The 121,113-nt window shown below is 35.2% G+C and overlaps 1 protein-coding gene across 7 annotated transcripts; it reads left to right on the forward strand.

The window, feature by feature from the left end:
• The first annotated feature begins 11,211 nt into the window (after window positions 1–11,211).
• On the forward strand, window positions 11,212–117,108 carry LOC123554056 (mitogen-activated protein kinase kinase kinase kinase 4-like). 7 transcript variants are annotated; one of them, XM_045343928.2, is made up of 34 exons: window positions 11,212–11,511; window positions 14,051–14,116; window positions 28,509–28,610; window positions 30,295–30,375; window positions 30,980–31,028; window positions 31,822–31,883; window positions 35,360–35,450; window positions 39,346–39,418; window positions 41,398–41,455; window positions 42,564–42,618; window positions 43,464–43,542; window positions 43,897–44,066; window positions 45,044–45,125; window positions 45,503–45,755; window positions 46,459–46,522; window positions 47,855–47,914; window positions 50,688–50,770; window positions 51,091–51,260; window positions 51,925–51,986; window positions 52,830–52,954; window positions 91,067–91,211; window positions 93,039–93,169; window positions 94,657–94,686; window positions 100,336–100,362; window positions 103,147–103,384; window positions 106,126–106,191; window positions 107,537–107,682; window positions 108,891–108,954; window positions 109,376–109,476; window positions 110,085–110,234; window positions 111,268–111,346; window positions 111,693–111,773; window positions 112,374–112,513; window positions 113,358–117,108. In XM_045343928.2, exons 1-34 carry the CDS (start codon window positions 11,455–11,457, stop codon window positions 113,439–113,441), a joined length of 3,324 nt encoding a protein of 1,107 aa, XP_045199863.2. In that variant the 5' UTR covers window positions 11,212–11,454; the 3' UTR covers window positions 113,442–117,108. The 7 variants fall into 7 exon arrangements, with proteins under 7 accessions (XP_045199863.2, XP_053404499.1, XP_053404501.1 ...); XM_053548524.1 differs by having other exon boundaries at window positions 50,697–50,770; XM_053548526.1 differs by lacking the exon at window positions 100,336–100,362.
• The last annotated feature ends 4,005 nt before the right edge of the window (window positions 117,109–121,113 follow it).

Here is a 121,113-nt window from a genome sequence, read left to right on the forward strand (position 1 = left end):
ACCTTAAAACTAGTTTAGATATCTACGGTTGAAAGTAAATACTTCAAGATTTTCTCACGAGAAAATTTGAAACTGAAAGAATTATGTTTTTGTTATATATAAATAACTTATTTTTCATTAAAAGCAGGTTTTCTCAGAATTTAGTTGATGTAAATTTTCTGAGTAAACAGTGATTGCTCACTTGCTGAAGAAAAAAAATATTGGGGTACAGAGTTTCAGTAAAAACGTATAAATTCTATCACGTTTAAAATATTGTGGAATAATTTATTTTTCTAGCGAAATAATTTCAATTCTATTAATTATATTGTCATTTGTAAATTGCTTTAAGCATGCCAAGATAGTTGAAAATACATACATAAAGAAAAACTTCTGGTGGATACATTTGAATCATACACATTGAGAACAAATATAATTTTAGTAACTGTGACCTTGATCTTGACCCAATGGCTTTAAAGTGACCGTTTAATCACAAAAAAAAATGAAAAAAATATTTTGGATCTCAGTAAGATTTGAACCGACACCTTTCCGTTCCACAGAGCAAAAAGTAGCTTTTGGACCACTGCGCCACCGTAGAATTTTCTAAGTCTGAAGATTTATCAAGTTATGTTGACCTTGAACTTGATCCAAATGATCCCATGTACAATTCAAACCTTGTCTTGTTTTATAAGCTACCTATATGCCAAGTTTAATTTCAACAAAACAATGCAAACTGAAGTTATTGAGCTGACACCGTTTTACTATTTTTAGCAAAAGTGACATTGAACTTGAACCTAGTGACCTTATATGCAATTCCAAACTCCGTTCTTATGAAAGCTACCTATTTACCAAGTTTCATTTGAATTGGTCACTCCTAACTCAAGTTACTGAGCGGAAAGCAAAAGTTGACACCGCCTGCCCGCCCAGGCAACGACATTTGGCAATCTAATAACCAGTTGTTTGTCAACCTTGTTAAAAAGGGACATAATTTTGTAAACTTGCAAAACAGGGTTATGAAACCTGTACCATGCATATCAGCTCATGACAATGGACACGAGTGTGAAGTTTCAATCTTTTCCCCTCAGTAGGTACTAAGATATCAGCTTACATACAAACTGCTGCAAATGTAAGTCAAAAAAGGGGAATAATTTTGTACAAAAGCAAAGTAGAGTTATGAAACCTGTGCACTGCATGTCAGATCACGACAGTGAACAAGCGTGTGAAGTTTCAATTCATTCCCATTAGTAAATACTGAGCTAAAGCCTTAACCAAAACTTTCTAAGTCGAAAAGGGGGGGGGGGGGGGAATTTTGTAAAATGGCAAAAAAATAGAGTTATTGAACCTATGCAATGTAAGTCAGTTTATCACAGTGAATAAGTGTGTGAAGTTTCAATCTATTCCCAGAAGTGGTTACTGAGATACCAGCTTAGATACAAAAACTTGACCAAACGGGACGCCGACACCGACACCGACGCAGAGGCGGACGCATGGATCAGTCCAATAGCTCTACCTATTCTTTGAATAGTCGAGCTAATAATGTATAGATAAAACAACTCAAATTTTCAAAAATTCTCAAGCAAAGAATAGTGTATAAAATGCAGTAAAATCGTTGGATACAGTGAGTTACAAAGGTTGTTTGTAAAACACTAAAGCCCCCTGTTATGGCCTGCCAGAGATATTTTAGAATATTGTAACCTTTATAAAAGAAGGCGTTAAATTTCACAGTTGAATCCTTTGTTAATTTTAGAGGACAAGCATGCCCTTGATAACTACCTCTTACAAATTAGGAAGCATATTTTGGTTTGACTATGAATTTGTAAATGTAAAGAACAATATAAGCAACCTACTTCTGAAATTATTTTACAGTAAGTTTATTTTCAAAGAGCATTTTAAATCGCATTTCAGACAGGCATCCAGATTCATTATGGAAGATGTTTTCGGGCTCGTACATTAATATAACAAACCCGGGGATGAAATCGCTTTAAATACATCAACAATGAAAATATCATTCAGTGTATGATTGATTCACTACTGAGGATTTTAATTAATGTGAAGCAGTGTTCCAGTAAATGTGTTCCATCTGTAACTAGTGTGCCGATCAATAACACTTGATTCGGTAGATAACGCTCGGACCCCGACCCTCTGGCCAACAGTTAGCATTTCCACAGTAACGGCTGAGTGACAACCGTTGTTAGATACACCACGAAACACTATAGGTGATGTCTTCGCGTCGTCGACCATGATATCAATATACACGATTTTGCCATTGGACACACAAAAGATAACATTAAACATATATAAGTTCCTTTAACAGGTACAACGAAAATGCCACTGTCAGTGTCATATGCGTCTCCCAAGTTTAATATCGCTGTAGGGAAAATAATGTATGCTCCGTTGGTAACACTGATATCAGAATTAATACGTGCCTTAAAGGCAACCGTCGGTATTGTTGATGATTTTGAATAAAAAGAATACTCAGGTTAAAACTCAAACTGCAGTGAAATCTATATTTGACAACTTTATATAAAATGGTCAAATATTAAAGATACTTGCTTGGATGAACATTTCAATGTTTAATTTTCTGCTAGGTTGTTGAAATGTAGGGCTGACAATGAGATTTTACGAAAGAAAAACATTTCACAGCAGCATCAATATCTAATAAAAACATAAGCAATAAAAATGATAGTAAGGATAATAAGTTTAGTTATACTTTAGTAGAAAGACCTTTCACGTTTTTTCATCTTTTTATTCAAACGGTTACTTTACTACATTTCATATATCAGTTAGTTTATACTGAAGGCAAAATTTAAAGCATATCTCGAATCTGCCAAAGATGTCACTTATGTATCAATGTAGTTAAACTTATTTAATATACTTTTTGGATTCACTATAAGTTACCATCATTCTTATGATATTACATTATTTAGCAATGCTTTGATATGTATCATACAAAGCAGTATGTTACTTACAAACTTTCATTTAAAAAAAACAAATGTTTACACTGATATTTGTGTAAACTCGAGTGAGTCTGAGAGTGGTATTTTGATTATTTGCACATGTTCATGGAATTAAACTTGTGAAAATTAAAAGTAAGTAGGCAATTATTTGAGCACCTCTAAAATTGGTCATGATTTCATGATTATAACATCTTATATGAAAATCAGTATCAAAATATTTTTCTGCCCTACAAAATTACATGAATTTAATAAACAATAAAGAAAGGAAACATTTCACACTTGGAACTAAACAGTTCTTGGGACCTTCGTAAGGAATTTCTAAGCACAACATACGAATGTTATTTGCATAACTGTAATATTTTTATTTTATATGCTTTCAATATGATACCATTCTGCTGAATTTCTCCTGGTTGTTACAAAACGTTAGAATATTTTGTGCATGTCATCAAGAAGAGGTATTCAAATTCTACATTTAGTTTGTAAGATGAATAGCTGTTTACAAATCAGCTGTCATGATCTGACATGACTTTTGACCTCCAACTGTAACCTTGACCTTTGGGATAGCAACCTGGGGTTTGCAGATGACACCCCGTCTCGCTGACGTTAAAAATCATGCCAAATATAATCAAGATTCCTCCATGCATGTCAAAGGTATGGTCCAGACAAATAAATTCGGACGGTCGCACGTCCGCACGCACATACATCGAACAGCCATTTTGGACGACTATGGCTTCGCTTCCGCAAGTGGGCTCAACAAAAATCAGTTAAGTATAAAATATGAACTCATCATAATGATATGTTAGACCGAAAATGTCAGTCAGTCATTATTTAGTTTATGTACTCTAGTTCTGGCAGACTGTTGCATTTGTAAATATACCTTCGATGCTTTAAGATGTCATATAATAATACTTGTTAGCCAGTTATCATACAAGCATTAATCAAGTCATTAAATTTAAGGTGATACTGGCCATAGACACCTATAAGAAACACAGTGCTAGTAGATGCCTCCAGCTAAACACGTGAAAAAGATAATGGTATGCACCGGTCATTTTTGTAACTACTTGAAGATGTCTAAACGTTATGGTTATCGAAAGGGCATCATTATTTTAATTTTCCAGCATTTTGAATGCATCTCTATGTTGTGATGTTTGCCGTTCTAGTGAAAAATTAAATGATATTACCCTGGAAATATTTTATGACCGTTTGTAACACTTTAAATAATACCTGCAATATTTTCTACTCTTTTCAGCATTTTTCCAACAGTGTATGTCATTTTCTGCTGAAACGCGGTGGTCTTTTCTTCAATTTTGCTTTTAATCTCAGCCACACTTTGGTCCAGGTTGTCTAGAGCAGTGGCCACCTTAATTTTAGTTTTTGCCATGCTTTGAGCTCTTTCTAGACCTTCAATTTTCATTTTTTCCATCTGATATTCCATTCGAACTAATTTCTCTAAGATCTTTTCTTCAAAATTATATTTTAAGCAGTGCGATTCCTCCGCCGTTACAGTCAGTCAGGAACATTGCATACCACACAACGTATAAATCATAACTGAGCTTTCAAGTTAAAGTTTCCAAGTACAGATGCCACAAAAAAAAAAGATTTCTAAATAAAATAAAAGGGTCCGTTCAAAAAGTTTGTCATCACATCTGTTGTAATATGTAGGCATATTCTCCTTGACAGAGACTAGGTCATAAACTGTTTGTTTACTAGTGAGTAAATTGCAGCTTTTACGGTGCAGAATTGTCAATGTGTACATCTTGGCATTACGTTAAACAGGGACAGACTCCTCGCGAGAATCATCGACATTTTATAAAGGTAATAAAAGTAGTGTTATTGTTGTATTAGCGATATGTATGCTTTTATAACATAAAGGACACAATGATTAAAGTTAGCGAAACTAACTTGCCATGGAATACTTTTTAAAGACACAAATTATATATACATACATCGATTAGCATCATTATACACAGACAAAAAATAAAACAGAAATTTGTCAACGGCTTTTCAGTAGGTACTTCCATTGTGGAACATCTATTTTAAATTGGAATCAAAGCCATATACATGTAGTAATAACTGAAATAGAGTGAAAGTGCACCAAAACATTAACATGAAATTCTAAGTAAAAAGGGGGGATAATTAATGAAATATTGGTGTAAGAGTTATAGCCCTTATGCCAGATGATGTGGGTGATGATGAGGAATAACAATTCAAGTTTAAAGCAAATCCATCAAGTAATTACAGAGATAAGGAAAAAAAAAAAGAGACAGTGTAAAAAAAACTTTAACCAAAATAGATCATGTTTGGTTTTGATATTTTTCTGACTGATACATATAAGTTCTTATCATGCTGAACTAAGTGTATATAGCTATAGCATGTTCTGTTCCGTTTCCTTTTTTTTTTTTTTTTTTTTTTTGCCGAACTAAGTTTCTAATTAATTAAATTATTCTTACTTTGATTATATTAACCTTTAAAAAATCTTTTGTTTAGAACATTGAACTATTTTATTATAAGTTGATAGTTTCATAAGATATAAAAACAATATATAGTTAGATAATATTGAAATAAAGGTATGATATGGTGGCTTCTGGTACATTTTTCGGTCTAAATTGTTAACTGACACCTCCGAATAACGTAAAACCCTCAATGAATAATGATCGTTGATAAGAATATCGCTTTGACAAACTTGCGTTTATACAGTCAAACTAAATGTGCTTACTTTCCGCTCAACGAAAAATATAAGCTTGCATACAGTAAAAAAATATAGATCACAAGCTTCAAAGTGAGTTGAACTTGAAGAATCTGTTCTTGGTAAATATGTAGTCATATCTGCGTGAAAGAACATTTTTAATATGCAGAGAATTGCCATATTTACAGTGTGGATTGAGGATGGTGTAAAGTTATGTAAACAATCAAGACATTTATTTCTAGATGCCAGATTATACAGTGATGTATTGTATTATATATTCAAGTCCCTGTGTATGCTAAGTACAATATATGGATGTGTAGGTTGATGTATTTACTATCTTTAAAACGCTTAAAATGCGAACAAGCAATGAAATGTATTAATGCCTAAGTCGATTTTGGTAGTAAATTTCTGAAATGGACTGGTCCATCATTTAATTTGGGCAATACCATTTATTATTCGAAGGGGTGTTCACTGACAATTTACTATTTACTGACTGAATAGTGAACAGTGCAGACCATGATCAGCCTGAAAGGCTGATTTTGGTCTGCACTGGTCGCAAAGGAAGAATCACTTGCCGCCAGCAACCTAAAGGTTGAATAAAATCACACTTACCTCGCTCACAACACATATATAGTTTTAAAGGAATTTCACTTTGAGTACATGCAACGAAGTCATATAATTTAATATGTTAAAATGTTTGAGGTTTTCGTGGCATTTGGTTGCCGTTTTCTGAAGAACATATTTCACATATAAAAAAAGATAAACGCAATTCTTCTTCAAAGTTATTACTGTTGATCAGTCTGATGTAAGTATCATCATCAACATCAACATCATCATCATCATCTTCTTCTTCTTCTTCTTCTTCTTCTTCTTCTTCTTCAGTAATCGCCTCTCTCTACAAGAGTATACTCGCGATTTGTTTAAAATACTGTACATGCGCAGCTGTAAGGGACAATTATTTACATCTTAAAAGACCAAAAGTCTCTCTTTGTAAACTGTTTAAAAAACTGACCATTTTAAAATGTGTTGATGTTTCTTAGAACAGCCTTAACGCCCTTCAGAGTAAACTGATTTACGGACGGCATATTGAGGCAGGCGGTTCCAAAGAACAACAGTGGCAAGGAAGAAGCTGTGTTGGTAGGCAGATTTGCTACAGGAGGTTTGGTTGTACTGTTGGTATGGATTCTGGCAGATCTTGATTGCCGTAGAGGTGGATCAAGAATAATGTCAACAAGATTGTGCCTACTTTTACACAGTATGGTTACTTTAGACATATTGTGTCTGTGCTGAATGGTATCCCAGCATATTTCAGACTGAAGTTGTTCGTTGGTAGTCGTTTTTGATGAACCTTGCAGCTCTTCGTTGAATGATCTCCAGCTGGCTGATGTAGCTGACAGCATAGTGGGGCTACACATTGGAAGCATGTATACATACTCCACCGTGAGACGGACGTATACAGTGGTTTGTAGGCTGTTACTTTGGCACTTGATGGACTTGAGCGGATGTTTCTGCAGGTGAATGCCATGGTGGAGATGGCTTTTTTAGTAATGTTTTTCATATGGGTTTTCCAAGACAGATCGGATGTGATGGTGACTCCGAGATATTGAGCGCCTTCTGTAGGTTTAAGCCGAGTGCAGTGGATGTTGTATGTGAAGTCAAGTGGATTACGTTTGCTGCTTATGTGGATAACTGTCGGGATTAAATGACATGAGCCATTTACGTTCCTAGTCTTGCAAACAATCAATATCACGTGTCTTCCTGGCTCCTGATTTTTCTGTACATTAGATAATCATTTTCAAAAATGCGGATTGTCTGACCCTCAAAGATAGGTCGTTGATGTGACACCAGATGAGAAACAAGACACTTCTGAACTGACATCATGAAGGAATACTTGTTGTTTGCGACAATGCAAGAAATTAACTATCCAAGAATGAATATTGCCCCTGACTCTCTAGTGATCTAGCTTCTGTAGGAGGCGGTAATGACTAACTTATCAAAATTAATGCCTTTCTAAAATGTGAAAGAATAGCATCTATTTGCTGATTTTGCGGACGACTTTAGCTAGGTCATTTATGGTGAGAATAAATTGGGATCACAGGAACGTTTTCTTTGGAAACCATGCTGGACATCAGTGAATATACCGCTGGAATCAAAGTGAGACATGACGTGGCTGAAGAATTATGTTCTAGGAGCTTATAGGTTAAAGAGTTCAAGGAGATCGGAGGTTGTTGGAAGGAGTGGATCGGTTGCTCTTTTTGAAGACAGTGGAAAGTAGTGCAGTTTTCCAGTCAGATGGTATCTGACCCTGGCCGACAGACAGTTGGAAGAACTTTGTAAGACCTGGTGTTAGCTCATCAACAGCAAGCTTCAGAAGTTAGGCAGAGATCTTGTCTGGCCCATCCGCTTTGCGTGGCTTTAGCTCCTGTAGATGTATAAACACATGATGCCAGCTGAGGGGATTTTACTAGATGGCACATTGGTATGAGAGGTATCATCTTCCTTGGAAAACACAGATGAAAATTGCTGGTTTAGTATATCTGCTTTCTTCTTGGCTGTGCTGTATGTGATATCATCTTTCTTCAAGGGAGACACGCCAAAGTTCTTCCTGGATTTGATAAAGTTCCAGAAGACTTCTGTGTTCTGTCCTTAGTTAACATGGTGGCTACATGCATATAGATCTATCTCATGGGCTGCTGTGCAGGCTTTCTGAATGAATGGAGTTTTTTACCATGTTCTTAGACTGAAAATATAATATAGCCTATAGCCTAAATTCTATATAACGAGAAAAACGTGTAGATTCCCTAACTCTATCTAAATCTAATCTGTTCGAAATGTTTTGTTTTGTTAAATATTGGCAAAGCGTATGCAAGGGCGTAACCGGGGGTGCGACGGGTGCGAATGCACTCCGCTTTTTCGGCAAAGCTTGCATTTTTCATTACACCAAAATACCCTTGAATGTCCATTCTTTGGGGGGTTTTTTCGGCTCGCTACGCTCGCCAACTTACATATGTTTACTATTATTGACGATGTAACCTTTGTATAAAGTCTGTTGATGACCGCCTATATCTCAAAACAGCAATGGATTGAGCCCCGACAGCTTTTTACAGACTTTTACCTAACGTTTCAATGTTGAATCTGGCGATTTTACATAAGGTTGGATGTATCTATCAATACAGAGGACTGTTATTACAACCATTATACATTTAGATTGATCGGCTATAATTGACAGATTTGCCAACCTTCATCAAAGGAAACTCGGGCTTAAAAGTCTTATTTACTGAAAGTGCAAAAAGGGTATTGAATATGGATTAGGTGCTGATATGATAAATGTATTACTGTGTAAGTGTTTGTTTTAATTATGGACTTTGTACGAGTATTAGATCTAGCCTTATGATGAATTAATGTAACACAAGTAATTCTGTATATTTTATATGAAACTGCATGTGAAATAAAAATTTATAGCTGTACTTTTTATTATTCAGTATATTATTCAAATATAGAGATATACTGTAAGAAAAATACAGTGTCACGCTACAGCTGCAAAAAACAGAAAGTTTATTTTGTCGTGGGGTTTTTAAACGCTATGGCGACATTTCCGTTCATAGACGCAATTTTCTGCGCTTTCGTGAATTTAGATTATATTTAAATTGACCGAAAAGTGTATTTTAACCCCCATTTCTTTTCTTTCTGTAGCTGATGCGTAATTGACATTGACCCGGGCGCCGTGCGATAAATTAGTCTGCGATTTTCCTTGCGGTTTTGGGGGCATCGTAGGTGGCTATGGCGTATGTTTTCAACCGCGAGAAAGGATTATTTTCTCACTGCTCGTACCCAGTCGTCTCCGAATAGTCCAGTTCCTTATTCAAACTTTGTACCTCTATGTTGAGTCATATTTTCTCATATCCGTAAATACCACTTATATCCTTAAACTATTTACGACGACAATGTATACAGACTTTTTGAATAGATTTTATCTGATTTAAGTATGTTCATTTTCTATCTTCTAGTCCTTATTTGACATTCAGTATAATTATATGGCTATTATAATCATATCTTAAAAATGTTATGCCCATATCAAGGCCGCCGCACGGAAATGGTGCGGCCACTGTAGGGTTGCTGCGCGATGATTGCTCAACATCCTTACGATTTAACGGGTACCGCACGTGCAGCAAGCGGCAACCTTGCGGCAGCTGTGCGAAGGCCGTGCGAAGGTCCCACGAGTCTGCAGTCTCCGTACGATTTCTTTTGGGCACATTGCGTTGGCTAAGCGATCAGCGCAAGGCCTTCTAAAGATGTTCGTGCGGTGATTGCGCAATACCATCTACGACACGTATACGAGCTACGGGCTTTTGATTTTCCTACTTTTATAATATTTCACTAAGCAAAATCGTAGAGGCTGCGGAGCCCGTGAATCAAAAATCGCACTGCCGCCGCGGTTACGTGGAATCTACGGGCTGCGCAGACGCATCGCGGGCCAAATGTGAAGTAGGCATTACTTGCCAAATATTCTCAGCTGTGTACATACGATTGTAGAAAGATCAGAGCATTACTATTTATGCGAAAATGATTACGTATATTATATACCCTTTCACAATAGTGGAATGAAATGTATAAAAACGACACACTAAGTTTACCGATTAATTTTCTAATAAATGATACAATGTAAACTTTGTTTCATAAACAACAATGACCTCATTTCTATGCATCTGTCAAATATTTTTTAAAAAGTTGTGTCTTTCTCGATATTAGATCTACATTTGTATTATTATTATTAACTTACTGATTACAAATAAATTAACTGAACGTACAAAAAAGTTAAGGGATAAAATGAGTCACATATCTTCCCATCAGTAGGCCTAAGCTTTCAAATACACGCCAAATCGCACGAAATGACTTATTGATTTTCAAAAGATCTGAAGGGAAGGCCCCTCATAGGCCTACCCCTAACTGCGGGAGGGGGAAACCCTCCCACACCTACCCCCCCTTGTCGTTTCACGACTAGTACTCGCACCCACTCTGAGAATTTCTGGTTACGCCTATGGTAGCCTATGATACCGCATTTAGGCCTTTTCTTCTTATAGCCTTATGCGACCATTCCACGTAGATTTCATAAAGAAATTATAGGCCTAAAAGAAATTTCTGTGAATGTAAAAAAATGCTGTTGCTTTCTTTTCTTTACTAAGGCTCAATCATGTTCATAAAGTTTTAATAATAGTTGTCCAGCATATTTGCACAATAACTTCTCTCTTGTCTCTAAGAAACATTCTTATAATTGTAGACATAGAGTTAACAGCTTTCATGTACCTCAGGTTGATAGTTCTACATCGACTACCTTTTATTCTCAAGCAATAACTTCCAAATAACATAAAAAAATTAAAAAACAAGTACTTTTAAAAAATAATAATGGGCATATTTTTCCTCTGGGAGTAGGCCTATGTCTACCGTAGGGCCTAAACTGAAAATCCCTATGAACGCTTGGTTGTCAAAACAGTGACTTAGATCACAGTTTATTTGTACCACAGGACCCTATGTGACACTCCTCTGCGGTTGCTGAGTCAGATTATCTTTATGAAGTTGCTTCCCTTGAATGCCCATAATGCACAGGAGTCGCTGTTCTAATGCATGTGAAATAGGCGAAAGTATCACACATTTCGATGCAATTTTAACGTGTTTTTCATTAAATTTGCACGTTTATTATGATTTACAGTTAGAGAAATGAATCTTCCGCTTCAATCGGAACTGGATTTTTAAATCGGAAACACCGATCGACGGAAGATTTTAAAGTTTTCGGAACAGGAAGAGTGCAAAACTTTCGATGTTTTGATTTGACACAAAATGGCGACACAGAGTGTGAATGTTAGTTTGGACGATATTGACCTGTCAAGGCTTAGGGTAGGTTACTAAGGTTATGAAATGAATGTTAGTCGCTAAACAAATGATGCATAAATGTTATTGTTGGTATGTGTATAAGCACGATCGAACGTTGTCAGTTTAAAAACCGGGTCAGAATTTTGAAAGAAATCAGCTGGTACAAGACCCAACAAAGAAATTAGCATGTGTTTTAGGTGGGTGGGGTATGAGTTGAATACAGAAAATTCAATATAAGGTTTGTTTTTGCCTGCCTGCCTGACAGTATTATTTAGAGCACATGCAAGGGCCCCTATGTGTATAGAATTAAACTAAACCCTTAGAGGGTAAATACCAGGGTCCCAACCAGACGATGGACATTGTGATCCATAGGCAGACAGTCTAAACACGTCGCTATGGGTTAACTACACATCTTCCCATTTACACTTACCTGCTCTCCAGAATAACACTCCATGCCTACTGCATGAGTCTGTCAAATAGTTCTGACACCATTAAAGTAAAATACCAGGGACCCTATAGGAGAGATCATGTTTGTATAAAGATCGGGTGGTCAGACGCCGAGTGTCCATGTTTTTCTGTTAACAGTGATGTTTTTCTAACGGCTTAAACTTTCTTAAAACACAAATGATATCAATAATTTTTTGTTCAATGGAAAGAATATAAAACAAGCAATTTATTGATAACTTTTAAATATTATTTTGATATAAAATGGATTAATTATGAACGCTTAAAATTGAAAATTCTGATCCATACACAAACAATGTAAAAACATTTTGTTTTGCCCACCGCCAGATAAACAGGTGTTGATGCGTGACGTCAGGGCGATCTCTCCTATACGGGGCTTGAACCCAGGACTACATGATCCATTCTAACTATGTCCATAAAGGGTAACCCAATGGAAATGTTGTTGGATTTCTTGGAAGTGGCCTATAATTGTATAATTGTCACTGCAGAATCATTCATCGCAGGGTTGTAAAATTTCACCTGCCAACTTGCATTGGTGAGTTGAAGTCAAGATATTACAAAAAATGTTGAATTACTTTGTGAAAAATGGTAACAATTTGTGTGTTGGTAGATGATTTAAACTTCAGGTCGGTATGTCTACATAGCTGTCAAGGCTCCACAAAGGCCACAAGTGTGATCGGGGTTTGAAGGGAAGGTTGTCCATCGTGGGGGTCTGGAGGGTGATGATTCCTAAAAGCCGGAAACGCCTTCACATGGAAAATTTAGATTTTTAACACAAGATTTATCTGGTTTTGAATAATCTCCCTCCATTATACTTTTTGTGACGTTTATTCATGCGGTAGAAATAACACGTTGCACCGGTGAATGTAAAAGCTGTATTATAGGTATGAAAACACCGTGTCAACGTTGCCTCGCATGTTTGATTAAATAATTTTCTACGAAAAAACACTTGATTACTTTATTTCTTTAAAATGCGTGTGACCTTGAATAGTACGCGTGTGAGCATGATCTAGGGCCGAAATGCGTGTGACACATGCGCAATGTGTATGTCTTGACGGATATGTGTCTACGGTCAAGGTCACACTTAGAGGTCAGATGTCAAATTCAAGAATGACTTCATCCAGCCGAGAGCATTTCTTTTTCATGCATGGAGGTATTTACTATTTTGATTTAACCTGGAAAAATTGTTCGTTATAAGGCGGAAAGTCATGCACATGAACCAGGTCCTTAAGTCTAAGGTCAAGGTTACGCTTAGAGGTCAAAGGTCAATACTTTGTCCAGAGCATTTCTTCATGCATGGAGTGATTTTGATGTAACTTGGCACAAGTGTTCACCATCGTGAGACGGAGTGTCATGTGCACACATAGAGGCCAACGGTCAGATACAAAAGTGACTGTCCAGAGCCTTTCTTCTTCATGCATCAGGAGGGATTTTGGTGTTACTTGGCACAAATGTTCACCACCATCAGATGGAGTGTCATGTGCAAGAACCAGGTCCCTAGTTTTAGAATTAATTCTCTTTGTTGTTATTGTTAATATAAATTTATAGCTTATATATTAACTTTCTGTTATTACTGGCCATAGAGAAAAATCTAAACCACTTTTCTCTGGTACAACATAGATGTTACTTTCAAATTTTAGGTGAATTTAAGGTATCTCTATCTGGTTTGAGTTTTTTTTGTGGACTTAGAAAAACAAAATAAAGATTTCTTGTGGACTTACTTCCTTTTGTTGCTACTACAAATAGCTTATTCTGTAAACTTTTTTAACCAGGTTGTTAGAATTGGATATGTCATTGTTTGGGTTTACTGTCTGCCAAACTTATATAGAATATGTTTTATTGTAACATATACCTGACTGGCGTAAATTGTGACATTCTGGCACACTGGTTGAAACTTATTGTATGTTCAGTTGATTAAAGCTACTCCAGATTAAGGAGTATGAAGAGAGTTTTTCATAAAAAGTTTGAATTATCAAAGTATGTCTTGGAATCAAACCCCCTACCTCCCAAACACAAAATTGGCACTCTTCCGTGGTAGCAAAGATTATTTTAAGATTTTTTAACAAATTTTTTACTTTTGAATTTTTTTTTTTTGCAGGATCCTGCAGGCATTTTTGACTTGATAGAAGTAGTAGGGAATGGAACCTATGGCCAAGTGTACAAGGTAAAAAGTTCAGTTTTTATGTGGAATGGTTGTTAGTTTAACTGACATGCAGAAGCATAAAACTTCTACAAATTTTAATGTATTAAAATACCACTTTTCACACAGCAGAGACTTAAAAAAAGGAACTAGTAGAAAATATATTGAAGGAAGAATGTTAAAAAACTTCATAGATTCCTGGGATTTTAATTGGGATTTCAGACAGCCAGACCAGAGTTCCTGGCCTTTTACATAGTCAAAAATATGCATGAAAAAGGCCTAAATATTTGTAGTGCATGTATCTCAAAAAAGTATTTTTCAGGGACATTGGGGTCAAGGTCACTGTAACTAAGAATAGACGGGCTAATATTCATGTTCTGTTACATCATGTTGCTTTTTTCTGACCAAAAATGTCATACCAGAAGTACATCTGTGTTTTTTTAAGGGCAATTATGTTTTTTGTTCACAAGATTTTATCCTTTTCATATTAACATTATGATGTCTTTGTAATGTAATATTATAATATGATATATTAAGATTTGTATCAGTGTTATTATCAAAGTGGTATTTTCTTTTGAATAGTTGACTGTTGAGTAAGCAGCTCTTAAGACAGTTCTTATGCCTTGAATATAAATACAGCTTCTGTAGACTTAACAATATTACAGAGTGAGACATTAGCAAAATGTGTGTTTTTTTCTGTCAATCTCTCATGAACTAAACAAAAACTAAACACTAAAATGATTCTTCCTACTCCTAGTATAATCTACTCAGATTTGTTATCATTTACATAGCAGTGACAGATTACCAGTTATCATTATAAAGGTCATCTCTATATATATGATGCAGTGATTACATAAATTTGCCACTTCAATAGCGGTATGTTCTTTGAATATATACTGTCAAACTATTAAAGTAGTAATATTTACTTCTTGTTTTTCTTGCAAAAAGTAACTGCATTAGTACATATAACTACATAGTACATTATAACATAGCCCGCCCGTTTAGCTCAATAGGTAAGAGCGTTAATCTACGGATCTCGAGATCGCGAGTTCGATCCTCGGGCGGGGCGTATGTTCTCCATGACTATTTGATAAACGACATTGTGTCTGATATTATTAGTCCTCCACCTCTGATTCATGTGGGGAAGTTGGCAGTTACTTACGGAGAACAGGTTTGTACTGGTACAGAATCCAGGAACACTGGTTAGGTTAACTGCCCCCCGTTACATGACTGAAATACTGTTGAAAAACGGCGTTAAACCCAAAACAAACATTATAACATGCAATATTTTATAAAACAGTGAGTACAAACCACTTTAAAAAATTGTTCCGAAAATTAAAAAATAGAAAAAATCTCCATTTTACTTTTATTTTTTTTATGGACTCCTCCCTTTTCCTGCTTTTATTTTTATTTCCTCCTCCTACTGCTCATTTTTAAAAAAATTCCAGTAAAACAAAAAACACCTTTTATCATATTTTTTTTTTTTTTTGCAATATACATCCCCTTTATGCAGGGCAGTTTTAAAAAACAGCATTTAATATGGGCTGTTAAAACAGGTAAAAACTGCCCAGAGTATTTACATGAAATTCTTCTTTGTATAGTATCTGCTTGTATGTCAGAGGTGATGATTGAAAAGGCAGACAGACAAGAGAAGATTAATATTATTGCAATATCAATAATGTTTTTTTGGCAACAAGTTTTGATAAATTCCATACAGTTTCCTCTGTAAGTGAATCTGTCTGTATCAAATGAGGGAATGTATTTTTTCCTTGGTGAAGGGAAAAATGCACAGTCAGCATATTATATGTCTCCCACCACACAGTGGTGTGGGATACATATTGCTTTACTCCTGTCTGTGTGTCTGACTGTCTGTCACAAATCTTGTCCGTACTCTAAGTCAAACAGTTCTCATCCAGTCTTCACCAGACTTGAACAGAATGTGTTTGACAATAAGTCCTCAGTCAAGTTTGATAACTAGCCAAATCTGCCCAGGCACTTCGGAATTATGGCCCTTGAATTACCGAAAATACTGATGCCAGTGATACAGGTCTTGGAGCATGGTTGACTCAGATACAGAATGAAAGGCCATATTTACTCCAAAACTTACTCCAAAACTGTCAAAAGGTATATTTTCTGTGAGAAAATAGTATATAAAGAGTAAAGACAGACTTACTATAATTCAGACAATTAGGCAGTTGTGGGAGACATGCACTTTTCTCAAAAGCAGCACTAGTTTTTAGCTCGACTATTCGAAGAATAGTCTAGCTATTCTACTCACCCTGGCGTCGGCGTCGGCGTCACACCTTGGTTAAGTTTTTGCATGCAAGTACATACAGCTATCATTTAAAGGCATATAGCTTTGAAACTTATTTATTCTTTTTCTAGGTCAATTACCAACCTCACTGGGTCAAGTTCCATAACTCTAACATGTATTTTGAGCAAATTATGCCCCCTTTTGGACTTAGAAAATTCTGGTTAAAGTTTTACATGCAAGTTACTATCTCCAAAACTAATGCAGATATTGAATTGAAACTTCACATGTGTCTTCGGGGTTATAAAACTAGTTGATAGCACCAAGTCCCATAACTCTGACATTCATTTTGGCCAAATTATGCCCCCTTTTGGACTTAGAAAATTCTGGTTAAAGTTTTGCGTGCAAGTACATACAGCTATTACTAAAAGGCATATAGATTTGAAACTTATTTTTTCTTTTTCTAGATCAATTACCTACCTCACTGGGTCAAGTCCCATAACTCTGGCATGTATTTTGGCCAAATTATGCCCCCTTTTGGACTTAGAAAATTCTGGTTAAAGTTTTGCGTGCAAGTACATACAGCTATTACTAAAAGGCATATAGATTTGAAACTTATTTTTTCTTTTTCTAGATCAATTACCTACCTCACTGGGTCAAGTCCCATAACTCTGGCATGTATTTTGGCCAAATTATGCCCCCTTTTGGACTTAGAAAATTCTGGTTAAAGTTTTGCGTGCAAGTACATACAGCTATTACTAAAAGGCATATAGATTTGGAACTTATTTATTCTTTTTCTAGATCAATTACCTACCTCACTGGGTCAAGTTCCATAACTCTTAACATGTTTTTGAGCAAATTATGCCCCTTTTGAACTTAGAAAATTCTGGTTAAAGTTTTACATGCAAGTTACTATCCCCAAAACTAATGCAGATATTGAATTGAAACTTAACATGTTTCTTCGGGGTTATAAAACTAGTTGATAGCATCAAGTCCCATAACTCTGATATGTCCCCTTTTGAACTTAAAACTCTTTTGATATTTAACATTTTGGGTAATAATTTCCAGCTTCTGTGACAATATTTCGAATAGTCGAGCTTGGCTGTCTTATGGACAGCTCTTGTTAACCAGGTTTTCGTTGAGTTATTAGATTGGGGTAGATGTCGGTTGGGTGGGCGGGCGGCGGCAGCGTCAAACTGGTGTTTCCGATCAATAACTTTTGTTTCGGTAAAGATATTTGAATAAAACTTGGTATGTATGTAGCTTATATCAAGACAAAGGCTGGGATTGATTTTGGGGTTTCTGGGGTCAAGGTCAAGGTCACTGTTACTTAAAATAGAAAAAGGGTTTCCGGTCAATAACTTTTGTTTCGGTAAAGATATTTGAATAAAACTTATTATGTATGTAGCTTATATCAAGACAAAGGCTGGGATTGATTTTGGGGTTTCTGGGGTCAAGGTCAAGGTCACTGTTACTTAAAATAGAAAAAGGGTTTCCGGTCAATAACTTAACTTAGGAATGAGCTATTATGATGAAACTTGGTGTATAGAAAACTTATATAAAAATGTAGCTTGGGATTGATTTTGGGGTTTCTGGGATCAAGGTCAAGGTCATTGTTACTAAAAACAGGGTTAGGGTTAGCATATCTTCTACATGCATGGAGGGATTTTGATGAAAGTTGGCACAATTGTTCACCATCATGAGACGGAGTGTCATGCGCAAGAACCAGGTCCCTAGGTCTAAGGTCAAGGTCACACTTAGAGGTCAAAGGATACAAGAATGAAAACTTTGTCCGGAGCATATCTTCTTCATGCATAGAGGGATTTTGATGTAACTTGGCACAATTATACACCATCATGAGACGAAGTGTCTTGTGCAGTTCCCTTCTTTAGAATTACTTCCCTTTGTTGTTACTATAAATAGCTTATATTGTAACTTTTTCATTACTAGACGTAGGGAAAAATCGAGACCACTTTTCTGTAGTACAACATGCATGTTACATTGAATTTTGAGGTGTATTTTGACCAGTCTCTACCTGGTAAAGATTTCTGTGTGGACTTAAAAAAATTTTTTTTTTTTTTTTTTTTTTTTTTTTAAGATTAACTTCCCTTAGTTGTTACTATAAATAACTTATATTGTAACTTTTTTATAATTGACCGTAGGGAAAAACCAAGACCACTTTTCTGTGGTACAACATAGTTGTTACTTTCTAATTTTAGGTGTATTTTAAGGTATCTCTACCTGGTAAGGAGTTTTTTTGTGGACTTAGAAAAACAAAAGAATTACAATGATTACTAAACAACCACAAAATAGGTGCTAGAGTAAAGAAATTTGCTGTGAGGGGCGTATATTGTGACATTCTGGCACTCTTGTTTATTCTTATGAAAAGTGTTGAAAACCTGGTTTCGTGGCATTGCCGTGTTTCTTGTATATATGCTTTCTTAGAGACATAATGATACCATTGGAAAAGAGGACTCAAAAATAAAATCGACTATTAAACATGTTTGATGTGCTGTTAAGAATTTGAGAGGACAGTTGATTTGTAGTTGAGTTATTAAATTGAATTGTGTTGTTTTTAGTACTACATGTATGCTGGTCTGCTAACATGTGTGGCATGACTGTACAAATTATATAGAGGGCTACTAGCTACTTCCCTATTTGTCCCTGCTTCCACATCTGCAGCTTGGCTAAAGTTGCACTTTATCTCTATTATCTGATTTAATTTAAGATAATTGTTCCTCATCATCACCCTCATGATTTGATACAAGGGTCATAACACTTGCATTTCAATATTTTTTAAGAATTATGCCCACTTTTTACTTGTTAAAGATTTGAAGCACTTTCACTCTATCTCAGTTATTACTAAATGAATTTGATTCAGCTTAAAACAGTGGTTTCACATTACTACTTGCATCATAATTCTATGACACTAGGGCCATAACTGTGGCACAGTTATTTCATGAATTACATCTCCTTTTTCCTGACAGTTTCAGTTCACAGTTTTGATGCACTTTCACTCTTGTGTTACTAAATGAATTTGACTTAAACAGCATCATCACTCCAACTGAGTGGTTTGAATCACACCAGTAATAGCTCTAGTTAATCCCCTGCCACAAGTGGTGGGGGGTTATAGGAATGGTCTCCTTCCGTCCTTCCGTAACATTTTGTGTCCGCTCTGTAATCTTCTAAACCCCTTGAAGGATTTTCATGAAACTTGGGTCAAATGATCACCTCATCAAGACGATGTGCAGAACCCATGAGTCAGCCATGTCTGTTCAAGGTCAAGGTCACAACTCAAGGTCAAAGGTTTGAGCCTTCCATTTCGTGTCCGCTCTGTATCTCTTAAACCCCTTGAAGGATAATCATGAAACTTTAATCAAATGATCACCTCATCAAGATGATGTGCAGAACCCATGAATCAGCCATATCGGCTCAAGGTCAAGGTCACAGCTCAAGGTAAAAGGTTTGAGCCTACCATTTCGTGTCCGCTCTGTATCTCTTAAACCCCTAGAAGGATAATTATGAAACTTGGATTAAATGATCACCTCATCAAGACCATGTGCAGAACTCATGAGTCAGCCATGTCGGCTAAAGATCAAGGTCACAACTCGAGGTCAAAGGTTTGAGCCTTCCATTTTGTGTCATCTCCTAAATCCCTTGAAGGATTTTCATCAAACTTGGGTCAAATGATCACATCATCAAGACGATGTGCAGAATTGATGAGTCAGCCATGCCGGCTCAAGGTCAAGGTCACAACTTAGAAGTTAGAGTCAAAGGTTTGAGCCTTCCATTTTGTGTCCATTCTGTATCTGCTAAACCCCTTGAAGGATTTACATTAAACTTGGATCAAATGATCACCTCATCAAGAACTCATGAGTCAGCCATGTCAACTCAAGGTCAAGGTCACAACTCAAGGTCAAAGGTTTGAGCTCTGTATCTCCTAAACCCCTTTTAGGATTTTCATGAAACTTTGGTCAAATGATCACCTCAAGGTCAATGGTTTACCCTTTCACTATCCATACCAGTGGCGGGGGATTTAGCTGTCTTTCAGACTGCCTTGTTTCTTTAGATATGCCTTATTTCAGTATCAAGTACTGAAACAGTTGAGGGTGATATCATCTTTGACAGTTCATGTTGTTGCATAATACTTCACTCAGTTAGGCTAAAGCCAAGATTTTCTGGATGCAAGGTATGACAACTGCAGTTTTGCATTTTAGCTGCCCTCTGAAGACTGAAATTTGTTTGTTGTACTGAAGTTGTCGCTTTGAATCTAGTGAAGTAGGAAAGAATAAAAACGTCCTTGGTAGGGAAATATTAACGGTAATGTGGCGTTGTTAGCAAGGGTCAGCCTGTAAAGTTTATATTACAGTTATTATGCAGCACAAGAATTTTCATGTATCCCCTCTTTCTTTGAAGCTTGTTTAACTGCACTTGAGGCATTATTTATGTAAGGAAAGGCAGAAATACCTAACCTGTTTAACCTTTCTTTCTCTAATAGACATGTTTCAGAAATAATCAGTACAGTTGAAGCAAGTAGGGTCAATCTACAGTATCAGCTGTATAATCACTTGTAATAATTGTATTTCAATATGGCTCCATTTGTATTATCAGTTTAACAAAGAAGAAAGTTAAGCACTTCTTATTCTGCTATATTTTGTAGCAGTTGACATTCGGATCGGTGAGAGAAGGTGAAAGTCAAATCGCTGCATGGCATCTGGTTCATATAGATTACTGCTGAATTTTCAAACTTTCAGTGAGCATGAAAGAGTCAAAATATGTACATGAATACCTTTTTGTGGTTTATCCCCTTGCTTGCTTGTTATTAAACTACTCTGGCTAAACCCCCCTTGTGGTTCAATTCTAGCACATTTGAACTGTGATAAATCAGTCAATAAACCATGCAGAGCCCTTGATCATTTAATAATCATTTAAGGCCGTATTGGATATATTCTTTTTGCATTCCAAAAATTTCAGTGATGTGAAAATTAAACATAAATATATAGCCTGAATGATTTAAATGGTTAAATCAAGACTTCTCTAAATGTCTCAGAGAGATTGAGAGGGTTTTGGTAGCTTTGATATAATGAACCTATCAAATGATAAAATGAAATATTTCTCCATTTCTCACCTGGCACACATATGTAATTATCGTCTCATATACTGAGGATATCATAACTATAATACTCTAGTGTATGCTACAAACCTTTTCCCACAGTGATCATTCATACTGGTAGTTGATGATTCATGCTGGTATATTGTAACTTTGTTAGCATGAATTTGCACTTAAAAAGTACACAAGAAAAGTTGTATTTCTCATACAGGGGAAGTTTAGTAATATATATATACACAGTGTTAAATCATTTTAATTCATAGGCATAAAGTTTCCTGATTTCTGAATTTTGTTGGGACATGAATTTGTGGAGTTCAGATTTTAACCTTTACCCTGCTAAATTTCTACAATTGAACTTGTCCATCTTTCATTTTGGGTAGTACCATTAACTGTTAATAGGGGTGCTTACCAAACAAGATACTGACTGAATGGCGAACAGTGCAGATCATGATCAGCCTGCACTGGTCGCAAAGGCAGAATCACTTGCCACCAGCAGGCTGAAATTTGTAGATTTTAGCAGTTACAAAATGTGAGAAAATAAGTCACTCACGTAAGATCATGATTTTACAGTTTAGTACTACAAAAGATGTAGGTTGAATGCACCGGTAGAATCTGCCGTTTAGACTTTTGCAGCATATTAAATCTCTTGTATTCTGATTGATTAGTGGTTAACCATAGACCACTGCATTATTATTAAAACAACAACCCCCTTAAAGTTAATCATGTGGTATTGACTATTGTTTTCTATCTGTCCTGGTATCTGCTGATTCCTGGCAAAAATCACTTCAGTTCCTTTGTTTGTGGTGCATGTTCTTTTCTCATTGACCTTCAGCTTTCCACTTGTCTGAACAGCTTATAGATTTAGGCAGGAACCGCAGCATTGAACTTTTATCCACATAGCAGTATATATGAGTATTATCCAATGAAACTTAGTCATTGTAGCGATTTCTTTCCCTTCTTTAACAAGGGCTTTCTTTCATATTCAGTTTTCTCCTAGATTTTATTTTATCTTCTTGGTGCTCAAATGTTAAACTAATTTTCCCTAAATAACAGGCACAGACCCCTTCCCAACCTGCTTTGTAGTTCAGTACCACTATCCATACCATGGATGACATACTGTCAACACTTTGTTTTCAGACTGGCTTATCTCTAAATTTTTCAGTTTTTGTCTAGCCCGCTTGCGAAAGCAAAGACATAGTGGTCCAAATGGTATTTGGTGTATGTGTGTGCGTCCGTTCGTGCGTATTATGGTCTGGATATGTTTGTCCGGACCATAACTTTGACATGCATGGAGCAATCTTGTTTATATTTGGCATGAATGTTAATCTCAGTGAGACAGAGTGTCCTGCTCAAACGCCAGGTTCCTATCTCAAAGGTGAAGGTCACAGTTGGATGTCAAAGGTCATAGCTGATCTTGCCCGGCCCATAACTTTGACATGCATTGAGGAATCTTGTTTATATTTGGCATGAATGTTTAACTCAATGAGACAGAGTGTCATGTGCACACCCAAGGTTCCTAATTCAAAGGTCAAGGTCACAGTTAGGGGTCAAAGGGCAGGCTCGACATGTTGCCCATGGGCATCTAGTTTATTTCAAGTTCTGTCAGAATTTCTTTTTACTGTATATATTTTTAGTCCTTTTAAGACAAATGTGACATTGTTTACCATATGTTGACTTAAATTTGTTTCCTAAATAACAGCTTGATTGTGGATTGCAAATAAAATAATAAATAAAAATGATTTGTTTTGTACCCTCAAAAAGTATATAAAATGTATATTAAATTGCCAGGACTTTTGTATAGTTGTACATATATAATTGGATATGGCAACATTTTTATGGAAAAACACCTTCACCGTGTATCAGTTCATTTGTATGTCATATTATAAAATGCTTGGCCCCAACAGTTTTCAGTTGTCATTTATATACTGACTGTAAGAAGAGCCTGTAAAACTTTTCCTGACTGCACTTTGTAAACAATGCTGACATATATAAGTTCATAAAGTTTATTTATTTCTTGGCATCTCACCATCATTGTTATATGTGTACCTCTGGAACCTCCATCTTGATTAATATCCAGCAAGGATGTTCTGTACCGTGGGGGAGGGGGGGTGCAAGGTAATATACTTAAAAATCATGAAAATCAATAATCAGAGAGGACCCCACCACCCAACCCCTTACATAAATTGCACTGCCCATCTGTTAGTTCGTTTGATTGTTCATCAGTCAAAAACCCTTCAACTTCAGAAAGGTCAAGGTCATAGACAAGGGCAAGCCACTCTGGGGTCATTGGTCACTTAGTAGTGAAATCTCTTGTTCCTTCCATTACTTAAAATAGCTTTGAGAAGTTTGATAGGCCAGAGAGTTTTTATAAAGTGGTGTTAGGAGGGGTGAACCTGTAATAGGTTGGACCAGGTGGTAGGCTATGATAAAAAAAGCAGTCAAGTTGCTAAATTCTGTGGTCACAGGTATGTTTAAACACTGCTGGGACCCGGACTGTGTCTCCTCTACTTAAAGATTTTCTTGCAGTTATGCTTTTTTTTCCCCAAAAAAATTTGAGGGGGCACTTATAGTTGTCTTTCCATTCTTCCATCTGTGAGGAAGCCATCCAGCTGGCTTACGGAAGGTCGGTGGTTCTACCCAGGTGCCCGCTCGTGATGAAATAATGCACGGAGGGGCACCTGGGGTCTTCCTCCACCATTAAAGCTGGAAAGTCGCCATATGACCTAAAATTGTGTCGGTGTGACGTTAAACCCAAAAGTTGATAGGGTTATTGGTCATAACCAGCAGATGACACCTATTGATTTTGAGTTCAGTAGGTCAAAGGTCAAGGTCACAGTGACCCGGTACAAGTTAAACGGTTTCGGGATGATAACTCAAGAACGCTTAAGCCTAGGATCATGAAAATTGACAGGAAGGTTGATCATGACCAGCAGATGACCCTTATTGATTTTGAGGTCAATAGGTCAAAGGTCAAGGTCACAGTGTCACGGAACAGTTAAATGGTTTCTGGATGATAACTCAAGAATGCTTGGGCCTAGGATCATGAAAATTGATAAGGAGGTTGGTCATGACCAGCAGATGACCCCTATTGATTTTAAGATCAGTAGGTCAAAAGTCAAGGTCACAGTGACCCGGAACAGTTAAACAGTTTCCGGACGATAACTTGAGAACGCTTGGGCCTAGGATGACAAAACTTGATAGGGAGGTTGATCATGACCAGCAGATGACCCCTATTGATGTTGAGGTCAGTAGGTCAGTGGTCAAGGTCGCAGTGACCCAGAACAGTAAGATAACTCAAGAACGCTTGGGCCTAGGATCATGAAAGTTAATATTGAGGTTGGTCATGACCAGCAGATGACCCCTAAGGATTTTGAGGTCAGTAGGTTAAAGGTCAAGGTCACAATGACCAGGAACAGTTAAAACATTTCCGAGCGGTAACTTGAGAATGCTTGGGCCTGGGATCACGAAACTTAATAGGAAGGTTAGTCATGACCAGCAGATGACCTCTGTTTATCTTAAGGTCAGTAGGTCAAAGGTCAAGGTCAGATTTACCCAGAACAGTAGAACTTTTGTGTTTAGTGACCAAATAATTTCTGTTCCTTGTGCAATTACTGAATGCATCAAGAAGGGCATTTCTTGTTCTACGTACAAGCTCTTGTTTAATTGGGATTTCACACAGCCAGACTAGTGTTAAGGCTCCTGACTTAGTAAAAAAGAGCCTAAAAGTTTGTGTCCCATGTATCTCAAGAACTATTTAACCTAGGATTCTGAAACATTACAGGAATATTATTCATCATGTATATTTGTGCATCTTGGGCTTTACTAGAGATTTCACTCAGCCAGACCAGAGTTATACCTTTGACTAAGTCAAAAATATGCAGAAAGGACATAATTTATATGTTTGTATCTCATCTGAAAATAACTTGCATTGGGTCATGCAACCATTTAGGAATATTAGTCAGCATGTGAATTTGTGCACCTGAATTTTTATGTGGATTTCACTTTGCAGGACCAGAGTTTTGGCCCTTAACTAAGTCAAAAATAGACATTTAGCACAAAAAGGTTTGTGTCCCATGTATCTCAAAATGTACTTAACCTAAAGTCACAAAAATAGAAGATTGTTAAATAGCATGAAGTTGTGCAGCTGGTGTTCTGTCTGGGATTTCACCCAGTCGTACCAGAGTCGTGGCCCTTGATGTGAAAATGTTGCATACATCTTAAAACATATTTGATCTAGAGTAATGAAACCATGTACAGTGACAGGAAGTTGGGGCAAAAGTGTCCTGTGGACACACATCTAGTTAAATTGTAAACTAAAATAAAAGATCTGTTAGAATAAAATAGGCTTGATCTGATACAGCACTTTTTACCATGTTAGATGTAGATGTTTAAAAGTAACAAGATATTTTCTGCCAAAAGATACTTGATTTAAAAAAACAACAGTAAAAACTGGGTGATTTCTATTAACTGTTCAGGATAACACATATATTCCTAACTTGCCTCATTAGAAGGAGAAGTAAAAACATGTTCTAGTTAAGTGTTCTTGTTAAAAGACTGTAGAAACACTCAATTCCATTCTGTCATTGATTGCAATGTCTGTTTTTCTATACAGGTAGCTCATCCCATAAAAATCATTGTTTTAAACTCTTTGAACATTGAAATTTTATCTACTGACTGAAAAATATTTGTGGTTAAATTTGTTGATATTATTGTATTTTAGGTGTTTAAACAAGAAGACTTGTATGTTGTATACCAAGTGATTAATAGTTTACAAAATAAGTATTTTAACAGTATTTAGTGCACACAAAGAGAGATATATATCTGCGGTTAGATTTCCTAATCAAATTTTACCCACACTTCCTTAAATACTTGTTTTGTTCGTTTGATTTGGGTTTGATACTGTTTTTCATCAGTATTTAAAAAATGTATTTGTAGCCAGTTGACCTCACAACCTTAATTCTAATAAATGTTAGTCAGTGTTTCTGTACAGTTTGGTTGTGTACTTGGGACTTCCAGCAGGAATGCCCTCTTTTCATAATAGATATTTCATGAATGTGAAGGGCTAGGGATCATTTTGTAACTAAATGTATACATGAAATAGTGATAGATAGTTTGTATAATTATCTGCAGAATTTGTTTTATAACGACGTGGGAAGTGAACCCATTGCTCATATGCTTGAACTGCTGGTTGGTATATATCATTTAAAAGGGCTCATATTTCATTTTGGATTGATTTAGGATTTTTCTGGTCATATTTTTTTTTTCATTCCAAGTCCAATACTTGCGCCTGTGGTTTACCTAACCATTGTCCTGGATTCTCTGTCAGTTCTCTATCAATACTGGGCAGCCAGTTTATCTCACCATTGTTCCTGGACTCTCTTTCAATACTGGGCAGCCAGTTTACCCCGCCATTGTTCCTTGATTCTCTATCGATACTGGGCAGCAAGTTTACCTCACCATTGTTCCTTGATTCTCTTATCAATACTGGGCAGCCAGTTTTTTTACTCACCATTGTTCCTTGATTCTCTATCAATACTGGGCAGCCAGTTTACTGAACCATTGTTTCTGGATTATCTTTCAATACTGGGCAGGCAGTTTACCGAACCATTATTCCTGGATTCTCTATCAATACTGGGCAGCCAGTTTATGGAACCATTGTTCCTGGATTCTCTATCAATACTGGGCAGCGAGTTTACCGAACCATTGTTCCTGGATTCTCTATCAATACTGGGCTGCCAGTTTACCTCATCATTGTTTCTTGATTCACTACAAGTACTGGCTGACCAATTTACTTAAACCATTCTTCCTGGATTTTCTACCAGTACAGGCTGACCAGTGGCAGCCAGTTAACCTCACCATTGTTTCTGGATTCTAAACCAGTTTACTTTAACCATTTTCCTGGATTCTCTGACCAGTTTATGTCACTATTGTTCTTGGAACTTTTTACATGTCTTTTTAGCTCATCTGATTTTTTGAAAAAAAATGATGAGTTATTGTCATCACTTGAGCGGTTGTCGGCGTCGGCGTCTGCGTCGGCGTTGCCTGGTTAAGTTTTATGTTTAGGTCAGCTTTTCTCCTAAACTATCAAAGCTATTGCTTTGAAACTTGGAATACTTGTTCACCATTATAAGCTGACCCTGTATAGCAAGAAACATAACTCCATCTTGCTTTTTGCAAGATTTATGGCCCCTTTTGTACTTAGAAAATATCAGATTTCTTGGTTAAGTTTTATGTTTAGGTCAACTTTTCTCCTAAACTATCAAAGCTTTTGCTTTGAAACTTGGAATACTTGTTCACCATCATAAGCAGACCCTGTACATCAAGAAACATAACTCCATCTTGCTTTTTGCAAGAATTATTGCCCCTTTTGGACTTAGAAAATCAGTTTTCTTGGTTAAGTTTTATGTTTAGGTCAGCTTTTATCCTAAACTATCAAAGCTATTCCTTTAAAACTTGCAACACTTGTTCACCATCATAAGCTGACCCTGTACAGCAAGAAACATAACTCCATCCTGCTTTTTGCAAGATTTATGGCCCCTTTTGAACTTAGAAAATATCAGATGTCTTGGTTAAGTTTTATGTTTAGGTCAACTTTTTCTCTTAAACTATCAAAGCTATTGCTTTAAAACTTGCAACTCTTGTTCACCATCATAAGCTGACCCTGTACATCAAGAAACATAACTCTATCCTGCTTTTTGCAATAAATATTGCCCCTTTTGGACTTAGAAAAATCATTTTCTTGGTTGAATATTATGTTTAAGTCAACTTTTCTCATAAACTATCAAAGCTATTGCTTTAAAACTTGCAACAGTTTTTCACCATCATAAGTGGACACTGTACATCAAGAAACATAACTCTATCCTGCTTTTTGCAAGAGTGATGGCCCTTTCTAGACTTAGAAAATCATGGGTAGGACAATATTTCTATTATACAAAAAAAATCAGATGAGCGTCAGCACCCGCAAGGCGGTGCTCTTGTTTTTATATCTAACGTAAAATAGCAAGCAAATATTGAGATATGCGGACATTGTGACGCAATATTTTTGTATATTACAGGGTAGCCATACGAAGACTGGTCAGTTGGCAGCCATCAAGGTGATGAATGTCACTGAAGAAGAAGAAGAAGAAATCAAGCTAGAAATAAATGTCCTGAAAAAGGTATACCAGATATCACACTTTATATATAATTATACAATATATTTAACATGTACCGCAAAAGGTATGGCATACTTATGAGCTGACAGATAATTTTTAGCTCAACTATACCAGGTATGGAGAGCTGTCCTACTCAACCTTCCGCGTCTGTACCTTGGTTAAAATTTTGATGCAGTTTCTCCTTATCTCTGTAATTACTTGATGGATTTGTTTCAAACTTAAAATAGTTATTCCTCATAATCACCCACATAATATGGTACAAGGGCCATAACACTCACACCAATATTTCATAAATTATCCCCCCCCCCCCCCTTTTACTTAGAATTTGATGCACTTTCACTCTATCTCAGTTATTACTAAATTGTTTCGATTCAAACTTAAAATAGTTGATCCACATCATCACCCACATCATATGACACAAGTTGCAGTGCTCACGCTGCCAATCAACATTATCGCCAAATGGCGATTATTTTACGAAAATGTCAGAAAAAATCCAAAAATGTTAGGAGAAATTGGCGATTATTTTATACTGAAGCTGCAAAAAAAAATACCATCAAAATTTGCTTTACCTAGCGTAAAACACGTGTTTATTTATCGACAAAGACGTGCGAGATCCAATACAGGAAGTGCATGCCTGTAGGCTGTTGTCCAATATCTTCATCCATATTGGAGTCATTAAACACTCCAGACTGCTCCAGCCTCCTCAGAGGTGTCCAGTTTCACTAACCAGCATCGAAATAGTCGAGCGTGCTGTCTCCTGTGTTAGTTCTTGTTATGGATGTAACAGGATGAACATATAGGAAACAAGAGCTGTCATTAATGGTGAGAAATGCCCCCGCAGCACCTTGACCTTTGACCTGGTGACCTTGACCTATGACCTGGTGACCCCAAAGTCAGTAGGGGTAGTGTACTCAATAAGTACTATCAGCATGTGAAGTTTGAAGGTCCTGGGTGCAGTGGTTTGCGAGTAAAGTGCCTTCATGCAAAAAGTTAACGTTGTGACAAACGAACAGACTGACAGTTGAAAACTAATATGCCTCCCTTCGGGGGCATAAAAATGTTTATTTTTGTGTTGCCAACCCTAAGCTCATAAGTTATGTACTACAGAATTATAAGGAGTGTAATGAATATAAATGGACTAGTAGGTGCTGACTTTAAAACACTAGCAGCTGACAGGTGTAATATTTTCTAATGCCACTTTATACAGAGAATTAAGTTTAGTGGTTGCACCTAGGTTTGCTCTCTTTGACTGAAATGATAAGGGAGTTGGATTGGTGTGAGTTGGGGGAATTCTCCATAGCCGTTTTACATATGCTTTTAGAAGAAGCTTGAATCAAACACTGATTGTACAAATCAAACTGGTCTGCAAATAGTTTCAATGGTTAAAAGCTGTCCTACTGTTACTGCATTTATTTGTATATATATAGTTATATACATATGAGTGTGTACACAGACTGCACACTTATTGTTGTATATACATATTAGTGTGTACACAGACTGCACACTTATTGTTCTATATACATATGAGTGTGTACACAGACTGCACACTTATTGTTCTATATACATATGAGTGTGTACACAGAGTGCACACTTATTGTTTTATATACATATGAGTGTGTACACAGAGTGCACACTTATTGTTCTATATACATATGAGTGTGTAAACTTGTTTTTAATCTACTTTCAGTATTCTCACCATCGGAACATTGCCACATACTATGGAGCTTTCATTAAGAAAAGCCCTGCGGGCAAAGATGATCAACTCTGGGTAAATATTCTGTCTCTTTTTTGTCAATGTCTTTTTTGATTTTATACTATTTCATTTTCTGAGCATTACTTGTACAAAGTTCTAGCCAGCATAAAAGATTCCTAGTTAACCCCAGTCCATCAGATAACTCTTTGTTGTTTGTACAAGCAAGCTAAGCAGTATCTGACCTTACTTTGTCGTATTGCCCTAAAATTCAACTAGCACACTCTTACAAGCTAAAATCTCATATAATCCGTTGTTGGGAAATTTCAATACTATTTTATGAATCCGGAATATCAAGCTGTCACAGTATAATGTGTCAACAGTATGAGTAATGAAATTCTTTAACCTTAATATGATTTTAATCAGTTGCTACTGTGTAATGTATCATTTCTGATACTGTTGCTCTATCTTGTTTTATAAATTTTCATGAAACTTGGCATGAAGTAAATATTTCTGTTTTAAAACAACATTTGTAAACCTGTATGTAATACCTTAAACATTATTTTCTTCAACTGGGAAAACTTGTATAGGGGCCTTGGTGTAAGCCTCTTCCAAATGATTCCAAAGAATGTATGGTATTGAAGTTTATTTCATTGCTAACAAAATTTGGTATATATTGCAGTTGGTGATGGAGTACTGTGGGGCAGGATCCGTGACAGATCTCGTCAAAGGTAAGTTGATTATATGCATACCCAGTGGGAAAATTTAAGTCATGCTTCTAGAGTTGAAAGTGACTTGTATGTGTTGTGTCCCGAGTTCTTACATTTGGTCAAGGTCACATTGTCCTTTATATTGAAAATGGTCAATAACTGGTGAAGACTGGCCAACAGTAGTCAAACTGCTGTTGCCTATAGTCACAAGATGACCCTTACAGTTTTTTTAGGGACAGTAGGTCAAAGGTCAAGTTCACATTGACTGAGACTGAAAAGGACTCTAATTGATAACTGAAGAATGTTTGGGCCTATAACTATCAACTTTGTAGCTTGATACTTAGATATTGTCAGTAGATGACCCGTATTGTTTTTGGAGATGTGAATTCAGCATCACAGCTCTGAGACTTACAATTACACTCATACTTCTCTCTGAGAGGCCATTATGTTGCAAAGCATATATATTTTACATACAGCCCCTGTTTGGGGTAAGTGTTCCTTTGGGGTTCAAAATGACGCTGTATCCTTAGATATTGATATGAAATGAGGAATTCACTGCTTTTTGTAGAGTGTATGTTACAGTATAATCATTTAATTTCATCGACATTAAATTTTGTGATTTTGGATGTTATTATTTCATGTGGACATATATTCATGGATTTAGAACTCAAAGATGAAATTTATTGGAATTCTTTTTTTTGTTCATTGGTACTAAATTTGTAGATAATCCAAAAAAATTAGTCTCATCACAAATGTTTTTGATATCACTGTATTTACAATATTGTTAAGAAGTTACCTAATTTTCTATTTTCAGCAACCAAAGGCAATTGCCTCAAGGAGGAATGGATTGCCTATGTTGCCAGGGAAATTTTAAGGGTAAGTACAGTTGAGGTGCATTAAATTCTAGAGTTTGTCAAAAACTATTCATCTCTAGTTCCTATCTGAAGACCTCATAGTATATGAAGAGATGAAAAATTGCTGAAGGTCTTACATGATAGGCTTCACGGAAGGTCTTACATGGGCTTCACGGAAGGCCTTATATAGGCTTCACGGAAGGTCTTATATATGTTTCATGGAAGGTCTTATATAGGCTTCATGGAAGGCCTTATACAGGCTTCACAGAAGGCCTTATGTAGGCTTCACGGAAGGTCTTATGTAGGCTTCACGGAAGGTCTTTTATAGGCTTCACGGAAGGTCTTATATAGGCTTCACGGAAGGCCTTATGAAGGTCTTATGTAGGCTTCACGGAAGGTCTTGTATAGGATCCACGGAGTGTCTTATGTAGGCTCCACGGAAGGTCTTATGTAGGCTTCACGGAAGGTCTTGTAATGGCTTCAAGGAAGGCCTTATATAGGCTTCACGGAAGGCCTTATATAGGCTTTACGGAAGGTCTTATATGGGCTTCATGGAAGGTCTTATATAGGCTTCATGGAAGGTCTTATATTGGCTTCACGGAAGGCCTTATATATGCTTCACGGAAAGCCTTATGTAGGTTTCACGGAAGATCTTATATAGGCATCATTATATAACTCAGTACTGCAGAAGGGCATTTTCAGACCTAAATAGGTCATAGCACATGGGTGTTTAGAAGTGTATAGATTCATAGATGTATATCCTTGAATATTAAATTTATAAGTAGAATTTCTTTGAAACGTTGAGTACACTGTAAACAACTAGAGTACAGTGAAACCTATGTTTAGCATGTAGCCAGTGGAACAATGTAAATTGGCTGCTTAAGGCAGGTGGTTCCTTCAGAGAAGTTGAAATTGGAAAATAAGTTTGGAAGCTGGTAGACCGGCAGTTTAAGACAAGTGACAGTTTATTACCAGTGGCTGCATAGGCAGTTCAGTTTTACACCTACACCCAAAACAATCTGGCATATTCACAATAAATGCAGCACTTTTCATCCTTGCATAACAGAAGCCCATATTTGGTCACTTTTTAGTTGGAAAAAGGTCAGTTTTACTTGATTAGGTGAAAGAAACTTCTAAAAATGTAAGCAACAACCCCCTCTTGAACCCACTCCCCTTCAACAAAAAATAATTGAAAAATGGAAGTTTGAGAGGCATATATTACCAAGTTGGAAATGAGTCGATATCAGATTGGAAAGTCACCAGACTTCAATCTGTGTTATGGAAAAAAATGCCCTGTTCTTATAAAATCTATTTTCCTCAAAAGGGGCAATTATTGAAAATGAATTTCACAAGTTGAAAGGACAAGGCCTAGGCCTCTTCCCATTTTCCAGATGAAATGCACTGAACATATTATTCACGACTGAAAAGTATTCGGAAAAAAAAATCCTGGAAATTCTGGTTAGGCAGTACTGGTATGAAACCCTGGACTTAGACATATTACATTTTCATCTGTCCTCCTCCAACAGTTCCCATCCAGTTCAAATGAAACTTGGTACTGTAAAACCACTTATTTTGCTGGATCAGAATTTAGTGAATTTGAAATTTTGAGTATGTTTGCGAGATTCATATTCGCAAGGTCATAAAAAAGGTTATCCTGCATGTTTCAGGTTTTTAATGAGCGATGTTCATAAAAGTTACACATTGTAAAGTGTTGCCTGTAGACAGGTATATTTAAACATTAAATGTCTACTGATATATGATACTAGGTCGCTATTTATTGTATGGATATTTTAATACCTCTAATTGCCTGTAAAATCAAGGATTTACATGTAATATATATCGAGGGGAATAGATATCAGTGTATGGTTAATTAAACACACAGCAAACACAAAAGTAATTATTATGTCTCCCACCACACAGTGGTGTGGGAGACATATTGATTTACTCCAGTCTCTGTCTGTCTGTCTGTCTGTCTGTCTGTCTGTGTGTGTGTGTGTCACAAAGCTTGTCCGCACTCTAAGTCGAACATTTCTCATCCGATTTTCACCAAACTTAAACAAAATGTGTTTTACCAGAAGACCTCCGCCAAGATCGATAACTAGCCAAATAGGTCCAGGTGTATTGGAGTTATGGCCCTTGCATTACCAAAAATCGGCCTTTTTACTCTTGTCCGCACTCTTAAGTCGAACATTTCTCATTCGATCTTCACCAAACTTGAACAAAATATGTTTGACCATGAGACCTCAGCCAAGTTTGATAACTAGCCAAATCGGTCCAGGCGTATTGGAGTTATGGCACTTGAATTACCAAAAGTCGGCCTTTTTACTCTTGTCCGCACTCTGAGTCGAACATTTCTCATCTGATCTTCACCAAAATTTAACAAAATGTGTTTGACCATGAGACCTTGGCCAAGTTCGATGACTAGCCAAATCGGTCCAGGCATTTTGGAGTTACGGCCCTTGATTTACTGAAAAATCGGCCTTTTTACTCTTATCCACACTCTTAAGTCGAACATTTCTCATCCGATCTTCACCAAACTTGAACAATATGTGTTTGACCATGAGACCTCGGCCAAGTTCGATAACTAGCCAAATCGGTCCAGGCATTTTGGAGTCAGGGCCCTTGAATTACCAAAAAATCTGCCTTTTTACTCTTGTCCGCACTCCGAGTCGAACATTTCACATCCGATCTTCACCAAAATTGAACAAAATGTGTTTGACCTTGAGACCTTGGCCAAGTTCGATGACTAGCCAAATCAGTCCAGGCATTTTGGAGTTACGGCCCTTGAATTACCGAAAAATCGGCCTTTTTACTCTTATCCGCACTCTTAAGTCGAACATTTCTCATCTGATCTTCACCAAACTTAAACAAAATGTGTTTGGCCATAAGACCTTAGACATATTCGATAACTAGCAAAATCCACCCAGGCACTTTTGATTTATGGCCCTTGAATTACTGATTGGATCTTCTCGTCCAGACCATCTAATTGGATCCACTTGTCTAAACCATCTAGAGAAACTAGACATTTTTCATAGGGGCAGTTGTGGGAGACATGCGCTTTTCTCAAAAGCATCTCTAGTATAAGTTGTAAAATCAAATGTTATGCTCCTTAAAATTATACTATTCTATTGTTGTTATGGAAAACAAGGAACATGTCCGATTTTTGTAGATATGAGTGTTACCGTTTGATATGTTGAGGAAGGTTTGTGTAATGACTAGATTTTCTTTCTTTGCTTGTACTGATATTTACATGAGGATTAATGTTTGCAAGATGAGGGACGACACAAATATAGTGAAATTTAAACCCTTGCGAAAATTTCTGCTTTTATAGCATACATCAACAGTATGAAGTGGACATGCACATATAATTGTGAATTCATGTTAGGTTGGTTTTTGCAGTTTGCCCCTGCATATTTTATTGTAAGTAACATTTTCAGGGGACATACGCCTAACAGTGTTGACGTTATTCTTGTTTACTGCATTCTGTATATTTTTCAGGGCCTGGCACATTTACATGCAAACCGTGTGATACACAGAGATATAAAAGGACAAAATGTCCTTCTAACAGATAATGCTGAAGTCAAATTAGGTAAGGTAGACTGGCATAGGGGAAAGCTACTGACCACACTCTAAACAGGATATTGCCCTTGCAAGAAATATTTGTGCAAGAGACTCATTAGTTGGACTGTTCAAAGAATAAGTAGAGCTATCCTACTCACCACATCGTCAGCGTCTGTTGGTTAAGTTTTTCGTACCAGTCCTCATTTTGATAAAACTTTTTGACATAAAGCTTTAAAACTTTAAACACTTGTGTATCATCACCATGTCCAGTTATAGGCAAGAGTACATAACTCCATCAAGCTTTTTGCCTGAATAATGGCTCCTTTTAACTAACAAATGTTGGTTAAGTTTTTCGTACCTGTTCATATTTTGTGTAAACTGTTTGACCTATGGCTTTGAAACTTTTATCGCTTGTTTATTGTAACAGTTTCTATCTGTAGGCAAAGAGTACTTAAATCTGTCAAATGTTTTTACTGAATTATGGCCTGTTTTGGACTTGGAAATTGGTTCAGTTTTCGCACAAGTCCATATTTTGTCTAAACCCTTTGACATGGCTTTGAAGCTTTAACCGCTTGTTTACCATCATAGTCTCCATAAGTAGGCAAGACTACGTACTTAGGACAAGGCTTTTAGCTCAGTTATGGCCCTTTTTAGCTCATCTGATTTTTTGAAAAAAAATGATAAGTTATTGTCATCACTTGAGCGGTTGTCGGCGTCGGCGTCTGCGTCGGCGTTGCCTGGTTAAGTTTTATGTTTAGGTCAGCTTTTCTCCTAAACTATCAAAGCTATTGCTTTGAAACTTGGAAGACTTGTTCACCATCATAAGCTGACCCTGTATAGCAAGAAAAATAACTCCATCTTGCTTTTTGCAAGATTTATGGCCCCTTTTGTACTAAGAAAATATCAGATTTCTTGGTTAAGTTTTATGTTTAGGTCAACTTTTCTCCTAAACTATCAAAGCTATTGCTTTGAAACTTGGAATACTTGTTCACCATCATAAGCAGACCCTGTACATCAAGAAACATAACTCCATCTTGCTTTTTGCAAGAATTATTGCCCCTTTTGGACTTAGAAAATAAGTTTTCTTGGTTAAGTTTTATGTTTAGGTCAGCTTTTATCCTAAACTATCAAAGCTATTGCTTTAAAACTTGCAACACTTGTTCACCATCATAAGCTGACCCTGTACAGCAAGAAAAATAACTCCATCCTGCTTTTTGCAAGATTTATGGCCCCTTTTGGACTTAGAAAATATCAGATTTCTTGGTTAAGTTTTATGTTTAGGTCAACATTTTCTCTTAAACTATCAAAGCTGTTGCTTTGAAACTTGCAACACTTGTTCACCATCATAAGCTGACCCTGTACAGCAAGCAACATAACTCCATCCTGCTTTTTGCAATAATTATTGCCCCTTTTGGACTTAGAAAATCATTTTCTTGGTTGAGTATTATGTTTAAGGCAACTTTTCTCATAAACTATCAAAGCTATTGCTTTAAAACTTGCAACAGTTTTTCACAATCATAAGTGGACACTGTAAATCAAGAAACATAACTCTATCCTGCTTTTTGCAAGAATGATGGCCCTTTTTAGACTTAGAAAATCATGGGTAGGACAATATTTCTATTATACAAAAAAAATCAGATGAGCGTCAGCACCCGCAAGGCGGTGCTCTTGTTTGACATAGCAATTACACATAAGTTACACATTGTGATAAAGTGAAAGACTTACACAGTTCCACAAATGCAGGTATATTAATTGTCTTGTCTATTTTCCTTCTTTTCCCTGAAAATTTCTGGTTATATTTTGACCCCATACTTACATGAAATCTTTGAATAGTGGAGCACGCTGTCAACAGACAGCTCTTGTTTTTAATGTTTAAAGTTCTGTTTAGTCAGAGATAACTTTGGTTGTTATCTCAGCCAAATTTTGATAGATTCCAATGAAAATTGCACAAACTGTTTAATAATTGTTTTAATTTAAATAAAGCATAACAATGGTACAATCTGAAGTAAATTAATTGAGTAGTAACAGTTACAAAACTGTAGTTCTAAAATCAAGTCACTTGATGAGTTAACTCCTTGGGGCCGAAATGAGTCTAAAGGCGCTATATTTTCTACCCCTGTATCGTCGATATCCGACTATACGCGCGTTTTCAGGACTCCCCAGGACGGCGATTGACGAGTATAGTCGCGGCACCGAGATCATGCTGATTGCGTCACATACTTGTTAATTTTTGATAATTCTGATAAAAGCAAAATTATTTTGCATATCGGCTATTATTTCTCAGATGTTATAATTATTAATTATGCTAATAATTAGTTTCCTTGTTAAAATAAATGTTTGTAAATATGCGGTAAAGAAAATAAAAACGACAAACTCCGCTGTGTTTCGTTCATACTGTATTTCAACATTGAAGAAAATATTCATCATCATGCAGAATTTGACGTATCATTCCGTCGGATGATGATTCCGACGATGAAATTTCATTATCAGAGAAATGAATGGTCGGAAAATGTTATGTTTTAGAAGGCTGATATATTCGTGCACTTACATCGCATTAAATACAAATGGATAAAAATAATACAACAAAACATGTTTCATACATGAAAATGTGTGTAAATAAATGCTTTTTGTAAATTTAATAATTCTTCAAAGATGGGTGTAAATATTACAACTTAACTGTCTCAGTGCGTGTCACACAAGGTTTGTGTACATGTTTAGAAATTAATTATACATCAAAATAAACCATCGATATTCACTCAAAAATGGGTGTTAATTTTGAATAATGCTGATGTAATTACTCTGTGTTAATAATGTATTTCTATTTATTGGAACTTAATGTGCTTACATGTGAAAAAGTAATAAAATTGGAAATGTTCAAATATTTATTAAATGCAGTAGGTGTGTAAAAATGGTGAATGTTTCGAAGTGAAATTATTATTTTATTTGGATATAAGTTACGGACAAAAGTGGAAAAATGTTCAAACTTGGAAGATTTTATTATAAGTATAGTTGTTAATAATATTTCCATGCATGATTTCAATTGACTGCCTGCGAGTGTGATTATGATAAAATTAGATAATGTTCATCGATGTCAGGTGGTAATTCTTATCTCGCCGCAGCATGTATATTATGATATCGGCCTCAGGGAGTTAATCCCTAAAAACTGTAGTACACATGTATAGAACATTTGGAATTGATGTAATTTGCACACACAGTTTGCCATAGAGCTGTCGGCACCACATTAGACTCCTTTTGTGACCTTGACAGTGTTGTTATATTTTATGATCCTATCATCATAGAGTAGATTCAGTTTTACTATGATAGAATTCCATTTTAGCCAGTGCAAGGGAGCATGATAGTTGTTGCACATTCATTTACCCCTTTAAACAGAATTACAATGAGTCTGCCATTATTTTGCTTTGTTGTGCTTCTGTGTGTATAGACTTCAGGAATGCTTAATGAATCAGGCTGTTATATATCTTCACTGAAAAATGATGTGAGCCATGCCATGGGAAAACCAACATAGTGGCTTTGCGACCAGCATGGATCCAGACCAGCCTGCGCATCCGCGCAGTCTGGTCAGGATCCATGCTATTCGCTAACAGTTTCTCAAATTCCAATAGGGTTTGAAAGCGAACAGCATTGATCCTGACCAGACTGCGCGGATGCGCAGGCTGGTCTGGATCCATGCTGGTTGCAAAGCCACTATGTTGGTTTTCTCATGGCACAGCTCATGTTATTCCTGATTATGAATTAAATATAGAAGATAACACTACTTTATAAGCCTGACAGTTAAAATCATTATTGACTGATAAAAAGTTCAAATACATGCGTTTTCAAAATAGTTATTCTTAAATGTTCTTACATGTTTGTTTGTGGTTGAATTTTGTGAAAAAAATTCATGTGTATATATTTTGTTTCAGTTGACTTTGGTGTGAGTGCTCAACTAGACAAAACCATAGGAAGACGTAATACGTTTATAGGAACACCTTACTGGTTAGTCGTACTATACTAGAAATACATGTTACTCGTAAAACCATGTACCATAAAGTAAGAAGACATCCAAAATTTGTTTTCTGCAGTCTTTACTGTATTATAACAGAACAGGTTCTGAGAATATAGAATTACACTTTTCCTTCCTTCATCTATCAGTAGTTCAGCCCATCCACACTTCTTGTGTCTGGTTAATAACAGCAGTCCATCAAGGGTTTTGAATAATATTTGGCACAAATGTTGCCGATAAAAATGAGACAATATGTTCTTTAGAACAATGCAAAGCTCTATCTCAAAGTTCAATGTCACGATGTGGCCAAAGTTCAACATGTGTTTTTTTTTTTCCTGTCTGCTCCATAACTTGACCATCTATCAAGGAATTTAATGTTACATAGTGTAAATGTTCCCCAAAAGGAGATGATTTGTCGTGCATATCTCCAACCCTATCTCAACAAGATCAAGGTCACTTTTTGAGGTTTAATATAAACATTGTATTAACAGGATCTGTTTCATGTCCATTCCATAACTTTGCCATTCATCAAGGGATTTTAAAAGTACTTGACTTAAATGTTCACCCAGACCCCTGGCTCAGAAGTCAAATTCACACTTGGAGGTCAATCATTTTAGTGGGTTTTTTGTCCAGTCATTTTCTTTGCCATGCACACACTGATATTCAAATAACTTGGCACAAACATTCACCATAACACGATACTGTAAAATCATTTAATTTCGTTGGCATAAAATTTCGTGGTTCTGGTCAAAAATGCAATGTCATGGGGATATGAATTCGAAGATTTTAACTTTTAAACATAAAATGAATGGGAATTTTACTTGTTCGTTGGGATTAAATTTTGTGGATTGACTCAACCACGAAATCCACGAAAATTAGTCCCGCACGAATATTAATGATTTCACAGTATGTCGTCTGTAAAACCTAGAACTTTAGAACCCTAACTCAAAATTCAAGGTCACTCTTTGAGGTTGAAGATTATCAGGGTCTGTTTGTGTCTGCACAATTACTCTTCCATCTGTCAGGGGATTTTACTGACTTTGCACAAACTTTTAACATAATGAGTTGACATATCATATGTAACACTCAGACCTCTAATTCAGAGGTCAAGCTGACTTCTCGAGCTCAAAAGTTAACAGGGTCTGTTTTGTGTCTTCTCTTTAACTTTCCCATCGGTCAAGGGATTGTAATATAGTGTACAAACACTTACCATAATAAGATGTTTCGCAGGCAAGACACAGACCCCAAGCTCAAAGATCAATATCACACTTAAAAGCCAAAGATCTTAGGTCTATTTTCTTTTCCAGTCTAACTATTTCATGCATTCACATTTAAACTTTGTATAAGTATTCAACATAACAAGCAGATGTGTCATATGGATCCAGTTAAAAAATGTTTATTCTATTTTATTTTTATTAATAGATGTTAAAAACAATCAACAACTGTAGATTTTCAGACAAGAAAATTCAAATTGAAATACTTTGTGTTGAAACATTGTGTATATTTAGCATATCATATATATACATCATTGACAGATATCAAGTCATTATACCCCAGATACAAGGTATATGGGGCTATATTGGAGTCATGCATGTCCTTGACTTGAGCCTAGTTTTTGTCCACTCCATATCTTAATTTCTGGAAAGACTTTCATAAAGCTAGCATGAATTGTTAACTTCATCAAGATGACATGCAGAATTAGGCTCAAGTCAAAGTCACACTTGAAGGTACCCTGTATAAAAGCGGCATCTAGGGGTATTAATCATATGTAGTGACATCTGTAGTTAGGTAAACATGCATTTGGGATAATTAGTACACTTTCAGAAGGGGACTTTAAATTGCATGGTAATACGTCATTTACATTTTTCTTCATTTTTAAAATCAAGTGCAGTTCTCATAATTAATTCAGCTTGTAGACTTGCCTATGTAATTGTTTTGCATGTATCTAGCATATAGCTTTGTTATGTTTCAGGATGGCACCAGAAGTTATAGCCTGTGATGAAAATCCTGATGCCACATATGACAATAGAGTAAGTGTTTCTCTAAAACCTTAGTGACATAAGCACAGACAAGTATTAGAAATATAGGGCTAAATAATTGGTTCAGCTTTCTTCTGTTTTGAAAAACATCTAACTATTTCATTGTAGGAAGACTTTGATACTTGTAATACTACGGTATATGTTCAGATTGCCATGGTTAAATTTATATGACATCACTGACTGTGGTACCATTATTATTAGAGGGAAGTAACTTTTAGATGTTTGCTGATCCAACCAAATGGTTAACAAATCACTCCATTATATGTAACCCAGCCACATAGTTTATCAACAAATTACAGTCTATTAAAACAAAATTCTAATATGCTTGTCTCTGTTAAAACACGCTTACCCTAGAATGACGTCACGTTAACATGGGGTGATGTCAAAGTTTTTGTTGCGACCAAGAAAGAGCGCTACTCTATCTTATCTACTGTTTTAGATTATAGGCATATTCGAATCGAAATAATTTATAGCAAAACGGTGTTTTGACACTAATTATACACTCGGGCCAAGAAAGAGCGCTACTATATTTTATTTACTGTTTTAGGTAAAGGGCATATTAGAATCGAAATAATTTATAGCAAAACGGTGTTTTAACACTATTTATACACTCGGGCGGTAATATGTTGAACAAATAATTTCACTCGGGCTGCACCCTCGTGAAATTATTACGCCCAACGTATAACCGCCCGTAGTGCATAAATAGTGTTAAAACACTTGTTTGCTATAAATTATTTCTTAAATAAAGCTGAATATCATCACTAAATATAACAGATTGTACTTACTTTGTGTCACAACTACAGATGATCCAGTGTATAATTATATGTGTATAGCATGTATTCAGACATGAGATTTTTCAGTTTGGTATTACTTGTCTCTCTTTTTAAAACTTGTTCGATTACTTGAGTGTGACATGTGCTTAATGAATATAAAATTTGAATAAAATAGAACAAAATATTCTATGGAAAGTAAACTCAAGGGCATTTTTTCTTTCTTGCTGAAAAAAAAACAACATGAAATTTATGACATGTCACAATTTCAGATAATTTTGTGTCTTCACAAAAAATTATTGAAGTTATATACCTATTTTCTATTACAGAGTGACCTTTGGTCTCTAGGTATTACTTCTATTGAAATGGCAGAAGGCAAACCCCGTAAGTACTGTTTATATATATATGTATATATATGTTGGAAGAAAACTTCATGTACATTAGTAGATGCAGCTTCTGAAATTATCAAATTTTTGTTTGAAATTATTTGATGGGAGACAAAATAATGTAGGGGTAGAGATTCTACTGACCCAGAGGTTGTGTGTTTGAATCTGTGAATGTTGAATATAACCTTGGCCTTGGTATCTTACATAGAAACAAGTACTGGCCGGAAGACTAGGAAGCAGTTGTGGAGCATTTTTACATATTTAAAAGTGTAAAGACGTTCAGAACAAAAGTTGTATTGAATAAATTGTTTTTGAATACCACTCTTTATGGCTCTAACTATAAAAAATTCATGTGCAGCATTCTGATTAGTGCTTTTTAAACCAGGTAATTATGCATAACATTTGTTTGTTGGACATATGTTCATCTGCTTTTAACATGAGCTTTAAAGTCCTATGAAACTTTAATGTGAAATAAGTCTGAAATGAATTGATTTAATGGAAATCGTTAGGCCCTACAATAAGTGTTTGGTTTCTGATGTTAAGTTTTCAAGACAATGTTCTAGTAATTAGCTTTTTTAAGCGAATATTCTAGTAAATTTTAGACAGTACACATTCATCTAAATCTGCTTGTCAACACTGGGAGTCATATGATATAATTTTGAAGTATTGAGAGATTTTTTTTTTAGTATTTAGCCAGTGTTAAATAAAAAAAAAAATGTAAATTCAAGAAACAACACATCCTTGTCAAAATAAGCATCAGTTGATTTTCATATACAATATATGAAATATAGGAAATGAGATCTGTGGCATGCACCCAATGATTACTATCCTGATACATTTCAGCACTCTGTGATATGCACCCAATGAGGGCCTTATTTCTTATACCCAGGAACCCACCGCCAAGACTCAAGTCTTCTAAATGGTAAGAAAGCATGAATTGCTACAGTTATAGCTGCTTCTAGGTATTCTACTCACTCAGTATACCTATGAAATATATTAAAGGCAGATTTTCTAATCTTACCTAAATCAATAGATATGTATACTGTGAAATTATTTCTGTAAACTAAGATTTATTTCCACAAATCTTATGGTTGCTTCAGTCCAGGAAATGAAATATTAATGAACAAATAAAAATCCATTTGTTTATTTCTGTAAAAGTTTATATCCACAGGCATGCTCCAAGAAAATTTATTTGCAACACCTTGTGATGGTAGATGCTGTTGTCTTAAAAAGATTTTGTAGATATTTATCAAGCATGAACTAATCCTCATTGTAGGTCATCCAGATTTCATAATTTTGTGGAAACCTGTTTACTCAAAGACTATACACAGCGACCGAACACAGAACAGCTATTAAAACATCCGTTTATCCGAGACCAGCCCACTGAAAGACAAGTCCGCATACAGCTCAAAGATCATATAGACAGGCACAAGAAAAATAAGAAAAGTAATTTTGTATTAGGAATAGCTGAAATTCGAATATAACTGCATTAAGCTTTAATTATTATATTTCAGTATATAAATATCATATTGCTTTAAGCTGGACAGTAAAATATTGTTTACAGTGTCTACAGTACCACCTTGGTAGCCAGCCCGCCCGCTTAGCTCAGTAGGGAGAGTGTTGGTCTACCGATTGCGGGGTCGCGAGTTCGATCCTCTTGCGGGGCGTATGTTCTCAGTGACGATTTGATAAAAGACATTGTGTCTGAAATCATTCGTCCTCCACCTCTGATAATTCAAGTGGGGAAGTTGGCAGTTACTTGCGGAGAACAGGTTTGTACTGGTACAGGATCCAGGAACACTGGTTAGGTTAACTGCCCACCGTTACATGACTGAAATACTGTTGAAAAACGGCGTAAAACCCAAAACATAACAAAAGCTTGGTAGCCTAGTGGTAAAGCGCCCACTTTAAAGTGGGAGAATACGAGATGGTGAGTTCACTCTGTAGCTGCATCATATTAAAGAAGAGAAAAATGGTACTAGTAGTTTCCTTGCACGGCATTAAGAGGATAGTTCTAGGACTGGTCAGCCTGGTGACAGTATAACGTGGCTGTGTGAGGTCTCATGTCGCATATCTACGGCACGATATTCTGGTGAGGCAGCTGTATATAGTTGGGCACTGTACTCTTTGCTACCAGTAGACACCATCATTCTAATGACTGAAAAATTGTTCAAAAAAACACTAAACCCGAACTCGCACACAAATATTGCCTACATGAGAAGAGTTTTCAGTATTCAGTATACTAAATTTTGTTTTATTAAACTAAAAATAAAAAGGAAAGTACTCAAATGATGTAACAAAAAATTCAAATGTACTCATTTGGTTTAAAAAAAATAATTGTAAAGACATGTATATCATGACTGAACTTCTCTGCATTAAGATAACGTTACAGATCATAAAAAAACTGGTGGTATCTCTTGCAGTTGAGGACCATGACACAGAGTATGAGTACGAGGGTAGTGATAACGAAGAGGAAGAAGATGGAACAAAACCAGGAGAACCAAGGTAAGTTTTCTCCAAAAATAGCAAGACGCAGATCAGACAGACATGGCAAAGTCATGGAAAACAATTTTCTTTTGGAAAAATTAATGGCTTTTCAAGAATTACAAAGATCAGTTAAATGACTGAAACCACAGTCAGAAATTGCAATGGCATTAGCGCGGTAAAAATGTCTAACCGTAATACCGACCACACTGCCAACTGCCTTTCTGTTGCCGTAGTGATAATACTGATGTAATCTGGAACTGCATTATTTGGATGGCAGGTAGATACTGAATCATGTATTAGATAATGTTACTCAGAAAATTCTGGCTATGGACCAGATAATTTATTTAATCCTGTATCTTTGAAAGAATTTATGGGCCTTGGGTATATTTTTTCAGTTCAATATTACAAATTGGGCCAGGGGAGTCAACATTACGGCGCAACTTTCAACAGATTCAGGAACGAGAATCAAAGTCACCATATGCTGTACCGAACATTAACCCACAACCAGTACCTAATAAACAGCAGCCACCACGGCAACCTGAGCGCAACCACGACAGACCACATGGTCACCATCATCATCATCAGGGACAACAACATAGACCGTCATCAGGGGCTCATGGTCAAAGACCGGTCTCTAATCAATTCCAGGTTGAAATCTACTAAATCTGCTTAATAATCGGATACATTCACAAAAGATTAGTTATTGCTAATTACGCATATTTGGTTGTTTTGCAAAATATGTGCCCTTTTGAAAGTAGGATTGTAATCACATTCAAGAGAAAAGTTTATTGTTGGAACTGTAAAAAGTCTTCTTGGCAGAAACTTATGGACCCAATTTGGAATAGTTTCACAGATATGTTCCTTAGATGACCATTTACCAAGACTATTGGTAATACTTTAAAGGCTGTTAAGGCTTTACATATTCATGGTATGCCTGTTTGGCTTTCTCAGCTTCAAATTACATAATCACGTAATGCCAGTAAATTTTCTCAACATTAAATACATATTAATGGTATGCCCAATCATGGTATATCCGCTATGCTTTCTCCACATTTCATTACATAATCATGGTATGCCGGTAAAACTTTCTTGACATTTAGTTACATAATCATGGTATACCCATTTGGCTTTCTCAGCATTTAATTACATAATAATGGTATGCCCTGTAGGCTTTCTCAACATGTAATTTTATAATCAGGGTCTGCCCATTAGCTCTTCTAATAGGAATACGTAATCATGCAGAATTTGCCAGTTACCACTGCTGGTCCTTCATCTTAAGGTAATATGAACAATTCAAATTTTCAGGGTAGAATTTTTTTCATTTTTATAAAGTTGCTGGTTTGTTTTTCAGCCCCCAACCAAACATGCAGTTCAAGAACAGCTTTCAAATAAACCAATGCAGCCAAGGTTGTTAGGTATGTATACATTAAACTGTAAACTTCAATTTTTCTTTTATATTTCTGGTACAAGTTTTACTGTTGCTCCAACTGCACTGTTATATACAACAAATTTAACTGTTCTAGCAGTAGCCACCAAATATTTTTTGCTTTATTTTAATTATGGACTACAGTCGAGAGGCTTGATGGCAGTGGGGAGGTCATATTTGAAGTAATACTTGTTTTGATAAATTGATGCTTGAAAACTTGAAACAGAAATATAATCTTTCCAAACTTTTAGGTTTTCTGGATAATTTTAAGTCATAAATTAAGGGTTGAAAATTTTTAAAAAAAGCACTGTACCTGCAATTAATTTTACTATATAGATTTGTTACCCTATGTATGGACTGAATGATTAAATATTTGATATATGTACTATAATGATGTATGTATGTTTGCATTGTATTTCAATATATGGCTGAACTATTGTATTGTTTAATTTCTAAAGCTTTATCCCTTGTGTCGCCTTTGTTTTTAATATCCTAAACAGCTTGTCTGTTGTTGATGTACTTATACAATATATGTCTCATATAATGATCTTAACTTTTACTCAAATTTCTCCTCTGTTTTACAGAAAACAGTAAATTGGGTTATATTCGCTGTAGTTGTGCCATTTTCATTGAAAATTATGTTTATCAAACAAAAATTAAAAAAAAAACAACAGATGTAACAAGTTCATTCTTGATTGTATGGATATATATATAGCCTCCTAAGTTTCAGAACTTAAACTTTGGTTGTAGATTTATAAACATTAAGAAATAGATGCCCATATATTAGTTGTTCTTATGAACAGTAAGGTTAAGATTTCAAGACAAGCGGGACGGAGCAGTTAAGGTCACTCACGTCAAATCATTCGCCCCTCACCAATGCGGGTTTGAGCTGGAAAGTCGCCATATGACTTATAATTTTGTTGGTATGATGTTCAGCCTGACAAAAAAAAAAGAAAATTGAAGACCAGCATGCAGAAAACCCTTATACATGTATTTCATTTTTCAAAAAATTGTACAAAAAATGATACACAAGCTTACACCACGTAAAACATCAGGTTTTAGACCTCAGATTAACGTTCCACTTGTATAAAGTGGAATTATAATAGAAATGCAGTGTTTTGAAGTTTGACACATCAAACTGAACCTTGAGATTAAGATTGAAATCCTGTCTGTTCCCATTACCTATGCCATACTGTTAAGAAAACTCATCCAATCTCAATTCCAATTCTTGTGTTCAGAGCAAGTTTGCTTTGACTTATAACCCAATTTAGGTGTTTTATTATGCATTTGCTTTTAACTTTTACGTACACATTTTTCGAAGATGAAGAGGCAGAAGGAAGTGGTTCGGAAAATGAGCGAGATTCTGAAACGGAATCCGAAGGTTGATATTTTTGCATATAACCCAGCGTATTTGATAAATAGAGCACAGTGAATAATCACATCTTACTAAAACTCATTTTAGCTTGAAGCTTAACAGATATCATTAGTGTTAGGTTTTCGGCAAATCGTTTAGCAAGAATAGAAGTATAATTTATCAGGACATATTTGTTAAAATCATCAGCTGAGCAACGTCAGGTAGAGATGATGTGCTTGATATATTGAATTTGTCTCATCTGTGATGTCTGGCGGCCATATTGTATCTGTAAAAATGTTCTCTTTTCTTTTTTAAAGCAACAACCACTTGTGAAAATCATTTTGTAAATTTTTACATTCAGAAGAGATATTTTAGAAATTTTCATTCTTGGTTTATAAACTTTCAAGATTAATTGAGGATAGTTCCTTTAAGAATGACTGGTTTGTAATTAATACTCTTGTTTTAAGGAGTACTAATCTGAAAACACAAGGCGTATTTAAGGTTAGGAATCGATTTCATCTGATATATCACATGTTTGACGTCGCGGGAGTGTAATAAAGCCATTACATAAAAATGATAACACACTTATGTAATAAAGCTTTGATGCGACATCGTTTATAGTATAGGAGACGTTGGTCAAATTGACTTGTTTATAATAGTTAAAGAAAGTAGAAATTTTGATGTCTTACATGTGATAAAAAGAATAATACATTTGTGACTTTCCACATTGAATTGATTAAACCCGTTGAATAAGATTCATTAAATGCTCGGCAGAGCCTCGCATTTTATTATTTTATTCAACTCATTTAAAAAATTCAGTATGAAAAGACACTGGTGTAATATCCACTATATATACTATTCTTACTGTAACAATGAAAAGAATGACTAGAAAATAAGCTTGGCAAATGTGATATGCTTATTTGATATGTATTGCTTTTGTATCAGAGCTACAGATCATTACTACTGCTTAAAGTAGTTACATCAGTCAGCTGTAATCAAGGTCCCAAAAAATCAGGATTCCAAGTAATAAATACATGTGTGTGTTGAGTTCATTTAACCTTACTACTGGTAAAACCATAATTATGGGCAAGCATGTTACGCATGTTTGCTTACTTTTGACATAAGAATAGTTTTCTTTTAATCAGCATCGCATGTGAGCTTTTTTATCATGTGATGTTTCAGTAAAAATGACATTTATTAAGTATACAATGTTCAAATCAGATTTTATTTGAAATTAGCTATAAGACAAAAGTTACTATTCTTTTCACACAGTACCACATTTGATAAATGTATATATACACCCATGTCTGTTAACAGTCTTACTAAAAATTAATATGGGTTAATACAGTGTATATATATCAGTCAACCCACCCAGATGACTCTAATACTTTCTCTTGGAAACTTAATAAATCACAACATGATATAGTCCTGAAGTACCTGTTGTCATGGCATGGTTGAGCATGTGCTGTTATTGGTTTGAAGCTTTAGCAACGCAGCTTTACAAGTGCTGTGCAAAATGTCTTATGCTTTTGATATATGCTGGAATTCTGGCTGGCATACGTTAAGGCTAAAATGGCTTTGGCCAGAATGTTGTTTTTTGTAGAATGATAAGTTGTGTAGAAGTGCTACAGTCTGAGGAGTATGATTTTTATCATCAATGAAATTACAAAGTGAATTACAGATTTGAGCCGTGCCATGGGAAAACCAACATAGTGGGTGTGCGACCAGCATGGATCCAGACCAGCCTGCGCATCCGCGCAGTCTGGTCAGGATCCATGCTGTTCGCTAACAGTTTCTCCAATTCCAATAGGCTTTAAAAGCGAACAGCATGGAGCCTGACCAGACTGCGCGGATGCGCAGGCTGGTCTGGATCCATGCTGGTCGCACACCCACTATGTTGGTTTTCCCATGGCACGGCTCATTTGTATAAAAAGTGGCATGCATCCAAATGCACATCACAATATCAAATAGTAACATCTACAATGACTGAAGTTAATATTGAATAAGTACAATAAGTAAAGTTAAATTACTTCTATTTCATTTTGAAAATTTGTATTTTGTGATTAATGCAAAAGAGCTTTACTAGTTTTTTCTGCATGTATGTTTTTAGAATTATACAGTGACTAGAACACACCAGGTAATAGATAGGATTTGAAAATTTTCAAAAAATCAAACTGACTTAAATCTAGCACTGCTGCTTTAAAATTAAAGAGAAAAATTGACTTCACTCACAAACGTTATTTAAATTGGTGTTCAGAATTAAGCACGGTATAATTTTTTTTGAGCTGCTGTTCAGCAGAAGAATATTTTTGAGCTTTCATTTCAGGAAATTTATTTCGAAAATTACTTTCTCCTTAATTTGTGTTATTGTCTTTGAAAGTTTACTGAAACACTTTTATTTTTTACTTACCTTTGATATGTATTAACTCCTTGTCATTTATATGTTTCTTTGTATTTATTAGTTAATGAGTTAATAATTGTATGTACCTAATTTGGATGATGTGTAAAATAGTCATAGTCATAGTCTCATGAACTTGAAGAATGAATTGCATTGAACCTTTGTTACTACTGTCAGACATTAGGTTTTAGTAATTTAGTAATCATGTCACCAAAAGTAATGGAAAATAAGTTTCAACTTTTTAATCAAGCTGAATCATAGCCAAAATGTAATTGTAATTTAACATTGTAATGGCCATGTGTCTGATAGGAGTAACAGGGTGTATTTGTTGTTTGCTGTGCTTGTTGTAGCTTAGCTGCTTTAGTGTAGTGGATATTGTTTCTGTTTGTTTTCATGGTCTAGTGATTCCAGATTCCAGGGGTCAACACCAGGGGTCACCTCATCCAGAAGCACGAAATTATCGTCCACCTTCAAATAAACCAGAGGTGTGTATTATATACATTTGTTTGATGTCTTCGATAATTCATGTCTTAGCTTATATTTAAAGTTGTCTTGTATTCATTACAAACAAACCTCTTTCATGAGGCCATTAGTTTGATCCGCAGGGGAGGCATGTATGTTCTCAGTAATGATTTGACTGAAAATGTGAAATAATTTATCCTCCATCCTAGCTGAAGGTAGGGAAGTTGTCAGTTACTTGTTGATTAAGTAAATTACTGTAATATTGCTACACATGTACTGAACATTTAAGTTTTTGGTTTCAAAATTTGTGACATAAGTACCCAGGATGATGTTCTTGTTACAGGATCTTGACTTGCTAGCAGCTCAGCTGAATGAGCTCGGAGCAGAGATTCGACCACCTGCACGTACTGTGCTGGTTCCTGATGACAACAGTGATGAGGAGGAGGAGGAAGAAGAGGAAGTAGTGATAAATCGGGACGGTACCCTGCTGGCTTCGGAACCAGCTCGTCCACTGTAAGTTACACAAATTATTGATTCTTGTTAGTGTCTAAGTATCTTGGAAACCGTCTTGCAAATAATTTACTCATATCATCAGAGGATATCGGGGATAAAAAATGTTTTCTATTTCACTTTTATTTTGCATTGGACACTAAATGGTGCAAATGAGAAGAAGTATGATTAATAATTCATGTGAACATATGATTAAGAATGGACATGAGCTACATGTATAAAGCTGTTGTTCAGTCAACTAGGTAAACAGTAGCAGATAATATATACCTTAGCTTATATTACCTCCTGCTACTATCCTTTAATTACTGGGTGCCAAGCAAAGGAGCTGCCAGTACTGTTTTTCAGGTCTTTGGTATAGCATTGCCTAGGATTGAAACCAAGGCCACCCATGCTCAGAGTGGTAACTTCCATTTTCTGTAACTGTTTAGTAGTAACATTAGTTTAGTACAAAGCAACAAACCAGGGAGAACTGGTTCCATACTGGGAGGTTTCTTGGAAAATTCAATCTCCCACAGCTTAAAACTCTTCACTTGTTACAGTGATTTTCTGTTGTTTCATTATTCAAGAAATGTTAGTGTATTTAAGTTCCAGTTTGCCAAGAGTTGGAATATTTAGTAAACTGCTTTGAACTTGATGAGTGATCAGCGAATATTTGTTTGAATTTCAGGCCACCAGAAGGATACAATAAAGATACTCTAGAAACTTTGTCTTCCATGGTTGTACATGAAGGTAAGTGACAGATTATATATTGAATGTTCTTTTGTATTACAGTAGATTTTCTTTTCCATAAACATAACAACGGAATAACACTTCATGTTGCCTGCCCTGTTGGTTCAGGACATGGAGCACTATACTTCATGATTTTATGCCAATGCTCTCTCTTAAGATTTGATTGGAGTAGGTATTTCTGAAGTCATTTGTCCTTCACCTTTGAATCACACTGGAAAGTCATCAGTTACATGTAGAGAAAAGTTCAGATCTGGTCCATTATATAGGAATACTGATAAGGTAATCTGTCTGTGGCTGACAAAACTGAAATACTGTTGCAAATTGTGATAAACCCGTAATAAACAAACTATATCTCAGCCTACAGATATAACATGTCTGCATTTTTGTTTGGAATCTGGTCATGCCAGGTATTGTCTGAAAAAATGCCAAATGAAAAATTTACAAGTAGATTGTGGTTGAATAGAAGTCTTTATGGCATAGATCCTAATAATATGAACTTTTCATCACTTGCCTTTCACTACTGTGAGTCAAGTCAAGCTTTGCAGCTTAGACTTGATTGTAGAGTTGTTTTATGTGAGCAAGCTATGCAGCTGGCTTGTAGCATGTTTACAGATCTTGTCATAAGCCTGAAATAAAACCCTGAGGGTGTTTGCATTTAAAGCTGAAAAGTCTGTATAGAATATGTGATATTTAAGCCAATAAAAACAAATTAGTTTTGAGTGTTGAGTGACTCTATGATCTGCATTATTAGTGCATTGATTCATCTTGCTATACAGTCACAGAATGCTCTTCATTTTATGAACTGAGACAAAGTTGATGATTATGATAAAATTCCATTTTCAGAAGTAGAAACCCCACCAGGGCCTAGCCCAGTTTCCCGCCATGAACAGGAGAGGAATAGAGAGAACAGAAACCGTGACCTTCGAGACCGAGACGATGATGACGACGGCACGCTTGTTCTACGAAGGGTAAGTTCTTGTACTACAGTAGAGAGGGCTGGTAATCTAGTGAAAAGTTTTTGATTTAGGATTTTAAATCAAAGGCAAAACATTGTGTATACCATTAGGCGAATAAAGAATGTTATTGTTGTTGAAAATGGGGTACAACCTAACAGTTTCTTACAGATGTTGCCAAAAGATACACCATAGTTTCGAATTGTACCCTCATTTGTGAAGAACATTTCCATAAATTTGAATACTCTATGATTTTAAAAAAAATGCTGAGAAGAGGGATTTGAGGTAGATTTTTGTGTGAAATTTATGTTGAGTTTTGGTAGTGATGTTATAGCTGATATGATATATGTTAAGATGTTTATGCTAAACCATACTAGGGCAGTGGTGACTTTGGATGCTAAATTTCAAGTTTATTTCAGAAGGGTTTAAAAACGCCTACAGTTTTTTTTCTTTATGAATATGCAAAAGAAATTCTGCAACACTGAGGATAGGAACAAATATACAATAGAAATTATTTCCCAAGGCAACTGATCGCGTTGTTAGAACTTCAGTTCTACATCTAGTTGACGAACATCTTACTTGCACTAAAATACTAGTATAGAAAGTCACTATCAATTCATTTGCATGAAAATACATTACAGGCATTAATAATGTGGGTACTTATTTTCTGTCTGAAATGTATCCTTCGATGAACAATCAGGAAAGTTTTGAAGGATTTAGATTTCTGTTATAAGTGAACATTATCTTAGTAATGTAAATGATAATGGTTGAACTGTTAGCAGTTTTGGATGCCAGTAATGGGATAGCAAAATTATTGCATTTGTATACAAATACTTGAATATATTCGAATAAATTATAATATTAATATTCAAATATTAATTTAGTATTTGGTCCCCTCCTTATTGAAAACAAATTCTTGTAGAATCATGAAAAAAATAAAAGGTAATAGTGATAAAAAAAAATCCAAAATTGTCACAGCCCTAGTAATGTATTCTACTATTGGACAGATCATGAAATTTTGTTTGCTCAGATATACAAAACTTTTTTTAAACATGGCCCAGCGATTAAGGCATCAGCCTTGGGAGTGGAAGGTCAAGAGTTTGAATCCCTTAAGGTGCCTGTTTCCTGTGTGACCTCTTGGTGAGATGCCAGTTAAAGAACAGTTACTGGTTGCCTGATGCCTGGCATTTAAGACAAGATTTGGGAGGTAAATGTGTACAAGGCATTAGACAAAATGGCTGGCCTGTTCAAGATGACACTATAATAATCAGACAACCTTTTATTGATGTTGGGATAGGGATTTTTGAGAGAAGTTTTGATTGTTTTCTAAGGAGAGCTTTAAATTTGTTCTTAATAAAATTGCACTGAATGAGGAAAATTACAACAAACACTTTCTTGAATTTTCATCAAATTTTTTATTTGCTTTAGGGACAAACTTTAATTATCTTCAGTGCAGCACAAGACACTGAAATTACAGAAGTAAAAATAGATTAATTTTGAATCCTCGGGCAGTTACTACAAATTTCAAATTGGTAATGTGAGTGGTGCAGTAAATTCTGCTTGTACCAAAATCTTCTTGTATGCAGTCAATAACATAACTGTCATTAAGCACTAGAAATGAACAGTTATTTGAATAAAAATAAAAACTGAATTAAAGTAGCTGACCTTGAATAACAATTACTGTAAAATCATTGCTATTCATGAACGACTAAAATTTTTGGATTAGATGGTTTTCTCAATCCAAATTACAGCCTTTAAAATTCAAGGGCCTTTAAAATTTTGAAATGGATAAATTTATTTTCTCTTGAAATTGACGGTCTTACTGAAACATGAACAAATGTTGTTCCAACTGAATTAAATGGTTTTGTAATGGTTGGCATCAAAGTGATTATTGATTTTGATAATTTGATTTATTCATTATTTTCAGGATAGTTCAGTTGAATGAAAAACCTGTAATTGCGCCTTTCTGTCTTTATAATTACTTCCTTCTTTCAAGTGCGATTGATCTCCCTACCAATTAGTCTGGGCGAGGGATTTTTATTTGGTGATTTGATAATTCATTGCAGGGCTAAGACTGAAGCATTTATCATTATGCAGGACAGAACACATGTATTTTTAATGCAGAAGGGTTCTCATTTTCTCAAGAAATATTGTTGTTTTTTGCTGTATTGACAGTAATCAGTACCTCAGCGAGCAAGTACAGACAGACTTGGTTGATATATTACAGGACGCAATATTAATTTCCCCGAGGAAACTGAATTCTATAATCAATAAGATGTTTAATTAAATTGAAATATTATATTCTCGTTTTACTTGAAAACGAGCTTTTGTATTTACAATATAAATTGCATTCAAAACAAGAACAGATAATGCTAGGATGGTGTATTCATTGATGGTTTTTATGGTACACTATGATTGTGGTGATGTGAACTGTTTGTCTGCATTGGAAATACTTTATTGGCTGGTAAAGATAAAGAAAAGTAACTCTGTAAGAAATATTTTGAAGTAAAACAATAGTTATCCTTTTTCACACATAAAGTCAGATGAATTAAGCATCTGGAGCAATTGCAGAGATATTAAGAGACTTAAGTTTTATTTATAATTTTGTTTTGACAAATCCAGTTCTAGTTTTATTTATAACTTTGTTATAACAAATCCAGTTACAGTTTTATTTATAATTTTCCTTTTTTGTATATTTATAAAAAAGATGTATGTAGATTAAAGGAAAACATACTAGGCTAGTCTAAAAATAAAAGTAAAGAAAGTTATAATAAGTTAGTCTAAAATAAAAGTAAAATGTTTTTGCTTTTTTTAACTTGGACTATTAATAATAATGAGGGCCATTGAACTCGCCCAGATGTTGACATTGTTGTTGCATTCAGATAAAGTTTAATAGCAAGCTTTGCAATTTTACTTATATCTAGTAATATTTCTTAGGACCTGTCTGCTCTTAACCCAACTTCTAGTTACTGCCCAAGAATATTTAAATAATTACAGAAAATCAGTGAAAATACAGAAAATATGTCTTACTGTATAAAAAGTATGTCTGTCTTCAGTGAAAAACAGATGCATTGAAAATATGTGTTATATTTCAACAATAGTAAAAGTAAATATTTTTGCCTTTTCGTTTAAACACCCATAATTTCTATACTGTAATGGTAGGGGATCATCTTTAAACCATCTTCACTGCTAGTAATCACTCAAATGTTGGTAATTATAGAGATTGTGGCAGTTTGTGAAGACATTCTTCATCATTGAAGGGTAAATATGCAGAGAGGAGCTAGGATAGATGAATGGCTCAGTAGCCAGCAGATGACATATAATTAGTGTAATTATCTAGGATAAATAAGCCAGTCAGTCATGGACAGAATACACAGTCTTGTCATATTATATATTTCCTTATTTGATGGCTGATGAATGATAGAAATACCAGAGAACTTGACCTGTGTTTTAGAATGGTCGATTGTTGTTCTGGTGGTAAGATATAAGAGAATTTGTGCTTTCATACTTAATATAAGAGTCTGCAGACATGTAAGATGTATTTCATTCCTTGTTTTAATCCTTACCCTGCTAAATTTCTAGAATGAACTTGTCCATCATTCAATTTGGGCAGTACCATTTATTATTCCAAGGGGTGTTCACTGAAAATTTACAAACTGAGTAGTGAACAGTGCAGACCATGATCAGACTGCATGGATGTGCAGGATGATCTTGGCCTGCGCTGGTTTCAAAGGCAGAATAACTTGCTGCTAGCAGGCTAAAGGTTAACAAGTGCCCAAAAGTGTTCAAATTTAGGACATAGAATTACGTTATACATATTAAAGCCATGTAAGAACTAAATCTTATGTTTATTAAAATTGTTGGGTTAAAATTTATTACATTCTTTTCATGTAGAGGAATCAAGTACACACGTAATGTATACTATACCGCTTATTCAAGGTGACCGTAAGGTCAGTTTAGGACTGTAAATAGCAGCCTCTATAATTTGTCTGATGCCAAGGTGCAAGCACTTCCCCACCTCTGTTTGGAGGATTTGTATGTCAAAGTATCTGTGGACAGCATGAGTATTTTGTTTAAAGAAAAATCTGCACAAATTCCATGCTGCTGCTAAAAATAGAGAAAATGTTCCTAGTGGTGTTACAAAATTTATATGCCTCCTTTGAAATGGTTTTGGCTCACAATTACTATGTCTGCTTTCCTGTTATATGAGTGATTTGAATAACCAAACTAGAGACTAAGAGTTTGAGCCACATTTTTACTCTGAACACTAGTTCATTGTATTAAATTGAGAGTGCACTTTAAGAGAGTTGAGTAGAATTTTTCACTTGTGGCCATCAACATGTTGTATGTTGCAGCTGTACAGGGCTTTATGTTACTAATTAAAGAATCAGGTCAAGCAGTTAGTACGGAACACTGCATGTTTAGGTTCATCGTGTTCACTCTGACAGGAAGCACTAATTAGAACGTACCTTTGTTTTGGGGCAGATGTAAAATTTTAGAGAAGTTTTTGAAAACATAAATCAGGCATAAAAAAAATGCCTGTAAAATATGCTTCCAGCTTGTCAGTTTTTGAATGTTAGTTAAGATTAAGTCTCCAACGTTGGCAACAAGCAGGAGTTCAAATGATTTATGACAAAACTTAATTTTATAACTACACCCAGTCAAAATAGATATATTAGAATAAAACTAAGGGGCGTGGAAGAAAAACGTGTGGGGGACACCAAAGAAAATGTGGTAAAATTTTATTATCATATAAATGAATTCCCAGTGCATACCTTACATGAAGATTTATGTTTGCACATCAATGATCTGGATGCATGCAGATATCTACCAGCTGAGATACAGGAACAATATGTTCCAGGTGTCTGTTATAGTCAAGCATTTGGAATATGTCCCATTCAGGAAACAACTTGAACTGTGATTCCATACTTTTGATTTTAATATATATTTTAGCTCAATTATTCAAAGAAAAGATAGAGCTCTATTGCACTCATGTCTGTGTTTGTGTCCTGATTTGTTTAAGTTTTAATATAATTATGAGCTGGTATCTTAGTAACCACTTAATGGAAGGCATTTAAACTTCATGCAATTGTTCACCGTAATATTCTGACATGCACTGCACAGATTTCTTGCTATATTTTGTATTTTTACAGAGTTATGCCATGTTTTCAACTGTTTGCTTGCACTTTTGTATGCAATTTTGAATCTCAGAATGGATTGAAACTGCACAAACATATTGCTTTGATGATCATCTTGATGATCTTCATTGAAACTTGTCTCTATGGTTTAAGTCTAGAACAGGTTTGAAACTGCATTATACAAGATAAAAAAGTAGGCCACTAGGTCAAATCATAGACAGTAATGTTCAAGAAGCCATAGACTTACAAAGTCTGTTGAGATCAAATAGTATGTAATAATATTAATTTCTTCACACTGACACTAAATTATTTTCTCAGAAAAACATTTTCTCTCTAGGCTCATCTCAACAGAGACAGAGGCAAGAGATATTGTAAATTTTTTTAGAAAGTGGTATCAGAGAGGATTGATTTTATGGCCAGGTGCTTTACATTCAATGACTCTAACGACTGATGCCAGTCTAAAGAAGCCACATCTACCTGATCTTGTTTGTAACTGGGTCACTGGGGTAAAAACTAGGTGACTAGGTCAAATCATTGAAAAACTTGGTTCATCATTACTGTTATTTACTTACAATATGGTCAGAATGTTTGTTTTAATGAAATCTAGGCCAATTAAGTTAATTACTAGGTTATCTGGGGTTAAGAAGCAGGTCAGGTGAGCGATACAGGTCCTGTAGAACCCTCTCGTTTTGTTTTTTGTCCCTGTCTAGCTGTGTGTAAAATTTTATGGAAAACTAAAACACGTCATGGAAAAGTCATGGAATTTTGTTAGCTGAAGTCTGTAAAGATGTTAAGAGATAGAACATGATTTTAAGAAAGAAGCAGCAGCTGCATATTTGAAAGTCCTGCAGAACACTTCAATCGACATGCTTTAATTGGCAAAAAGTGCATGGAGATGAAGCACTCTGAATAGTTATATTAAAATTTCACAAGCCAACTGAAGGGCCAAGATGGTAATTTGTGATTATGGATTAATCAATGATAATTAGACATGTAAATTAGGGACACACTTGCCACTGTATGGTGTATGTAATCCAGTTAGGGGAATAATGAACTGCCGCTGATACAGCGGCATGTGTTCGAATAATTAATCACCATATTGTGTTTAAATCTAAGGAAATTTCTCATCTAAGAGTCTGGAAAATTCCAGAAGATGAATTATGGGCTTGATAAACAAAATCAGCTGCATGTACTTTCATGAAAAAAACAAACACTTTTAATGCAGAATCTGTATAGAATACATAACACAGTAACAAAGTTTGACTAATAATGTCAGAATTTTAAAATGGATATTATAAATTTAATTAAAAAATACTGTAGTTCTACTCTTTAGTAAACATAACTTTTCACAGGAAAATAACAAACAAAAATCATTACGTGCAAACTGTCACGTGATTTTTGTTGTCAAATTTATTCCCATGTGAATAATTCAGCTAGTGAAGTGCTACCACTTCTGCCAAATAAGCAGTTTGTTCATATTAAATTGATCAAAGCATCTCAGCTTCCACACTTAGATGTTGACCTTTTAGATATTATATGACCTCCTGTATCCATTGGTTTACATTTTTCTTAGTAATTATGATAGAAGGTAAGTACATGGATGATTTAGTGTATCAAATGTTGACATTTCATTCAGACATTCTTCTCTACTTGTGGTTGTGTTTCTAGTGTTGCCCATTTCTGTCTCAGTGGAAATTACTCGCAATCTATCGCAGGACTTCATATGGGAAAATATTCTATTACGCTTTCCCAAAATGCTTATAATGAAAAACAAGTATAACTACTTAAAGAAATGACAAAATGGCACAGTGAGGTAATGGAATCAAATTGGTTTTGTTTTTCCGAGGCCGCAGCATGTTATTGCCATTGATCTGTGCTTTTTTCTCCTCCGCAAAACTTGTGCAATGAAAATAGATAGAGGGTATAAAATCTAAACGAAAGCTGTTAAATCAAATTGCTGGAAAAGAAGATGGAAAAATAAAGAGCAAATCTTTAAATAGTGGTTTTAGATGGTTGCAGTTAAATTGTTGATATTTTAGAGGACTGCTTTTTGTGGACTTTGAGCTATTTCAGTCCACGAAATTTAATCTAAACAGATTAAAAAGGGATCAGTGTTATCTTTTAAGTAAAAAAAAAAACATGAAATATCAAACAGAATCTGAATTAAATAACAGAGCAGATACCCATCTTGTTCCTATAAGAAGTACTGTCAAAATTTAAAATATAATGAGACAATGCAAGTTTATAGTTTTGTTGCAGGGAATCTTTCATATGCATGACTGTAAGCATGCTCTCTCAGCACTGGTTGCTCACTCGCGGCACACTGCTGTTTATACTTCCATTTCAAAATGAATTTTAAAAAATTCAAGACTTCTAAAATCTGATTGACCACATGTCATATGTTTTGATTTGTCAATATCTGCTGTAGGGAAGCATTTTCAAAGATGTTTTTATTCATATTTAAGGAAATTGTCCCTTATATAATTTACAAAACTACATAAAATATGGCTGAAAAATAGCATTAAACTTAGTGCAAATACACACAATCCTTTACATGAAAACTTCATTTCAGAATCATTAACTGCCTGCGAACTGATGGTATTAAATTTGTTTGTGGCAAGAGTCAATATCCAGTTCCACTAATTAAGGGCCATGAGTCAGTATTCAGCTTGGCTAATTAAGGACCTTGTATCGTGAATCACGACAGTATGGAGTTGACACGATGTGTCCTAAGTTGACACAATCTCTGCTAATACCGTCTTTCCTTCATTCATTGTCGCTTACATGATGGCATTGTCGCATACATGATGCGCAAAGATCGAATCTTTCTGCTTAATTGGATAGAAACCTCATGAATCATGAGCGTCTTTTCAGCAGATAGACTGTAAGCCAGTGACAATTTTTTCTCCCAAATTCGGAGAAAGACTTTGAAGTAGCCCTTTGAAAAAAATAACTGAGGGTTATTGATGGGTTCATTATGCTTGTCATTTTGCAGCTTTGATTATTCTTTTGCTTCTTTAGGAAAATCAAAAATTAAGCAGTGAAGTAGAAAGAAACAGTTCATGAACCTTTGTAATCCTGAAAATTTCTTGATAAGATTACCAGTAGAAACAAGAATTGTTGTATAATTACTACCCTGAGCTTTGTGTTAAGTGTTAAGCTCATGTGATGCCAGTAAGGCTTGTGAAATGTGGATTGTTCACTTTTGGTCTTTAATTGATTGAGTTTGTTTGGAGTCTATTGACAGGCACCAGGAGTGGATCTCCTACAAGGATTTTCCAGTTGTACTACTAAGAAAGGTCATCTTCTGTGCACTAGTAGATGGACAAAAACTTGTAAAAGATCATTAGTGGTGGGAGGGGGCAGTCTCAGGGGACAGAAATGTTTTGGTAGAAATTACCTTCCACTTTGCTGTCATACTATCACTGTTGCAACTACAGTCAAACTTGTGTTAAAGACCACCTCTGAACAGAGACCACCTGGCTCTAAAGACCTCCTGTTTTGTCTCCAATTTTAACATTTACAGTGTATTTTAACATGCGAATGAAGACCAACTCCCAATAAATGTGGTCTTTGGTTCTCCCAAGGATGGTCTTCATAGACAGGTTTGACTGTACATACAAATTGAAGTTTTAGGTTGTTAAATAGGGGATACTTAAGGACGAGATGACTGTTGCAAAATGTTAATAAAACACATCTGTTTTTGAAGAGCAAAATTGTTAATTCATCATTTAAAAAAGAACTGTTTTTATTTTAAGATATTTTCAGATTTCTTCAAAAGAGGACTAATTTTAATTATTTAAGTTAGCACATTTTAGTAGTCATTAAGGCACTTGAAATATATTACCAGAAGCTAGCAGGAAACATCAATATATCACTGAGGTAATGAGTAGGGAGGTAATAACAACCAGGAAAAGATAAAAAAAATCTTGCAGAAACTACTTGAGTAATGTTTATGGTAGTGGAGACATGCATGTTTTCAATCACTATACATGTGGAGTGAATGATACGTGTGTGATATTAATGAAAAGAAGGCATAGAAAAGTAGAACCTGGTCATAAATTTCTTTGCCTTCTTATTCAAGCTGAATCTTGAAAAAATTAAGTTCATGTATCCTAAAAGTAAAAAAAATCTTTAATGCAGTTAATAATTACATATCTAACTGCCCTCTTGGCCAGAAGCTACTAAAGCTATCATGTCACAATGGAAGTAGGTAATACTGTTCCTAATTGTTCAAGCCTTGTTGAGCCATGACAATTTATGCCTTCCTAGATGGCAACATTCAAGGATACAAAAGCTATGTTTGAAGACCAGACTAAGAATGTAAACTTATCATTGGTCAATTTTTAAACTCTGAGTGGAAACAACCAATCAAAAGCTAAAGTTTTGTGACTGGTTTTCAAACCTAGCTATAAGTACAATAATTGTACTTAAAAGGAGATGTCAAGGTTAGTGTCCTGAGCAATATGAGAAATTGAGAGTAAGGGAAAAAAACTGTTCAGACTTATTTAATGGCTGGATATTTGTAACTTTTTTCTGTATTTCAGATTTCTTGATCAGTGAACTACAGATGTGAAAAAGAAGCTGTAGCATGCTGAATGAAATGATTAATTTTCTATAAACATGTGATTTAAGTCATGAGATTTGAGAACAGAATGATAAATATGTACTAGGTTTTGATTATGATGAATAACAGCTGCTTTTGGAAAGGTAAAAACCCTTCTCTGACATGGGCAATTACAGAATGGACTACAGTTTCTTTTGATCTATTACTCCTTCAAGGGGCTTGGATTTCAGTACTTGCACCATCATACTTTATGTCCATACCACATTTACAGTGTTGTATTGATCTCCCACTTTCATGCCCAATATGTTCCTAATTGTCCAAATTTCATTGGTCACTTTTATTACTGTGGAGTATTTTGATTGGCTATTAAAAGTAATTAACACTCATTTTCATTGGCTGTTAACCTATAATAAAGGCATATTTTCATTGGTGATTAGATCCAATGATGACTTTGTGTTTGTTCATGTAAAACCTTGGAATGGGGAGTTTCTTTGCACTGCTCATTCATTCCCCTGCAGATTTTGCATATTCTTTGTGCCTTGGAGTTAGCATAATTGCACCTGCCTTTGTCCATACCATTTAACTTTAGTTGAAGAAAATATAATTTAAAAGGAACATTGGTTGAAATGAAGCGATTTTAATGGGAACATTGTTTTGATATAATAGCCTGAGTTTTGCTTGGTAGATATAGTTAACTGCCCGGAACGCTGACAGACGTGGAAGCCTGTCAGTTTCATATTTAGTGCTGTTGATGGCTGGAAATCTGCTATAAAGTTCATTATCATTCTGTTAAAAAATATCCTTGAAGTACTGTAAATTTTCATGAATTCAGATGTCCATATGATATATCTGATTGCCAGTTTTTGAACTTAACTATTAAACTTGATTTGTGTATAATGCAAAAATTTGCTCTGGATAAAAGCACCTGCTTTTACAGTAATTTGATTGATTTTGAGTCTGGAAAAAGTCAAAGCTCATCCTATTCTTGTCTTGCAAATATGTCTTGTGTTGAAAACAGTGGTGGGTGTATATACTGACAGGAGGATATGTCTTCATTTATTTATGTTAAATAATTTGTTATTCCTGTTACTTAGACCAATTCCCAGTTTCAGAAAGCTAAATTTGATATACCATTCTAGACTACTTCTGGGATTTGTGAGAAGAATTTGATGTTATTTATGTAGACAAGTTAAAGCACTAGGGACATGCCCTTGATGCTATATGTATACAAGTTCAGACCCTGTTTTTTGTTTACAAGAGGTAACTTCTGAGACTATTCAAATTTTGTATAATAATGTCCATTTCCTTCTCAAAACCCTGAAATTCCATGCCCGCAAAATTAAATGATTTTACAGTACCTAATGGGCAGAACTCAATTTTGACATATTCGCCAGTTCTATAAGTATCAGATGATGGCAGGTTGGGATTAGTTTTAGTGCATGTATCAGCAGAATTCGCCAGGAATTAGCCTTTAATCTATCATATATCCCACCCTATGTCTATAGATGTCTGTTTTATGTTGACATTTATTAGACCTAATTCAGATATTGGTTACTGCCATGCCATCTTGCTTGTACAAAACAAGTTTACATTGAAAATAGACTGCCACTGTTTCCAAAATAACCATTCCCAAATTAAAATTTCAGACCAGGAACCAATTTCATTTTTGATTCCTGTAGTTTCATTTGCAGTGTCCAGTGCAGTTCGAGACAAGTTTTCACTCTTGACGTAATAATGTTCCCAGCCATTTAGAAGTCTAAATACAGTTTGTTAAAGCTCAGAACCAGTTTAGATGTATTGATGCAGCTGGTACTCAGCCAGCAGTGTGGTGCTCAGCTACTGGCCAGAGAACCAAATTTGATGCTGGCAAGGATATCAGTACAGACAGTTTATGGATGGTGCCACTGGTTCCTGGTCAGTTTTCTCACAGGTTTTATATTTAATGGTGGATTAGGTGACACAAGTGTCAGCATTAAATGTAGAAATGTGAGATATAACCGGGCGTCATTCCTGGGGCATACACATTTACAGTGTGCCACTTGGCACATTCTCAGATGGACCATATATATATTTTTATGTTTTGCTCTTTATTACTGGTATAATATTTCATTTCAAAGTACATTACTCTCTGAGTTGCAAGTTCACATGTTTCCGTATGATACAAAGAAAATATTATGAAGATGGTCAGGGAACCACATGGGTTGATTGACTGAGCCGAGGTGATCCAACCTTCAGTGCTAGATGTTTCACTGTTAAGATTACGTTGCCCCCTTCCCAAGTCTGAATTACTTTTTTTGTTGACATATGAACTGTACTATATGTCAGAGGAAATAAATGTTCAACTGTTGCCCTTGTGCAGTAGAAAATAGTACTGTAGTAATAATAATGGTGACACTAGACTATTCCTTTAAATTAGCTGTCAAAAGAAATAAATTTGAGAAAATAAATTTAAGAGAAAAAAATTAAGACAAAAACTTGCTCTACCTTGTACAGAAAGGAATAAGAAAATCAAAATCAGTATTTTCTTTTTATCTATTTTTTTGAAAACAAAGTAAGTTCTGACAAGTCTTGTTGAGTGCTCATTGAGGTATAATAAGCTGTCAATATGCCAGGTTGGATTAGTGCAGGAAGCTGGCTGAAATGATCTCTAGTGACAGAATAACCCTGCTTTATCTGGTGGGCATGTAGGGGTTAGGTCTTCATGCTGTGTTGATGAAAGCAGAATTCATAGATTAGAAGCCAAAAATGCAATCATGTGCACTGTGATGATATTGGGAGACTGATGGATTCATGAGATGGTGATTGGATCTCAGAGATAAATCACCAGAGCAAAGACAGAAAAAAGACATTAATTATTATATTATCCATTGTCTTGAAAAGTATTTAATATTTTCCAGTTGATGCACTGATTTGCTGCTTTGTTATTTCTTTTAATGTAGAAGACATCTGGAATTGCAACATTTGGTCCATTAAATGATTCAGTTACTGTGATTTTACTGACTTTTTTTGTGCAGAATAATTTTTCTTGGACAACATTTTTTAACCCTTAGCCTGCTGGCAGCAATTGGTTTTGCCTTTGCGACCAGTGCAGACCAAGATCAGCCTGCACATCCGTGCAGGCTGATCATGGTCTGCACTGTTCGCTATTCAGTCAGTAAATTTTCAGTGAACACCCCTTCAAATAATAAATGGTATTGCCCAAACTGAATGATGGACCAGTCCATTTTAGAAATTTAGCAGGCTAAGGGTTAACATATAAGGAGAACTTTTACAGGCACTGAATAAAAAACAGTTTTGTAAAAGATGGATCTAATTGACTTCAACTGTCAGTAATTTAGGTACTGTTTACCTTTCCTCAAGGTGAAGGTCACTCAGGAATACTACAAATTATGCTGCCAGTTTTACTCTTGAGAAGTGTTTTCTACACATTGAACAAAAGAATTTTGGTACAATTTGTAAATAGTTTAGTTTATATAGAGCCTGACATTAATCCACTCTTCCACTCGTAATCAAATATGGGAAGAAATCAGCACTGGACAGAGGGAAACATGCAGTACTATTAAAAAGGTGTGGTGCAGAAGATGGATAGAGCCAAGATTGATTTGTTGTTCGTAACTCTGAAATCTGCCCATTTTCTTTTTGTATTGCATTAGCTAGATGCTCTGAAGTCCAGAAACAAGATTCCGGTACGTACCAATTTTGCAATGGACTTTGAAATAGATGCTGTCTATGAAAATTGTTTTCCTTTAAGTGAATTGCAAGAGTAGTACAACTTTTAGCAGGACGAGTGAAAAGTCGAGGCATCTTAATTGTCCTGCAGGATGACTTGCTTTCAAAGAATATGTCCAACCCTGCCTTACTGTACTACAGAAACCAGCACTGTATGGTGAGCCACCTGGTCTTGTTGCAGAATTATAGGTTATAGAATGTTTCGCTTGAGATGGTAAGAAGGCCAAGAACCATAACTCTTTTTTTAACATAATGTCCACCACTTACAGATGAGCATTGCACCTGCAGTTAGTGCTCTTGTTAAAGGAGGCCTGACTATGTGTGACAACACTGTGAGCATTGTAAATAATTTCTGTAATATTATAGGTAATTAGAACCTTATTTTGTCTGCATGGTCTTTTAATGTAAGGGTCTTTTGTTTGATTAGAGCGTATTTCTGTAGAAAATCTCAAAACTTCTGTGGGTATATATTCTTTGACAAGTTTAGTAAGTGGAAATAACTACAACAGGAGTTATATTTGTGTAATATTCTTTGTTTTTCCTCCTGGAATTACGTTTAATTAGTTGGAAAATGAAAACCTGTTGGTGTTTATATTGAAGAACATTTTTTGCCTCTAGATCAAATGTTAGAATGTGATCTTGATGGAATTTTTGCTGACAGGGGCGTTTCTTCTAATTTATATGCATTTATCTCTTAATTAAATAGTTTAGGTTTTCATTAGTATGTTCCGGACACACACATTCACCTTTCTATAAACAAATTAATTCCTGATGAAATTACCTCAGAAAAAACGAAAACAAATTTTTACATGCTTGCAATATGTCATGGGCATTAATACTTGTATATTGACGCAGCTGTTTGTGGGCATATATCTTAAATTATCAAAAAATAGACTGCTGTTTTAATTAGGATAGTCGATGTTGAATAGTATCAGTAGCTGTATAGCATATTAATGGCACCCACATATTAATCGGAAGTTTAATTAGTTGTTTCAGGACCCGTATTTGACACCATTCTAATCTGCAATTTAGAACTTTTACTTTTTGTGTTGTTCTGTATGAACATGTACAGCACAGGGAGTAGAATACAGTGTTTCTTGTAGTCTATATTTTTGCAAGTTCAAGAAATTTCAACTTGCAGTTTTCAATTTTACTTGCAATTTTTTTCAACTGTTTTTCATAGATATTTTGTAAACATATAAATACTTTGTTAATTTTTCCTCCAGAGCATTTTACAAGTTCGCGAGCTAAAATTTGAACCATGATGCCACCATCTACTTGTTTTTAAGAAGTGTTTCTCAAATTTTCAGAAATATTTACACGCTATTAAGACAGTTTATGTGAAATGAATATCTGACTTTTTAATCCCCCGCCACGAGTGGTAGGGGGTTATAGGAATGGTCTCCTTCCGTTTGTCCGTAACACTTTGTGTTCGCTCCATATCTCCTGAACCCCTTGAAGGATTTTCATGAAACCTGGGTCAAATGATCACCTCATCAAGACAATGTGCAGAACTCATGATTCAGCCTTGTTATTTCTATGTCAAATGCATTATTTTAAGAAAGATGCTGTAGATCAGTTAGCGGGCACTTATAGGTTTAGTCTATATTTTAGATTCTCAACACTTGGAATATTGCTTACCCAGTACAAGATTTCATTTCAAAAACAGTCTTTTTGGTAGGATCTTTTTCTTGGAAAGAGACTGGAAAGTGCTCCGCTGATGTATTACCGTTGTCAGGAGGGTGGTTGACACAGTTGCCATGGTAACACATTATTCCTTACAATGTGCCGCATTGATTGACAAGTGTCTTAGATAACTTAATTTTTCTTAAGCAGCAGGAGACTCCTTTCACAATAATTGAGACTTGATGAGAAAACGTTTTTACATGGAAATCCATTGTCATTGTAATGCCGCTAGACACTATCTGCATATTGTTAAGAAAATTGGATTTTCGTTGCAAAAATTTGATAATGATACATATTGTCCTTTCACTTTTTTGGCTGCATGGTAAAAAGTTGATTTCGTTGTAGATTTTCTTTTCTAAAATCAAATTGTTGGCAAGATGTGGGATGATGGCAAAGGAAATTAGGAAAACTGTTTTATACAACTGAATCGTATTTGCTAAGTAATTAGATTGAAATGTATTGCAGTTATTTTGAATTGATTATAATTACATCTGTATGCTGTTTGAAGTGACTAGTTGTGGTCTGCTTCAAACTTTTATTGACAAATAATAGTTGACAAGCTTTATACAAAATTGGTATGGTTTTTACCAAATTTCATTGCATCAGTTTCTACTGTATGAAATACATTGATTTTTTACTTTATTTGCATTATTGTTTCCTGCCATTTATATTGTCTTTTACTTTTTTACGAGTTTTCACACTATTTTTGTAGTTTTCAGTTATGTAATGCCAGATGGTGAACCTGAGTATAATCAGTGTTCCTGGATTCTGGATTTGGTTTACCACAAGTCACAGACAACTTCCTCACAATGTGTAAAAGGAGGACACACTGTCTTTTCCAAATCATGCCTGAGGACATGAACATCATCTGGGGATCTACTGTATCTTTGTATGGTGGACCTACTGAGCCAACTCTTAACATAGGTCATAAGCCTTAAACTGTGTTCTATTGTTGAGTACAGGAAATTTGTAACAATACAGTAGGACAGTTGGTGGCGGCAGGTGGTTTTTAATTTGACATTTAGCCATAATTGCTCCTTCTTTTGCATGGTAAACAAGACACCTCAGCCCACAACCTGGTGTAACATTATGCTCTGTGCAGAGGTAGGTGTCACGCCTTTCGCAACATTGCCTTCTTTTGACCTTTACTGATTTGTTTTTATAATGACAGAGGAAAAAAATCTCCACTATGAAAATGACAGACACAAAAAAGGACCTCAATTAACAAAGGCAGGTGTTCTTCATTTTTTGGTGACAAGGTGGCCCCTTTTCGCTGTTAAATTGAAGTTTTAGTAAAATTATAATAATGCAGTGGAATTCTCAATGTATTTTTTTTCAAAGGTGAAAATATAAAAGGCAAGCTATGAAGTAAAAGTTAAGAGTTAAAAATTATGCAGTGAACGTTTTATTCTATAATTCAACAACAGCCTTGTTTTTTTGTAAATTATTGCAAGTAATGACCGTAATTATTGTTTATACATTTATTTATTCCCTGCTAAAAGGGCACTTCCTTATAAGTTTGTTAAATTTAGTGCTATAGATTTAGGAAATACCAAATTTATTTTCTTGAACTGGAGTAATTACAAGGTCTTGCTGACAATTTGTAATGGAAAATTTCTTTCCTTGAACAAGTTGGCTTAAACTGATGGATGTGCGAGAGATGGTACAGACATTCCCTATAAGTAAATGAATAGATATTTAGAAAATTGGACATAATGCATAGTAGCATGGAACATTTTATAAACCCTGAATTAGTAACAGTATTTTACCCACATATCTGCCTTCCTAATGGCCCCACCCCCCACCTCTAAAAAGGGAGTCAGTGGCACAGTTGTTAGCATGTTGGAGTCCAAATTCAGTTCCCTGTCGCGGCTGATATATAATTACTAGTTTTCAGTGCTGGGTGATTTACTTTAAATTGGTACTGTTTCCAGCAGTATCGTCTAGGGGTGTAACGATACATCGAAATATCGATGCATTGCGATACTTAGTGCCCTGATAGTATGCATCGATAGAAAAATCTAGATCCAATAACAATCGCCGATAGTTCCTTTAACAATCGATAGTTTCGATAGTTTTGAAATTTTAGTAAATACAGAAATAATTTATAATTTATAAACCAAGGAACAGGGCCGGCTTTAATTTGCGCCTCGGAAAATGTTTACGTCTCCTTTACAATAATTACCCTCACGGAATAACACTACCATAAAGAACTGGGAAGTCTGGGTGATAATAAATTTAGTTTCTTAGAAACTTTGATTAAATATATTTAAATAACCTGTTAATCTTAAATGAGAAAATGTGCTATGGACATGGAGAAAGTAGGCTACTTGTATGATACAGCAAACAGTTTGGTAGGGCCCTTCATTTAGTGCTGGTACACCTTAGTCCGATCCGTCAATTTTTGTCTTTTTCGATGCTTTGGGTTATTAAACATGTTAACATTCGCAACAAAATGGCCGATTTGTTTTGAGTATACCTTGCATAGGTTTATTGTTTCAAAGCCAAGGAAGGCAAGAAATAGAAAAAATGATAAAAATATTTAATGTTAGATTTATTTCTGTCCATTTCAGTTATACAAACATCTCAATGTGTGTTAACAGCAATTATAAACGGTGCCGGTGTATACACCGGGTCTTACACTGTGTAACAATGCCAGTTGGTAGCTTAACTGTATAAAATATGGTGGCCGATAACTATTACAATAGTAGCGCATTAGCTAGTAACCTGCAATAGAATAGTATCGCAATAGTTTTTCAGCAATATCAATAGTATTGCAATAGTCTAAATTGACCTCAATAGTCACCCCTAGTATCGTCCTAGACCCAGGACACTGGGGAGGTAAATATGATGCCTGCCATGGGCTCAGCTGGAAATAAGTTGTTCCATCCATTCCAGGTGGGGACTTTCGTTGACTACCCACGTTAAACAAGAAAACTTTACACCACCACATACACACAGAAACACATACAGAAAGCCTAAAAGTTTGTATTAAGTAAAACTTTGCTAAATGTTGGAATGCTAAAATACAGGGTTACCTCTGTTAACTCGACACCTTTGTTAAATGACACCAGTGAAGAGTAAACGCAGTATTGTTCACTCCAGACTGGTTACACTGTATTAAAAGTATGCCAGTTTTTACAGAGGCATATTGTCAAGTTAATGTTTGGGGGATATATTTACATAAAACTGCTCATCAAAGTGAAATAATGTGTATAACATGTGTAACTGATACTTAAAATTGACAAAAGCCCTCTTTGATTCTATCTGAAGTAGGGGTTAATGTGGCTCCAATTAAAATTCAAGGGCTTTTCTAATGGATAAACATGTAAATGAATCTTCTTATTGTCTGTAATGAAATATGGACCAACTGAATAAATTATGGATTTAAAGTTTTATAGATCAGCTAGCTGGTACAGTTGATCTGAATGAGAGGATTTTCTGAAGTTGTTGGGATTTTTATGTGAAAGATTCCTATAATTTCTGCAGAAACTTTATAATTCTCTGAAAGTTACAGATAGCTGCAGTATCATCAGTATGCCATGTAAAATTCAGAAAAAAAGAAGAAATACATCCATGAAAGTAAATAAATTGGTGGTGTGAAACCTTTCTGCAGGGAGTGAACATTATTGCGGGTGGGTTTATTTTTCATATTGTACGTAGGCAGAGTGACTTGTAACTAAAGTAGTCCCAAGTTAATTAATTTATTTATTTATTTGGGTTTTACGGTGCACCAACACAGTATAGGTTATATGGCGCCAAACAGGACTACAAATTTTGGTTCCACATCTCATTTACATTGAAATAAAAACATGAGGTATGTAATCAAAATTTGCATACCTGCTGGAATCACAGAGTTACTGCAAAACCAAGTGTTAAGACCCAATCAGTCGCCTAGTTAAAACAGCATTACCTCCAAAAGTTATTCTAATCTGCACTGAAGCAGGAACCCTACAGAATTTTTTTCTATTGTCTCTTAAATTGTAAAACAAAAATGTATTTTGAATAATCTAGTATAGTTAGTTAGTTCCCTACTTAAAAATGCCAGTAACTTGCACTATTCTATTCTGTATATTACATTTCATTTGGTGGTAGTTTATTAGTTTGCCAACTTTCATAGTCAAGTCCCATAGGTATGATGTTCTTGTAATTCCAGAGGGGAAATTAAGTTTCTTTTTGGCAAAAATGAGGCTTTGGTATTGTTAATTTTGTCTCTGCTAACCATATTTCAGTCTTGGTTGACTATGGTTAGATGGACATAGAAAACGAAAATCCTGGTTGACAAACTGGTTTCACAATAGTTGGATGTGGTGGTGATCACTTGGTTGATGATATTTACCCTCTCTTTTACAAAACAATAGTCCTCCAGGTTCTCATCACAGGGGTAGCTTTACTTGATGGTGGTGTCAGTGTGACTGACTAGTACAGCTAGGCAGTGGTTAACTCATATTTCACAAAGATATACTGGTCAAATTAATTTCATAACAAGTAGGATTATATAGAAAACTAGGGAAATGCTGTAATTTACTCCAGGTTCTCGTCTCAGGGGTTACTTGATGGTGGTTTCAATGTGACTAACTAGTTACAGGGGTTACCGATGGTGGTTTCAGTGTGACTGACTTAAGTTCAGGGGTCTTGATGGTGGTTTCAGTGTGACTAACTAGTTACAGGGGTTACTGATGGTGGTTTCAGTGTGACTGACTAGTCACAGGGGTTACTTGATGGTGGTTTCAGTGTGACTGACTAGTCACAGGGTTTCAGTGTGACTGACTAGTCACAGGGGTTACTTGATGGTGGTTTCAGTGTGACTGACTAGTCACAGGGGTTACTGATGGTGATTTCAGTGTGACTGACTAATACAGCTAGGCACTGTAGTAAACTCATATTGAACAAAGATACTAGTCAAATTAAGTTTGTAACATTCCCGTCTTATATATAGAAAATTAGGGAAATGCTGTAATTTACTTTAGTGTAGAATTAAAGAGAGGATTGTGTACTCTATATCATTTGTTGTAGGAATAAAGAGGCCATAACATAGAACAAATTAAGTTTAATGCTTGCTTCAATTTTGTTTTTTGACAGGCACTCCCTTGCCTCTCATGATAAGGCAGAATTGTGGAGAAAACTTATTGCATTAAAGGCAATCTTGTGGTGATAGTTCTCCTATGTTTTGCAGCAATTCTGTCATTGTAACGTCTTTCTTGAGACAGAGTAATTACATAGGTTGGAAAGTTATGGAGTATATTCTGCCACATCCTGAAACTTGGTGGGCGTGTTTATAATCATGCTTATTTTTGAACTACTTTTTCGTAGACTTTTATGGTCTAATAATGTAGAGAATTAGACTTGTATTAGGGAACATTTTGATTTTAATTCAGCCAGAACTAATCACATTAGAGTATTTAGAGTATTTATTCTGGGCTAATATTCCTACAACATTTTAAATGTGAAATTTATGAAACCTCGGAATTTTTTTTTTTGCTCTTCAGTTTTCAAATTATCACTGATCATAATAAAACTTTGCAGGAATGTACATTCTGCAGTCTACAGATAGGTCACTAGGAATTAATGCCATAAAAGAGTTAATTGGAAATTGATTTTGAATATATACTGTTCCTTAGTTACTGTAACACTAAACAGCCAAATTTTCTGATGCACAAAAGTGATGAATATGGCTCTGGAAATAAACATTGTTGAGGTTTGTTTTAAGGAAATTCAGATTAATTTTGCATTTTCAGTTATACACTTTGAGACCTTGTACGTTTGGTTATTCAACCTGTAATTTTGCAATTAGCTGGTGTTGCGGATGTCAGTCATAAGAGAATGGATGCGGGTAATATAAGTTGAAGCATTTTAGTTGGATGGAAATTGAGAGATGCATGCTGATTGTTAATATTTGTGGACAAAATGTAAAAATTATAACCCTGGAGTCCTGTTTAATTTCAGTGTGTCCTTTCAGGCTATGGCACTTAACAATTCGGTTTGGGAGAGTGCAGATCTATAGATTGCAGGATTTTGAGTTCAATTCCCAGGCAAGATGTTTGTTTTCTGTGACAATTTGTTTAAAGACATGGTGTCTGAAATCATTTGTCTGATTTGTGAAAACTTGGCAGTTATTTTTTGGAGAGCAGGTACTGGTACACAATGCAGGAACAGTGACTGCACACAGTTACCTAACATACTGTAGAAAAACCAGTAAACAAACAGACTGACAAAGAGGCACTTAGATCTTACAATTGCAGCTTATTCTTGAGAGACAGAGTCATATACAAGTGATCTGGATGCGATACCCTGCAACTAACTCTTTGCGATTAGTCCCTGTGGTTCTTTAATGGCTGGAATATCCTCAAGAGCAATGTCTCAGAAATTACAAATTTGAACCCGGTTCCTCTAGATTGACAGTCTAGTGTGTTAGTTAATTACCACTACCACTAGGATTCTTGCTATCCAGCTTGCCGCATAAATTTTTCAAACATTGTCAGCTTACCGCTAGATAGCTCATCAAAAAGACGCCATAGTGTATTCAGATTATAATGCTAGTTCATTCATAGATGAATGATAGAGAAAATACTTGTCTGGCATATTTAAGGCCATTGTAACAATTTTCACACATTAAAACAATCTTTTTGACAAGTTCAACAGTAGCTCACCACTTGATATCAATTAACCTCAAGTGTAGGTTGTACAAGGGCCATGTGACTTGTAACAGTGTAGTTGATTGGTTGATGATGAGCTACTGGAGTAGATCAGCAGCACTGTAATTCTACTTTCAGTTTATTATGGCAGAGTTGTTTGGATATAATAAAATTGTGGAATTTTAGATTTAGTGGATTTAATTTTAGTGCTAAATTTTGAATTTTCAACAGACTTATGATTTACTGCAGTTAAAAGTATCAATTTGGTTTTCAAATTCTATTTCTTTCAGTTCCTTTAGTATATTTCTCATGATATTCCATCCAACCTTTTTACTGTTCATAAATTATTGAGACATGTAGTACAGTTGCTAGGTAACAGCATCATTAAGAAACATGTAAATTTATAATCAAGTCAAATTTCAGGTGTGTTGCATCAAAGATTAGGATCCTGCTGTTTCAAACTTGCCTGCTTGTAGTGGCAGCACACTATGCCACTGGCGCCAGATCAGAAAGAAAATGCCTCTGTACATGTTATACCCTACCCCTAGGTATTCTATAAGAACCATGGTCATGAACGGGAAAGTGCACTAACCCGTTTCAATCGTACATTTCTCAACTTAAACGCGCAGTTCGGTGAATGGGTACCTAGTATATTGAACAAGCGATAATTTATCTTCCATCGTGCACCAGTCACATTGTCTCAATATTCCATATTGCTGAGATTATCAACATATTTTATGCTTTCGTCAACGTTACAGAAAAAACTTGCTTGAACTTCCCTAATGAACATCCGGTCTAGAGGTCACGGCAGTGCGCACATGTTTGGCGAAACGTAAACAAACAAAAACAGATTTTAAAAAAATCAAAATTTTACACTAAAACTCGAAATGATGAATGAAATTCATCTTGTATATGATCTTTAATTTGAAATCGTACATTGGTCTGCGTCTGTTCTGTATATTTTATTCATTTTGCACATTTTGCTGCATTTTCACATTTTAGCGAACACGTGTAGTAAAATGACGATTGACATACATTTTTACAACAGCCAATCAGAATGGTTTTGTAATCTAGAACGGAACTTCACCAGGGAAGTTCAAGCAAGTTTTTTGTGTAATGTTGAAATTACTATAAACTACGCGTTGTTTTTCTAAGATAAGATGTATTGAAAAATGTGACCGGTACACAATAGAAGATAAATTACCACCTGTTTGATATCCATAGTACACATTTACCCAACTGCGTGTTTTAGGTATGAAATGCGCGATTGAAACGGGTTAGTATATTTTCCCGTTCACGACCATGGTTCTTATAGAATACCTAGGGGTAGGGTATAATATGTACAGAGGCATTTTCTTTCTGATCTGGCGCCAGTGCACTATGCAGATGTCTTAGTAATTATGCAGAAGTGCCTGATTTTGATTAAAAGTTTTTAAGGGTTAGCAAGGTGGCACACTATTTCTTTTGCGAAGACGACATGTTTTTTTTTTTCAATGCACTAAGTAAAATTAAGGCAGTTTTGTTGTATTCAGAAAAAAAAAATGTAGACTGGGTCATATTTGTGGAGGTTTTATTTTCACAAATACTGGTGATAAGAGCAAAACTGTTGTGAATTATTAAACAATCAAGGAGTTTGTGTGGTTTATCACCTGATTTATCATGGTTCAGAGTTCAGATGTGCAGGACATAAGTATCCATAAGAATCTAAATGATAAACCATGGTAAATCAGGTGATAAACCACAAGTGTAGTTTTGTTTTAGAATTGAAGGGTCCGTTATTTATATAGATAATGTATATTCAGTACGATAGTGGTACTTACGTAAATAAGTAAAGTAAATCATGCTGATATCCCTAATCGACAGACGAGTCTATAAATTGAACTCTCAAACATTAAAAACTATAAGCCTAGTATATTTTCATCCTAAGCAATTATCTTTATTATTCCCTTTCTAGATGACAGATTGATCATGTTACTATAAGCACATTTGTTGTATGTATAATTTGAAATAAATGGTGCCAAAATTACCCATCCTACTGTATATATAAAAGAGAGGGTGTTTGTTTAATGCCTGCATTACAAGCTAAGCTTTATACTGCCTGCCAGGAGCCCAATGAGATGTTTGATCAGAGGACAATCATGCTACATACAGAAAATAAGTTTGTCTTGCGTGAAATGCTGGTCAAGGGGTATAAATACACTTCTGTTAGAATGTAAGGAATGACATCATAGAAGGAAACTGCATTTTGATATCTGAAAATATAGAGGTTGCGTGCCACAAAGGGAGAATCCAATACCTGCTGCACTTGGTTTAACAATGCCCTACTTCTGTTTTGTTCTGAAAAGATCAACTTATAACACATATCTTATTCATCTAGACCACAAATTAATGACACCTCATCGAAAAACATAGGCTTCTAAAATAAGTAATTATGTGGCATTAATAATTAACATCTTACGATTATACACCTGTTTGGGGGATAAGTTGCTAATGAGAATACAGGTTTTAATGTTCTCTAAATAGGAGATTATAGTGTGTCGAATTTTGATATTCTTTTGAAGTGATTAATGAAAGAAATTTAGAAATTTTTATGAAAATCTTGCATGTTTTTTTTCTGACAAGTGAAACCTTTTATCTATATATTGTGTCACAGATTTATTTCTATAATACCATATTTCCATTATATTTATAGTTGCAGGTATATTATGAATAATATTCTGAAAACTTTGAAATCACAGTGTCTTAAAGAATTCCTATTCTTGAATATAAATGAAATGACAGAGATAGGTTCAGTACACGTTCAGTATTAAATTAATGTATTTAGACCTAGGAAAATTATTTTGACATTTAAGTGACACTGTGATAAGCCTTCGTTGAGCAGAAACTTGGGGAAGAGCGCATTACTCTGCCAATCGTTTATCTAAAACTGACAGAAACCAGCTAATTTTCAGTATTTTCAAATATTTTCATCTTATAATCATATTGCATGGTCAGAATTGCTCTTAAAAGCTTTGATCTTATATTTCATATTGATTTCTGATAAAATAATATCACTGTAAATACCCTAAGAATAATCAGAACAATTAACGAAGAAAATTATGATATAACATTGGCAACTATTTATTTAAAAAAAAAAAGATACATCTATATGTAACTAAATAATAAAAAAATACAATACATGACTGTAGGAAAATGTTTAGAAATTTAAATGAAAATTATAACAAGCAGCCGATCAGTACTGATAATGGTAGCAGTGTTGTCACTTAGGCCGATGTACTATTTCACGATTTCACCAGAGTATTGGACATTGCTTCACTCTATATTGATTCTCCAAAGCAAGTGGGGACTGCTTTACTGTTATCAACATTCTGTTACAGACAAGTACTGTTATAGTTTTCACATGGAATTTGCTGTGCTTTTCATATTGTGCTGCGGAATTTAAATTTGACAAAAAAAGTGTTTGTAAATTTTGTGTGATTTCATAGAAAAAAAATGGATTAGAATAAGATGTAATTAATGAAATTATATATAGAATGTACACACCGTGTTTAAATATGAATGTGTCAATGAAGTATTTTGATTTTTTAATTCAAATGCAACAATTTATATTAAGGAAGTAGGAATATTTAGATTGGGGCTTGAGATGTAGTTAAGTTAGAAGGAAATGAGCACTTCTAACATTATTATAAGACTAATTTAAACTTTTCATTCTTTAATGAACAAGAAATAATTTGACATTATAACTAGTGAAGTGTTTTTGGAAAATTAATATATACCTTGTTGATGACAATGATGACAGTATTCTATACTCTTTTTTTTGGGGGGGGGGGGGGGGGTGCTTATTTTGTCTTGAATATTAGCTACAATCGAATAATATTTCATTGATGATTAACTTTGTAAGAAGCATAGTTTTAAAATGGAATGAATTATTTTATGTAACTTCTGAATGTGAAGTATTTTTTTAGTTCAGTGTTATTGAGAAAAATGTGTTGATTTATTGTTGGAATTAATCATGTAAACTAACGAAATAATGCAACATAAATGTGGTATAATAATAGTAATATCAATAATTAAAATGAATTTGTCGATTTAAGATAAAACAGTTACTTCTTTATTCTACACCTGTGGAATATTGTATACTGTTACAGTTAATGATGAGAAGTAGAAGAAACTTGTCTGATTATAAACTTGATAACCTGACTGATCTATTCAGGACATCTAATCGTTGATACTTTAAATTTAAATTACATAGTACATAATTGATTATAGTAATTTTAGTAAAGTGTTAAATTGATAACTAATGGTGATTGAGGTATCATTAAAAATTCAGATCTTGCACTTACTCATTTTAAAGCAAGATTTAAAGATTTTAAGGTGCTAAAAGATCAATAAGGTTATCGATGATATAGATAGTTGGCTGGTTAGCTCATTTGGAGCAAAGGAAATGATAGGTGTGAATATCAACTGAAGCACATAAGAACTCTGTATGCTCCTTTATTTTTATGCATTCTAACCTCTTCTATTCTCACCCTGAGGTTAAAATCTTTGTAATGATCCACTGAAGACAAACTAAGCCTCTATAGGGGTGCATGTAAAGAAGATGTTACCTGCTTGTAGAGAACAGAATCTCATTATATTTTCATATTTTCAAATTTGGTTGTACATTTTGAGGATTTTACAAATATAACAGGGATGTGAAAAAAAAGATTTTTATTCATCATAAAACAAACAGAAGTGGCTTTTGTTTCTTTATCATTGCTGCAGGTTGTGTGTTTCCAAAGTCATTAATGAACAATAAATTACCCAGATGGTTGTTGAGAAGAAATTGTTAGACAAAAATAGAAAGTCTCTAATGAGACTGTATTATTGATCTGAGCTTTAAAAAAAAAAAGATCCACTTTCAGGTGGTAATATGGCTCATCTATAAGTCTATTCATCTGAATTTGACGGGTTTGAATATGGAAAACCATTTCCAATCAACCGCTTGACCCAGAATGTTGAAACTTCATAGTATGATTGGACATGCAGAGCAGATGACCGCTATTGATTTTGGGGTCACTCTATTAAAGGTCAAGGTCACAGGGACATGAACATGGTAAACCACTTCCAGTCAGTAACTTGAGAACTATCTGACCCAGGATGTTGAAACTTCACAGGATAATTGGACATGCAGAGTAGATGACCTCTATTGATTTTGGGATCACTCTTTTGAAGGTCAAGGTCGCAGTGGACAGAACGTGGAAATCCATTTCCGGTCAATAACTTGAGAACCATTTGAACCTTCAAACTGAACTTAATAGGGTGATAGGACTTACAGAGTAGATGACCCGAATTATTTTTTGGGTCATTCTATGAAAGGTGAAGGTCACAGGGGGCTGAACATCTAAAACGCTTTCCAATCAGTAACTTGAGAACCACTTGACCCAGAATATTGAAACTTAATTGGATGATTGGACATGCAGAGTAGATGACCCCTACTGATTTTGTGGTCACTCAGTCGCAGGTCAAGGTCACAGGGGCTGAACATAGAAAACGGTTTCCAATTCATAACTTGAGAACCATTAGGTCCAGATATTGAAACTTAGTGGGATGATTTGGTATGCCAAGTAGATGATCCCTATTGTAGTCAACCATCAGTGTCTTTTTGACTTCCGCTCCTGTCCCCTGTTGACTTCTTGCTTATACGACTATGCATTGGGGAACACATGCGCTTTTATACAAAAGCATCTTCTAGTTAAGTCTGCATGCTCATCTAATAGTCTACTTACCTGTAAATTGGGGCATCTATAAATCAACTCCCCCATAAGTCATTTCATCCAGACAGTTTGTTTATTTAACTCAGTTATGTAGTTTAGCTGGCAGGCCCACCATAAGCTTGTTAGCATGAGGATGCTAGTTTGAGCCTCAGATGAGGCAAAGTTTGAGTTAACTCTGAAGGTTTGAATGAAAGCAATATATGCATGAAATTATTTATTCCTGATTCAGATTCTTTTGGGAAAGTTGCGTAGTGACTGGCAAAGAACTCCACTGGTTAGTCTACGAACACTGGTACTGTCTTACCACCTAATGTCATGTGAAATCATTAGTATTTATTGTGAAATAATTGAGTCAGATTTTTTAGTTACGTTGATCCGTGAAGAACAAGAAAATTTTAAGTTATTTTATCTTTTAAAATTTATGTTCCCACAAAGTAGCCACATGTCTGAAATCACCTAATTTTCTGATTTTACTAGAGTCTAAATGATGTTTACCCATTATGAAAAAAATAAACTGATCAGTCCTTGTATTAGAGGATTGACATAATCTTTTACAGGGAGAATAAATAGAAATCACACTTTCTTGTTACTAAATCAATAAAATAAGTCAATAAAATTCTATTGGTGGAGAGTGTCCATTCAGTTAATTATGATGCTTGAATTACTGTCATCAGTGTATCAATTGGTAAAGCTGATTCTGGTATATTATGTCCATAGGGACATGTAACACAGTTATTTTAGATATCCATAGGGATTTGTATCACATCTATTGGCCGGATTTTGTTATTTGTTATATCCTAGGACAGACCATTGATTCTAAGATTAAATGTTTAGTGTTAGTTGACAAGTTGTCTATCGGCTCAGAGAGATAGGTTATGCTGCATCAATAAAGGCTGCAGCTGAATATTGATGATTTGGTCAATGGGTGGGAAATGAATTGTCGCTATTGTATTTGGAGAAAAGAGAAATATCATCAATGGATTAGAAAATAAGTGTTTTAGAATGTGTGCACCACTAATATAATGGTATTTGTGTATGTCATTGATTAGAAATTCAAGCGGAATGCTTTGTGCTGTGTTACCGGAAATTGCAGATTTTAATCAAGCTTTTATATAATGGTGATTGTTAATCAATCATGTGTATTGATCACGGAAAAAAGATAATTAACTCCAGTAAATATGCTCAGAAATGTAATCAAGGGGAAAAGTTTTTTATGTGACTGGTTGGTTGTTTGTGCAATAGAAATTGGATTTATGACGAAATTATGTAATTATTCTGGTGGAATGAATGTAGGAATAATTGATTGCATGAAGGCAAAACACTATGCACCTGTTGTTTGAACCCTTTAGGGGCAAACATTCCCTAGGGTTGGGGAAGGATGGATGTGAACCTGTGGTTTGAACCCAGAGGCATCTACTTCCTAGGGTTTTAGGAACATATTATGGATGAGAACCTGTGGTTTAAACCCCAGGGACATCCACTCCCTAGGATTGCAGAAGGATAGTAACTGTTGTGAATCTATGGTTTGAACCCAGAGGCATCCACTCCCTTGGGTTGGGTAGAGACGGTTTAGACTTCTAGGTTGCAGAGTTATAAATTTACAAGAAAACTTGCAGTGATACCTTAAGGTTATTGGGTATTTGAATGTGCTGTTTTAAGGTAGTGGAAAGGCAGTTTTTTGTCGAGCCCGCAGGTGGTGAGCTCGATATAGTCGTCACTTTTGGTGGGTTGGTGTATGTGCGTGCGTTCGTCCGTCCGTCCATCCGTCCGATTTTGTCTGGACCATAACTTTGACATGCTTGGACCAATCTTGTTTATATTCGGCATGAATTTTTACCTCAATGAGAAGGAGTGTCATGCACAAACCCCATGTTCCGATCTTAAAGGTCAAGGTCACACTTAGAGGTCAAAGGTCAAATTGAAGTTTGTCTGGAGCATTTCTTCTTCATGCATAGTGGGATTTTGATGTAACTTGGCATGAATGTTCACCATTAAGAGTCGGAGTGTCATGCACAAGAACCAGGTCACTAGATCTAAGGTCAAGGTCACACTTATAGGCCAAAGTGCCTGCAGGCTCGACATTCTGCCTATGGGCATGCAGAATGTATTTCTAGTATTTCCATATAGAGTATTCTACATAATGAGATTTCAGCCTTCTGCAGTTGTTGCAGAAAGCCATGTGCATGTTTGAAGAATGTAAAAAATGCCATAAAGTTCATGTAATCGCACTTAATCTCATTGGATCTGCTACCTTAAAGTTCTTGGCACTGTCCATATACAGATAGCATCTTTTAACTATGATATATCAACATTTCGTCACCTCAACGCAAGAAGTGGATAACTACATTGACTTAAAGAAGGACTTATTCACTTTTTGCGCCAAGGTGACGATTTGTTCTTCCCCAAGCACCAGAATCAGTAGTATACATCTCTGTGTCAAGTTTCCATTTTTTTCTTTCAATTTATAAAGGCATTCATCGTAACATTTAATGTAAAACACTGTTTTTTGTTGTTGTTTTTTGCTTTTTTTTCTTGTTTTTCTATGAAAGTAGACTTTAAAACATTAACATGCCACAGAGTTAATGAAGCTGCACAATTGCATATACTCTTTTAAATAGTGATTGAAAGGTATGGTAGTGCATTCTGATAGAAAATAATTACATGTTTGCGGTTAAAAATAAGGCACAACTAACTAACTGGTTGTTAACTAATGAGCACAGAAACAGAAGTAGTCTGCAGTCAGGTGCAACAAATTACTCTAAAAGCTGAAACATTGAATGAAAGTAATATATATGAGCCATGCCATGGGAAAACCAACATAGTGGCTTTGCGACCTGCATGGATCCAGACCAGCCTGCGCATCCGCGCAGTCTGGTCAGGATCCATGCTGTTCGCTAACGGTTTCTCTAATTGCTTTGAAAACAAAACAGCATGGATCCTGACCAGATTGCGCAGATGCGCAGGCTGGTCTGGATCCATGCTGGTCGCAAAGCCATTATGGTTTTCTCATGGCGCGGCTCATATATGTTTTGTCATGCAGAGCTTTTTTGTAGCTGCTGGTATTTTGTGGCTAATTTTTGCTATTAATTAATAACAGTTAATTTTACTATATGAACTAAACGGAACCATCTGTCAGTCTCTCTTCCTTTGTTTTGGTTGTATGTCACCAAATGTTTTGTAAAATTAGGTTTTGTCAATAATTTTATGTCCGGAAATTCCACTGATTATTTAAAACCTAAATTTTAAGGTGTTAATACCCTAGACATTAAATTGATGGGGTTCATAATACTGATGCTGTGAAGTGTGCTAAAGGGGGTATACAAATGATGGGGGATTTCTGTGACTGTAATTGCTACTGTTGTTTAAACTAAAGGATTTCTTTTAAGGTGTTGACGTCAGTAATTTTAGAGGTATCATTTTCCACTAACAACAGTTGCTATTTTTAATGAAATGAAAACTTGACTGCCATTTTTATTTGCATCATGGGAGAAATTTAAAATCGCAAGATTGCTTGTTTTCAAGGGTAAGATCTGTAATATTATATTTTCCTTATTTTTTTTGCAGTCTTGAACTTTGACTGTGGCTTAATGCAAACATGTGAAACATAGATCAAAATGAAAAAATGGTTCATAATTAGCCCATTATTACAGACAGACATAAATAGTTGTTCAAAGTGACTAGAACAGATTGAAGGAAATTTAATGACAGTGAAAGTCGTGATTAAATAAGTAGCGTTTTTTATTTGGCTATTGTGTGAATGTGGACAACAATTAGAACAGAAATGACAGTAATGACTCAAAATTGGAAAACAGTGGACTTTTTTTCCCTCTCATCAAAAAGACAATGTTTTAAAGTATGTTTTGTGAGTGTTGGATTGTAAATTCATTATAAGATTGGATATATTAACGTAACAGTGAACTAAATATGGTGGTACGGGTCGAAGATACATTCCAGTATTATAGGATAGTGGACAACTATTATTATCAGCTAGTAGAGGTAAGGAGCAGTTTGTGTTTACATCAGAATTGTTATTATTTTCTTTTATGAATACAGCAAAATAGGGGGCAGTGAGTCAGGCATATAAGTTTGCCATTGCCTCCATGTACGCCCATCTGTTGGAATTTTTTTTGTCCAGGGATACTTGAGATTTGGGTTGCAGTGATTACAGAAGAAGGCTTTTCTCTGGCTCTTTTTCATAAAGTAATGGAGCTAGCACTGAAGAAAAGCTTTTAGTACTGGAGAGTCATAATGGCCGCTGGTGTTCAGACAGTTTCTTTTGATGAACAGTTTGTTGAATGTTCACCAATTTTTGGTCAGTGTCCCAATTTTAGAGTTTGTTCCAACTGTTTCAGTGTAACTACAGTAATGACAGAGCTTTTAAATAGTTAAAAAACATTAAATCACCTCTTGTTTTACTTGGTTGCAGTCTGTGCTTCAAAAGGATCTTTTATTTACTAATTTTAGTTGCCCTCTTGTACCGATAGGTTCACTGAGGGATTTACATTGGGATAGGGTTGAGAGCGATTTGTGGGTATACATCTATGTGTGTATTTATAATAAAAAGGTTCCAGGCAATTAATCTTAAATAGTTTGTGTTTGAAGCTTTCTGTTATATCCCCTGTTTGACATTCAAGTCTGAGAATGTTTACACTGAGGTCATTACTTACCACACAAAATTATTCCTGTGCTACTGAATGTTTACTTTACAAGATAACAGAGTACATGTGAGCTTTTGTTTTACAATATAACAACCATAAAACACTAACTCAGTATGCTGCTTATTTTCTGGTCTGTGCATGTTTTCATAAAATCAAATTTTCTTTTCCTGGAAAACAATTTTTCAGATTTTTACAGCTATTGTCTAATAGGTTTTCTTCAGGAAGATAAAAGTAAATGAATTGGCTGTAAGAATTCCCACTGAGACATTATGTTGTTTATACTTGAAGATACAGGTCTGAATTTTTAGTTTGCGAGGAGTGAACTAATTTTTGTCTTACATTAGGATGAATTGTTGGAGACTGGTGTTGTGATGTTCCAATGCCTTGATGCAAAATGGTTCATTATTTAAATAAATGAAACTGAACTAGAATATTTTCTTAAATTTTGAATTGAATTGAAATATGGAAAAACAAAGCTGATTTCATTAATTAAACGGAGATAATTTCTTCCTTTTTCATAAAAATAATTATAAGTAACTGCTGTTTATGTGAAATTTTAAAGGGAGACAATTTTCTTCATTTTAAATTGTGACTAAACTAATTAAAAGGATGTAATTTTATCTGCTTTGAATTTAAAGAAGACTCACTGAATGGATTGGCCGCTACGTATTAGTTTTAAAGGGAGGTAATACCTCAACTTTTAGTTGTATCTCTAATATTTTAAATATAGGTAATGTTACCAATTTTGAATTTAAACAGATCCCCCTATATTATTTTTTAAAGGGAGGTAATTTTCCATTATAGGTTTGAAAGGAATACACTAAAGTATGTATTATAACAGGAGTAGCTTCTTGAGGAATCAAGCAATGGTTAACCATAGCAGAAATATTTAAAAAGACAGGGTCTTATGCCAGCAAGAACAGGTTCATTCAAACAGGCACCAGTGGTTAATCTTTGAACAAACAACAAAGGCTTTGCAAGCTTTTAAATAACAATTTGGCACACATTGACACAGACATGCACAGTGTGACATAGAAGTGGATTCCTGAAGAGTTAGAGAATTGGCACGCTTCTCCAGAAATGACAAACAGCTGTCTTTCAGCATTCCAGTCTTGTCTGGTTTTTGAAAATATTTAAATTATAATGCAACTTTGTGAATGCATGTGGTGAAACTAATAACTTTACAGGCAATGTGTGATATTGAAAAATGGGAATAGGACCAGCAGAATGAATAACAATAGATTGATAGGCTGCCTTTATTCTCTTTACTTCAGATGGTCCATGTGGCTGTTGAATAATTATGAAATTTGTTCTACTTTAAAGATCTTCTGGAAACATAGAATGCCACCAAGCTAATAGTAACAGACTGTTTGAGAGTGTCAGTTCATGATATGAAATGAAATCACCTTCACGCCTCTTTATACCTAGCATAACTATAAACACAGAATTAATTGTGAGTGAATTCCATAACTAAAGTCCTATAGACCAGAAAATGTAACACCGAGTCCAAGGAAGGGAAAACGTTTTTTTGCCAAGTCAGTCATTGAAGATAGTTGTTGGGATTAGTTCATAAAATCTGATAGAAGATAAACCCTTTATGACTGTGGGGACTGTTACTTTTATTTAAATGAAATGGGAAAGCATAGTTACTAAGACCCTATAAACACAGAATGTAACGCCCACAGTCCTTAAATTTGCCAACAAAATTTAATCCCAGTATGATAAGATGAAGTTATTTGGCTCTATCCCTCTGAAATAATGTTTTGATGGGCACCTTAGCTGGCTCTCCGACATCCAAGCAGGACAGTCCTCTTGTTACCTGAACTCTGTTATCCTTTCGAAAAACCCAACAAAATCAACCAACGGAACAATTCTGCTAATGTCTGCAGCAGCAAGAGTCACCCACTAGGTTTGTTTTAGTATTGAGTGCAGACCTCATACTTGAACTAATGATTGGCCACAGAGATGTGCTTGCATACTAATTATCTCATTATATATGCATACTTTAGTGCGGCTTGAGCATCACTTTAATATGTTTGGAATCCTTACTGGGGTGTGACTTCCTATAATTTAGGTTTGTGTCCTTTGTTTTGTGATTGCACACTTTCAGTAATGTATTTAACAGTTAGTGCCATAATATGACTAATGTATTAAACAATTCATCAGATACTTTGGATTTCTAACCACAAAATGAAAAAGAATATTTCCGTCCATGACACTTAATTTATCTGATTGCTTGGGATTGAATTAAGAGTGACTTCTGAAGAGTGACAAGTATTTTCCCCAAGACATTTTTGTTTAAATTGTTCGTAACAAGCGAAATGTGACCTTGAAGAAAGGTATATAACTAGATATCAGTGAAATACCTGTTTAGGGTTTAACAAGTTTTCTGTCTGCTTGTGACATCAAGTTTTTTTACCCTACCATTACTTACTGTTTATGTGAAGATGCAACACAGGGAACCTAAAAATACCTTGAAGTCCTATCTGATACCAGCCACTATAAATGTTTAATGTAAGACAAAAAAGGTAGGACTTCAACATAAAACATTGTTGTAACATTTGTAAAAAAAACTTCAAGTACAAATTCTTATTGTATTGCCATCTTAATTAGGTAATAACATTAGGTAAGTGTTTGCTTTATAAGGTATCGGAGTTAACTGAGTTGCTTCACTACAAAAGTCATGCTATTCTACTTGTTCAGAACTGCAGATTTGGGTTGTAGAAGTATATTTAGAACATTTATTAAAGTCTAAATTATGTATAAAACTTGTGATAGGTTCTGCAATATCAGAATGAATGGAACGCTACACATACCATACATACATAAAATTACAGCCTCCCTACAATATTTGCCATATTTCCTGGATATTTCTGTTGTCCACTAGCTATCAGAGGAATGTGAATATTGTACAAACAAAGGGGAGAGGTGGAGACCCATGAAACATCAATCAGTACTCAGATATACAGTTTGTGACATCTGTTCAAACAATGGCCAAAGTACTTGACTAATTGATGACAGAAAATTAACTTTAAAAATTCGAAAATTAGCGGCTATTTTGTGGGACTTGGAAGTTGACTTCCAGGTTGGCTGGGTATACATTCTTAAACAGTAAGATTAGCAGTCTAAATTTTAAGAAAAGGCAAAATGTTGTCTTCAATGTTGGTGTATTTGAAGTCTAAGAAAGTAATGTCCACAAATATGGAAGCCTTCATATAACTTGTATTAAAAGTTTATCATTAGAACTATCAATTATAGGTATCAGTTTGGTTAGGGTTGCCAAGTGTTCTTGAATTATGTGATTGGAACTTAGCAGTTTGGTTTTTAACAACTCAATTACAGGGTAGTACAGATTGACCTGCTGTGGTCTGCAGCTCTTAATTGTTTTAGCAGATTCTGACATTGTCTTCCCTGTGAAATATTGTGCGAGATTCCACTGCAGGTCACTGAGGGTGCAATAGTTTCACTGACAGGGTGATAGTTCCACTAAATGGCAGGATGATAGTTCATCTGCATGACTGGTTACATTGTTCCATTTGAATGACACAGAAACAGCCTGGAAATGGTCAAAGTTTAAGTTTTTCGTATTGAATGATAATTAATACTTGCAATTTAATTGGCCTCTATGAATCAAATGAAGCAGACCTGATGAAATTTTGTCTTACAGTCTAGGTAATACATTTAAATCTGAAAAAAATGTAATGGTACATTTTGTAAGTGGATATCTGAGCCCTAAGACATCTGTAAAAATGTTTTCCAACTCTTATTTGATAAATCAGTTGACCTTCAGAAGTATATTGATGAGAACTGACCTGTAAATGGCAATATGGTGGCCTTGTTACCTGGGCAGCTGGTCTGTAGGAATCAATGTTCTAAACAAACATACCTCTGTTTGTACAGGTTTGTCTTCTCAAGAGGGTCAAAGCACCTTAAATCTGCTCCACATTATCCTTTAACAAAGACAATATTTCATCTGTTTATTGGTTCTACATGTGATGTCCTTCTGTTTTGAGTTATTGGCAGCTTGCACAAGGTTTACATGTTTAAAGATCTTTCAAATTACCAGTTTTATCGATAAAGGGAGTTAAATGTGTTGCAAGCCCTCATCACAAAATTGTAAAAGTCTGTTTCACAAATGGATGGTATGCATTCCTTGCATGTCTACCCTTAAGTATGTGTGTAATAGTTTGGTTAAAATCTTGAACCGGTCAGCAGCTTCTTCTGTTTTAGTTGATGTTCTTGATTACTTCCCTTTAATAACCTGGCTAAAATTCTTATAGTAAACAAGTGCAATGAAAATTACAATCTTTTTCTTTTTCTTTGAAAATACTTAGTTTTGTTGTTTATGTACATGAAATTTTTAAGGACTTGAGACTTTCAGATCTTCTGCTATGAAGCAGATGGGATTTTGTTGTAAGGGTATTTTCAATAGCAGTCAAGTTAGATGGAGCTGTATAGAATCAAGTATTTAAATTTCAAACAGATGGGTTTTGGACAAGTTGAAGTACAGAGTCCATGATTTATATAATTGTTTAGGGATTATACTTTAGAAAAGATGCTAGGGGTGGAAAGATTACTGTGAAATCATCTTTATTCCCATAGGACCAATTTTCGCGTATTTCGCGCTAGGACCGATGCGCGAATTTAAAATCGTGCTATTATTTTTAATATTATTTTTTGATTTTATTTCTTCATTTCTAAAATTGAAAATGCGCGAATTAAAGCCCGCGCTAAACAGTCCTTTTTCACATTTGCGCGAAATTCCATGCCAGCGAATTTAAATGATTTCACAGTATCCCCTATCATTAGACAAATTATTGGTGAAAAGATGTTAATTTGGGAGGAAATAAGTCAGGGATTCAGGCCACAATAGCGGGGAGAAATCCCCACTACCCCAATGCAGGTGGGTGCATGGTATGGGGCAGGGGGGCTAGCTGTCTTACTGAGTTTTGAAAATCTGAAACAGTCATTTGTGATCATCCACAAGATCAAGCCCATAGTAGAAGCTTTAATAATTAATGATACTGTACACTAGCTGTTGAGATGTACATGTATATTTGTTTAGATTAGAAGAAAGAATATCTCTGGAAGCTGTCAGTTTTTCATGCTCATCAAATATGAACATGGCCAGATCTGCTTCATGTGCCTTCTGGCATAAACAACACTCATCTATTTTCTTAGTCAATGAAATACATGAATTTGAGAGTCCAGTTACATTAACATAGTAATTTATTATCTGGATAAATAAAATAAATGGAATCTAGGGGCAATTTCTAGTGTCCAGTTACACTAACTTGTTACTCCAGAACCTGCAGCTGGCATTTCCTATTAAAAGAAAAGTTTTTTGAGATATCGGTAAAATACAGTGTCCAGTAGCATTTATATGAATTTTTATTATTAATCATATGGCCAGTTTTTCTCTACAAACTGTATTAAACTGAAAGTGTCAGATTTTGTGATTGGACAAATTGCTGATTATTTCAATGTTTAATTTCAAGGCTTTGAGTGGCCCATTAGTCTAATGTTGACTTTTGTGTCAGTAAGTTATTGCAAGACCATGGTAAAAAATCTGTGAACTTCAGATCAAGAGTCCATTGTTACAGAGCCACTGTATTGCGGACATTTACATTGATCATCTAGTGTTCATTCTACCAATGGGCTGTTAATTTTACATTTTTTGGGAAAATGCCGTTTTCAAGGGCAGTAACTCTTTTTAACTGGTGACCTATGACTTTTATTGCATTTTGTTTTTTGCTTAGATGATTGCCCTTCAACATCCAAAGTTATTGGTAAAAATTTCTCCCGAGTTCTAGCGTACGCCTTTAATTCCTTTTCCAGGTTATGTTACTGCTATGTGACGAGCAAACCAAATTTAATGATCATTCATATGAAAATAAAATTAATGTATTCCCTATTTAATCACTTTAAACTTACTTTAAATTTCTTTTTTATTTTTAGAACAATAAAGGTCAAGATCAACAAGAGCTTGATCCAAAACGTCACCGTCACTCAGATCGAGAGATTCAAAGAAATGGCGGGCAACACAAGAATGTGCAGAAAATGGCTTCCAACTCATCCTTCCCAGGTGCTCTGGCAGGTGGAGGTAAGTGAACATCTATAACTGGCATCTAGTCACATTAAAGTAACTCATGCTTCCAATCTCTGTGAAATTTATTAAAGCATATTAAACACTCGTTTCATGTTTTGGGGAATGATGTTGACCAAAAGTATGATGGCTTGAAATCAGTGGTTCTGTCAAGATGGTTGCCCATTTCTGAATAGAAAAAGTCCCATCTAATCATATTTACCTAGCTAGGTCCATGTGTTAAATTGTAAGGGACCAGTCTTAAAACTCGAGCACCAAGCTTGAAATTGACCAATGAGAAGTTTGTATTCCTAGACTGGACTGTGTCCATAGGAACCTGCTGTTGTCATTTTACCCTGAAACTGATAAATACAATAGGGTTATTATAACAGTAGCTTGATCTGGGATGCAGTATTCGGCTTGAGTGGATTTTGCCAGATCGGATCTCACGAGGTGCGCAAGCGCCGAGTGTGATCCAACCTTGCAAAATCCACAGCCGAATACAAAGTCCCAGATCTAGCTACTGTTATAATGACCCTTTTATTATATAACTTTACCATTTTGATTCTTGCTTTGTTCTTGAACGGAATCTTCAATGTTTATCGATATTAAATGGAATTTAGTGAAGTTTTTATGTGCGCTATTTATAGAAATGTGTCGGGTCATGCATATTAATGAAAATAGTCCGGCAGCATACAATACGGAACATACAATACAGAATTTAAAAGGTACAATACGGAATTTTTGTCTGTCTTTTCATATTTAATTGTGAAATACAAGCCGATTTTTTACAGAATTTATATAGGTATATAATAAAGAGTATTATAACTCTTAGTTTTTGATATACTAAACCAATCAATATGGGTTTTATATTTATGCAAAGTGTGGTATTAGAACTGGGTGGGCTTTGCTTCAAAACAAATCTTGTGGGTAATGTACTGAACAAATTTAACAAGATGTTATGGAACTGAGAGATATTTTGAAGACATCTTGATGTGAAACATTTGGCAATTACTCCTAATTGCAGCTGTCTGATGTTATTATCAAGAAGAAAGTATTTATCTCAGTGGAATTCTAAATTTATAAAAATGTAAAACCTTTTAGATTTCCATGTATTTTGAGTGCTTGACATATCTTGCGTACAAATTATGATGCCAGAATAGTTATGATATAAGTATGAAAATCTATCAGAGATATTACTGAAAAATCTGATACTGTTTAATTATGTAATAATTTCATAGTTCTGGCCAAAATACCAGCAACTTTTTTATGGGGATTGGATTTTGTGGATTTCACACATTTGAAGATTATTATAAAGGTAGATGACAATTTTCTTCAAACTGATTTTTTTTTTTTTTTTTTGCATATTGATTCAATAACAAAATCCACAGAAACTAGTAACCTGTGAATATTAACCTTTAGCCTGTTGGCAGCAAGTGATTCTGCCTTTGCCACCAGTGCAGACCAAGATCAACCCGCCTATCCGTGCAGGTTGATCTTGGTCTGCACTGTTCGCTATTCAGTCAGTAAATTTTCAGTGAACACCCTTTTAAATAATAAATGGTACAGCCCAAAATGAACGATGGACCAGTTCATTCTAGAAATTCAGCAGGGTAAAGGTTTATGATTTTACAGTATGCAAATAGAACTGTTTTTCTGGAAGAAACAACACAGTTGAACTATTTTAAAGATGGACAGATAAGAGGAACCTCAGACAGAGACGCTGCATTTAAGATAGATACTGATATATTACAGTATCGACTTTTGTAGGAAATTGATTGAAATAGGTATGAATTACAGTGTCAACTCTATATTCAACACAAATTTTTCTGAAACTTTTTATAGCAATGCAGTCACCCCGTCACAGTGCCAGCAGTGGAGTCCTACCAGATTTGTTACCTCCCCACACCCCGCCTCAATCAAGATCTCCCCCTGCCCCGGGACAAAGACCCCAAGACAAGACAACGTCGGATGAGGTATTTTAAACATTTATATAATTTTTTTTTACCAGTCCTGTTGAGTAAACTAGGCTTATAAGGAACATTCCTACAAAAAACAAAGAACCTTTCACAGGATTTTTTTTGTGGGTGAGTTCGTTTCACCGTATTTGTATGCACAGACACAAATTTTGCATAATATAATTTCTCTACTTTGGTCTCATTTGAGTACTTTTTGGGGTTTTTACTCATTGATTCAAGTAAACTTGCCTCCCTTTTGTTTTAAAGATAAAAAATAGTAATTGCATGACTTCTTCACTCAAGCTATGAGTAATTTCATCACTTCTGATATGCAGGTACCTCGGTTAGGTACAGTATAAAGAACCATAGTCTTTCAAATTACCAAGATTTTTTTGGTCTGGTGAGCTCCAAAAATAGAATTCAGTATTTTGACCATCTGAAATAGTGTTCCTTATCAGCTATTATTCTGAATTTCATTTTCATTTTTTTTGTTTTAAAAATCGAAATATTATATCCCGTTTATGTGATAAAAAACAATAGGTAGTAGCTGTATTGGAGTTGTACCGTATATGCACGAGATCAAAATATGATCTTGCATGCTTGCTTTCAAAAGTAAATACAAAAACTATAGATTAGCAGGCAATGAATATATGTGTTATGGAATGATTATGAATAAAAAAAAAAAAGAATTCTGTAGTTGAAAAGATATGGGGTGGGGGAGGGGATATACTGAGCAGGATTTTGCTAGACTGATGCAGATTTCATGCTTATGTGCCAGATTTTCCCTATAAAACTATCGAAAAAGGATATTTCTGGCTTTCAGGCTTTTGATTTTTGACTGAATCCCTGTCCTGTTTATTAAAGAAATGCGTCTAATGCTTTATTTTCTGGTAGCGGTAATCTTTTTTTCTCTTGTAATTTTCTGCATTATCGCTAATGTATAAGAAGAGCTTAAGGCTTATAATATTGTCATCACTATTCAATTTTTATGCCCCCAGGCATATAGTGATTGAATTGTCCATTTGTCTGCCCTTACAAACCAGAATGCCTACAGCCCACATTAATGACCCGATATAGTTCATACTCACACTCGACCATCCTTGTGGCAACACCTACAAAATGACCTATATATATAAATGACCTTGACCCTTATGTGACCTTCACCTTCAAACCTAAATCCTTAATAAACAACAGTTTTGATCCTACAGCCCACATTAATAACCCAATTTAGTTTATTATCACACTCGTCAAACCTTGCGACAAGACCTACAAAGTGACCTATATATAGAGATGACATTGACCTTTATAATTATGATCTTCACCCTTATATTTTAAACTTCAATAAACAGCATCTTTGTTCATGCACCTGGGTGCATGATTTTGAAAACGCAGCTCCTTGTTTATACAAGAAAAGAACATTTTGAAAATTTGCATACTTTTAAGATACAATTTTATGTGCATGTTAAAGTTAATATTTCAGCAGCAAAAATTGTCTGTATTTTCAGCTAAGGAAATTGGCAGCCAACAATCTCCAGGTTTGCCAGATTTGCAGAAATTCGCTTCATTATATTGCCATTCATTTATGATTTATTGAAGAAGAAAAGCGCAAGAAATAAAAATCTTTCAAATTTTTAAAATTAGAATGAATTTTTAGGACTAATTATTGTCAGTAGAACAAAGATCTGATATCACAAGGGAAAAACAATAGTGCAGATCTGCTCTGAAATACTGCTTAAATATCATGGTTTTAATATAAAAACCTGAAAAAATTAGATTAGATAAAGAAAAAACATTGATGGATGGCACATCATGTATCTTCATACCTCAGTTATTTAATCAGTTCTTAACATTCTATGTACAGGATCTCATCTTTAACTTGACACACCGTATGGTACATGTTTAAGGCTTCATGTGAAAACCCTTTACCATACCATATGGTACCAGTAATTACTCAGCATTAATAGCCTTTTGCTTTGACCAACATTAACAGTAACAAAATTTTGCAGTTCTTTTGAATATTATGTTAAATTTTACATACTTCGAAAGAGGTCTGTTTCCATGATGTATTTTTAGCTCACAAGTCACACAGTGACAGGGTGAGCTTTTGTGATTATCCGTCGTCCGTCAGTTGTCCATATACAATTTCTTGTGAACATGATAGAGACAACATTTTGCAACCGATTTTAATTAAACTTGTATTTGCATAATATCTCCATTCCTTTCGAAAACTGGCCAGATCCCATCATGGATTCCAGAGTAATGGCCCCTTGAAGGGCCAAAAATTGCTATTTTGGACTTTGCAGCCATGTAGAGACTTCATTTATGGTTTGAGTTGATACAAACTTGCAAAATATGTTTAACAAAAAAAGATATTCAATACCATGATAAATGAGGGAGATCCAGTCATAGATTCCAGAGTTACGGCCCCTGATTGACCCCCGAAAGAGCCAAAATTTGTTAATTTTACCTTGTGAACTTGATAGAAGTGACATTTTACTTTCAATTTTAACCACACTTACACACAAGTTAAGTCACAATAACATCTTGCTTCCTTTTCAAAACCAGCTAAATTCTGCCATGGGCTCTAGAGTTACTGCCCCTGAAAGGGGCAAATTTTCTATTTAGGCCCTTTCAGCCATATAGAGGTTTCATGTTTGCTTTAATTAGATACAAACAGAATGTTTATCTTGATGATATTTAGGCCAAGTTTGTAACTGGTTCATGTGGGGTTAAAAGCTAGGTCACAAGGTCAAATCTAAGGAAAAGCTTGTTAACACCCTAGAGGCCACATTTATGACCCAATCTTCATGAAACTTTGTCAGAATGTTCATCTCGATGATTCCTAGGCTAGTTTCAAACTTGGTCATGTTGGGTCAAAAACCTCTCAAATCAAAGGAAGTGCTTGTTAACACTCTAGATGCCATATTTATGACCCTATCTTCATGAAACTTTGTCAGAGTGTTTATCTTGATGATTCCTATGCAAGTTCAAAACTAGGTCATAAGGGTTCAAAAACTAGGTCACCTGATCAAATGAAAGGAACAGCTCGTTTACACTCTTGAGGCCACATTTATGACTTATCTTCATGAAACTTGATCAGAATGTTCATCTTGATGATTTCTAGGCTAAATTCAAAACTGGGTCATGTAGGGTCAAAATCTAGGTCACCTGCTTAAATCAAAGGAAATGCTTGTTAGCACTCTGGAGGTCATATCTTTGACCCTATCATCATGAAACTTGGTAAGAATGTTTATCTTGATGATTCCTTTGCCAAGTCCGAAACTTGGTCATGTGGGGTCAAAAACTAGGTCACCACTCGTATCAAAGGAACAGCTTCTTTACACTGTAGAGGCCACATTTTTATGCCCCCGAAGGAAGGCATATAGTTTTTGAACCGTCTGTCAGTCTGTCTGCAATTTTCGTGTCCGATCCATATCTTTGTCATCCATGGATGGATTTTCAAATAACTTGGCGTGAATGTGTACCACAGTAAGACCACCTGTCACGCGCAAGACCCAGGTCTGTAGCTCAAAGGTCAAGGTCACACTTAGACGTTAAAGGTCATTTTTCATGGTAGTGCATTCGTGTCTGGTCCATATCTTTGTCATCCATGAATGGATTTTCAAATAACTTGGTATGAATGTGTACCACAGTAAGACGATGTGTCACGCAAGACCCAGGTCCGTAGCTCAAAGGTCAAGGTCACACTTAGACGTTAAAGGTCATATTTCATGATAGTGCATTGATGGGCGTGTCCGGTCCATTTCTTTGTCATTCATGCATGGATTTTAAAATAACTACGCATGAATGTGTTGCACAGTAAGACGATGTGTCGCGTGCAAGACCCAGGTCCGTAGGTCAAAGGTCCTAAACTCTAACATCGGCCATAACTATTCATTCAAAGTGCCATCTGGGGCATGTGTCATCCTATGGAGACACCTCTTTTGACCCTGTCTTCATGAAACATGGTCAGAATGTTTATCTTGGTGATTCAAAGGCCAGGTTTAACTGGTGAGCGATATAGAGTCATCATGACCCTCATGTTGATTTAATGCACACTAAGGTATTTTCTTAACAGGAAGTTTTCATGATTACATAATTTTTTTAAAAAGACCTTTTTGTGAAATGTTTTGATTGACATTTGCACAGACAGAACAGTTGAAAACAAATTAATTTGAGGAAACTTCCCAATTCTGCTGAACAAAAATCTAATCATCTCCATTTTATGGAATTGCAAAAAAGTATATTGTGTTTCCTATAATGCCTCTACCCTCATGTGAATTTCTTCACTTTTGAACCAAATGTTATTAAACAATTTTCATCTTCAAAGAGGTATACCTTCAGGTTTATGTCAAATTTTCAGAAAATTTATAATGTGCTTTGAATTTAAAGTTGCAGACACAGTGAACAAAAAGATAGAATAAGTCAAAGTCACAAGTATTTGTGTAATATGAACTCTTGTGTAGACTGTAAAACATTTATACAAGCTACTGTTTACAGTCACACCATGAAAATGTTAGTGATAAATGGAAATAGGAGGCAGGCTTACTTAAAGGGGGTCTTGTTTTTCGGATAATAATTTTTTATCATAATTTCTATGATTGCATTCTTAATTGAAAGAATTTTACTCTATGATAATGACTTAAAGTTAACTCTAAATTGTAATCTTTATAAATCTGTCCTTGAACTTTTTAAAAAATATGAAAGTTTTATAGCTTTCATTACAAACTGTAACCATTTCCTGTAATTCTATTAAATGTGTTATACTATACCTTACAGGGAACCATGTATAATTATGTCTCCCACCACACAGTGGTGTGGGAGACATACTGATTAACTCCTGTCTGTGTGTCTGTTATTAAGCTTGTCCGCACTCTTAGTCGAACATTTCTCATCCGATCTTCACCAAACTTGATCAGAATGTGTTTGACCATAAGACCTTGGCCAAGTTCCATAACTAGCCAAATCGGCCAAGACACTTCGGAATTATGGCCCTTGAACATAATTACCAACAACTACCAGCGCAGCATTGTAGACCGGTTACTCCACTCCGCTACCGCCAATACAGCATTGTAGAACGGCACAGCATTGTAGACCAGTTACCACTACTGACACAGCATTGTAGACTGGTTACTCCCAACATGTGAATACCAATAGACCACAAACAGTATACAAAGACAGACTTAAAAGTAATTCAGATGATTAGGCAGTTGTGGGGAGACATGTGCTTTTCTCAAAAGCACCTCTAGTTTATTATATACCTACCAATTACACAAGTTTTTCAACTCCAAGAATTCTCTCTTATCATTTCACTGCATGTTGTATAATTATACCCCCACAAAACTGTTCTTTAGCCCCAGAATAATTGAAGATAATGCCTGCAACTGATACGAAAGTGAAATTTATTATGTTTCATGTACTATTGTTATAAATATTATGTAATAATTTCTGACAATTTTAGATGTTCTATCACGAAATGGAGGCATATTCTTTTAATGGCACAATATTACACAGCATCTGGTGGTTAAGTTGAGTAATTTTGGGATGTTAATTAATAAGTTATTAAACAGTTAACTGTTTATATGAATAACAAAAATATCATTGATAACAAAATCATTTTATGGAATAATTTGCATTCTCATTATGTTAAATATAACCAGAATTAACATAATTAGCAAGAAATTATATAAATTAGGCCTTGAGTGAAATTTTATTTCCTGTCTTGTTTCTTACTTACTGGTCCTAACTTACATATTTCTAAAGGTACAAAGACAACAATTCTTAACATCAATGACTTAATTTATAATAAACATACCTCTTGTCTCTCAGAACAACAGGCTGTTGGTCAACTCATGTAGTTTCAATATTTTTTATACTCACACGTTATGTATATATTTAAAGTTACGGAGAAGAAAGCACAACTAATTTTGTCCATTTCCTGAGGAATTTGTCAGTTGTGTGATAAAATGTTTGCAAAAACTATAATATGAAAGTAGCTTTACAGCTTGGAAGTTTCTCTGCTGCTAATTTTGTTGAGCAAATTTATGTTTCACATGATTGTGTGTTTTTATTGAAAATGGATAGGTTTTAGATTGTCAAGTTCTGCATTTCTGGTGAAATCATCTTTTAGTTTTGATAAAAGCCCTAATATTTTTTTTTCTTATAGTTATATAGTGATAGTGGTTTACAGCCTGTAATTCCAGTCTGTCTCTTTTACATTATTTACATACATACTTCATTTATTTCTCTAGTCATTTGTAGAAAGTTTTCCCATAGAAAACAATTTAATCAGTGTGTTTGTTTACAAGTTTATCCTGCTAATAGAGGGATGATTGTAATAGTATATAGTTAGCTAGGAATCAATGTAAAAATAGAATAAGTAAAACTGCTACTGTATTCCATAGAGTACATAACAGATTTGTGCAGTTACAACAAGTTAAAATGATACAAAGGAAAGGATAAGAATGAAATAGGTGTCTTAACCTTTAGCCTGCTGGCAGTAAGTGATTATGCCTTAACGACCAGTGCAGAGGACGTGCCGAGGCTGATCATGGTCTGCAGTGTTCGCTATTCAGTCTGTAAATTTTCAGTGAGCATAAATGGTACTGCCCAAATTGAATGATAGACCAGTCCATTGTAGAATTTTAGCAGCAGGGTAAAGGTGAAAGAATTCTACTGCTGATTCCCTGAGGTTTCTGAAAGGTCATTGCAGTGCGGTGCGTGTGCACATCCGTGTAAATTCTTGTCCGGGCTGTAACTTCAACATTCATAGCGGGATTTGAAATTAATTTGACACAAATGTAAACCATATTGAGACGGTGTATCGTGCTTATAACCCGGATCTGTCAGGTCAAGGTCAAGGTTACAAAATGATTCATACCTAAACTATTCTGACATATTTTGCGCAGACAACTGTGGCATCCTTGGGCACGCTTCAGGGGGCATTTGTCACTAATAGTGACAGCTCTTGTTTAACATGTAATATCCCAATTGCAAACACAAGATCTTACTTTAATTTTACTTGTGGCAAAGTTACTCAAGAAAAAGTTCATGACTGTATTGAAAGATTCACTAAAACAAATATTGTCAATACAATGTATAACATAATATAGAAATATTATTTGTTAAAACTTTCTCTATAAGTTTGGATTACATATATAATGGTGTATATATATTATTTGAAGGGCAAATTAACTCCTGGGAGAGTTGAGGTATATATACAAATATAGTTATATTTTGATATGTCACATTTGCTTAGAGATTTGAACATTTTGCACAGCTGCTGGGCTGATCTACCTGCTAGACATAGAATTTTTTCATATGTAAAATGTTGAATGTCTCACTGCAAAATTTTAGTTCTACTGGATACATTCATGTTCTTTCTTTGATTCAAGTCATTTGTTACCCACCTTTGGTTTATGTTGGAAAGTTGTCAGTTACTTGCAGAATCCATGAACACTGATTTAGGTAAACAAGCTGCTATTTTAGAACTCTTAAATACTGTTGAAAATGGCAAAGAAATACTGTCTAACAGGTAGATCCTCCATCCATCCAAAAGAAAAAAACTCCAAACACAGTTATTGCATGTTGTCTGCTGTCTACAGCTTTGTTGAAATTTGATAAAGGACACGTTTTCTTGGAAAATCATTATTGCAGAAAGCTGTGTCTTTTTCATAACTTACTGATTCTGAGAAGAGAGAAGAAACATTCAATTCTAAATATAACGTGACAATAAATTCAGTGGAAAGGTTGTAATTAGTAGAGATTTATTCATTAATCAAGGATTTTCTAGAAGCTACATGCAAAGTACTAAAGGATTGGCTAATATAGGGAATGTCACATGACATTTAAGCTATTCTGATATTAACTTGAAAATATATTTTGTGTCTTGGATTGGCATTGTAAGTTTTTGGTTGAACAAAGAATGTAACAAATTGCTGTTTATATTTACGTTGGTTGACTGGTGCTTAACTAAAATATTATAAACCGAAATAAAATGCCTAACAAGGTTAACTGAATGTATGCACGACACTGTCCTTTTTTTTTTTGATAGCCTAATTTTTAAATTCTATTTGGTTATTTAAATGAAAAGGTAATGTTGTTAAGATGGTTATTTTATGAAAGGTCAAGGTCTATAAGTTGATTATTTAATGAAAGGGCAAGGCCAATATCAATTGGTTGGTAACTGAAGTACAACCAAGGTGTATGGGTTGGTTATTTGATCAAGGTCAAGGTCTGTAGCATGATACTTTAATGTAAGATCAAAGCCTATAGGTGGGTTATGTGATGAAATGTCAAGGTCAATATCTGTGTGTTGGTAATTCACAGAAAATTCATATATATGTACGTTGGTTATTTAATGAAAGGACAAGGTCTGTGCGATGGTTATTTGAGGAGAGGTTATGATCTTTAGGTTGAAGGTCAAGGTCTATGAGGTTATTAGTTGGTATTTATGTGTTGGAAATTCAAGGAAAGGTGGTTATTTGATGAAAGATTAAGGTTCATAGGAAAGGTAAAGCTTTTTTGGTTGAAGGTCAAGGTCGTCTTTGTGTAGGTTATTTGATGGCAGTTTAAGGTTGAGATGACTTTTATGTAATGAAAGATATATAGATCGTTGAGACAGTTAAATTTGATGAAAGGTCAGGTAACTATCTACAGGAAGGTTATTTATAAGGATGGTAATTTGATTGTTTGCCAATGTCTGCAAACGGGTTATTTAAAAGGTCAAGGTCGAAACCTGGTTAAATAAAGTCAGGAAATCATTCCATGTTTTAGGATCTGAGAACAGTTGTTCACTGCAAATCACTTTTTAATGGGAAAAATGACCTGTAATACAGGCATATTGATGGAAGGAAGCTATACACACTGGGTTAGATAGATTGTATTCTTTTTAATTTGAGATATTATAATTAGGTTTGCACAAGTCATTGTGTTATATTGTATGCCCCTAAAAAGTTGTTATTTCTGCTTTGCATGATGCTGTGCTGCTTATAGGGCCTGTTTGTTCTTTATGGATACCTGTATTTATCCCTTTGTTATGATATATATGTTAGTCAGGGATTACTTGGTTTACATATATATGTGTTAGGCTTGTTGTTTGTGCACCCCTCCATATTTTATGGTTTACATGTTGTCACCTTCGTGCAAAACTAGTGTAACTTAGTAGTTGGGGTCCCACTAGTGATTTTACTATCACTGACTCTGAACCAGTCTTGTCACCCACAGCTGAAAGTTTGAACCCCAAATTGTGAAAGGCTTTCATGTGAGAAGGCTATCCAGCTGGTTGCAGAAAGTCTGTTTGAACTCTGTCGCCTACCGGGAGGCCTCCATGTCTGAATAGTTAAGGCTGCTGACTTCCGATACCTTGCCTGTCACTGCTTTTAGTTTGAAACCTTGTTATGGGTGTAGAATTCTTTCATGTGAGGTAACCATGCAGCTGGCTAGAGCAAGGTCTGTGATTACCCGTGTGTCTTTGCATGCCTGAAATCATGCTTATTGGAGGTTGGGCTGGGAGGGGGAATCTGGGGGTTGCCTCTGCCTTGAAAAGCTGGAAGTCACAGTATGACCTATATACTATATAACATAGTGATGGTAATGTTAAACGTAACAAAATTATTCAGGAGCCTTCCAAGAAAGGCATATTTGGTCTTCCCCTTCAGTAAAGGGCTTTAAATTAAAGCCAGACTTAAATTGTGAATGTGAGAATAAAAACCACAACAAATCATACTGAAAGAAAGAAGCTAGTTTTGGGCCAAGGTGATGAAATTTAGGATAGGGAAAAAACGAGTGTGGTCTTGATATTTTTTATTATTTTATCATAAGATATTCAGATCTATTTTATTTACTTTATTTATAAGCTTTTTTAAGTCATCTTTTATTTATTGGATATTTTAAAAAGAAGAAGCAAAACACAACCTTAAACTGCTGCCATGTTGCTGTAGAATTTGATTTGAGGTAGAAAGAGATTTTGTTAAACTTCGGTTTCTTTATTTCAGTACCGACAAGCGGTCAGCAAGACACCATCTATGAGACACCAGAGGTCCTTCTCAGCGTTTGGTTTCGGTGCAAGCAGTGGCTCAACAGTCGGTTCACAATCAAGTCAGTCAAGGCGTGGTTCTCAAATTAACGTGAATGTTACACCGGCACAGACACAAGAGTCGACGTCGGACACGCCAGAAATTAGAAAATACAAAAAGAGATTCAACTCTGATATTTTATGTGCATCACTTTGGGGTAGGTTGTTCTTTATATTATTTGGCACACTACAAAATTACTGGATGATGGCTGTCATATAATATGTATAAATACTGAAGATTAAATAATACTTGAGACAATTTTCTTGTGAATTCAAAACAGGCATGAGTACTAGGCAGCATCATATCCAGTTTTAGAACTAGCTGTTATGTGGGTATTCTTTACATGGTGTTATCGAAAGGGGTCCATGAGTGGATTTTGCTTAATTAAGAATTACATGCTATTTTTGGTGTGTTTATATGGGTATAAACCACATTGGGACTTCTTGCAAATCCATGAATTGCACTAGCAATTCTTGGATGACTTGAAGTATGGCATCAAATTTCGAAAGAATTTTTCGAACGAGGCCATTTTGTCAATGTTTTTGTGAATGACAGGTTGCGCAAGCAATCTTACTGGAAAGGTTGTCTTTGATATTATTACACTTCTGTTGTTTATACGAAAATAAACGCTTATTTCTTTGCATACAAAATGCATGGTAGATGTAAATATATGTTGATGGATTGTGTTTAATGACTCAAGGTGACTTAATGCACAAGGTGCAGAATACCGGTATTCAGTTTAGTGAATGTTTATAGCTTGATTTGTTGTTACCGCAGTGTTGTCAGGGTAAAGCTTCCTACTGTTCCATATGATGTCAGATTGTTAAAAACACATCATTACATGAAAAAGTGTTGGTTTAAATTTAGAAGATGATGGACTAGGCTAAAGGAAATCATGTTTAAATGGGAAAATCTAGAATGGTATTCCTTTCAAGGCCATATAACCAAAGTACATAAAGTACTAGCCTATGTGAATCAAAACCCTTGTGTTTTGGAGTAGTCATATTGATATCCTTTCCGCACATGTAACGTGATAAAACGTATTAGCGTCTGATGGCCCTTTCACGCTTCCGTAGAATCAACATTTATTACACGAAATTCATTTAGGTATCTAAAAAATCAGAAGCCACCAATAAAGATCTTTAGAATGATGTGTAACATAATATATACAGATCTGGCAAAATAAATGTGTTACAGATTTTGTGGATCATGCAGTAGATACTAAACTAACTGAACTACTAACAGGCTAATACAAATTTTTCCATGTTAATTATTGCCAACAAGTTACAAAGAGAAATGATTTTAGTTTGATAGATTTTATGATACCAGTCATCAGTATTGATGATATGTATAATTTTGATGTTCCACAGAGACTGCACATTGTCAAATTAATTTCCATGTTACAGAATCCCTTGATACTGCTCTTTTCACAATAATGTTTTGTGTAACTCTGAATTTGCTTCATTTCATTAAAGTGCATTGATTTAAATCACTTCCAGACAATATGCAAAAAACTCTCTTATAAATGATACGTAGTAGTTTGTTTAATGAAATGGAAGTTGTCTGGCTTTGCATGTAAGACTAACAGAAATGTCAGTATGGTTAGTTTGCCTGGTGTTAGCTATGTAGTTGGTCAGATAATGCCCTGGTTGAGGCAAATATTGTGGATGGCAGTCTGACATGTGACTGTATATATGACGTCAGTTGTCCTCCACCTTAATTCATGTGGGAAACTTGTGAGAGGACAGGTCAATACTGGTAGGGAATGAGGAAACACAGGTCAGATTAACTGACCACATTTACTAGCAGAGAAGCTGTACCTTGGCATGCCGAAACACAGGTCAGATTAACTGCAGGTCAGATTAACTGACCACATTTACTAGCAGAGAAGCTGTACCCTGGCTTGCAGAAACACAGGTCAGATTAACTGACCACATTTACTAGCAGAGAAGCTGTACCCTGGCTTGCAGAAACACAGGTCAGATTAACTGGCCACATTTACCAGCAGAGAAGCTGTACCTTGGCATGCCGAAACACAGGTCAGATTAACTGGCCACATTTACCAGCAGAGAAGCTGTACCTTGGCATGCCGAAACACAGGTCAGATTAACTGGCCACATTTTCCAGCACAGAAGCTGTACCTTGGCATGCCGAAACACAGGTCAGATTAACTGGCCACATTTACCAGCACAGAAGCTGTACCTTGGCATGCCGAAACACAGGTCAGATTAACTGGCCACATTTTCCAGCACAGAAGCTGTACCTTGGCATGCCGAAACACAGGTCAGATTAACTGGCCACATTTACCAGCAGAGAAGCTGTACCTTGGCATGCCGAATCACAGGTCAGATTAACTGGCCACATTTACCAGCAGAGAAGCTGAACTTGGCATGCCGAAACACAGGTCAGATTAACTGGCCACATTTACCAGCAGAGAAGCTGTACCTTGGCTTGCCGAAACACAGGTCAGATTAACTGACCACATTTAATAGCAGAGAAGCTGTACCTTGGCATGCCGAAACACAGGTCAGATTAACTGACCACATTTACTAGCAGAGAAGCTGTACCTTGGCTTTGTTCATTAATCTGCTTTAATCGGACAGAAAAAAGAAGAAGAAAAGATTTGGTGTATAGCTCACATCATTTGATAACCCACAGTTAGGATATGAATTTGTGGATTGCAGCATTTTATAGAACGAGTGGGACTTCTATGTTTATGTTGGGATTTTATTTTGTTGGTTAACAGTGTCGCGAAATCCACAAAAAATAGTCCCCCACAAAATTAATGATTTCATTAAGGGACTTATGCCGACTGAAGTAAGTTGCCTTTTGAATTATAAAATGCATATGTCAGGTTTGCTCTAGATTTTAACCATGTGATTATATTGTATATTTCAGGTGTGAATTTGTTGATAGGAACAGACAGTGGTCTCATGTTGCTAGACAGAAGTGGGCAGGGAAAAGGTATGATCCTTTATTTGTAGAATGAGCCTGTTGTGGGGTGTGCTTAGAGTTGCCCTTTTCCTTACGTCTGTCTGTATGTCTATTCGAAAGCATTTGACCTAGGATTATGAATAAATTTAGCAATGTTATTCAGCATGTAAAGTTGTGCATCTGGGGTTTAGTTCGAGATTTTACTCGGCTAGACCTGAGTAATGGCCCTTGACATTAATAGAAAAAGTCATAGAAGTTTGTGTAGCATGCATCTCAAAAAGAATTTGACTTAAAACATTAGAAGTTTGTTATATAATATGTGAAGTTGTGTACCTGGTGTTCTGTTTGGAATTTCACTCAACCAGGCCAGTGTTATAATCCTTGACTTAGTGAAACATACCCATTTAAATGCTGCATTGACCTAGAGTCATGAAACCATGAAGGAATATTATTCAGCAGCTGAATTTGTGCATTTGAGTTTTGTTTTGGTTATCTCTCGCAAGACCAGTGACATGGCCCTTGACTGTCGAAAATAAGCATTAATGGCATAAAACTTTTCGGTGCATGTATCTCAAAAAGTATTTGACCAAGAGTCTTAAAACAGAGGATTGTTATGTAGCATGTGAAGTTGTGTACCTTGTGTTCTGTTTGGGATTTCACTCAGCTAGACAAGAGTTATGGTCCTTGACTTAGTAAAAGGATCCAAAATGTTCAAATATTTATGTTGCATTTTTCTTTAAAAAAAATGTTTCACCTAGTCATGAAACCATGTACAGTGACAGGAAGTGGGGACACTAGTGTCCTATCGATGCACCTCTAGTGTTGTCTGAATATCTACCAGATATCATCTTTCAATCAGTCTTTTGATTGAACTTGTATTCTTACATTTGTTGGCATGAGAGTCATCATCATTCATCATATCCTGTGTTTATTTGTCGACTGCTGCGGGTGTCCCAGTAACTAGGGTAGGCAGCAGGTGGCTAGATTGCTTAACACCCAGTCTCCATGCTTCTCTGTCATGTGGGTCAAAGCTGTCAAGGTTGTAAGCCTTCAAGTCCCGCTTGACACATTCCAACCAGGTCTTTTTAGGTCTCCCACGTCCTTTGGAGTTTGGTATGGACATACTCAAGATCGAGTTGATGCATGTGGATGCACGAATGACATGACCATACCACCTCAGGCGTCTGGTACGAATAGCCTCTGTCACCTCCTGTAACCCCAGCTTTGCGTACAGTGCTGCTATGTGAGTACTAGTAGGTAATACTTGTTAAATTGAGAGCTAGTTTTGCTGGCTTATAAATTATAGATATGAGATCGAGTGATTTGTCTCGCATTTGCGCACTAGTTATATATTCATGTCTGTTTCACATTGCAGTGTATTCTTTGATCAGTCGACGGCGTTTCCAGCAGATGGAGGTACTGGAGAACCAGAACATTCTCGTCACGATCTCGGGGAAGAAAAATAAAATTCGTGTGTATTATCTCTCATGGTTAAAGTCAAAGATCTTCAAGTCAGAAGGGGTGAGTCTGTCTTTGATTAGACCACAGTTATATTCCTTATAGTTTTATTTTAACAATAACTTTAAACTGTAATGATTTGCAAGTTTGCTTTGTATTGACAGTCTTGACCTCAAATGGATTTATGCACACAGCCTTTGTTTTCACCTTTTTCACAAGACTACTCAGCTGATTTAAGTTGAGCTACAAGTCTGCTCAGCTGGAGTAAGTTGAGGTTAAAGCTACCTAACTTTGAGAAGAAAGAAGTAAAAGGTTACTCCACTTTGATTTAGAGTAGTTCTATAAGTGATAAACCAGAAGTAATTAAGTCTGGACTCTGTATATGGAAATGAACAATCATTTTATCAATTAATGGCAACTGGAGACTAAATTTATCAAATGGCAATGTCACTGCATTATTAATAAAGAATATAATTTGATATATAAAAACATTTTGAGATGTTAAATAATTTCAAATAGTGTTGTAAAATTGGATATATAATATATACAGATCTCTTTATTCCTAGAAAAATGTTTAAAAACATGCACAAGGACCTATACTTTTCATTTCATATGATAGACCCATGTGCTTATTTAGGACATTCAAAAGTTCCATAAAAATCTACCTTGTAGAAATAACAATATGTGTGAAAATGTCATCAGAATTGTGATTCTCCTCATAGACTTTTATTATGAAAATTGTATGAGGTCCAAATTTTTCAAATGAGTCTAGCAAAAAGATATGAAGCACACGGCCGTATCTTTTTTTTTATTTGCCTGATTTCTTAAGTATATTCTGAAGTTTTGAAAATCCAGGGTTTGATGGAAATCTGCTATGTAAAAAGTTGTGATACAGACATGCTGAACTAGCTTCAGTTGACATATAAAGGCTCTTCTGATTAAGTTGAAATACAAGATTTCTCAGCTTTGTTATAACCCTTACCCTGCTAAATTTCTATAATGAACTTGTCCATCTTTCAATTTGGATAGAACCATTATCTGTTAAAAGGGGTGCTTACCAAAAAGATACTGACTAAATGGTGAACAGTGCAGGTCTACTCTGGTTGCAAAAGCAGAATCAATCATGTCCAGCATGATAAGGGTTAAGTGTATGTATCCTATGATGAAATGTATTATTTTGTTGATGCCCTATTGTTACATTATCATACACCATAATGTTAAACCACTTTTCTGTGCTATTTTATTTAATCATTAATGATTTATATTTTCAGAATGACAAGAGAAATGGTTGGGTGAATGTGGGAGAATTGGAAGGATGTGTTCATTTTAAAATTGGTAAACAGATACTGTGTTGTTAATTAGTGCATGTTTACTCCAAGTGGATTTTTCTTGAATTGGACAATATTCAGGGAATACAACTGCAGAGAAAAAATATTGTAATAGCAATGGAGTTGTTTCTCCTGTCCATGAATTGAAAACATTTTTTGAAGGAATTTGCATTTACACATTATAATATAAATTCATTCACTTTTTGCAATTTTTTTTCAGAGAAATTTCTAGAATAATTATAGATCAAAGACTAAACAGAGTTACACTTTTATGTGTTAGATTGAGAAGATAGAACTTTGGATGAGAGCTTAAACAGCAAAAATCTAAACCAATGTTCTCAAATTCAGTCTATTTTGTGCCTCAGCAATATTGTTAGCTAACTTGTTTAGAAGCATTTTGTATTCAATATGTATGTTTTATTTTTCAGTAAAATATGAGAAGATAAAATTTCTTGTGATAGCCCTGAAGGACAGTATAGAAATTTATGCCTGGGCCCCTAAACCTTACCATAAATTCATGGCTTTTAAGGTACAGTTTCTTTTAACATCGGGTTTTAATTTTAGTTTGAAACTTAACATAATGAACTCAGTGTTCTTATATTTTCTGATCCTTTTGGATCATGGAGTCCGTCCAGTTACATGTATATATGTAAAATTTGCTTTCAGTTGGTATTAGGGGGCTTTAGGTGCATTGCATGTTCGATTACTTTTCATGAACAGACTTGGGTTAGATCAAGTCTGTTACCTTTTCACATGGTTGCATTTTTGCTTTCAAAGAATCTTCATACAGATATTAAACCCGCCCCCTTAGCTCAGTTGGTAGAGCGTCGGTCTACACACTAGAAAATCGGGGAATCATCGGGAAGTGGAGGGGTATTTGTGTATCCTCCAGCTAAAATTTCTAACAGCCTTCTGGAGGAGTTGCCCATATTGGTTACCTGTGGCAACTACAGATAGGCTTAAATACACACAAGTGGCAGTAAATAAATAAATTGTCATTAGAACAAAATATTACAATAATACATACACATTATCTTTGTTTTGCTGTTTCTTTCTCGTTAGTACAAAACATTACAATAATACATGCACATTTTCCTTGTTTTGCTGTTTCTCCATTGTATTTTTATTTCATTTCAGTCATTTGGTGACCTTGCTCAGAGACCTTTGATAGTTGACCTTACTGTGGAAGAAGGTCAGAGGTTAAAGGTCCTATACGGGTCAAAGACTGGTTTCCATGCTGTAGATGTTGACACGGCGACACTCTATGACCTGTACATTCCGCAGCATGTAAGTTTATTTCAAGCATTTCTGTCCCTAGAGAGATTTAACTTCTTTGTTGAAAAAAAATGCTGCTGAAAATTTTAACCCGGTTTTTCAAATTAAAACTTTCTGGTTATTAGACTGGCTATGCTGCTGGGCAGGCAGATAGGCTAACTTACCATGTCAGTTTATTAACTTGTTTGGGTTTACATATTGAAATGAAATTAGATTCAATGGTCAAGGTCACTGTTATTGAAAATAGGAAAAATATTGTCTACTCATTAAGTTTGGAATAGTTTTCTATTGGAAAAACCTGCTTTTCATGGTATTTCTATGTCTTTTGTTACTTTATTATCTTATTTGATGATAAAGTTATATCTGCAGCAGAATAATTTGATGTTTATCAACACTTTCAGGATGATTGTTTCAGTTATTTCTGTATAGATGTATAATAATTTCAAAAGAAATCAAATGGAAAGGATTGCCATCATTGTGTTAAATTATTGAAATAAATTCTGTATATAATTATCCCTGGTTGGTGTTGTCTCAACAGTGACTTATAATTTCTTTTGTTGGACCTCTGTGACTGTGTGGTTCAGGTCATTTGTCCCTTGCCCTTGGCATATTGGGTCAGAACCTAGATCACAACGAAAAATGTTCCTTATAACAACATTGGCCCAGTTGTTCTGTTAAATATTTAACCATGATATTTTCGTTAAATAGCTAAAGGCTCGTTAATTAATGTTATAGTTTTGTTATTTTGACTGTGTGGTTCAGGTCATTTGTCCCTTGCCTCTGTGGGTTCCAGTCTACTGTTGTTGTCATATGATGAATCTCTGCAAATCGCTTATAGAAGCATGATCCATTTATGCAGTTGCAGAGAGGGGCATTTGCTCTTTTCTACAACCAGTAGAATTTGAAAGTTGCCATATGACTTGAATTAATAAATAAACATTCAAAATATCTTCAGGTGAAATTGAATGAATTGTCTTGTAGTACTTTGTGTTATCTTAGCTATAACTTGTGTTTATAACACGGAAATTTTCATTTTTATTTACAGACTCATGGTCCTATATGTCCACATACTATTGTTATACTCCCAAACACCAATGGGATGCAACTTCTACTCTGTTACGACAGTAAGTATATTGGATCATTCAAAATATACAGCTAAAGATCAGCATCTCAGACTGGCTTATCTCGATATTGTAACTGTCTTGTGTAAATTCTTAAATCCTGTCAAATATCCATTGAAGTCAGATTTGATCAGCTGTGACTTGTGTTGTGCGAACGCCGAAGTGAATTTTAAGTCCTGTTAGGCCAATTTCTGGCTATTTATGTCTAGATGTGTCAGACAAAAATTTGGTTGCCAATCAAACAACATAATTATGCATTGCAACTGTAGAATAAACCACAAGCATTAAGATTTTGTTGCACGTGAGAGTTGAAGACTTGGTGACAAACAGTAAGATCTTCTTATTTCAGATGAAGGTGTATATGTAGACTCGACAGGGAAAGTTACAAAGAATGTGGTCTTACAGTGGGGCGAACTGCCCACATCTGTTGGTGAGTCTACTTTTGCTTCCCCTTTGCTAATCTTAAGATCTGGATTTATTACCTGCTTACCTTTAGATTTTTTAAGCTTTCATGAGTACTTTGGCATTCATTGTCATCAAAAATTGGGCCGTTATGTTCTAGCAGTCATAGACACATTTGCCCAGTCATGAAACCTGATCAGAATGTTTGCCTTAATAAAATATCATACAAGGTCAATACTGGCATACTGGGTCAGAACCTAGATCACAACGAAAAATGTTCCTTGTAACAACATTGGCCCAGTTGTTCTGTTAAGTATTTAACCATGATATTTTCGTTAAATAGCTAAAGGCTCGTTAATTATTTTGTTAAATAACACTTAACTTGGATAACTTTTTTATTGAATTTGTTCAAATATTCAGAATTGGTTATTGGTACCAAAAGTTTCTGTGAAAAAGATGCACCTGTCTACAAAGGCATCTACTTTCTTTCTAGTTAAAAATGACACGCTAGAACAACAGTCTCTGTACAATAAATGTATTTCAGTCATTTGAGCAGTGTTCCCTGTACTAAAGAGAACTTGTATGTTAAAAGATAAGGAAATCATGTACGAGTCTTGGATTATTTCAGCTTATATTGGTACTGGACAGATCATGGGCTGGGGAAACAAGGCAATAGAAATCCGAGCAGCGGAGACAGGACATCTAGATGGGGTATTTATGCACAAGAAAGCTCAAAAACTGAAATTCCTGTGTGAAAGAAATGACAAGGTATTTCATGTTTTCTTTAAAAGATAGAAGGATATATAATAGTCACTGTCGTTTGTGCAGTATGTAGTTTACCTGCAATTTGTTTACTAAGGTCATAGGAAATTTGATCTATGTTTAGCTTTTTATGCCCCCGAAGGGAGGCATGTTAGTTTTCAACTGTCCATCCGTTCGTCACAATGTTAACTTTTTGCATGAAGGCAGTGTTAACTTTTTGCATGAAGGCACTTTACTCGCGGACCACTGCACCCAGGACTTTCAAACTTCACATGCTAATAGTACTTACTGAGTACACCACCCCTATTGACTTTGTGGTCACCAGGTCAAAGGTCAAGGTGCTGCGGGGGCATTTGTCACCATTAGTGACAGCTCTTTTTTTAAATCTCCATACAGAGCAGGAAAAAATCTGTGTTGAAAAAAGAAACTTACTACCCAACTTGTATGGCCTAAGTCTATAACTGATTTATCCAGTTACAAACATTGACAGATATTTAAAACTGGTTTTTCTTTTCTCAAACCCTTGTGGTGGCTGATACCATTAGGAATTAGGATTCAGGCATGATTTTAAATCTTTTCACGAAAAATGAATTAAAAGTGCTCAGAAGATTTATACATGTACATTATATCTAACAATATGCTTTACTTCCTATGGGTGTTTGAATGCAACAGACAGGATTGTCGTTCTCTCTCACAATCTTTAATCTTGAAGCAATAGTGATATTTCACACTGTTCTGTTAGAATTCCAGATTTAATTCATAAATATTTTGTACGAAACAAAATCATTTGTTGAATTTGTTTTGTTTTTGATTGAAATTTTGAAATCAATGTTTCACCTTTTTCTTCCAGGTTTTCTTCTCGTCAATGAGATCAGGGTCCTCATGTCAGATTTATTTCATGACCTTGAGTAGGCCTGGCTTGGCCAATTGGTGAACAGGGCACGGAAATAGTAAACTTTATTCGAATTGACCATAGAATTGCATTGTACTGTTGGAAATTGACCAATCAGCAGATAGGATACAGTGTGCAGCTGGGAATTGACCAATGGGATCAGTATTAAAGACTTGCCAGTACTGCTTGTTTATACTTCTAAGATTCTTTTGTGACACAGTAGTGCTAATATTAATAACCCAAAAGTTTGTGCAAACTTTTTAATCTTTGGAGAAATCATTTAAATGTTTTTCAGAAGTATACAGAAAAAGCATTCAAGTAACATAGCAAAAAGCCAAGAACTTCTGTACATTTTTCAGTCTTCTCCAAATTTCATTTCATTGAAGTTCACCGTCAAACAGGGTTTTGTCTTGACCTATTTATGCATTGTGATTATGTTTAAAATATTATTATACTTTGCAATGCACTGTATACATGCATTTTGTGTCTCATAAAATGTCTTTTTTTTTTTTTTTTTGTTCTTTTGCTTAAGTGCTCAAGTATACTCTGTTAGTGGAGAGAAGTAAATTCGTTGCCTTGTTCTGGAGCTAGAATTACTGTTAATATATCAGGGGCATTTTGAATCACAGAATTTTGTAACTGACCAATGGCGTCCTAGCCATAATCAGTTCTGACCAATCAGACTCTGTGTTCCATGAATGTGATACCATATGAGATTGACGAATCAGGACAATTGTTTCAAAACAATAGATATAGTCTGTTCTTGGAAATGCATTGAATTTTGGACCAGTGCAATAAATGGAATAATGCACTGAAAAAAAAAGCATAATCTTTGAAAATGCTTTAAGTAATTTTGACATTACATACATTGCCTCTTAAAATATGCTATATGCATAAAAGTATGAAACTTTATAGGATGTAGATATTGCATTTTTGAAATGCATTTATAAATAAAGATCTGTGGTCCATGTGAATAGGAATCTGTGAGAATCAACATTGATGGCCAGGTAGAGTGCAGGTTTATTCTTTAGATGCAGTTTTCATTTGATAGTCTAAGACCTATTCAGATTTGTTCTTGCATCTGGACCAATAAAAAAGTTGCTACTGGCGACAGTGCATTTTTAGTGTGAAATTGTACATTGTTAGAGAAGTTTGTATGTACTCTCTTGTTGTAAATAGCAAGTAAACATGTGCAATATAACAGTGTTGATGTTTAGGAAATTGTACATTTGTGTCGTACAGTGGATATATACATACCGTCAATACAGAACATATAAGGAAATGCTACATCAGCAAGTTATGAGTACACAAAATATTTTATAAGAAAAATTGAGAAAATTCGGTCTACGAATATTTTCGTGGATTTTAAGTATTTTTAAAATGTATAAGACACAGTATTGTATCTAAACTGAAGCACCTGTAGGCAGTGGCTTATGCTATGTATAATACTATAAAGAAATTTTTAGTGGGAGCTCTCCCCAGGATCAATCTTGAAGGGTCTGCCCCAGTGATTTTTAGTTTCTAGCTACGTCCCAGCTGTGATAGTTGTTTAGTTAAACTTTATGCAATTGGGTTAAAACAAAAGAAAGAAAGCATATTTGCTAAAACTGACATGCTTTGAAATGAAGTTACCAAAAATTTAAGAAATGTATCATTGCACTGTTGACATGGATGTACAACTTCATCTGTAGGTAATTTGTTTACACATTCATATACTACTGTATGTTTAAAATTTTTATGTTTCGTTTTCGTTTTATTCCCACAGTGGGATATCTCATACATATACACATTAACTCTACACATTACCCAAGTCATTGCCAAATTAGTCTCCCTTTGTCAATTTTATACATTTACATGTACAATAGTGTAGATAAACGTTTTTGAGATTGCTTTGTTTGGCAGGTTTCTGATCGTTGATGTGAAACTTAATAATTTTTCATTTATATACAACAAACAAAACAGTTTTAGCAGAACTATCATGATATATTCTGCTTTAAGTTGAATGAAATGTAAATATTACATAGTCTCTTATGCAACTTTCCGCATTTCTTATCTAGTCATTAACATTGATCAATTTAGGTCACTTGCTCCTAAATTAGAATTTAGTCTTCTAAATCTTGTTTCTTTAATATAGATTAACACTGTAATTTTCAACAGCAATATCCAATAACGTTTTGTGATGTCTTAAAGCCTTGATTTACAAATTTATATTAAATACACAAATCGGTGGCAGAATTCCTGAAAACTGAGTGTTTTTTTAAAGATTTTTCTGTGACCAAGTTCATATGGTTTTAATTGTAAATATACAAGTATTGACAAAGTTATTTATATAAAAACTTTCGATTCCTGTACATTTTGTATTTAACATACACATGCTGTGTGTTGCTTTTTCTACTTTTATTTAGTGTTTGTATAATCTTTTAGAGGTACATTATTTATTTAAGAAAAAATCTGTTCTTGCCATTCATGTGTTGCACATTTTAGTTAACAGTACCTGTCACCCCTAAAATATCTTTTGTGGAAGATTCTATACTCAAAGAAGAAAGATTTCATCGCTTAATTATAGGGGTGAAATGCTTAAGGTGTCCGGATACCTTTTCACTGAATTTTTCCTTATGGTAGCAATATTAAAAACTCTTCATATTAGAACTCAGTAATAGAGGAAAGTTCAAAAGATAATTTTATCGATGCATAGGTGAATTAATAGGACTGTTTATTAGTTCTGTTTCGGTAAATGAAAAAAAAAAGTATTGGAAGATGAGATTACGACATGTTAAAAACATGCTACAAAAGATGTACTGAATACCTTAAAATGTTTTAAAGTTTGAATTGAAGGAAAATTATTTCAGCTTATGAAATTTAAAGCGGAGGATGTTATATTTAAATATAGAAACATACTGATTAGAAACAACATATGAAATCCCACTTTCACAAAATAAGTTGTTGTGTTTTTTTTTTGCAAGTTACATTCATAAAGATGATCTAAAATCAATATTTTGATGTATCAAATGTAATTAGAATAGTGTCTTAATTTTGGTCAGAAAGCAGTTGATAAAAGATATTCTTATACCTTAAGAATTAACTGCACTGAAATTTATTCTATTATGTCATAAAACTTATTTATTTTTTCCTAATATTTGTACTTTTGGCCTAAAGTTGGTAGTAATAGCTAAGTTTTCATCTGGTTTGTTCTTGTACAACACAATACTAACTATATGAAAATTGGCCTTTGAAATATAGCATGTTGGACATAAATATACATGTATATGTATGCTACATTAACATTACAATATCATTATTTTAGCTTTCAAACCTTCAGTATGAAGGTAACAAATATTTCACTCTATTTTCAATTTTTAAGGGGGGGAAAATACAACAGCATTTAAGCTAACAATTTCATTCACAAAATTTATTTTTTCTGAACACATTTCTAGTTTGAAGTGCTTGAATAGTGTTGTGAAAAGTACCGGTAGCTCAGAACAATGTTTTTTTTTATGGCAAACTAAGCCTAAACAATAATCTTGATAATTATTTTCCAATAATCTTATTCATGCAGTCATTTTAATTCATATATCAATAGTTTAACATTTATTTTTAATTTTGTTGTAAGTCAAAACAGTTTGAAGAAATATTTTTTTGTTCTTTTTTATGTCTGACAACACTTACGAAAAACAATAAAACAGTGGAGATAAGATCTCAAAAACTACAATGTGTTTTTGTTGTACTTTCCAGTTATACATTTCATGATTCTAGAAAGAATATACCACTAGTCTAGTAATTATGTCTCCCACCACACAGTGGTGAGCGAGACATATTGTTTTACTCCTGTCTGTCTGTGTGCGTGTGTGTGTAGAAAATCTTGTCCGAACTCCAAGTCGAACATTTCTCATCCGATCTTCACCAAACATGAACAAAATGTGTTTGACCATAAGTCCTGGGCCAAGTGCGATAACTAGCCAAATCGGCCCAGGCACTTCGAAATTGTGGCCCTTGGAAAACCGAAACTCAGCCTTTTTACTCTTGTCCATGCTCTTAAGTCGAACATTTCTCATCCGATCTTGCTTGAACAAAATTTGCTTGACCGTAAGTCCTCAGCCAAGTTCATTAACTAGCCAAATCGCCTGAGGCACTTAAGAATTATGGCCCTTGAATTACCCAAAATCAGCCTTTTTAGCCCACCATCATGATGATGGTGGGCTATTAAAATCACTCTGCGTCCGTGGTCCGTCCGTCCGTCATTCCGTCCGTCCGTCCGTCCGTCCATTAACAATTTCTCGTTATCTCATCTCCTCAGAAACTACTGGGGGGATTTTGACCAAACTTTGTCAGAATGATGTATTGGTACCCTAGTTGTGTCCCCCTGAAAATCAGACTGGTTCAACAATTTATGAGTGAGTTATGGCTCTTTGTTTATTTCTATAATTTATATAGATTTATATAGGGAAAAACTTTGAAAACCTTCTTGTCCAAAACCACAGAGCCTAGAGCTATGATATTTGGTATGAAGCATCATCTAGTGGTCCTCTACCAAGATGATTCAAATTATTTCTCTGGGGTCAAATATGGCCCCGCCCTGGGGGTCACATGGTTTATAAAGACTTATATAGGGAAAAACTTTGAATAACCTCTTGTCCAAAACCACAGGGCCTAGGGCTTTGATATTTTGTATGTGACATCATCTAGTGGTCTTCAACTAAGATTGTTCAAATTATACCCCTAGGGTCAAATATGGCCCCGCCCTGGGGGTCATATGGTTTACATAGACTTATATAGGGAAAAACTTTGAAAATCTTCTTGTCCAAACCACAAAGCCTAGGGCTTTGATACTTGTAATGTAGCATCATCTAGTGGTTCATTACCAAGTTTGTTCAAATTATCCTCCTAGGATTCAATATGGCCCCACCCCGGGGGTCACATGGTTCATATAGACTTATATAGGGAAAAGCTTTTAAAATGTTCTTGTCAGTAACTACAACATTCAAACTTGGACCACATGTATATTTTTGAGTGGCAAGATGAACCTTGACATGAGTTGACCTTGATTTTGACCTAGTGACCTACTTTCACATTTCTGTAGCTACAGCCTTCAAATTTGGACCACATGCATAATTTTGTGCACTGGAAAAAACTTTGACCTTTATTTTGACCTAGTGACCTACTTTCACATTTTTGAAGGTACAGGCATCAAATTTGGGCCATATGCATAGTTTCCTGTTTCAAAATGAAATTTGACATTGATTTTGACCTAGTGACCTACTTTCACATTTCTCAAGCTACAGCCTTCAAATTTGGACTACATGCATAGTTTTGTGTACCGAAAAAAACATTGACCTTGACATTGACCTAGTGGCCTACTTTCACATTTTTGAAGGTACAGGCTTCAAATTTGGACCACATGCATAGTTTTGTATTCTGAAATAAAATTTGACCTTGATTTTGACCTAGTGACCTACTTTTACATTTTGTCAAGCTACAGCCTTCAGATTTGGACCACTTGCATAGTTTTGTGTACTGAAATGACCTTTGACCTTTACATTGACCTAGTGACCTACTTTCACATTTTTAAGGTACAGGCTTCAAATTTGGACCACATGCATAGTTTTGTATTCCGAAATAAAATTTGACCTTGATTTTGACCTAGTGACCTACTTTTACATTTCTCAAGCTACAGCCTTCAGATTTGGACCACATGCATAGTTTTGTGTACCGAAACAAACTTTGACCTTTACATTGACCTAGTGACCTACTTTCACATTTTTGAAGGTACAGGCTTCAAATTTGGACCACATGCATAGTTTTGTATTCCGAAGTAAAATTTGACCTTGATTTTGACCTAGTGACCTACTTTTACATTTCTCAAGCTACAGCCTTCAAATTTTGACCACTTGCATAGATTTGTGTTGTGTACGGAAATGAAATTTGACCTTGAGCTAGTCAGTAAGTCTTGAAATTTGGAACACTCAAAAATGGCACATTGGTGGGCGCCAAGATCACTCTGTGATCTCTTGTAATCAAAATTAATACATACTACGCACACATCGTCTATAATAAATCATAACACTTATATTTAGTTGCATTAAAGTTGTTTCCCCTTGATGCAGTTACGCCATTTTCTTCAAATGTTTACCAAACTACATGCTACAAAAATTGATTTATTTCATTGAAAAGTGGATGAAGAAAAGCATACTAATTTATTTGATAACATCAATCTACATTATTTTGGTAAGGGTAAATACTTATTGATGCATGTCACTTATTCTTTTTTCTGTTTTTTTCTGTCCAAATGATCAGCATTTGCATATGAAAGTTGGTGGGGTAAGGAATTTACATTATCACAGCAGTTTCGCCACAAGAGTACACAGCATGTACGCAGCAGGAGTACACAGCATGTACGCCGCAGGACTCGGGCCAGGAGTACACAGCATGTACGTCGCAGGAGTACACAGCATGTATGCCGCAGGAGTACACAGCATGTACGCCGCAGGGGTAGTACACCGCAGGCTCATTTGCATGTGAAAAGTGTATGTGCCGCGTACATGCTGCATACTATTTCCCGCATACTAAATTCCTCCAGCGTACATCCTGTGTACTATGTAGTCCACAGCATGTACGCAGCAAGTAGTACGCGGCAGAGCTCATTTGCATGTCAAAAGTGTACTACAAACGTATTATCGGTGTATGTGCGGTGTATATCCTGCGTACTATTTAAAGCCCTTGATTTCAGTACACATCATGTACGCATCATATACGCTGTATGTACACAGCAAGAGTATGCAGCAGGCCTTTTTCTTTTGTAAGGGAGCTCTTGTTATAATTTACATAGATTTATATAGGGGAAAAAAATTGAAAATCTTCTTGTCCAAAACCACAGGGCTTAGGGCTTTGATATTTAGTATGTAGGATCATCTAGTGGTCCTCTACTAAGACTGTATAAATTATTCCCTTAGGGTCAAATATGGCCCCACCCTGGTAATATAGACATATATAGGGAAAAACTTTGAAAATCTCCTCGTCCAAAACCACAAAGCCTAGGGCTTTGATATTTGTAATGTAGCATCATCTAGTGGTTCTCTACCAAGTTTGTTCAAATTATCCCCCAAGGGTCAAATATGGCCCAGCCCTGGGGGTCACATGGTTTATGTAGGGAAAACCTTTAAAAATCTCTTGTCCATAACCTACAACATTCAAATTTGGACCACATGTATAGTTTTGAGCCAGGCTAGATGAACCTTGACACCAGTTGACCTTGATCTTGACCTAGTGACCTACTTTAACATTTCTGTAGCTACAGCCTTCAAATTTGAACCACATGCATAGGTTTGTGCACCGAAATAAACTTTGACCATGACATTGACCTACTTTCACATTTTTGAAGGTACAGGCTTCAAATTTGGACCACGTGCATAGTTTTGTGTTCCGAAATGAAATTTGACCTTGATTTTGACCTAGTGACCTACTTTCACATTTCTCAAGCTACAAGCCTTCAAATTTGGACCACATGCATAGTTTTGTGTTCCGAAATGAAATTTGACCTTGATTTTTACCTAGTACCTACTTTCACATTTCTCAAGCTACAGCCTTCAAATTTGAAGCAAAGTATAGTTTTGTGTACCGAAATGAACTTTGAACTTGAAATTTATCTAGTGACTTACTTTCATATTCTCAAGCTACAGCTTTCAAATTTGGACCATATGCAGCACAGTTTTGTGTACCA

This window comes from Mercenaria mercenaria, chromosome 7 (genome assembly GCF_021730395.1).
Source record: "Mercenaria mercenaria strain notata chromosome 7, MADL_Memer_1, whole genome shotgun sequence".
Lineage (NCBI taxonomy): Eukaryota > Metazoa > Mollusca > Bivalvia > Venerida > Veneridae > Mercenaria > Mercenaria mercenaria.

Bases quoted from the DNA above. Each gene is read 5' to 3' on its own strand.
- LOC123554056 (XM_045343928.2), top strand. From the start codon at position 11,455: ATGGCGACACAGAGTGTGAATGTTAGTTTGGACGATATTGACCTGTCA. The intron at 45,756-46,458 runs GTTGAAATCTAC...TTTGTTTTTCAG, and splicing joins CGGTCTCTAATCAATTCCAG to CCCCCAACCAAACATGCAGT. The intron at 111,347-111,692 runs GTAAGTATATTG...TTCTTATTTCAG, and splicing joins ACTTCTACTCTGTTACGACA to ATGAAGGTGTATATGTAGAC.